Source organism: Columba livia, chromosome 1, assembly GCF_036013475.1.
Source record: "Columba livia isolate bColLiv1 breed racing homer chromosome 1, bColLiv1.pat.W.v2, whole genome shotgun sequence".
Taxonomy (NCBI): domain Eukaryota; kingdom Metazoa; phylum Chordata; class Aves; order Columbiformes; family Columbidae; genus Columba; species Columba livia.
This window is the reverse complement of record NC_088602.1, coordinates 32,508,808-32,629,581: the sequence shown is the minus strand read 5'-3', so window position 1 is coordinate 32,629,581 and position 120,774 is coordinate 32,508,808. Positions and strand designations below refer to the sequence as shown.

Here is a 120,774-nt window from a genome sequence, read left to right as displayed (position 1 = left end):
TGAGCTTGGCAAGGGCCACTGGATCCACTCCACCTGGCACAGGCTCATCTGACCATGCCAAATGCAGGAGGCCTGGAGGGCGTTTACACTGAGGCTGTGGAAGACTAACAACCCTCTCCACTGCTTGGGGGTTTGCTTTTTTCTGTTCAGTGGCTTTGTACCTCTCCTGTAAAGGGCAATGAAGGTTTTGCCTTATCTAAAAGGATGTGTGTGCTGTGTGAAAGCAGGCAAGCCCACCTCCCACCACAGCTTCCCAGTACAGCCACCCCTCGGTGTCCAGTGCCCCCAGACCACCAGGAGATGGTAAGTCAAAGTGGTCAGTTCCCATCTGCAGAGAAAAGGCATGATGGAAAAACAGCAACTTTAGAAAAAGGAGACAGGCCAGCTTCTGACATGCACAAAGCCCACAGCCTGGGGGGAGCTGTCTAAACCATCAAGGGCTTGCTGCAGTTTCCAAGGTAACTTCCATCTTCTGAGACCCAGGTGGGGCTCAGCCTTTATGAGCACATGGGCAGAATACAGATAGTGGGTCTGAGCTGGAAAACGAAATGCACACGAGATGCCATGTGTTACCCCAGCTGCCCTGCTACCGGCTGCTCGCCTTCCACATCTGCCCACCAAGGCAAAATGCCAGGAATGAGGAATTCGGCCACCACAGCTGAACCTTCATGACTCACTGCCAGAAGGAAGTCAGGTAATTCAAAATTACTGCAGGTGGCTTTCCAGCTGGGGTCATGAGGTGAGAGCCCAGAGATCCTGCTAATGCACAGCTCCTTGGTGCCCACACCACACAGTGCAGCACAGTTTGGCTCTGGCCTTCCCTGCATGCTCACCTGAGAGCATCTATGAGTCCATGAGCCTGGCATTGGCACCATCTGGGCTCAGCTGCTGCCTCAAGGCTTTCCTCAGGTCTTCTGAAGAAGTAAAGGAGTCCAGGCTTCCCAAACTTCATCTCCATGGCAACCATGGGGGAGGTGGGCTGCTGTCACAAGAGAACTGGGCAGCTATTCATGCACCGGGTCACACAAGTCAGGTGCTGTTCATCTCTGCAAAAGCCACTGGGTTTTAATTGCCTCATCAAAATCAGCACAAGAGAGGAAAACGAGCAGTGAGAGGATGCACTCATAGTCACAAACTGAACGAATACTTCAGTTCTTTGATGTACACGTTATTGCCCACAAAAGGAAAGGGTTTCCAAGAGCAAAGAAACCAAGGCCATTGCCAAGGACTTCATAGGGTTCTTCCCCTCACTATTGTGCTGTGCACAGGCAGGGAGAACACCACAAAACCACCAGCTTCCCACAGAGCTCAAAGATGCCCAGCCAAGTCACAGCACTTCAGCTGCCCCTTGTCCAGTGTCTTCTCTCCATTACCTTCACACAACAACAGCTGCCCAGGCAGGGAGAGAGACTCAAGCGCCAGGCTGAGCCTGTTCAGGCACAAGCCAGTGCAAGACCACCACTGCAGTGCTCAGGGTTACGGGTGATGTTCTTGAGGAGGCTTCTGCACAGTACTGATGCTCTGGCAGGAACCAGTGCATGGCCAGGAACCATAAGGGGACCTCGCAATGACACCTCCTGGAAAAGTCTGAAAAACTTGCCATTAAGAGGCCCACCTTTTCAGGTATTAGCAGCTTTTCTGAAATATTAGAATCACAGAATCATAGAATGTCCTGAGTTGGAAGGGACCCACAAGCATCATTGACTCCAACCCCTGTCCCTGCATAGGACAGCCCCAAAATTCACACCATGTGTCTGAGGGCATTGTCCACTTGCTTCCAATTCTACCAGCTGGCATTACCTACCTGAGGTGTGTGCTCTGATCCACTCACAAGACTTCATATCACTTTTCTTTTTCAAGTATTTCAAAGCATAAACTCTGGTAGCACTGTCAATATTGAAGAGTTTCTAGCTCTGTTGCTGAGAAGCTCTGGAGAAGCACATTTGGGAGTCCCGTTAGTGCCAGGAAGATTTTATTTTTTAACAAATCTACTCTGTTCTGTAAGCCTTGGACCCTCTCAGGTCCCACATGCTGAGGAGAGACTAGCTGGAACTTGAAGAGCAGCTCCCTACTCTGGCAATGCTGTACCCCCCCCAGGCAAGGGGGCTGGCTGAGATCTACCCCCTAGGCAGGCAGGAGCTGCAGTAATGCCAGGCTGAGCATACTGGTGAACCTGGAGCCTGTCCACCCCATGGGACTAGTCTTTGCCCTGTCTGTGGCTGGGCTGGCCCGCAGGAGCCTCATGGCCTGTTCTCTGCAAGGACGTGGAGAGATGTGCTTCGCCTTGCCCATTTCTGGGATGAAATAATGTCTTATCATCAGCTGAGGCAAACAGTGTTGAACCTTGCTCATCAAGGGTGGAAGGAGATGTCTGGCCACCAGTTGGTGGTGATTCTTCACTAGCACTGGGAGATTGGCATAGCCCAACAGACTGATGCCTCCTAAGACCTGGACCTCAGGCTTCCTCCTTTGACTCCTCCTGTATCCCTGCTGTCCTAAGGAGGAAACACTGCTCAACAGTGGACTTGGAACCCCTTGATGGGATTTAGGCACACAGAAAAGACAGGGATCCCCACCAGCATCCAAATATCAACAGTGAGTGAGACGAGTCACGATGCAGGCAGCTGAGGCATCATCCTATTTTGACTGCTGCACACCCCTAAATTAGCAGCAGATCATTTTTTCATTGCAAAGTAACATTAAAAACTCTTCACAGGGAAGAATTCTTGGTTTAGCAGCTAAGCTGAGACAGTGAAGATCTGCCAAATGCTTGGGAGTTTGAAATGCAATAGGCACAACTTTGCAAAGGCAAAAGAAAGCTTTTTTCTCAGCCTGTCAAAAGATACAATCTTCAGCTCTTCATAAAAGTCAGCTGGAGTGCTCCCAACAGGCAGCATGTCTTACAGGGCAGTCATTCCACCTCAGATCTCCCAGTCTTGATTCTCAAAGAAAATCTACAAAACCTTCCCTAGGTAAATCTGGAAAAGGTATCTCATCACTTTTCTGAATATTAACGTTTTAGAGCATGTTATCATCCTCCTCTTTTCACCATTCCCACTAATCTCTCAGTGCTCTACATTGTGCTTCTATTATTCCACAAATTACTTGCCTCTCTCTTCCTCTTAGGAGATAACTAGCAATACCCTCTTTATATTCCACAGGTGCTGTCAGATGTCTAGCTCAGGCACAGGTCTAATTAAACCCAGAACCATTGTTCCCCATGTGCAGTTAGGTTTGACATTCACTGTGTCTTTCCTGAGGAGCGTGTGTGCCCCAAAGCTTATCAGCTTTCTCCAGCTATATTACCTGCCTTCATAAAAGCTATTACACATACCTAAAAATCTTTATCTTTAAACCTTTGGCTCTAACAATACTGCCACGCCAAAAGGCTGCATACACTGGAAAGAGGAGCAGCAGCATGCAATTGGGTCTGGTTTATAAACAAATGAGGTATTAGCACTATGACATGACTCACAGTAGATCTTAAAACCTGTTTCGTATGACACAGTGGGGTTTGAGCACTAGTTTAAATTCAGTGTTCATCTTTGACTAGACATGCTGATCCATGGCTAGAAGCCCCAGTGCAGCTCATCCTCTGCCTCCCTCCTTCAGACCCTGTCTGGATTCACCTCTTTCTTTTGGAGACTCCTCTCTGGACGTGAAGCAGCCCCTTCACTGAGTCTCAGTTTCCCATCTGTATAATAAGGGGGTAATTGTCTCCTTCAGCCCTAGGAGGACAGGTTAAGGTTTAGCCACTTCAGCCTGCTGTCACCCCCACTGCTACTGCTTATCCATCGCTGTAGGTGTTTGCTCCTGACCGTGGCCAGTCTCTCTCCAGGGAGCCACCAGCACTGCTCTCCTCCAGGGCTTTGTACAGCTTCTGACTGTCAAATTACTGCATGAGCAGACAGTATGTCCTACTAATGCCTCCTGGGGCACCTGCATAATATCTCTATTGTGTGTCTCAATAGTAGGAGCTGAACCTCTTTTCCTTCTCCTTGAAGCCAGGTGTCCTCACTGGGAGCTTCTGAAAGTCACTTACCCAGTGTCTGGAAGCCTTCACATGCTATGGCAGCAGCTATCAGAGAAGATCCCATAGAGAAGAGGCATTGCTGGTGGAAGGCAGCGTGTGGGGCAGAGGGTCTGGGACTCCCCACAGTGTGGGCTAAGCTAACACTGCAGCAATGCCCCCACAGGAAGCACTGACCACAGTCTGGGCTGGACAGAAGAGCAAGGAGCTCTGTGACCGGTGGGTACCCAGCCTGCAGGGTGAACTACAGAAGGACCATCACCACAGTATGTATTTAGCCCATTCAGAGGACCAACAGAGGAGGCGAACCTTGATTGTGACCAAATGTTTAATAAAACATGGACACGAGCTGAGGCTTTTCTCAAGCCTAGAGTATTTTTAGCATCTCCTTCCTCAGGTTGCTTCTCCAAGTGTCTAGTAACACTTGGGTTACACTGCTTTCTCTCATGGAGTCTCTAGCAGGATCTCTTTCCTCAACTGGACCTCCAATTTCCATTGAGGTGTGAGATTTGGTTGAAACTAGTGGATGGTTTCCAATGCTGGAAGGGGACAACTGTCAAGCAGCCATACACCTACTCAGACAGCATGACCACACGGGCCTCCTTCCCATAGGAAAACAAGCTGTGCAATCATGATGTTCAAGGCTCTGTTATAACACAGAAACATACATGTACAGAAGTCATGCTGTGTAGGCAGCCTGAATTTTGGCCTCTCTTAACCTTTGGCCACTTGTCTTTGCAATTTTCATTACTTTTTCAAGACAGCATTTTTATACGCAATAGAGTACTTTGTGCACTGGTACAATGTTAACTTCCACGGAGTGTGTTTAGGTGGAGGAAGATGCCTTTTCATTTTGTGTTGCTTTTCACTTCTTTTTTTTTACATTCTTCCCACACACACCCTCCCCCACTAAGGGCAGATACACAAACACTTGCAGAAGTACGCAGAGGATCAGCAATGCAAAAGCCATCCATGTCTTTGTCCCCATGCCACAGATGACGGGAGGCCGATGAGTCTGGTCCTCAAGCCTTGTGCAGACCAGCTTGTTGAACTTGACAGCACCACTTGTGTGCAGAGAGATGAGTCACGGAGAGCGGAGGTTGTGGGATCTGCCCCTAGTTGTGGAGCTGCTTTCTTTGTAGCAAATATTAGCCATTCAAACAACACTCATATTTCTATTTTGGGTCACTGTTTACAAGTGCAGACTAACAACAGTGAAAGAACGGGAATCTGCTACCAGTCAGAGCTCTCCTGGCACTCTCCAAAGCATATTACAGGAGCTACATTTCTGGTGAGGGTCAGAATGGACAGTTGCTATAAATATATTAAAAATATGTTGTTAGCTGACAGAGATTTCACATTTCCTAAGAGGAAGGTGAATATCTGGCACTTTCCTTAGCAGATTAGAGGAGTAATTATTAGTGCGGATACTTAGACACTGACTCTTGACAGATTGCCAATGATATTTTCGACTGGTGAAGTATGACAATGTTTTCAAAATACCAGCAAATTTTCTAGTGAAGAGCTGCACAATTTTGAGTGCTTAACTGAAGCACCTCTGAATGGCAGTCAGGAATAATTTGCACCATCACTCAGCAGATGGAATGGATAGTTTAATATCCGTGCCTTTTGTTATGCACAGACATGTCAGATAAGTATATATCTGGCCCAAAGGAAATTGCTACCTATTCTTCTTACACGTGCTTCTCTCTGTGTGAATTCACCTGCTACTACATCAGCCACTTCAAAGTCCCTCATCAAAACTGTAATTGCAGTTCAATCAATAACGTTTTACAAGAGGGAAAGTGCCTTGATCCAAGTGAGCTCAAAATTAGGGTCATGCCAAACCTACAACTCATTGAGGTGTGAGGACACTTAGCATGACCTGCCTTGATTTTCAAAGGCTGAGGTTTATTGAGCAGCCATCTGGATGGTTTCATGTTGCCCACATTTCCAGTACAGCAGTGGGCTCCCCTCCGTAACACACTCCATATACCTAGAAAGCCCATGATGGGCTGGCAGGCACAATGGGCTCCCTTTGTCTGGGTTTTCTTCAGCAGAAGCACAGTTGTATGTCACTGAGATCTGAACAAAAGGGCAAGGAAGGCAAGTCCCAGAAATTTAATCTCAGCTCTGCCACTCACCTCTCCACATGGTGAGAAAGTCCTTAAATCTGTCCATTTTTCAGTTTTAACCCTTTACATGTTACAAAGCAACATATAGCTGTTAACGTAGTGTTAATATTTAAGATTTAATGATGGGGAAAAGCCTGCCTGAGCCAAAGGAAGGACTCAAATTCAGTCAAGCAAGAAACACAGGTGGATGAGAAATCAGGCCTCATTATTCATAGCACTGCACTGCACTTCTCAGTCCAGAAGATCTCCTCACAAACAAAGTAAGTTCAGGTAATTTAACTGTTGTCATGTTAGGAAGATGTTATTGCTGAGCGTAACATGCCAGCAAATGAGGATAAAGCCTATGCTTGGCTTCAAGTCATTGCTGCTTCAACCCCTGATCAAAAGTGTCAGGATCTTCAGCAGTAGCCAGGGGCCGTTGGAGGTGCTGATGGTGCACAGCAGGGATGGCGAGATGGGTGAGAAGCTCAGCTGGGGTCAGCGTCGTTCTTTGGTGTTTATTTGTGAGACGACTGAGTCAGAGTCAGCAACAATACCAAATCTTTAACGGCAAATCAGTAAATTAGGGGCAGAGATGGTGAAGGCAGGAGACATGTTGTGGCTCATATCAGGGTGTTCGTAAAAGGATTATGTTCCATTTGTTCACTAAGAAATAACTAGCTAATGTGCCGTGCAAGCATGAACCAGATCTGCAGGGCAAGGCAAGGCAGCAGAGGGGGAATACTCTTTCTGGAAGAACAGTGTAGAAAAGCAAAATGCTGATAATTTGCTGAGAGGCTCTGAGTCCCAGACTGAGGAAGGACAGATTAGACAAATGCTCTGCTAAGAAGAAAACTGAAAGGATAATGTTTTATGTGATAGATGTAGCACTGGTGCTGCACGAGAGACGGGGGTTTTAAGATGTATGCAGGAGAATTAGAATAGAATCATAGAATCATAGAATCATAGAATCATAGAATCATAGAATCATAGTATGGTTTGGGTTGAAAGGGACCTTAAAGACCTCCTAGTTCCAATTCCCCTGCCATGGGCAGGGACACCTTCCACTAGATCAGGTGGTTCAAAACTCCATTCAACCTGGCCTTGATCACTACTGTGGATGAGGCATCCACAACTTCTCTGGGCAGCCTGTTCCAGCGTCTCACCACCCTCATGGTGAAAAATTTTTCCTTCTATCTAATGTAAATCTACCCTCTTTCAGTGTAAAGCCATTACCCATTGTCCTATCACCACATGCCCTTGTAGAAAGTCCATCTCCAGCTTCTTGTGGGTCCCCTTTTAAGTACTGAAAGGCTACAATAAGGTCTGCCTGGAACCTTCTCTTCTCCAGGCTGAACAACCCCAACTCTCTCAGCCTGTATTCATATGGAGGTGCTCCAGCCCCCTGATCATCTTTGTGGCCTCCTCTGGACCCTCTTCAACAGGTCCATATCCTTCTTATGTTGCATAATGGTAATGCCTAGAAAAAGCTGCAAGAACCAGGAAGGTTACTTCAGTGAGGACAACTATGCATGTTAAAAAGGAGTGTAATTAAATAATGTGATTAAATGAGGGCCAGGAGCTGGAATTCACAGAACAGCAATAAGAGCCACCATAAGCCAGACGGTGAAAGGAGGAAAGGTTCTCTGACCCTTGAGGCAGGGAGAAGTGATGAGATGACGTTTGCAAAGCTAGTGAAAATATTGCAGACTCTGAAGGGAAATCTCATTGCAGACAGAAATGGCCTTTTGTTATATACGTTTGGGTTTTGGGTTTTTTGGTGTTTGTTTTGGTTTTTTGTTTGTTTGTTTGTTTTTCTTCTGGTAACTTTAGGAAAGAAATTAACATTCAGCTATTTCAGAAAGAAGTTAACATAAAGCTTCAGTGATTCAACCTTAAGAGTGCAAGTAATGAAGAGTTAAACTCCTGGTCACACTGGGTCTCCAGAAATTACAAGCCTATGTGAAACAGGGTGTGAGCTTCTGGAGGGAGGTGGACATATCCTGCAAGCTGCAAGGGCCAGTTGGGGGCTACTCCTGCCAAGTGCTTGGTCTCCAGGAGAAATCATTCTCATTGACGAGCCTGCAGCTCTCAGCAAGAAGCACACTATGAGGAAATAGCCTCTGATGATAAATAATCCCAGAATAATCACATTTCTTTCTGCCAGCCCCATGTACCATTTGCCAGAAGATAAAATGAAGCAACATGAGGCCATCAGGGTTAGCTGTTGTCTCTGGACCTCTCACCACCCTTCGGTACCCAGGCTCTCATCAGGTCTTCTTGTCCTCACTGGTTTTATTTGCTGTTTCCCTCTGTTCCTCTTCTGCTTATTTTCCTCCCACTGACTGAAATGTCATTTCTGTTCTTTCATTTTTAACTCATAGTAATTAACTAGAAGACAAAATTTCAGACCTTATTTAACCTCATCCATCAACAGAAATCCAGTAAAATGTGATCCAATTGTAGGTCTGTAACAGTATCTACTCATTCCAGTTTATTCATTTCAGTTTAGCAGGAAAGCCCTTCTTTGTGGCAAAGAGAAGGTATTTTGCTCTGGTCCATAGAAGCACTGTTAGCTTATGCAGTGAGGAGACAAACCACTTTCGTATAATCATATTTATTAGCTTATTAGTGCTGCTTTAGAGAAGAGTCAACAATCAGCACTTAGGGAGAAAAGCAAGCTGGCAGCAAAGGCCACTAGGTGGAAAGGCTTTGGAGGGAACCTGCAGGCAGTTCCAGCAGTAATGAAGCACAAGCATCTGACGTCTCCAGTTAATTATCTCATTGAGAGCTTGTTGAGAGGCGCTGCTGCAGCTGAGCTACAACCAGGTGCAAAGGTGGCATATGAGGCTGGATGCAAATATATGTGGATCATTTCCTTTAGCAATAGTACTTAAATATGTGCTATTGCAGGATACTATAGTGATGACTTCCAAAGCACTGGCACCCACAAACTAGATGCCTTTATTACATTTATATATATATACACAAAACCTTAAACTTTTATATACCTGCCTATGCTGTCAATCATGGGCAGCAGTGGGATGTCATCAGCCAGTCCTGTTCATATACATGTTCAAAGAGCACGACTCCTACACAATAAGCTGGCTGGCTTCCTAACACAGTCTTCTCCCAGGGTCATTGGAAAGCTCCCTCTGCAAAATAATAGTCCATTAGGAGATAATTTATGTATCAATAACATACCTTGGCAACTGTGCATTGTCTATACCTACATAATTATGGCAATATCACTGGCATGTAATCACATTTGTTTAATTATAACACAAGGGAAATAAATCCATTGAAAGGGGTTTTTTTTGGTAGCTGAAGAGAAAATGCCTTGGTCTTTACCACATCATTGATGGAAAATCCAGGAGATGAGTGACTGCAGGTACCACTGACTTTTTGTGCTGAGGTAGTACATTGCTAGAAAAAACTCAAGGATCAGACAAAAGGTAAAGGAGTGGAGGACTGGAGAACAGGTAGCACTCAGTTCCCTGTAACATCATTTACTTACCTGCAATGAAAAGACACTTTAGAAAGAAACAAGCTGCTCAGAGCTCACATTACCTTTGTACCATTACTGGCTTAAAAATATTGCATGCTTAAACACCCTTCTTGAGAGATGCTGGTGAAAAATGTTACCTAATACTTATGTACCAGAGAGAGGCAAAAGGAACCCTGAGTTAAAGAGATACTGTCAATTTTACGGTCACTTTTAAAGAAATGATTTTAAATAAGGTTCAGATCAAGTATCTCTGAAATTCTCTGACAAGTGTCTTCCTTTTCTAAAAAAAATTGCAGCTGCATCTTTCAATTCTCTCTTTTTTTTTCCTTCCTTGATATGGTGAAAATCCAAACAAATGAGAGGCCAAGCTGCCTCCAGTCAAACTCACTGCACATTTTTAATGTGATGAAACACACAGTGTGGGTGAAACTGTAAGCAGAGCTGCAATTTCACTAACCTGAAAACTAGGTGTTTTCAATGCATAGCATACATAAAAATGTGTGGTTCTAAACATATAGAAAGAATTAACTGGGATTAATCAATTAATGCAGATTGTCTTCTGATCAGAACTGGGGGTTTGAGTTGTATTTTTAGACAGAAGTGTGATGTTTTATGGTTTTTACTGCCTAGCATTGTACTTAAATGGGAGCTCAGCCACAAGCTTGATGCTTTTGCACTCTCTGACACTGAACAGCTTGGGGTGAGCAAGTCTCTCATTAATATATTGCTCAAAAGCAGTCTGAAAACACAATGGCTGCAACACATATTTTGGCCTTAAAGAGACACACTGAGAATCCTTTGCTGCCAGAGGAAACAGATCTACAGCTTGATGGCCTATGGTCTGTTTTGGGAATAAGATATATAGACTTTCACTTCTCTTATTCCAAAATAAATGATCAGGCTCTGCTCAGACATTTTTTGCCAATTTGCAAATTATTTCCTCTCTTTTTTTCCCAGGTTACATAGACCAACTGCAGTTCTGGAAAATTAATGGTGCATCACCGTTGAAGATAGCAAAGGGCAGTTTGCCGTCTGCTTGCCTTGGCAGTTCAAGCATTAATGGTAGTTTTGAGGTTTAATGATTGCACCCTTGTGAAGCTGTGGGTTCTCTGCTAGCTGCAAAAGCAGATACTCAGGCTATAGGAGAGACCCGCACCAGCTAGCAGGGTCTTACTGATGCTGTGTGGTACCTGTAAGGGAGTAGGACAAGCAGCTCTGCAATGATCTCACTCCATCAGTTTTCCTCCTCCAAAATGAGTTGCCCTGCTCACCTTAATTTGTTAATGAGGCGGTTGGCTGACATGAATGAAAATGAATGAATGAATGAATGAATGAATGAATGAATGAATGAATGAGTGAAGTCAGAGCATTAGCTGTTGGTGGAAAAGTCTCCTTCATGGCTCAATGCTCCCAAGTGAAAGTCAGCTTCTGCAGGAGCTTCCCTTCCTGCCTGGCAGCAGATCAACCATCCAGATGTGGGCAGCACTCAGCTCCTTCAGTACATGGCAATGCTAGAAAAGAGACTGGAGATGTCACCCCATCCACAGAGAAGTGAAAGAAGGTTCTGGGGCATCACCGTTTATTGATAAAATGCCTTCTGGAAACCTGGGAACCAAGAGATGAGGAAACATCCCAAACCTACCAGGAATCACTTGCAGATGCCAAGGGTGCCCATCGAATGTGAAGTGTGACTCGAGGAGGCAGTGGTCCTGCAACATGCTGAGTACCAGAAGCCAGAAAAGGAGACCCACCATGAGAAAGAGTGTGAAATCACCAAAACGAGGTCTGCTAGCTGCATGAATCTAAGTGACCATTTTGGTCTGATACACCCAAGCCTCTGGGCTGTGAGGTGACCACAGGAAGGAGGTCATGGCCTCTGGCTTTTAGGGCTGCCCCACTCTCAGGCCAGCCAGGTGGCCAGCACAACCTGGGAAGCCTTGTGGCCTCTGCCAGACACTTCCCAGCTCTACATGTCCCCAGCCACAGGAAAATTGTGATGGGATGAGTGTCCCAGTGCCTTTCTCAGGAAGGGGAGCCTGTGGCCCAGTGGCATGGTTTATCTTGCAGGGAGAGCCCATGGCTGGACCACTGTGGCCTATCTGAAGAGTCAGTCCCAGAGAAGCAAAGTCTCTACAGCAGTTCAGGTAGGAAAGGGCTTTCCTGTGCTTAATGTGATTTCACCGGAGCACAGCTGGGAGCTGCAGTCCCTCTCCACCTTGCCTTGTGCCAGATACACACTCCTGCTCCCCATTCACCAGTAATAAAAGACAGAGGTCTGCACACCATCAAAAGGAGACAGAGACGGTTGTGACTCCCTTTTCTGTCACTCAAAACAATGATCTTCTTTGTTATCATGCATCTGGAGTAGGGAAATTTTGTTTCTCTTGTTACAATTCCATGCACATGCTCTGCATTGCTTACAAACTGAAACACAAGTAGGGATCCACCTGCTTAACATAATCCAGTGTTTGCAGTTTAGTGTGATTATTGCTGATTTCTTTGATCCAGTGTATTAAAATTATCATCTGCTACTTTACCTGATATGGTAGGTTTGGGGACATCTGCGCAGAGAGCAATATAGATCTCTGTGTTGTATTAGCTCATAATACACCAATTATCATGTGCTCTATTTTATTTCCTTTCTACACAGCTTGTTTCACTTCCCCAGGGGTTTCACTGCTCCAGGAAAAATACGGAAAAAATGTAGTTTTCATCAAGACCTTTGATGTTTCTAAAACAATGTCATCCCATGATTTCTTGCTGCCAGGTAGGGAATAAGAACTATGTTGAATCATCTTGCAACTAAAAGCTGTGAGGCTGGGAATCCTAACATCTTCAAGAGCTGTCTTGTGGGTTTTCCTCCATTTGCTGCGGTTAGTGGGGCTCAGGAAAGCAACACATGGCCCTCAGGCTCACCGGTCAGCTCTCTGACTGCGTGTCCAGGTCTCCTTCCCTCCAGTGGGAACCAGTGAGTCACAAAGCAGTGACCAGCACACATGTGAGTGCTGTCCCCAGGGGCACCCTCAGCGAGATGTGCACACCATGTCAGGAGCTGAAGAGCCTTCCCAGGTGTCACACTTTAATGCTACAAAACAATAAAGCAGATTTTCCCCACAGAGGATACAGCTGAGTGGCTCATGAACTCTCACGTGCAATTCTCACCAGTAGGTCTTTTCCCTTTAAAAACTCCATTTGATTCTTGAGAAGTGTTTTCAGCGAAACTTGTCTGATGGTGTCTATCACTGACATCTTGGTTGGGACCATCACCAGCTCCCAGGAGTACCTTTCCCCTCATCCTGACTGGGCATTGAGGGTAGCACATGAGTTCCTGAACAGCAAAACTCCCATCAGCTTCAACAGGACAGCATCAGGCCTTTTGCATCTTCTGCTGTGCAGAAGAACCAGCAGAATCAGGCTGCAGTGATTAGCCCATTCCTAAAACTGATGAAGTGAAGCCATGTGCAGCTGCTGACAGCACTGCAGCCTCCTCATCTCACCTGGTTGGATGGAGGGAAAAAAGAAGAGAGAAAGGTAGTGCAAGTTTTAATTTAGCCACCTATATCCTCAGACACAACACGGGTTTCTGTGCAAGCTGTGTGACTAACACACAGCTCCACTGCTCGGCAGCTGGCCCTCGGATCCTCCTCTGTGGCACTAAATGTGTCCCTGGCAAATAGAAGGTTGAGATTTTAAATGAAGAATTAATGACAATGTGCTCTTTTCCTGCTTGTTGCCCCTTTAAATTCAGTTTCCATGGGAACAGGTCTGGAGAGGCTGCCTGGAGGGAGCCAGGAGAGATCTCTGCCTGGCCGCCCTCCCCTCCGGGTTGGCAGCTGAGCCACCCCAACTGCCAGGATTTTGCAGAGGTTTTTGCTATTGTTATTTATGCCTGGAATAGGAGCAATGGCTCCTCATGTGTTCCTTCTCTGAGGAGTCCCAAGGTGGTTAGCCATGCTGCTGGTGCCTGCAAGCTGAGCTCCTCTCCTTCCATCTCCCATCCGGCAGAGTGCAGACTTGTCTGAACGCACCATGAGGCCACCTCACTGAAAATGTAACTCCTGTTAGAAATATCTTTTCCATCTCTTCCTTCCTTCCTTCCTTCCTCCCTTCCTTCCTTCCTTCCTTCTGGTGGCAGATTTGATCAGAGTACACAGACAGAGGTGGAAGCTGTGGCAGGGGGACAACTTTGTTGTTAATTCACGGTTTATCCTAGGGGACAATCTGAGACCCCACCTGGAGTCCTGCCTGCAGCTCTGGGGCTCCCAGCACAGGAAAAACATGGATGTGTTGGAGAAGGTCCAGAGGAGGCCACAAAAATTATCAGAGAGATGGAGCATCTCTGCTGTGCAGACAGGCTGAGAGAGCTGGGGTTGTTCAGCCTGGAGAACAGAAGGCGCTGGGGAGACCTTACTGCGGCCTTTCAATATATAAATGTGGCTTATAAGAAGGACCGAGGGACATTTTCCCAGGGCCAGTAGTGAAAGGACAAGGGGCAACGGTCTTAAACTGTAAACAAGTAGGTTTAGACTGGACATAAGGAATAAATGTTTTACAATGATGGTGGTGAGGCACTGGTGCAGGCTGCTCAGAGACGCTGTGGATACCCCATCACTGGAAGTGTTCAAGGCCAAGCTGGACAGGGCTTTGAGCAACCTGGTCTAGTGAATTGCTCATGGCAAGTGGGGTTGGAACTAGGTGATCTTTAAAGGTCAACCCAACCATTCTGTGATTCTAGAAAAATCATTTCATTGAGCCCCTCATTTCTGCCAGATCCATCACCAAGTTGTTTTGTAGCAGGGTGAGGATCCTTAAAAATGGTCTGAGAGCTTTTGGTTGCAGTTGAGGGTGAAGGGTTTCTTGGAGTTATGCTGGAATACTGTGCTGGGTAACAAAGAGTGAGGTAGGGTATGGCTGCATCCATACGTTCTTGGATACCCAGATGTGCCTCTGGGTTTCTCTTAGAGGCACTCACTGTTTTTTTTCTCAAAGAGACCACAGGAACAAACTGTCCTGTGTACAGCACAGAGAATCAGTGGAGTAGAACCCAAACACAAACTGTAAAGTGATGGTGTTTGTGCAGATCCACTCTTTTTAGTGATGGTGTTTGTGCAGATCCACTCTTTTTCCAGGTAAACAGAACCTAAGACCTATGATATTTGTAGGTTGCACCATCCCACAAATAGTGGCTGTTTTTACTGCTGTTGAGATGCATCTCCTTCCATTTTTGTTAGCATTCGAGGAGATGCTCTGTCATGTCTGTGAAAGGTTGTATTAATGACATCTGAATTTTGAGCGGAAGCTGACTAACAGCACAAGTTTCATCCACCCAGCTGAGTTCTGCAGACATGTACAGTTTCAAAGTAAAAACAAAAGTAATTTTTAAATTTAATTAATCCTAATCAGAATAGTTCAATGTTGGCTGTTGTTGCTTCAGATGTACAAAAGAGTATTGAGCTCCTTGGTTACCTAGATGCTTGCCTATAATTAGAAAGACAGGCTATCATGTCTGAGATGTAATACTGAGATAGCCTTCTGCAAGCCAGATGAGCAATGTCTTGCATATTGTACCAGAAATATTCCTTGCTTGCTGCTGGTGCAGTCTCAGATGGAGTATGACCTTCACTGTGTGCAACCAGACTTCAAGGAGGATGTAAACCTGTACCCAGGAGGATTCAGAGAGCAACAGGCGTGACCAGAGGTCTAGAAAATATGACCTATGAGACAAAATTGAAATAGCTGAGGTTGTTTAATATAAGTGGAGACAAACCAAAGGGATACATCTCAGTGAAGGGATAAAGTAAAACTGCAGAGAGGAAGGTAATAAAATGCTTTCTGTGTGCACAATCACAGTATCACTGTATCACAGTATGTTTGGGATTGGAAGGGACCTCAGAAGATCATCTAGTCCAATCCCCCTGCTGGAGCAGGAACGCCTAGGTGAGGTCGCACAGGAACATGTCCAGGTGGGTTTTGAATGTCTCCAGATAAGGAGACTCCACAACCTCCTTGGGCAGCCTGGATAGAAGAGAAATAATGAGCTTAAACTGCCACAAGGGAAACAGTCTAGACATTAGGAAACCTCCCCCAATGATAGGGAAAAAGCCATAAAACATGGACATAGAGAGGTCACCTAAGCCAAATACCCCCACCTCAACACTGAACTGTCAGACACTTGCTCTCTCCTGACTTAAGATATTTTCAGTGCCTGAGAGGCTCTCCCATCTTTAGACAGTCTGTTCCAATGCTTCACATGAGTGCTCTTTGCAGAAAGTTAAGCCTAATAAGTCACTTTTTATCCACGGTAAACGATTCGCTTGCTCTTTTTTCCTCACCTGAGTGAATTTGGGCACACGGTGATGCTTTGACTCATTTCCATGGAGCTGCTCCCCAGCCTGCCATTTCCCGCCCACACCAGAGAGCACTGTCATGGCAGGGTCTACTCTGTGCACACTGCTTTTCCAGTTTCTCTATATAATTTTGCATGCTCCTGCCGTTTTCCAGCATGCCAGGACAACCTTTCCCGTGCAGGGAGAAACTAACTTTCTGTGGCCGCCATGCCGACGCCCCGCCCTGCCCGCAGCCGCACCGGGGCGGGGACTCGAACCCGTAGGCCCGTCGCAGCAAGGGCTCGTCGTCCCGCTCTTGCCCAGCCGTGCTCCGCGAACGGAGAAGGTTTGGCCACCGCGGGCCACCGTCCTCCGGGAGTGCGCTGCTCTGCGGGTCCGGACTGGTACAGTGGCCGCGGCAGCAAGAGGCATCGTCCGCCCGCTTCGTCCTCCGCCTCAGCCGGGCCACCTGCCCCACCATGAGCGAGAAGGGCGAGCTGGACCTCACCGGGGCCAAGCAGAACACGGGCATGTGGCTGGTGAAGGTGAGAGGCTGCCGGCGCTCCCCTAGGCCCGGCGCGGCCTGTGGCGGCTGGGCCTCCCCTCCCGTGCCCGGGGTGGTGGCGGCGGCCGCGGGGTGCGGGGCCGTGCCTGGGGCGCGGGGGGGAGCCGGCCTGCGGCGTGGGGCCGGGGTTGGCCGCTGGCCCCGGGCAGCCGGTGGCCCCGTTTCCCTTTCCGTGGGGGCGGGGGTGGGCGAGCAGCGACGCGCGGCGTCTGCCCGGGGAGCTGCTGGGGCGGATTGCACAAATGCAGGTAAAATTGAGTTGTCTCAAGAGTTCTCCTCGGCTTGTGCTTTATTGGGGGTAACAAACGTGTTAGCGTAACTTCCGTTTTCCCAAAACTCTGAGAGTCGCAGAAAGTTTGCTCCCAAATTCACATCCTGATCAAAATCCAAACCAACCAACCAAAAAAAAAAAACCAAACACACAAAGAAAAAAAAAAAAACCACCACAAAACACAGCAAAACAACAACAAAACCAAATCAAACAAAAAAAAATGCAAACCAAATAACAACAAAACCAAACAAAAAAACCCCAACCACCATAAAAACAACAAAACCAACCAAACAAAAAAACCCAAACCAAAACAAAAAAAAAGAAGCAAAAATAAACAAACAAACAAAATAACCCAAACCCACAGGGAAAATAAGTGGCCTGTGTCTTGTCACTACAGCTTACATTGGTGCTAGAGAAGTATTGCTGTAGCAAAGGTGCTATGAAAGGATAAACAGCTCAGCATGTTAAACCCAAGCACCTGTCTGGTGCGGGGCTGTGCTCACATCTGCTGTTGCTGACTCGGCCACCGCTGTCTCTTCCTGAGCTCTGTGCTGTGGAACATCTTTCAGTCAAGGTGGTTTGGCTGCGTCTGCTGGCAACAGGAAACGTTGGCTCAGGGAAGAGGAGACTCAACAGCAGTTTTGGGGAGTATGTGCCTTGGCCCCCTTCTAGTCCCCTGTGGATGTGCCCCCATTTTTCATGACATGTATTTGGTCTATCTGGGGAGAAACTAGCTTACTCCTCTTTTTCCTTTGGGGAGGGAGGGAAAAGGCTCAGACCTTACACTTGAAAGAACCCATGGGGACAGGGCAGTACCCAAATACCAGTCCTAGGGGGCGAGGGGGTGTGACACCATCATATGTCAACTACCCAAACACCTTATTGTGGTCGTTGAAAATGGTGGGGAATTTCAGACTTGCTTTGCTCTGCAGAATAGAAATTCTGGTGGTGAGTAGGTCGCTCCATCTGGCTTCCTCTTTTGTATTGGCACTTCAACATCTGGTTTTGTGAAACCGCAGTGAACACTGCGTAGTGCTCTGAGTGTAATAACTTATCCAGGTCAGTAAAAATGAAAACTGGCAATAAAAAGCTCCAGAAGTATGTAATGATACTGAGTGACAGGATGATAAAATGGCAGATAAAATACAGAGCTTAAAAATCTAATCTGATATGGGTAGGAAAAAACTGTCCTAATAGTTACACAGTGATTTGGTCTCTGCTGGTTGTTGTCATTAGAAAGGAGGTTTATTTTCACAGTAGATATGGGTAACTGAGAATATTGTGTCAAAAGAGTAGATTAAACCTTGGGCATGATTACAAAAGATACAGAAAACAAAAGAGAAAATACTATGCGCCTTACTATTCATTGTTATTTTATACATACTGCCTGTAGTGTGAATAACTGTGTGTAGTTCTGGTCTCATCCTCTGTTGTGGAAAGTACACGGTAGACCTAAAAACACCATAGAAAAGAGCAGCAGGGATGATTTAGGGAGCAAGGAATGGTGGCTGTGAACGAAACTCATAAATATGTTGTTACCTTTCAGGCTGGCAGAAAGATTGATTTGGAAATCTTACAGAGGTCTGCAGAGTAATGTCACAGGTGGATAAGGAAGAAATAAGTAGGGAAGAGTCAGTTCTAACACAAGAATTAAGGGTGTATCAGATTAATTCATCTGGTGGGGCTCAGAGCAAACAAAGGAGATACTATTATTTTGCACAATATGTAGTTGAATTTTGGAATTTGTTGCGATAGGAGGTTGTGGATATCAAAACTTTACAGAAGTGCAAAAAGGCATTAGATAAATTTAGGCAAGAAAATCGAATTGAGATATTAAAAATGAATATTATCGCATACCTCGAGGCTTCTGAGTCAAAGATCACTGTAATTAGAAGAGCATGCTGGGGAAATATCTTTTTGTCTTAGGTTCTCCTGTTCTGCTATAATCACTGCTGTTGCTGGCATTTGGAGGCAGGACACTGAACTTACTTGTCCTTTAGTCTGATATGGTTTGGTGGTTCTTGAAGCAAGCCAGGGATTTCCAGCACATCTGTGCTTCTAGTTGATGCCACTCTGATCACAGGGTGCTGCCTGGCTTAATGAGAAAACTAAACTGAAAGGAACATGGAAATATTGCTCTTCTGGGTAAGTGTTAATGTAATCCTTCATGCACATGGTCTGATTTTATTATTTGGCCATCTTCTAGTATAATAGAAATAAAAGGAATTACAAAGTTGCTCAAGTTGGTATACCACAGCAAAGGATGTACAGGATTTTATCCTTTGAATATCTTCAGATGTGATCTTGGAAACAACCATCCTTCTTACTAAGACCTTCAACACACTCAGAGGCATGACAATATGTAGCACCTGTACTTCTTATCTTCACTAGCTAGGATAATGGGGCCGAATGTATCCTTCCTTTGAGGGAAAGAGCAATCAGTTCTGCTGGAATAAAAAACTTGTCTTATTTAATTTCCTTTTAGCATGTATTATGATAGCACAGGAAGGATTCCAGAGAGACTACTTAACAGGCAATTTAAAAATGTAGTAATGAGTACTTTAGAAGCATAAGCAGTAAGAGGAGGTATGAGGAATTGAGTGAATACCTTTATTACAAACCCAGAAGGCAACTTGAATGTTTTTTCTCTGTTTTCAGTGAAAGCTAAGATAGGGAAATACTATAAAAACTGTTGGTTATGTACTTACGGTAAAGGGAAGCCCATTTAGCATTAGCTGTTAGAATTGTTAATTTCTTGTTCCTTGTGTGATTTTTTAAAATTTAATCTGCTGCATTGATCTATGTTTAGGAAAATAGTATCTTTATATAATTTATTTTTTGTATGTTAAAAGGAAAACAAAAGCATAGAACCTGACATCAGCCTTACTCAGTTTCTGATGTACTTACTGCATATGGATTGCTATATAGAGAAAGAGCTGATTTTATTTCATACAGAAAATTGGAAGTAGTTTATTACAGGTGGGCTGCTTTTGTTCTAAAGGCAGGTAGGAAGCTGTGAATAAGTTGAAAGATGCATGGAGCAGGGCCCCTTGTGTCACACGCTACCTGCAGTGTCCCTTGTGTGCTGGAGCCTGGGTGGACATGTGATGTGAGGAGTAGGAAGGAAACAGAAGCCTGAAGGGGCCTTGACACAATGCTCCTTAATGCCTAAGGTTTCTTCTCGTAATTAAATGGTATGGTTTTTGAAGAGAAGGGTTTTCTTACGAATCACAGGATGAAGGCCACTTGTCTTGGAAACATGCAGTAGCCTTTCAGTATGGCAGGTACTCTGTCCACAAGTCAGGCTTTCTGTGGGTGTGTATTTTTCAAAATCCTGCTGTGGGATGGTTGAAATTTTTTTCTGCTCTGTAAAAGTAGGTCATTCTTCTTTCCCGGACTTTATTTCAAGGAGTGTTAAGAGTTTGAAAACTAACTGTTCCCTGTAAGTTGAATTTTTATTATGCTAAAATTAAAAGAAAATGGCAAATGAAGATGTCTGCAGAATGTAAAGCTTTATTTAATCTTTCCTGTGACTGTTTATGCTGTTAGCGTGGAGCTACAGAGTTCATTCAGCATGTGGTTTTGAGAGTACCATCTGGTTTTAACTGAAGTAACTCCATACAGCTAAAAGTAATCCTTTGATCACAGTCCTTCATAACCTTTTTTCTCTCTCTGCATAGCTCTTGATTGCAGACAGGCCAGCAGAAAGATGATTAATTGCACTCTTTGAGACTGTTTCCCCATGCAGCTGAAAGAAGTGTGATTGATCTGCAACCTCTTAATCTGAATAAATTCCCTGTCTGATTATGTTAAATAGCAAGTCAGTGATTTTAACAGCGTGAGAATCCTTCACTTCTTGTCCACTCATACTGGATGTGTGTCTACCTTATTACCTGGCAATATAAATTCGATACAGATTAGGTGAGAGCACATAGTAATATTTCTATTGAGTCAGCTGGGGCACATCATAGCATTTATCTCAGCCTTAGAAAGAAAATTATATCTGATCTGACATGAAATCTGCTGTAGAAAATTACCACTTTGGAAGCTGTGGGGAAAAAAAATCAATAGATTGTGCCAGTTCGTGGCTTTCTGTTGTGCATTTGTGGCATTTTGGACTCAGCGATCCAGGACTTTCTGGAAACCTGGACTGCCATTTAGTTTGGCTGAGCATTTGTAGGACATCTGGATTTTCTAGCTATTCCACAGTACTTCATGGGGTGCTGTGAGAATAAATGGAAGTGCTAAGCACCAGTAGCAAGGTGTTTTCTGGGTTTTTTTGAAGAACAGGTAAATGCAAGGTTATTGTTAAATTCATTTGAGCTTTAGGAAGTTAGCAGGTTATTGTTTGTCAGCAAGTTCCTGGAACAGGCTCTTTGCCTTCTCAGCTGTGCAGTGAAACTTGGCTTAGTTTTATTCTATGCAAGACAAAAGTGAGACTACGGAGTAGTCTTCACTGCTTGGAACAGCAGAGCTTACTATGTTTCTCTTTCTCACTGGCTGTGTCTCACACTGTTTTTCTACATGGGCACAGATGTTTTCAGTAGCTGTGGACTGTGTGAGCCAGAATAAACTTTGCTGTACCACTAAAGAACATTGCTGCGAAGTAAAAGAATGTAGATTTGTCGTGATGTGTCGTGAGCACATGAAGGAAAAAAGATAGAAAATTCCTCTATCAAAGTACTTCTTTAGTACATGGCATTGGAACAGTAATGATTTTTCGTTTAACAAGTCACTGTTTTGATAGACACTGAGACTACTCTAAGTCTTTAAAATGATGTTCTCCCAGAAAGTGCTGCATCCTTACTAGAAAGAAAAGGGTTTATAGGAAGTAGTAGCTTCTAATAGACTGCTTTCAGCTATTTCCTCTTGAAAAAAGTCTGTAATTTCCCTATCACTTGAAGATCTTACAATTAGTTTTAAATAGTCAGATGTGAGATTGCCCTTATTGCCTCAGGTCTGTATTCCATCTCTTTATGTGCCAAAGTACTTTAACGTCTAATAGCTTGTGTGTAGGGGGGAAATTGTTCCAGTCTCCCATTTGTTGTACTAATGTGTCGTGTTCGGTTTTTACAAAAAGCCATCATAGAAAAGACAGCTGTAATTGCTGAATGGTGGGGGGAAAACCTGTGATCTGCAAAACATTGCACTCTGTACTTGTAACTGGTGGAGCTGGCTTCTTGCAAGGAAAGGCAGACATGACTGGAATTGATGCCACGTGGTAGAGCAGAGAAGGTAGAGAAGTTCCTTGTTCCTCTAGGCTTAAACTGAGAAGCCTGAAGCACCTCAGCAGGCCTGGACACACTGACACATGGGGTGACCTGGCACCTCCTGTCTGGGGCAGGGCAGTGGCAGCCACCAGCACAGGACACTTTTTGAAGTCCTGGCGAACTGTGCAGATTTGTAGGTGTTCATCAGCGATAGCACCAGGTATGAAAACTAACTTTTGATTTCATGGAGTAAATGTTGTTTGTCATCTTTAAGCTTGCCTGGTCTTTAAGGAGAACTATGGTAACTTTGAGCAATGGACACATTTGCCTGGCACTACAGTCTCCGGAAAAAAGAAGTGCTGTTGCTGCTGCTCACAGGTGTGCATGTGTTGTCACATCTGGGAGTCCGAGGAGCATGGGTGTATGGCACAGCGGCAGCAGCAAGGCATTGAGGCTGGCCATGGAAGCGCCAGCTGTTGGGGTCTAGTTCTCCTGGCAGTAGTTAGCTGGTAGCTTTTTGGCCAGAGAGTGGAGAGGCAGGCTGTGATTTTGGCTAATGCTGCATTGATGGGAAAAGAGAAAAAAGTGTCTGCTTAGAAAGCCAGCTCCCAGCTTGTTGGTTGCTTATGTAGGTGCCTGTCGAGGTTTGATTGCGGGGTGACAATAAAACCCTGGCAAATGTATTGTTAGCCCCCTCTACCCCCCCCTTTCCCCTTTGAGGTCCTCCCTCTCCTGCTTCCCACTAAGGACAGGCGATTGGGAGGGAAAGAAGGACAGAGAGAAGAAAGTTGGAAAAAATTAAAAATGTTTTACTAATGCTACTGATAAAAATAGAGAAAATAATACAAAATATGCAAAACCAATCTTGAAAGTCCTGGCAACTGCTCTGGCAGATGAAGGACTGGCACCTGAAGTCCTGGACTGGACTCTGGACTGGATTCAGTCTGTCATTAGGCCTGAGTTCACAGGGACGGCTAGCAAGGGCCCCATACTAATGTCGGCCATAAGGAAAAGGGATGAGATCCTCATGGTCTCCCAATTTATGTGAAGTATTCACATGAATGGGATGTTATACTCAGTTGGTCAGTTTTTGGTCACCTGTTTCTCGTTGCCCCTCTTGTGAGATATACATCCATTCTTACCAGTCAGCTCGCATTCCATTGCTTTGTCTACCAAAACATGTACCTGGCTTTTCAGGAAAATGTGGTTAATAAGAAGGCTTTAGCTGACAGGCAAATTCACTAAAAGAGAAACTTGTTTTTAACAAAACCAGGACAGTGCCGTTACTGTCCCTCATAAGCCCAGGTCACCTGAGGCTCAGATACCCAAACCTGTAGGAATTTGTGTGTAGGTCAGTCAGCATCACTGGAGCAGCTTTTATTCCTTGGGTGTATCAGGTTAAGCTTGTTCATGTCCCTGCACTGACCTCTGCTTTGTGCAGCCGTTTGGGGAAATGGGTTGGGGCACTGGTTTGGTTGTTCCACCTGCTAAATACAAAATCAGCACAGCTAAAACACAGAAGTCCCCGACACCTCCCAGCCAGCTCAGTCTGCTCTTTCTATGTACTGACCAGCTGCACAAAGGGTTTTACCAATCCGATGAGGGGTGAGAATGAGTGATGGGAGGCAGATCTGCCGGAGGTGGTTCTGCTGTTGGAGAAGTGCACATCAGGTAGGAGTAGGGCTGTGGTTTGCTGCTCAATTTGGCTGAGATTCCTCAACTGTAAACTTTCACTTTACAGGACCTTTTGGTCTCAAAGTTGTAATTGCCTATCTTCTCATCATTGTGCGGTTTTTTGTTGCCTTTTTCTTTCCCCAGAGAGATGATAATTTCTAATGAATATTTAAAAATATAGTTTTACCTGATGAAATTATTGGGACTTCTTAGTTTAAGAATATGATGCTGACTGTTTTTTTTTTTTGCCTTTCGTGATTGGATAGTAGTATTTGAGATTCAAGATTTTTCCTTCATTTGGGAAATCTGGAACTCTACAACAGCCTTATTTTTGTGCTACATTATTCTCTTTGTTTTCCCTAACAAAAAATAAATAAATAAATAAAAATATATATATATATATATGATACAACAGCTTGAGAAGTGGGCCCATGTGAACCTCATGAGGTTCAAGAAGGCCACGTGCGGGGTCCTGCACTGGGGTTGGGGCAACCCCCAGTATAAGTACAGGCTGGGGGATGAAGGGACTGAGAGCAGCCCTGTGAGAAGGACTTGGGGGTACTGGTGTGTAAAAAGCTGGACATGACCCAACTGTGTGCTTGCCATGCAGAAGGCCAGTCATACCCTGGGCTGCATCAAAAGGAGTGTGGGCAGCAGGTCAAGAGAGGTGATTCTGCCCCTCTCCTCTGCTCAGGTGAATCCCCACTTGGAGTCCTGTGTCGAGCTTTGGAGCCTCAGTACAGGAAAAACATGGACCTGTTGGAGAGGGGCCAGAGGAGGCCACCAAGATGATCAGAGGGCTGGAACAGCTCTGCTGTGAGGACAGGCTGAGAGAGTTGGGGTTGTTCAGCCTGGAGAAGAGAAGGCTCCAGGGAGACCTTATTGCAGCCTTTCAGTACTTAAAAAGGGCCTGTAAGAAAGATGGGGACAGACTTTTTAGCAGGGCCTGTTGTGACAGGACAAGGAGTAAGAGTTTTAAACTAAAAGGGGAGATTCAGGCTGGATACAAGGAGGAAATTTGTTACACTGAGGGTAGTTAAACACTGGCCCAGGGTTCCCAGAGAGGTGGTAGCTGCCCCATCCCTGGAAACATTCAAGGCCAGGTTGAATGGGGCTCTGAGCAATGTGACTGGGTTGAAGATGTCCCTGCCCATTGCAGGGGGTGAAAACATTTGAAGTATTTACACATACATGATTTATACAGAATTTTAAAATCTGCTTTTCTTGAAACCTGTCTTCTTAGGTCCCCAAATACTTGTCACAGCAGTGGAATAAAGCTTCAGGAAGAGGTGAAGTGGGAAAGCTAAGGATTACCAAGTAAGCCTTTACTATACCTTTATTGGTTGCAATTCTTGGAAGAAATTACCTGCAGTAAAGTTGATTATATCACACCTCTTATAATACATAATCCTGTTTCTTGCAAATGCTGTGCATATTTCTTCGGTACCTGAATGGTACTTGTTTGTGTAGTGATTATGAATAGACATACTGAGGAGTGGCTGTATCCCATTACATTAAGTTTGTTTTCTTAAATCCATGAAATATGCACATCTAATTGGCGTATGTTCTTTAACTTATGCGTGCTATTTTGCTACTTCTGTTCTCACCTGCTGACTTTTTCCATTTTTTCTTGGGCATCAGTCTAACAAAAAAATTTGAGAATCTTGGGAGTAAAGATGAGTAACAAACCTAGAATTTGAATTTGCTTTTTTTCAGGGAAGCTAAACTTGTGGAATTAGATTATGGAAACTAAAATATTAAATATTTTCTTTTGCAGAAATCAAGGAAGAACAGAAGTAAGTAATTACTAAATACGGAAGCTGTGAATGTGTTATATTTTGAATTCTGAATATTGTTTAGAATGTGCTGGTTTCTAATGTCACCTGTTTTTTTTACACCTGTAATGAAGCATTGTACCACAGAATCAGGAAGAGAGAATTCTGTCTGTAGCTCTGCCCATCAATTTACTGTAAGACTTCTGTCAAGTCTCTTTGTTCCCTAAGTTTATTTACCCATCTGTAAGCAGCGTAGTAGGGACCTTCTCTCTAAACATTTTCAGATGAGTTAGTGCAAAAGGCTGTTTGAGAACTAAGGAGGATGATAAGCAAATGAAGTTGGAAGGTTACAATTTAAGAAGTATTCAGTTTTGTAGCTAGAATTTGGTCCTACTAAATATAGAACAGTTTGAAGGTTTTCGTGCAAAGGTAACTGCTTTTATTAGCAGCCTCAGTGAATGACACTAACTTCCTCTATCTTTTATAGGAGATAAGGCAAGTTGGATTAGTTAAAATTACTTCATGTACCATGTAGGTATCTGTCACTGAATTGGAAGAAACTGTGGACAGAAAAATGCCAGGGAAGCATGTTGTATTTGCCATTTGATAACCTGGCTAAACTCCTTTTAGGATAAGTGGAGAAAGTTATACTGGAGGTTTGAATGTTTGATTGAACTCTTCTAGGCTGGAATATGAATGAACCTCCCTAATTTTGTAGGCCCCACACCAAAATCTTGATACTGACTAGAAGCACAAAACTTATTTTGCAGTCTGTGTGGAGCCAAGTGGTGAGGAACCCCATGAGAAAGGGTGGCTTCCCAGGGACCCTGCATGGCAGGATGTACAGGTAGAGCACACAGTGCTGGTTTGAAATGTCCCTCTTCACGTTTCTTGCTGTGTCTTGATTGTAGGGATTCTGGTTACCCAGTCCCTCCAGTACCTCCTCAGCTTCTGTATTTGGCATACAATGCAAACATAGCAAAGGAGCCGTATTTTAACCTCTCCTGGGCTGCATACAATTCAGGAGTCCCTGGGCTAATAACACTTGCGATGGTACGTTAGCACTTCTTTCTGGAACTCCAGCAGCTGTGTGAAGCATTTTAAAAGCACTCATACTGAACAACGTCTGAAAATCTGTCATGCATTACATTTTAGTAAAATCAAATTGTTCTCTGACTTCAGGAGGAAGTGATTTACATTTTTTTTAAAGATAAGTATATTTTACTAAGTACATAAAAGCTTTGAATTCTGTATTTCAACAAGAGATCAATACAGTAAGGCTCTTATCCCACTCTTTATGTCTTTGAAATGGAAATGTGTTATACTACTTGTGTTTTCTCTTTTTTGTTTCCCCATAACTCGTAAAACTGTGTAATTGAGTCTGTTTAGTAACACTGTGGTAACTGTGACTGCTAGGTGTCATTTACTTTGAATGAAGAGCTTGCAAACATCAGCGATATTGGAGGAAAACCCACTTCAGTCAGTGCACCAAGGGAACACCCATTTATTTTGCAAAGTGTGGGAGGACAGACCTTAACAGTGTTCACAGAAAGTTCAGTAGGTAAGTCAGAATTAAAGTTATTTGTTATAATTCCAGTATATGTGTTTTCAATAAACTGAATGCTGTAAAGGCCAGAAGATTCAGATGTCGGATTTTTGCTCTGTTTTGTTGTTATTTGCATACATAACCCTGTTGTACTTTTTTTTGTGTCTGTCTCTTTTTTTCACGTGATTCAACAGCTAGTTTAAGTTCTCCACATGGGGTTATCCTGTACGTTTCAGCTGTGGGTCTGCTGAAGAGAACAGAGCACATGGAGTGCAGTACATGGTGAAACCTGTAGGGTTTTTACTAGAAAAATGGTTTTGTGTTCCCATGTAGTTTTTGGATCAATTAATTTTTTTTTCTCCTTGAATTGGTCTCTGCTGTGAATGTGGTTTTATAAGAATGATGATTCTTCTTCTGTCCAGTTGAACAGACCCATTTTAGCAAGAAACACAACTAATCACCACGTTTTCTTGAAGCGTGTATATGGTTTAAGTGCATTAAAGCTTAGTAAAGTCATAATACCAAAGCGTGCAGCACTAAGATTATAGTTTTTCTCACTGAATTTTAGCAGTTTGGCCTGTCTTAATTTCAGCTCAGTAGCTGTATGGTTGATTAGGATATTCAAGATCATATGTCTGAAATTGCATGTTAGACAATAAGTTCAGCAGACTACCCTGCATGTAACTCCTGTGTCCTGTAAGATTTTCTGCTGTAATGATATCCTCATGTCCTGGGTGTTAGAGAGAGAAGGAAAGTGTCTTCAGAGCATGTCTTATTGTCTGCAGAAGGTATCTTAGTTTCAGGCACTTAGGTTTTGGTGTCCCCAGAAGACAAATCATAGTAATATTTTTTGATATCTCTGCCTCTTGTGGGGCAAGAAAACTACAGCATGCTTTATCAAATAAATGAGGGAGGGAGAATTGTAGCTCACAGGACAGAGTTAGAATATCTAAGAGTTAGAATACTTAGTAAGTTGACCATCTCTTTTAAAGATGTAATGGCTGAGCACTGAGGTATTAAGGTACAAGTAGCTGGACTGTGTCAGTTGTGTTTAGAAATACACTCTTATAGTACAACTTGGGCACTTTTCTAATCCCTCTCTTTGAAACTAATGTGTTACTGGTTTTTCACGTTAAAAAAAAAAAAAAAAAGGTATTTTCATGTGTGTGAATTGCAACACTTTAAAAATAATGGGTTTTATAATTCGCAGACTACAAATGTGGAAAGAGATAGGAAGTTTTCAAGAATGTTGCAAGCATTCTAGTAGTTCCTCATCCTTTTTCATTCCTCTGTGCCCCAACCTCAGAATACTTGATGAAAGAGAGTGTTCAGGTGTGAAGATGTGGTAGAGTATACATTTAATGACTTTTGCATGATTGCTACAAATCTCATGGGATTTTTCTTCCCAAAATGACTTTTGGTAGAGAATATTGCTTTGAAAACCTTGTAACGTAAGCTGCAGTGAGTGCAGATGCTTAGCTTGAATGTGGAATATTTGTCATCAGTTAGAGTGAAAGTCATTAGAGTGTGGTAGCTAAAAGATGCCCATTTATTTCTGTTTTACCATCTGTAATACCAGTGTCTTGAAACCTTTAGGTACTTAGAAGCCATCCAATTTTTATTTAATCAATTAAAATTTTTACATTTCTTAGCAATTAGAAAATGTTATTCAAGGACCATGGATCTCTTGAGTAGAAGTTATTATATTCATCGGGAGCAAAGGGTGGTTACCAAAATGAGAAATGTTTGGAATGAAGCACTGAGTAAGCATAGACCCTGTCAAAATTGTTTTTGCTTGAGATAAGCAAGCATAACATGCAATCAGTGAGTTTCCGTGAAACTTGCTTAAACGCAAAATGGCTAAAATGTGTTGCTGTTGTGTTAAAGCTGGTGTTGGCAATACAATCAAAAATAAACTTTAATGTGCTTTTCTTGCATGACTTTCTTTGGTTGTAAAGATGAATTTTACACAAATACTCCAAATTCTAGTCAGATCTCTTACAGACACCATGTTCCTGCAGCCGCACTCTTGTGTTCAAATGTGCATTGCCAATATGTTTTGAGCTCCATAGCCAATTTCAGTAAATTTCGTAGTGAATTATGGCTACTGTGAAAACAGGTGTCTGAAGAGCGTAACGAAACTCTATGGATATCCCAACTGAAAGAACGGCTGCTACCCTATACAATGCCAGAACGTCCACATGGAAAAAAACACTGTATCAACCATGGAAAAAGACTCCATAAAAACTTAACACATCTTTCCATATCAGTCAGTCTGCAGTAAGACACAGTCATAGGAAAATGAAATTCATTCATTCTCACGTTGATTGACCAGTATTTGTCTTAAAATTATGATTAGCTTATTTTTGTGAAAAGCACTGGTAATCTTGTTCCTTTTTCTTTTGTGAAGTTCACCATGCAACAGAATCAGTAGGCCAGTTTGAACCGTGGGCCAAAGATTAAGCTGGTGTGGAACTGCAGATGGCATTGCTAATGTTGCTTCTGGAGGAATTATGCAAATGAAATATGGATATAATGTGCTTCATGCACTGTTGCTCTCAGTCAATACCCTTCTTGAGGGCTGAACTTACCTAAAATGGAGCAAATGGCATAAACTAGTTCTGTTTCTTTTGTAAAGGGTGGAGTTTTTGGTTGGTTGGTTGGTTTTGTTTTTGTTGTTGTTGTTGTTTCCACTCTTTTGGAGCACACGGAAAGCCCTGAGATCTATTCTGTGTGCTGTCCTCTAAACCTGGGATCCTTATGTTGTAGTGACCATCTTTTTGATGGTCTTTCAGAAAATGAATGAGAGATGACAAAGCTTCCTCTGAAATATTCTGTAATCTTGGAAGATGCTGCAGGGAGTTTACATATTCCTGATAATTCAGCACTTCACGTTGACTCATCAGGTCACTTAGAGCAAGCAAAAGATTTGATGAGTTAATTAAATATTTTCTGCATGATGTAATTTCTAGACTTCTGAATCGATTTTCCATGTGTTTTAACTGAACTTCTAATTCATGGTGCAGTTGGAAGAAATCTTTTACTTTCTTACATTGTAGACCTTTGCGTCTCTGGGGTTCCATGTTGGTTAATGGGCAGTAGTAGGTTCTTCTAAGGTACCGTGGTGATGTCCACAGTCTAATAACTTGCAGTTTCTTGGTCTTCTGAGGTGCCATTTGTTATGTCTAAATCCTAATGAACTGCAAATTGCTAATCTTCTGCAGTGTCTGGATTAGATCTGAGCTAATATAAAGCTGGATAAAGTGGATCCTATTGAAAATGTAGTCTGTGCTGGCTTTTACACATGGTGCAGTTTCTTTGTAGACTAACTCTGGGGTTCCTCCTGTTTCTTCAAAAGGCTGAGGGAGCTGGGGCTCTTTATTTTGGAGGAGACTGAGGGGTGACCTCATTAATGTTTATAAATATGTAAAGGGTGAGTGTCATGAGGATGGAGCCAGGCTCTTCTTGGTGACAACCAATGATAAGACAAGGGGTAATGGGTTCAAACTGGAGCACAAGAGGTTCCACTTAAATTTGAGAAGAAACTTCTTCACAGTGAGGGTGCCAGAGCACTGAAACAGGCTGCCCAAGGGGGTTGTGGAGTCTCTTTCTCTGGAGACATTCAAATCCCACCTGGACACATTCCTGTGTAACCTCATCTGGGTGTTCCTGCTCCAGCAGGGGGATTGGACTGGATGATCTTTTGAGGTCCCTTCCAATCCCTAACGTTCTGTGATTCTGTGTTTTGAAATAGCTCTAATGAATAACAGAGTACTACAGCGCACTTCGAAAGTAGTAGTTGCAAGGTATCTCCTTCCTTCCTTTGCAAGGCTGTTTGCACATGTGCGACATTGTGTCATCTTCATTGCTGGGCAGATCACTGAGACCTGCGCTGGTGTTCCTGAACATTGGTTTAGCAAAGCTGGCGGGAATCATGGCTTCTGTGATGACTGCAGGGGGATCCAAAGCACACTTGTCCCTTGCTGTCTAGGTCTTGCTGTCTAAGCTGGTTTCAGTATTATTTCTGCGTTAAATGTGAACTACATTCTGTTCCATAAACATCACCATATGTACATCAACAGTTGCTATGCAACAATGCTATTTGTGCTTCCAGTCACTTTATTTTATCTTTGTCATCAGCTATCATAGCTGTAATTTTTTGGGCAGGAGGAAATGAAAGCATTTTGCATATATTTCAATGTGTTGTATTGAACAAAGTGAATTTTTCTTACATGTGTGTAGCTAAGAACTGTCTAGGGGCAAGGCATGGGTTTGATATAAGGTGTGTTTCATTAAAATTGTTTTTTCTGAGCTTCCTACTGGTAGACACCCTGGCATAAGGAAGTGTTATTATTTGACAGTTTGCTTCTTTGTTAAAGTAATAGGAACATGCTTTTGTTAAACATATAACAGCAAACTTTTCTGATTGTTATTATAAATTAATTTCCTTACTGATTTGATTGCCTGTTGCTTAATTTTTCTGCCAGCAGGTAGTTTAGGATTGCTGGCTCTAAATAGAAATGAAAAAAGCACCTATGTTATAGATAATATTAAAAGTTTATTACCGAGCTAGTTCTTACTGAAAGGTTTTACTAATGTTACTTGGGAAACACAGAATTTGGCAGGCAATTGCATCCCTAAGTGTGAAGGACTGATGGATGGAGAGGAAGATTGTACACTGTAGGCACAAATAAAGTGTAAGATATTTCTGTAAAGTTGGGTGAGATGACTAATTTTATTGAAATTTGGAATATCTCTTCACAACTCCCCCTTTATAAGTGGGATTGCCCTCATGCTTATTTTAGTGACTTTAAATTCCGTCATGCTTGCTCCATCTTACTGACAGTAAAAAGTGTTTAGAGAATTCCATTGACAGAATGACTACCAGACCTTTGTTTCTGAGCAGCATTCATGCATGGATTGTTTCACCATTTCATGCTTCACAGAAGATTGCTGGCTCTTGACATCGCATTCATCTCCAGTTTTAAGTCTTCTTTCAGATCTGTTTGTGGTTTTTTTTTTTGTATTCTTTTTCAATAACACAGCCTATATACCTTAAAACAGCTTCTTTACTCCCACACCCCTTGAATATTCTCCCCTTGTTTTGGGTTAGTGTTTTTCCCGCTTTATACAGCTTTTCATGTGTGAAAGAACCTTTTCTGAGTTTGTACATGAATCACGCCTACTATATAACTTACAATGCATGATTGTATTCTGGTGAAAATGGAGATTCAGAGGTTTGTACTCTGTATATTTGTATTTTGAAACATCAGATATATCCAGCCATTTAAAGAAATGTGAAGGGAGGAAACACTACTAAAAATCCTGGAAAGATGTTTCTTTCTTCCATTAAAGCAGTTGCTCCTATCGTTATATTTAATTATTTCCAGTAAAATACACAGTGCTCAGAATCTTGGTGCCTTGTGGTACTCCTTCTAATCTTACTAGATGGATGTTTGACTTCTCAAATTTTTCATCAAGCTCTTATTTAGGAAATAATCGCCTTCCCTCATCATTCTGCCATCTCAGCTCAGCCTGCTGAGGAGTTTTGACGCACACCTGTCTGCTTCAACAGTATTTTCCAATTGTCTTTGTTCAGACTGTCATTTAATCACACATTCCAGTCTCCAAAATGCTTTGGAGTCTTACTTAATGCTTTGTCGTTCCTTTATGTTCTTCAGTCTTTTAAGGACTGCTGCTGGCGCGAGAGGAAAACCTATCAGCAGCCTCATGATCAAAAGAAACAGAAGCAGCAACAGCCTCTCAGATCTCTGCATTTATGCAAATTTCCAAATATTTGTGAGAATCATAAAGAAGATGCAACCCATGATCATAAAAGCAGAATGTGTGACTCAAGCTAGTCTAATTACAGGCAGCGTCTTGATGGGTTAAGATCTCATATGTATTGTTGTGACATACGGTTCCTTTAGACAACAACTGTGACTCTTTACATCATATCTCTTCTCCATCTCTAAAAAATGGAAATTATATTTATTTACTTCATATGAGTGTTGTGAGGATTAACAAATTCCTGTAAAGTGGGTTCAGCTGGCTGGCAGGGGTAAGCTCCTAATTTTCTTTTTGTTTTTGTTGTTAAAACTATAGACTGTTAATTCCTGTACAAATTTAAATAATTGAGGATAAAATGCACAAAATACATAGAATGGGCTCCACATATTTGGAGTAGAATTGGCTTCCTGCCCACTTCCGTGACTTGACTTTTCTTTGTTTTATCGGTCTCACTGATGTATGTGTAATGCCCCCCCCCAAAAAAACCCAAAACAACAACAATAAAACAATAACCAACCAAACAGCCCCAACCTGTTGACATTTATTCGTGAATCTTGCGTGTTGTGGAGGAGGCTGAGCAGCTGTAATCTGCATTGATAAAATATATTGAGTAGATATATTATGATTTCCTTTACCTTCTTCATGAGAAGATTTTTTCAAGCAGAGAAGATTTTTTCAAGCAGAGACTTGTGACCTGTTTGGAAGGAAATGTCTAATGATGAGGAAAAACAAAACGAAACAACAAAACACACACTCTTTAGCGAGGCTTGAATTTTGTCTCGTTTTTTGTCTCTGCTGTTGAGGGCAGATCCTGTTGCTACACACAAGCAAAAACACTCCTGTAGACATGATAACAATCCATGATAGACATGTATTGTTATTTGAATCAGAGGAGCAATTTTTTTTTAATCAGAGATGCAAGAATTTTGAAGTGTGGTGTCTTACACAGTCATTTTGGCTGGGTAGCTAGTCTTCATTGAAACAGAGTTAAGAAGTAATAGTTTAAATCCAGCTGCTCAACTGTCACAGGGGTTGATATCTTAGTATGTTTGCACGTTCTTTGTTACGTCCTCTTTGCTTCTTGTCTGTGTACTCAATATTTCCTTAATAAAGTTACGACTGAGTTGGGCTATTGGTTGGGTAATAACATGATGTTGTAAATGTGTTAGATATACACATTAAAAAGTCAATGAGAAAATACGTATTTTTCTGCAAACAGGCTATCCTGCCTGTGTATTTGAAAGTTAGCAGGGATTTTAACTTGCTTTGTGAATGCTTATGGGTAAGAAGAGGCCGTATAATGATTTCTCAGTGAGAAAGCACAGGCCTTCAGCTGCTAAGACTAACGATGGCACCTGTAAGGAAAGAAGGATCTGTGAGATACCTGTTTTCCATTTGCATTAGTCCTCAGGCTGTCAGGCATCTCAGTGAATAAACAGGGCCATCAGCCATGAAAGCCAGCAAGAATCAGTGGCAAGGAAAAGGTTTTGTAAAATATTTCATGTTTTCAGTTCTGTTAATAGCCAGCCTGTAAATGGCAGAAATGATCAAACTAACTGAACTAAAAAATTACTCTCTGAGTTAAATCAGTAATTCACTGTGGCCTGTAAATAAGTAGTCAGTAATGATAGCTGTGACATTGCTGAGGTGAAAGCTAAGGGCAAGTATATTTTACCATAGTGAAAATGTTCTTTTTATTCTCTACCTTATAAGATGTATAATAAGGAGAAGTATAGGAGGAGCAGTGAAATTTCAGGTTGACAAATGTATGTAGGGGTTTAATTTCGTAGGACTTGGTAAGTGTTAGAACTCAATTTACCAAAATACATGCACCGGCTGCCGTCTCTTGAAATGCTGGGTTGGAATTTAATGCAGAAAGCTGTTTCTGAGTCTGACTCTACCAATCACTGAAGTGATGATTTTTTTGACAAGTCACTTTGCAACATTTGTATCTACTCTTTTCCTTCATACTTACTTTGATTCTCTGGAGCAGGAGATGTTTCTGATTACACCTGGTTTTTGTACCTAGCAAGGTGGGCTACACTACCCTTTGAAGGCTAATGACCAGAAAGAGAGAAGACTGAAGAAATGAATCCTTGTGTGATCTGCAGAAGGGGTGGAGGAGAGGTTGATCATGTCCAAAAATTTAACTAATGCAAATTAAAAGCACTCTTCTGCAGAACCTTCTGTTTTTTTTAAATATACAAAACCAATATTCATTTGTCTAGAGTGACCACTGAGATACCATGGATGCTATTCAAGTTTAGTCCTACTATTGATTTTGTCTAAATGTATAAACTATTGTGTAAACTTCATTCCAGCAGAGCTCAGTCAGAGGACTAATGGAGTTCTCTCATGTAAATTGGGACTTTGCACACTAAGGGAGATTTTTTTGTTGTTGTTGCTCCCTCTGGCAAATTATTCTCCAGAAAGTGAATTTATAAATGTTAGTAAAACGCAGTGTTTGTGATTTTTATAATTACTTATAATTCTTTATTTTGCAGCCCGCTTTTTAGATGTAATTTCAAATACTCAACACAGAAACATTACGTTTCCTTTTTTGTTCATTTTATTTTTCCAGAAAGCCAACCAGACGAAAAATCCGAAAGCAGCAGCAGTGGTGAGTGTGGACGCTTTCTTTGAAACACTTGGTACTTATGACTGTACCTTTTCAGTTTTATTTTTCGATAAATCAGTACATTTTTTTTAAAAAAGTATTCTTTTTATATCTCTAGGGTAGAATTTCATAAAATTGAAAAATGACTTAATAAACCGATTGCTGTAACCAGAAGCTTAAATTATTGCTATTTTTTACTTAAATGAAAGGGGGAAATGATGAGGGAGAGGTTTGGAAATGAAGTGTTCATTTAAATGTTCCTTTGGATTTTTAAAAAAATTCATTTCTCAACTCTTTTTTAGGTTCATTGTCAATTTCTTTTAGTTTGAATTCTTTCCTCTTGACTGGAAAGTTTGTAGCAAATTTCCCAGTCCTGCCTTATTTGATTTTAATTGCATAGGCTAACCAGTCAGAAAAATAGTGCTCTAGTATTGTACTTTATTCTGGTTTTCTGGTGAAAAAAATCTTTCTTGTGGAAGATTTATAAATTCTTTGGAAAGAGTAAAAAATTGTTAGTGCACTGATATTACCTCCCAGTTACATACTAGTCAGTCCAATGATGTCGTAAGTACAGTTAAAAATTCTAAGGGAGCTTCTCAAACTGCAATTGCTATAGTAAATATTGGGATTTTACCTGGTTCAGAGTAGTAAATAAAAGTATTTCCCTTCAATTAGTTGTTGTTGGTTTTGTGTTTGTTTGTTATTGTTTTTGTGAAATGGGCAGCATGCTTCTATCAGATAGGATATCAGGTAGCCTTAGGAATCTATAGATTTTATTTCAGGTCTGAGCTGGTCTGTGTAGACTTCCCTTTACAGCCGCTGAAGGAAACAGTTCCAGAAAGTCTTGTTCTAACATAGGGGTTTGCAAGTGCAGGTAGCGTTTAATAAAGATCCCATTTCTGCTTTTATTAAAGAGATTTTTCAAAAATATAATTAACATACTAGTGCAAATAAGTGCCGATGTTAGCAAGAGCCTGTGAAACTAGGCACAGCTAATACAAAATATATAGACAAATCTCAGGCCTGTTAGTAGAAGGATTACCTGTGATGCACGCGGATTAAATAGAGCTGGGACTGGGCTGGAGCTCACAAGTGGTAATAGCAGAGATGGACTACAAAGAGTCTCACGCTTGTCTTAAACTCAGTTCCTAAATGTAAGCCTAATGCTAACAGGTTTTTAAAATGTCTTATTGAATGCAGTTTTTCAGACACTTTAACATGCAGATGTCTTTTTTTTTTTTTCTAATATTTGACTTTTGATACTGAAACACAATTCAAATAAATGTTGTCAAAAGTATGTACTTTGTGTCTGGCTAGGCGCAGGGTTTGGGTTTTGTTTTGTTGTAGGAGGAAGCTCTTTAATATTAAGATGCTTTTTATTATAGTGGCTTAAGCATGTCTAAAGATTTATGGCTTGTGTTAGAAATGTCTGTAGACTTGTACTGAATCCAAGGTGTCTTATAACTTGCAGTTTTTCTCAATTACTTGTTAAAACCTGTTCACTTTGATTATATGTTAATTGTGGTGTGGCTTTAAGGTTATGAAGGGCTACTTTTTAGAGACTGGTATTTTATACCACTTGAAAACTGAGACTCACTGCTCTGGGATGTTGCATGTAAAGCAGATATTGACAGATATTGACAGTTTAACTGCTGAAATGAATCAGAATTTTGGTATTACATTAGATTTCTCTGATGCTCCTTGGTTGTACAGGTGCACACTTGGTTTTGCTTGGCTTTTAGGTTTTTAATTCAGTTTTAGTTTGCATTTGAATGATTGGATTGCCTGTTGTTCACTCCTGGTGTCTCCTCCTTATTCTGTGAATATTGTGTAAGATGGTCATGTTCAGTTGTTTGTATTTTTGCTTAGGTCAGAAGAATGAGTTACTGGATGCTGGGGGCTGTTTAAATACGCTGACAAGATGAAGTGCTAAACCCATTAATGGAAACAAGCTGGTTGTGGATTCAGTTTCTGAGTGATGGTAGTTGGTTATACTGGGGCATTTAAAGGAGAACTCTCAGTCATCAGTTGTGCTTATTTGCTTATTCACTTGTTCACTTTTTCTCTCAAAATAATCATTGAACATGGATAACCTTTTCCAAAGTACCTTTCAAGTAATTCAGGTTGTTGAGTGCTCCATTTTGCTGTTAATCTACTTTATCTTGGCCTACAACAAGTACTTTTGAGGCAAAGATGGTATCTTTCATGTCTGGTGTTCTGTCCTCCATGATGGCCAATTGCAGACGCCTTGAGAAGAGTGTAAGAACAACACAGAAGCGTAGTGATACCTCCCCAAAATATTTCTTCCAGCCTTTAATGACTCACAGCTCAGAGAGATCCAAAGCCAGGGGTGATGGTGTTTTATTTAACAGGCCCTTGGGGATTTTCCTTTTATGAAGTATCCCTGTTGGTTTTTGAGCCTATGTAAACTTTTAGCGTTCATAATATCTTGAATGATGCTTTGGTTACAGTCAAAATATTCAGGAATTAAGGCACACCTGAAACAAGTTTACCTTAACTAAATTTGAGCTCCTTTTGCATACACAGCTTGATAATTTTAGATCCCTTGTTCCATGCAAAAATCCTGTTTGATTAGTGTGTGTGATAAACAGTGCTCAGGGATCCAACCAATGTTGTTTAGTGCCTGAAGGCTGGTTTCTGTTAAATGTGAAAGGGGTGTAGCAAATTACACACTCAGCTAAAGGAAAAGAGAAATTAGAATTGTCTCTTCTTGTTCCCATATGATGCTGAGCAAGTGATTTAAACCCAGGTATGTGTGTGTTGCTCCTGTTTGCCTATGGCTTTGCTTGCACCTACTTGGAAGTGCTGTTGTGGTTACAGAAGCTGTGAGAAATGAACATTTCTGCCAATTAAAATGTGACTTCACCCCCCGCCCCCCCCCCCGCCGCCCAGTGAAAATGCCCAGAAACTTCTGCCCTGAGCCTGAGTAGTCTGTTGAGAATGATACGGTAAAGCAATGTATTCTCATGTAAGAACAAATGTAATTAGGTACTGTCCTTGTGGAATTGCATTAAATGGAAGTTGCATGGGCAGCAATTTATTATAATGTTGCCTAAGCTTTGACAAGGTAGTTTTCAAAGCACAGTGTTGCTTTTGGGAAGGGTAGAGGTGCGTATCAGCTCTGTACACAGATGACATATGCATCTTTTCCTTGAAGAATGTTTATATCCAGGAGTGTTCATGTGCAACCTACTTATTGAAATTCTTGGACGTACTTCAAGCCAGTTGAACTCCCGTTGTATCCAAATTTCATGTCTTAAAGTCTTTGACGTAAGTTTATAGCAAATAGCAGCCTTCAGTACTTAACATGCTTTAGGACAAGGTGTTAGTCATCTCTTTTCCCTAAACCTGCCAGTGAGTAATACAAATACATCCTAGTGGAGGGAGAGACACCATTGGGACCATTTCTGATTTGACTTTTGCTAAAAAGAATAAATTGTCTGAGCTGCTGCAGACAGTATAGTGTGAACCTAGGATTAAATTTTTGCCAATTGTGAACGTACATGTTTGACTGCAGACATAAACACACAACATTTGAATTGTCGATAGTTCTCATTTGCTTCATTTTTTGATGTTGCAAAAAAGAAATCAGATGTTGATTATATATGTGTTGGAATATTGGAAATTCAGTGTAAGCACTTTGATAAACACTGAACTCCATGTGTTAAAATCAGCAACTTTTTGTTAAAGGCACAGAGTTCTTGCGTTATGAGACAGAACTGCATGAAGCTGCTAAGTGCACATTTGATTTCAGCCACTTTAGAGCAGTTAACATATATTAATTCTACTTCAAAACTGGAATTTGAGCTGAAAAATTATCATCAGGAGGAATAAAACAGTAATTCTTAATCTAAATACTAGCTCAAAACTTGGTGCTGAAGATAATTTAGCTATGTAATCTGTCATTTGCAAGCCACATAAACTGTTTTTGTCTGGAAAATATAACTCTTTTTCTTGGCAGATAAATGCAACAAAACTTAAAATATGAACTTCCCAGTAGTATTCCAGGAGCCATAATCAGTATCGAGACTCCATTTGTAGCTGTTAAAAAGCACAAAGAAGCAGCAATTCCTGCCTTAAGGCATATGTAGTATATAATCAAAGTCTGTCATCCTGGTTATAATAAATACTGTGGAGAATTAGGGAAGGTGCACTGGTAGATCAGCAAAAAGGACATGGATTTAATGTAGGTCAATGCTAACTAGAGTTAAATTTTTTAAGAACTTGCATAGCTGGCCTTTGTGTCTTTAGGGTCTGGCTGTTTATTTTAGTATACTGTATGAATATTCTAATATTTATGTTTGTCTGGGCAACACTGATGTGTTTATTGTCATGCAGTCTCCATCCTGAGAACAGAACCTGATATAAAACAGCGGGAGTTAATCCCACGAGCCTATTCTGTCTATCAGTGATGTCCGCATCCAGCTCGTCGAAGCATTGCACTGAGCAGAAGGATGATTTTGGCTCATATCTGAGTTCTTAGTCTTCCCTTCTGACTCTTGAGACATTCCAGGAATTTCAGCCGTGCCTGGCATCACAAATTGTGACCCCACAAATCGTGTTTGTCTTATGTGAGGGATTTTGCTGATTATTGCAGTTCACCCACCTACCAGCACGATTGCATTTGATGGGTTCAGACCTTTGCAGTATCACAAATTAGAGCCTTGAATGATGGATCAAAGGGCAGAGGGAGATCAAATGCTTGCTGCCTTGGCTGGTACAAGACTGGTGTGTGGCAGATGTAAAGCGAGCAGGAGGCAGTTTCAAAGTAAATAAAAAGAGGTGATTCTGTACTCAGAGCTGTTGAATTCCTTGCCAGAAGATGTAGATGTGAAGGTGCTATTTGCTGAAGACTTACATGACCTTAGAGGAGACCAAAGAGGTATGTGAAAGAAAATCCACCAAGAGTACTGAGACTGGGAGGACATCTGATTTAAGAGACCTCAAGCCACAAAAGTCTGGTGGACACTGGGATGCACACCTGCAAGAATTATATGTCTGCTCTGCCCTTAGGCTTCTTCCTGGATATCTATCTGCTTTTGGCCACTTTGCTGAAGTCACAATGCTGAGCTTCATCCAGTACTGTTACTCTCAGGCTCTGCTTTTTATTTTTTCCCCTATCTTTTTTCCCCCAGTTCTGTGCTGTTGCTACACAGCTTGCATTGGGAATAGTTGAAGTTTCTTCCCTTTAACCGCAGAAGGAACTTTTGAGGGGGAAGGCAGTGAAGGCAAAAGCAAGAGTGGCTCTTCTAAGGTTGTGTGTTGCCTTTGCTAACTGCAGCTGCGAGAGCACTGGAGGCTGCAGCACAGTATGACCTGGGCTTTCTGGATGCTTGAGGCTGGAAACAGTCTCGCAGGGCTTATTTCATGCTCTTCCTGAGCTCTAAGGCTTTTCCAGCCCCAGCATCTTGTGGCAATAGAGGAGCTGTGCTTCAGCAAATTGTCTTACTCATGCAGGTTATCTTGGGGATTTCTGCACAGTACTCTGTGGGCAAACCCTAAAACTATCATCTGCACCTGGCAAAAAAAGCCTTACAGAGGTGGACTTTTATTATCATATGAGAAGGCATAAGATAGCCTACATGTTAGATTTCTGCCCTGTCGGGAAAGAACATTATTTGCTGTTCATTTTAGAAAACGTGTTGGAAACATCACAAGCCCTGGCAATGCTGCACGCCTTAGATAAAGTATTGATAAGACTCTTAACCTGAGAATAGCTTTTTCTCTGTTTAGCTGATTCTTATCAGCCTGGCTTGCAGGACCTTTAATTTGTCTCCTTTGAGACTACCAGTTTCAGCATTGAGAAAATGTACTGCTTTATCCCTAATACTTGCCAAAGGCTTTATTTAACTAGTAGCGAGGCAATAAATGACTGAGTTTGGTGTTACAGCTGCTTGTTCTGTTTACGGTTTTTTGATGCCTAGCCTGTTCATTGCTAGTTTGTTTGCTTAATTTTTTCTTCCTAATTGAAAGAGTCTGTGTCCACCTCTGACTTGTTCTTTTTTTTTTCCTTCATCTGTTTGCTATGGTACAAAATCAAGAACCTCCTTTGAGATAACAAGCAGCTTTCTGTGGGGCTGCAGCAGGAGATTTGTAGCTTGAGGCTTTCTATTAACAATTTTTTTTTAAAGTGAATTTCTCTGACTTGCGCTGCAAAAAAGAAAATTGCCTTTCTGAAATGACACATATGAAAAGCCAAAGGGATTTTTTTTTTTTTTCTAATTAAAAAAAAATATATAGTGGTTTCAGGATAATTAGGCATTACTTGTGTTATATGACCTCTGTGTTGGCATCTGTGCCTTCTCCATAAACCCAAGGCCCCCAGGTGATGATCACTGACACAGAGTCCCTTGTCCCTCCTCTTCATCTCCCACTGCCCAGGTGTTGTGGTCTCTCTCACCACCCTGTTCCCTCAGAGATACCAGCACTTCCAGTTTCCCTGAGCATCAGACCCATGGCTCTAACAAGCTCTTTGGATCCTCATCTTCCTGGGGCATTTCCCTAGCAAGCAACCTTGGGCTTTAAAATCTGAATTCTCATCTTCTTGGTGCACTCCTGCAGCTGGTGAAGTGCCAGCCCCGTGCATGGTACACCGAATCTCCCTTCGGGATATGTGAGCAAGAAAAGCTGCTACCTCCTCTTGGACAGGCTTTCCATACCTGGGAAACAGCTGCTGTTGAAAGCTTGGAGTGGGGTTCTGTCAAAGGCAAAAAAGAAAAGTTGTATCCTGGAAAAGCATATAGATTTAGTTTTTCAGGTAACTGAAATAATACTTGAAGTGGAACTAGTGGAATCCACCTTTAATGTCCAGAAGGATGATGGGTTTTATGAACTCTGTAAATCAAGGTTATCTCCCCCAAAGTCACACCACCAGTAAACAAGGCAATACTCTAGTCATTTTTGTGTTATCAGGGGAAGTTTACAAACCTTCAGAATAGCTCAATTTATAAGTCATCTTCTAGCTACTTAGTTTTGAAATGTTAATATGTTGAACTTGCATGTCAATCATGTTCTAACAGTGTTTTAAATGAGTAGCTGCTGTTTACAGCTATAATTATTGTACCAGCTTTGTGAACGTTTTTTTTTCTGAAGTGGCAGAGTAGTATTATTTTCTGAAGCTTAAAATGAACAAATGTAGTGTTAAACGATAATGGCAATGATGTTATACCAGCGCAAATAGAAACAGCTTTTTGGGAGATGGTTGCTTTAGCTGTGTATGGTACTCCTACTACACACTCTTTTAGGAAAAGAAATCGGTTTTCTAATTCTACAGGATATTATGCAATTTGTTTCAGAAAGAAAGGCAACTGTATTTTCTTTTTCCTAGTGCTTGCTCATCCGTGTTCTTCAGGTGTCATCGTACATCTCCCTCCTGCCTTCCCCAGCCCTTGCCTCACTTCTTGTTTTCTGGCATTTTATTGTAAATGATGATGATTTATAGAGGCAGTGTTTTGAGACAGTGTTTTCTGTGATAGACATTCTGTAAGTCCTATGTATATCAAAACTAATTAAAAAGCATAGTGTTAATTTTCTGATCTTAAATTTCTCATGCCTTATCAATTGTTTTTCTTTCAACCTAGTAAATTATGGAAGCCTATCTCTTCATATGAAAATACCTTCAGCTTTGTAACTAGGAGTCACTTTCACACACAGAATCACAGAATCGACTGGGTTGGAAAAGACCTCAGAGATCATCGAGTCCAACCCTTTCCTGTCAATCTAAAAATTTCTGCTATTTGTTGCAGGACAGGAGACAAAATTAGGGTTAGCCAGTAGTTATTTAGCAAAGATGAAATAATGGTAGCCTAAGAAAATAATATTTATTTTTGTCATAGACCCAGGTTAACTCATCCTCTTCATCCCCAATCCTGATTCATTAGTTAACAGAATTAGGGCAACATGACCCTTCTACTCAAATAAATTCATGGACAAGGCACTGCCGTTATGAAATTATAGTATTTGTTGCTTGCCCTTATTCTGCTTGTGTACTAATACGGAGAAAAGGAGGAAGATAATTTTCTTAAGCAGTTCACATTTTATTGAACGGGAACCTTGTAATGCTTTTAAATAAGAGATGAAAATAGCGGTACCACTGATTGTTGCAAATGATGGTGTAATTTTTTTTCCCCTTTAAGATCTAGACAAATATTACCTGCTGCAGAAGTGACCAGTTGTCACTTACACAATTGTAACAGGTACAAATGCAAAAAGGCAATTAAAAATAAGACGTGGGTATTTAAAAATGTCAACAGTGCTATTGTGGTGCTGTGAAACGCTGTTCAGTGGGTGTGCAGGTACTGGAGATGTGGAGTTGGAGCTGTAATGTGACCTTGTTGTGCAAGCTGTGTGTGTCACAGCATCAAGGCTACCTCCAGAAACCACATCTGGCTCTGGAAATCATTAAGCAGTAAGTGGCTGGAGATGGAGGAAATAACTTGAAGGGAGCATCAAATATGTTTTTTCTGGTTTTATATTCTTTCTAAGGCATCCCTAACAAAGCCCCACAGCACACCTGGTGAAAAAAGAAGAGTACAGGGAGAGAAAAATGAAAAGTAGCAGTATGATGAGGGGGAGGAACAAGAGAAGGGAATGGATGTGAGGGTCAAAGCATCAAAAATGGGGATTTTGCCCAGAGATGTGAAGGATCAGGGAATGGAAACAGTTCACAGTCACCAGGGCCACTGGGCTAAACAGACCTTAGTCTGACGTAGTGCAACCACTTTTAGGTTTTGTCCTTATATAGAAATAAACCAAATTCTTGGTACCTATGCTAGTGTACTGCCAAGTGGGATAAAAGAGCCCTTGGCTCTTCCTCCATCGATAGAAAAGATGGGCGTCAAAGTGTGGGTATTTGGGACAATTTGGCAGCTATATAGTTTCATGAGCAGTCATTCAAGGAATTCATAAGGACAAGGATATTCTTCTTGTAGTGTATGGGGGTCATTCCTGCCTTCAACTCCCTCTGTCCTTTCTGCTCAGTGGCCCCTTTCTCCACCCAAAAAACACAGGCAGGGAGGCAGGTGGAGCTGCCCAAGCCTGGGAACAGGCTTAGTGCCTCCTTGGGGAAGGGGGGGAAGTTCCTTTTTACTCCTACCTGAGCAATTGGAGATCATCAGAGAAATTATGGAAGCTGTTGTTCTTTCCTGATACTTTTAGGACTGTTCTTATAAGTTCATGGTGGCCCAAGTCTTAGAGAAAGAGGAATAAAAATACCTTGCATGCACATCATATTCTAAGTAATGTTGTTAGAACAACTGTATTTCTGACTTAAACACTTGGTTTTGCAGTTTTCTTGTTGTTGTAGTAGTATTAAATATTACATTTCCAACCTTATAGAAAGACAGAAAAGGTAACTTATGTATAACTGGGTACCTTTTCTGGCATACCCTACAGTGGTGGAACACAAGTATCCACCTGAGGGGCTGAACATATGCAAAATATATTTCTGTTATATTTAGTATATTTATGGAGTAAAAAAAAGGAAACATTAGTCACAGTATGGAGTTTTTATGTGGTCATTTTGTTCATATACCAAAGCAAGACACCCGCCCCACACCCTGGTTTGAAAAATTATTTAACTTTATAACCAGTTTGAAGTGCTCGATTGTGGCTGATAACGGTGTGATTCAATGTGAACAGGGAAGAGAATGAATTTTTTACCCTCATCTTCCTTCTGTTTCCTCTGTGTGAGTCAAACAGCTGAGTGAGGTGTCTTCAATCAGAGATGGCATGTAAAAATGTAAAACCCTGCCACTTGTAGAAATGCATGAGCGCTCATGAAAATGGGAAAAGAAGACAAGATTGAAGTTAGTATTATAGCAGATGGCTTAACATATATGCCGTAGATGTCATGTTACTTACATAGAAATATGTTTTAAAAATGCAGTGAATAGCATTTAAGGTAATGAATCATTGAATTCTAAATAACAAAAATAAAACAACACAGGGATTTATTTTTACTAATGATTAGGGATGTACATTTTCACTTAAAAAAAAAATAGGGGGTTCAAGTTCTCTTTCATAGGTTATTAGTGAAGGTAAGTACTTAGAACCAAAAGCCTGGCAAATAAAAGCATTGCAGTAAATCTTTTAAGAAGAGCTATAGAATATTATTAGGAGATTTTTCAGATGGCTTAAATTTTACCTGTGATTACCAGCTTGTGAGCAGCTTATGTTACAAAAGTATTTTCTACAACAAATGCAGACCGGTCATATTCCCTACTGCATTTTCATGAGTGAAGTCATGCTATGATGAAAAACTGCTACTGCTTTCTGATAGTGAAGTGCTAATGATTCCTTGATGTTTGGCACCATAAGAGCCCAACTGAAAGGCAAACAACCACAAAATACTTTAGTTAATGTGTAGGTATATTAATTGTTTGAAATAAAAAATTACATTTGTTATTTTTCTTTTTCCTTTTCAATTGCAATGACACTTCAAATCTCAATCAAAGATCCATTACGAGTGAAGGATAAAACCAAAAGCATTTAAGTGAAAATGGATGATTTGACATCCTAGGAGCAACAACCTCCTCCAGATTCTGTGCTTATGCTGGCTGTGTATCTGACAGCACAGAGAGCAAGGTTCTTTAAAAGTTGTAAACTAGTTATGGAGCTTTTTTTAGATTGTCTTGTCCCTTGTTCACGTAAAGAATTGTGTCCATAAGGGGCTTTTCATGTCATTGTTCTGTGTGATGGTGGTTTTAGCTCTTGTCCTAGATCAGTGGGGTTTTGGATTTCTTTTAGGGCAACTTTCACAGAAGTCCTATAGATTTGCGTATGTACAGGGTTAGTAGTTAATGAGGATTTTTTTGAAGATATCAATTTGAAAATGACTCGGGGAGGGAAAGGGAGGATGAGACAGTGATGGTGTACATAAAGAATTGTCTTTTACTATATATCCTTTTTTTGTAGATAGTTAATGAATTTGGACGAGCTCAGAGAAGTTTTGGGATACATTAACAGTTCTGAAGTATGTATGCCAGAAATGTAGAGTGATCTGATTTTTAAAGAGTTCAGTTTGGAAAAGTTCCACTTAGAGCCGCATCTTTTATGGTCTGTAAGTCCATAACATAGGGACTGGATAGAAAAGTTCATTGTTTCTAGACAGTGGGTTCATTCTGTTGGAGTATTCTGGAGGGGCCAGATTTACCCATTTGATTAAATCTTGTTGGAATATCTTTCAGTCACTACTGCCTGGTCTGGAGATGTAGAGTCCCTCTCTTCATTCAACTCTGGCAAGGGACCAAGTTAACAACACCTATTGTATGTATCGAATGAAATAGAGTTTCTTGTCGAGGGATAAGTGGAACTTGCATTCGTATTCCCAGTCACTACACCTAAGGATGGATTTGTTCCCTCTAAAATCCAGAAGAAAACTGTTCACAGCCCGTCTTGTGTTAGCTCTTTTCCTCGGTTGTCACTTCTAGTATGGGTTGTACTGAATATTGTTGATGTCCTTAGTATTTTTTTTCTGTACAAAATTGTCGTTTTGGGAAAGTTAAGAAACTACTTAGTTGTTTTTTCTTTCTTTAATAGTATTTTTTCTTGAATTTTGGGTTCGTATGAGCTGTGAATGATGGTTTGGTTCACTGATGGACAAATCTTGAACATAGTGCAGCTTCCTCTTGCCTTTTGTGATGATGTTCCAGTCTGCTTTTGCGGAGTGCCTGGCTTGTAATGCTTGTGGTTAAATTAGTTACAGTTGTTCCACAGAAGCTATTAGAACTTTGTTTAAAGTATAAATGAGAAGATTTGCTAAACAGTGGAGATAAGACAAAAGAAGCTATGTATTCTGTTTCTTAGAGTGATGCAACTTAAATGCCAGCAGGTGGTCTGCTCAAAACTAATAGTACTAGTTGCTTTTAGTAAGCCATTGTGCAAAGCAAGGGCTCTGTTAATTCCCCGTCCTTATGAGCACAAATGATTAGTAGGAGATAGTGACTTAGGCATTGTAGGATGTCATTACTGGAAACCTGTTACATGAAACTTTATGTCAAGTATTTTTAGTTAGCATTTGATAGGCATATATGTTTGGAAAATTTAACATTCTGTGCAGATTCATTTCCCATAATAGAACTAATCCCCATAACATTGGTTGGCTTACATGTTTTTGGTGATTGTTATTAATGTAGTAACACAGCTATAAATACGGTTTTAAGTGGGTTGACAGATCATTTAACTTTAAAATCAAGTTGATTAATTTTAAATCCTCTTGCAATCTCGTTTTTGTAAACTCAGTACAATAGACTAGCGTAAACACTAATGAACATTCAAAAATCATTTATTCCAGTTAAAAGCCATTCGGAATTCATTATAAGCAAAACATGTTTTAAGCCTGCTTATTATATGAAAATATTCTCCCTGCTGTTCAGCAGAGCAGTTAGGTGTGTGCACGTTAGTCATACAAGTACACAAAAATTCAGCTAGACTTGCTGGTTGAAAGACAGAATTGAGAAAACATTTTACAAATAGCATAAAGCATTCAATCTGTGTTTACAACGTTTAGCAGAGAATTTTTATTAAATTCAGGCATCAAATTTTCATTCAGCTTAAGTAAGCCAGAGATGGATGTCATTATGAGATTTACATACCATTAGCTCACATCAATTGATTAGCAGCCGAGCTCAGTGGTACAAGGCTAGTTAGATACATTATTTGTGATGCCGGGAGGCTGCAGGTCGAGGAGGTTTACTGGCTGCATGCTCCTTTCCTTTGCCTTTGTGATTACTTGATAAAATGAAGTGCATCACTGTGAACAATCGACCCTTTTGAACAATCCAGACTGGTCAGCAGTCTAAATCCACATTTTAAAGCCATCATTATAGCCTCAAACTTAAGAGTTTCCAGGGTGCAGACAAAGGTGTTGTCCTCCTTCAGTACCAGTCGTGTACCATTTTCAGACTTTATGAAGTACTTGAATTGGATAATATTTGAAGAAACTGAAAACTCCTCTGGAAATCCATCCAGCCGGCTTTTGGACACCAGTACAATTCTGGATTTTATTTTTGCAATGAAATCAGGAGCATTACAAAAGATTCTAAGTCCTTGTGAACGGTCGTGGCTGTCAGTTATTTCCAGGAAGGTGGTCTCTCGAGATGCTAGCTGTTCCTTCTCCCACCTTGATTTCACTGCATCCGAGAGTACTTTAAGCTGGAAAAATTCTGCTTCTTGTGCCAAAAGTTGATTTTCTCGAAATCCTTCTGGTAGCAGAAGTTCTCCATTTCGTAGGAAGTTGAGAATGTGTCTGAAAAGGAGTCCATCTCTGTCTATGAAGTAGTGACCGTCTGCATCGAACGGGCACATTATTTTTCCGTTTATGATCCCTTCCAGAAAAGAATCTGGGTACTTGGTTAATGTCTGTTTTTGTGTGATATATAGATAGCCACCAACATTCAGAGTAATCAGAGACGTTTTATAGTCCTTGTCTTGCTCAGAGCCCTCGGAGTTGCTGTGTTTTTCTTCACATTCCTTTTCTCTTCTGCTTATTTTTCTCTCCATTATCGAAGCGAGGACAAAAAGCCAGCTCTCTTGCTTGGTTCTTGTCAGCTGGCAAAGAGGTTTCTCTTTTCTCCTGTTTTAAAGCACCTTTATTCAGCTCCGGCACGATGTTGGAATGGAAATGCTGCTAGCATTGCTCCGACTGTCAGCCCGGGTTTGCAGTAGGTGGCGTATCAGCTGTGTATGCAGGGAGATATCAGGAATATGACTGTAAAGGAGAATTTGCATTTAACTGTATAAGGGAAGAAGGGTATAACAGCTGTGTGTCTCTTTCCTTTAAGTCTGAGAAGTTTACATAGTTTTGGGGGTTGTTCACAGAAATGCATACTACTGTTCTAAAGGACACCTTATTTGTAATACTTTAAGATGTATTTGTAGTATTGGCTGGCCAAATTGTGCTTAGCACTTATGGTGTTAAACAGATAGCTTTGTTTGTGTTTCAAGGATTTTAATTTTCACAAAGCATTTTTCCCCTGGTTTTTTTTGTACTGATTACAATACGTGGTACGTTCAGCAGGACGACACTGAAAGGAAACGTGTCCCCCCGTCTGTACAAGGAGGGGGTCGTCTGTGGAGTGTGTGCACATACATATTCCTCGTTTATCGGACAGCTGAGCAGTGGTGAGATGTTTTCACAGAAGATACTCTGGAAGCGATGCTGAGGACTTGCTAGTCTGACTGTTTGGAGTTTGTGGTGACAGGTTCCATTAGGAGTCGGTGGGAGTATCCACACCAATACAAGTGCAGCCTGATTAGGCTTTGCTTTTTGCCTTTCTCTATGCCATAGGTAAAAACTATTTGAGAAAGGAGATTTACTATTTTATATCAGTGGTGTTTTTTAAGTCACCGAGGCTATCTAGCATCAGTTTCTTCTCTCTCGACAGAAACAACTCATCTGCCCTGTGGAACAAAGGGTTAGTGTGCCTACAGATAGCTGTGAACGCCACATAACATTATAGCTTAGCAACATTGGGTGCGGGGAGAGGGGAAACATCGGCAGAGCGCACATGAATCAAACGGCTGTCTTGTCCCCTTGAATCTGTGCTTTGAGGCTCTCTCTTAGTCGCTTCTTAGAGAAAGGTTTCCCCTTTAAACATTTGCAGCCCGGAGCAGGAAAGGGGAAGCTCTCGGCACAGCGGAGAGGAGCTGCAGCATCGCCTTCCCCGGCACGGGTGGGAGCCAGCGCTTACCTTGGGCTGGACCCAGAGAACACGTCCCATCTTTTTCAAGATGTATTTTTCACTTCACAGGTCGATCTCTCCTGCTTTGCCCGATTAACAATGAAAAGTCAGATTATTCCTCTGTAAATTCTTCTGCTTTGTTTCTAATTATTTCATTCCTACTGCTCCCGCTGTCTCTAAGGCTGCTTTTCGATACTGTAGAGTCATCACTATAATATTTTGTTAGTTGATAACTGAATCTAGTAGAAATAAATGCACTTTTTTTACCTACTCTACTCCTTGCCAGGGTATCCCTAGCACTGATATGCTAAATTTTTCTGCTGCTGTGTGATACATTAAGCAGACATTATTCATTAGATTTAATTTATCAGGAATTAGTCATGGTTTTAACTTTAACTCTTTGATGCCATTGATACATTCAGCATAACTTCAGTTGAAGAGGTTTCCACCTGTTTCTATTTTTTAAAGATTTGGACTTTTTTTTTCAAAATTAACTCCTTTCACAATTACTGAGTGAAGAATTGAGAAAATAAAAGATCCAGTTAGTTTCAAGTATGTAGTGTTTTTGTGTGGGTTTTTTTTTTTCCATTACAAGAGACGTCCATTCAAATTTAATTTGTTGTCAAGTGATGGCAAATTCAGTTAATGTGCTTAGGTTGCACATAGCTACAGTGTTGAACCATGTCAGTGGCTGTTAAACCCTAAGAGAACTATTCCTGTGGTGCTTTGACCTTACACAGTGATCTCGAAATGCTTTGAAGCTGAACTAGGGATGTCCTGGCACAAGTAAGTGAGGATTTCCAAGGAGAGCTGGGATTTGTAGAAGATATGAAATCTTTCACAAGCAGCTAAGCTGTCTGTATTTTAAGAGGCAGCAGTTACAGAACAGTATCTGCTCACTTATTTTTTCATGCTCATCCTCCTCTCCATGTTCTAACACTTGCAGTTGAAATTTTCCACTTTTGTGAACCAGTAACTATTCTTTGAAAGATCATGCAAAATCATTTTAGCGTTTTGTAGGATAAAATATTCAAAATCGATTTGATGTGGAAAATATACTCTGTGGAGATCATGAATATTTACATTTAAACCTTTGAGACTTGAAAAATGTAGAGCTGCTGTAAAATTTTCACCACCACAAACCCATGTAACTTTACTTCTCTACAGCTGACAGTCGTCTGCAAGACAAAATGAAAGCCTGGCATATCTTTATGAAAATTTTCCACTTTCTGTGCCATACTACAACTTTTCTGAAGAGCCCTCGTTCTTCCTGTGCACTTGGTGATACATATGGTATTGCAGCAAATGTAATTTTAGTGGGGTGGTTTCATATCGTTCACTGTTTTCTGACAGTGTAGCTATGCCTAGAGGAACCATATTTCCTTTTTTTGCCCCTTTGTCCACGCAAAAGTTCATTTTGGTAAAGGTATGCAAGTATTTCTCACAATCAAGTTAGGGCTTTGACCATTCTTATGCTCTTATTGTCTTTGTGTTGTGCACCCGGCGTGTGGTAGCTGAGATGTGCCCAGTGCATCCCAGATCTTCTTGCTTCCCACTGGAACCGAGATGGAGCATCTTGCTTCTGTGTGCTCTCCTGCGCCCTGAGTGAACTGTTTTGTTTCTGCACTGTCCTGCTTGCCGATGTTGGTAGCTCTCAATCCTGAAGTCACATCTGCTTGACAAATCATTAGCGGGATTTGCCGTTCGGGTAAGAGGAATAGCATGGGAATCCAGCAATTGAATGGATATTGTTTTGGTTCCCAGTTAAGTCAGAAAAGATGCTAAGCGTTCTTGCACGCACTTCAGAGAGTGGCTGTAGCAGTAGTAGTAGTACTCCATTTCCAACTTACCCTTTGGGCTGCACCAGGAGGACAATCCACAGAGCTTTTCAGTTTCTTCATTGTCAGACAAGCCATCCCGGACAGAGTGAAAATGCAGCACTGATGTTTGTCAGCTACACAGGAAAACAAATCCAAAAAGGAGGGGACTGGGCACCTGCCCTCATTCTGTCCTGCATGTTTCCTTTTGGAAAATAACCTCACTCCTCCTCAACTTCCATCCTCCTCCTGAACCTCCTGGTCTGGAAACTTGAGCATGTCATGGAGCTGAGGATTCAGGACTGGAGCACACCTCAGGGAACTTGGTACTTTACCTGTGCTTCAGTTTACTTACGTGTCTGAACAGCAGCAGCAGTTTCACTGAGAGTCTGTTGTCAGTAGAAATGACCTGGGTTACCAAAACCAGCTACTTTTATATTTTACAGTACAAAAGGATAGGAGGACATATCTCAGCTATAAGAGGCAGAGAATTCTTGAAGTGTATTAGGAAGCTGTGCTAATGAAATCTGTTTGGGTTATTGAGGCAATTTACTATTTGCTCAATGTTATAACACAGAAAACTGGCTAGGTTGTTGGACAATTAAACCATTCAGTAGCTACTGTCTCGCAGTGTTGGTGGCATAGACATTCTCATTCCAATAACTCCAGGATGTTGATTAACAGCTATTGAAGACAAGCTCTACACACTCATTAAAACTGAAGATTTTCAAATCAGCAAGTCTGAACAATTTGCATTCAGAACTTTTTAAAGAGCTGTCTAAGAAACTCTATCAACGATTGCTGTTGATATTTTAAATAATTTTTGAGCACTGCAGTTCTACAATACTGAAAAAGCGAATGCTATGCCAGTATTTAAAGGGTGAATTGGATGGCCCAAGTATTTAAAAACAAAAAGGGACTGTATGAAAAATAGTAAAACATCTGATTCGGAAGTCAATCAGTCAAAAAATTAATGAAGATTAATATCATATCAATCAGTGTGGGTAGAAGGAAAATTGATTGTGTCAAATTTTTTTCCCCTTTTTATTACAATTTATTCAGCAAAGCAGGTGATGCTTCTTCTGTTAAATTTTTAAGTATGTCTTGTTTGTCATTTTGAATTAGAATATATACTGTATTAGTTTTCCATTTAACTATACAAAAATTATCTGCAGGCTTCTAACTGGCAAATGTTAAGCAGAAAAATATCGCTAAAATGTTGCTGTGGTTTGGTTCTTGATCCTATTTATTTATAGTCGGTGATCAAGGAGGCAGTTACTGATGAAGTTTGGAGATGATACAGACTGAGAATGTAATCAATAAGGAGATACACTGCTGTTACAGAACCATTTGGATAGTTTGTTAGGATAATATTTTGATACAACCAAATATTAAGTTTTTATTTGCAGGAATACACTGTAGATGGGGGTTGTGTACATATGTTTGCAGGAGAGTTGAGACAGAGGCTCTGCCTGCATATTGAGAACTGAATGTGAGGTCATTGTTCCGTGCCGTGGTCAGTAAAACAAGTGTGCTATATGTTTTTGGATTCCTAAACTAGGGAGTGCCAAGAGAAGACTGGGTGAACCTGTCCTCTAGCTGCGTAGCTTCCAGGGAAGGCTGATCTGAGAAGGGCACCAGCTTTGAGATTGCCCTTCGAATGGGCAAGAGGTGCCACAAGCTGCCTCTGGTCTGGAAGAGCAGAGCTGAGGTCAAGCGTAGGACAGGGCTGCTCCTTGTCCAGCCATCATGTACAACAGCCTGGGAAGCTGCATAGAGGTGTAAGTTGGCAGGGGGAGCTGGGGCTTCTGACTTGGACGCTGGGAAGCAGCAGCTCAACTTCTACCTGCTGAGGAGCGGGCGCAGACGTGCCCGTAGCCTGTCCTTACTGTGCTTCCTTCCGCTTTTTCCTGCCATCTGGGAATCGTGCGTCCTGTGGCAGGTCTTCATCTCCTCCATCACCAGCACCTCTGGTAAAGAGCAGGAGCTGGTAAACCCCAGATCCTGTCCCACACCCTGCCAAGCCTGGCCATGAGACCCACAGCTTGGAGAGAAATTCATGGACTAAACTTTCTCAGACCAATAAGAATGATTAAAAAGCTGAACAACAGGTCTAATGGGAGATTTGAGAAACCATTATTTATTTTTATTAGGTTTTATAAAGGTGGAGACTACATAAATGCTTGGACAGGCAGAAATCATTTCATAACAGGATGTTCAACTTAGCAGTCAATGGGCTAACAAGACCTAGCAGCTAGAAGTTGGAAGTGGGTGCTGTCAGAGTAGAAGACTAACATGTTACAATCTCCAAGCCAGTTCATCTCTCTCTCAAAAACAAACAATAAACCCCCACACCAAACAACTAACTAACCAAAAAAAACAACCACTGTCAGACCATCTTCTGCACAATTCCAGTAAATTTCCCCAGTGCCTGTTTATTAAGATTGCCTTAAGCATTCTAACCACATTCTTTTTGTTTGATGGTGATCGTTAGCAGAATTTGAAGCTGGAATCAGCATCTCCCCGGCATATCTCCCTATTATCTCACTGAAACAGTCAAAGATTGAAATTCCTTTATGAATTGGTACTGGGGCATTCAGGCAGGGAGGTCAGGGGGAGCATGTGTTTGGCAGCTGACGTGAAGCTATGGGTTATGTAGACCAGCCTGTGTGGAGCTGCACCTGCAGCGTACTTGTACCTGTCACCCCACATGGGGCAACCGAGAGTGCAAGGTGCTTGGGAAAATGTCTTATTTTCCCTTCTAATCACTGTTCTTAACTAGTCTTCCAGACCTATTTGTTTCTCTTGAATTATCTGCTTTATTTTGAATAGGTATTTTTGTCAGGGGATTGCAGCTTTCATGCCTTGTTCATCCTTTGGCTTCTTGGCTGATTGGACTATGGAAATATCAAGGCAGACATACTAATTTGAGTGTCTTTTCCTTGAAGCTCTGGTGTAAGTCTCTGAACTTGAGTTTGGTGAACGAGGGCTAGTTAGGCTTCAAAGGAGGTAAAAACTGTCCCCCCACTAGAGGCATCTGGAGGTTTGCATCCATCTTTGCACGTTTATTCTGCAAGACTCCCTGGATGTGTTAAAATCTCCAAGAGGGTCCAAAGAAAGTGGGACATAAACCTTGGCTTTTGGACAGTGGATGAGCTTTGACAGCAAACACTCTTAGCTGCAAGGTGGGGATCTTGGAGACTGCAAACAGCCTTGTACTGTGAAGTGACCGGAACATTAAAAGCCAAATCTGGATCAGTGGTAATTAAAAGAGGGTATTGAGACATCAAAAATGAGATGTTACTAAGGGTAAGCTTGTTTTAATTGGCAGGTTCATTTCCTAAATAGTTAGCGTGGGGAAGCTACCAGGTTGACTGAGCCTGATTCTTAAAACTTAATAATGATTTGGAAATTGTGCAAGGCACAGAGAGATTTATAGCGACATATCAATGTTCAGACAGCTGGGCTGGATGGCTCTGATGAGGAGAGACTAGTTAGCCTTGAACCTGCACCATAGAAACAAGTGGAAAAATTATCATGGAGTTCAAGAGGTAGAAAAGATCAGAAATGTAATGAATGCTGGCAAAACATGGCTTTGTGTAAAGGTTTTATGGTCAAACCAACCTAATTTTGTTTATTTAGGAGATTGTGAGTTTGATAAAGTAGCAGCATGTTTGCAGCACGCTTAGCATTTTGTATTGCACATAATTTAGAATCTTGTGACATACTGATTTATATCAAAAAAACCCAACCCAAACCAAACAAAAACAACACCAGCAAGCACAGAGCAAGATTAAAAACTGGCTGACAGCTATCAGAAAGTAATTATCAGAAGGAAACCACTCGAGTTGTAGCTTGAAGGGCTTCCTCCAGGATTAGCAAGAGGGACAGTAGCGAGTGAGAATCAGTACTTAAAAATGTGTCATGATTGACACAAATGCTGGTCAGACAGTGAATAACTATGACAGGACTGTCACGGTGTGACTGGGATCACTTAATTCACAGAATCTGTTTAAAGAATTCATTTTAACCAAGCTGGAGGCAATTATATACCTGGGAACAGGGACTGTGGAGGACATAGGTAGAATGTGAGGCTTAGAAAAGACTCAAAATAGATATATTAGTGACAAAATAGCCAGTCAGTTCCGTCAACCCCCAGAGCTTGGTTTTTAGAGACAAAATGATCTAGTTTTAGCCATCTAAATATGAAGCACAGTCATGGGCATAGACACAGACACCTCTCCTCTCTGCACAAAACCAACCAACCAACCAAAAAAAACCCAAACCAAAACAAATAAACAAACAAACCACCACACACAAAACCCACCAGCACAGGGCAGATAATTGAATCCTAAAAGAGATGGGACCGATTTTCTTAAAGTCTTTCTTCTTTCCTCTCAGCTCAATTCAGAGATTCTGCTGAATAATCCTGAGATAGTTAAAGTGAGGTGAGGGATTCCAGCTCCTGTATCGGTTATTTTCCCTCTGTATATGGTTTTGGTAAGAGCAGTACAACAGTAGTATGTCGGTTTTCTGATCTCCCTGTTCTTAAACCATCACTGCAAGGCTGAACAAGGTGCAGATAAGGGACCCAAACCTATTTAAGTGTGGCGTAAAATCTGCATTGTGATGAGATAATGCACGAGTTTGAATTACTTCATTTATTGAAAAGATGATTGTGAAGTGACTCAATTACAGTGTGTAAGTACTTTCCCAGGGATAAACCACCAGGTACTAAAAGGCTCTTAACATAGTATAGAAAGACATAAGAACCACCACTTGTTTCAAGGATGGAGATTTTCTGTAGCCCTCCCTTTGTTGTTTATGTATCTATAGAGGCATTTTTTTATTACCTTTTACAGCAGTAGTCAGAAATTAGAAATTAAGCAGCAATATTAGTACCACTTTAGCCACACATGAGTTGCTAGGTTCTGTACTGAAGAAAGAGCGTAAAATCTATCCGTCTGTGTTACACAAAAGGTCAGGCAAATTGGCCAGGTTGTCTCTCCTGACTGTAAACCTTAGGAATCTATAAAACCAGAAGTGTTTTCTTAGAAATTTGCTTTGTTTCATTCAAAACTACCTGGAATAGTATGGCATTCTTACTCTTTTCAAGGATTTAGATTAAATCAAACCAAGGAATTTGAAATTAAATCATTTTAAAATACTTGGTGTCAAAGTAATAATTGCTCTCTGCATTATTCAGGGAGAGCAGACTTAGATTTCTTGATGCAATGATATTTCAGTCTATAAAGCAATAGAGAAGTTACAGGCATCTCAGTGCCTGGTGTTACTTGGCATCAATACTTCTAAGCGTTCCTGTTATCTTCGGTGGCATTGCCAGCTGAAGGTGATGGTGACAGTGTAGTACCCTACATCAATAGGAAGATGAGACTCTCTGTTGGAAGGACATTTTAAATAGCAAGAGCCATTAAAGCTAAGAAACTCGTTCTTTCCTCTTACACAAAGCTGTTTGCAGAAGTGTATGTTTTATAGATTCTGTGATTCTGTGATATTGCACTGGCTGTGCCCAAAAGAGATGGTTAAGTTGCAACACAGCTCCACGCACCCACCATGCACTAGAGCATCATAGTAGGAAAGCAGGTGTTTGGCCACCATCCCTTCTCCCTTCTGCTTCAAGGTGCTTTTAATTTTTAGGCTTTTCCACTTTGACAGAGTAGGCTGATACTTTTGGGTTGCTCTGTTAGTCGTCATTGTTTTAGGCAAAAAGGTGTTCCCCTCGGGTTACAAAGGATTGTGTTACAGAGGTGAATGTAGTATTAACCAAAACTTTGTATGTGATGTCCTAGATTAGTAACTGCAAGCTTTTGTTTTCCCTGACTGTTAGCATATGTAGGATTATTACTTTATTACATTATGTTCCTTTACAGAACTTTTTTTTTTAATTATAATAAGATGAAAATAGGTTACTCTTTTTTTTTCTGAGGATAGGAATAAAATCAGCTCTCATTTTAACGTCCACTAATTTTGGATACTTTAATGATCAGATTCTCTTTGTAGATTAATTTATTTTCATGGTCACTGAGTGTATTCAATGCGCGTTTCCAGGAGAGCATTTCCTAGATAATCTGAGTGCAAAAACGTAGAGAAAAGTGGACTACATGGTTACTATGTCTTATTTAAAATTTGGTCTTTGTGATTCATTCTTGATATGTAAAAGATCTGATGGCAAAATAAGGTAGTCTAGGGGATACCAGCTGTGTAAGCATGTTTTTCCTGCTTATTTGTCTGGTGTCTAGATAACAGTGATTTTAGAACTTAATTTGAGATTTGAGAATTTATAATTACATTGTATTTACTAAGTGCTCTTTAGTGAAAAATAATTGAAATGTTGACCTTGTTGGTGAATTTTATGTTAATGTCCAGTGTTGCCCTTTTTTTTTTCATTCTAGATAAACTCGCCTTGGAAGGGATAGTGGTGCAACGTGCTGAATGCAGACCTGCAGCTAGTGAAAATTATATGAAACTGAAAAGGTAGGAATGCTCTATTACAAATGGATATGTGATATCTGACTTTGATGCTTTTATTATTGCCTTACTAGGGATGGATGACTTCAGTATCATGGTCTTAAGTAGGATTTATACAGGATCAGAACTGTTCTTGCTGTTCGGGTGGATTTACTGTAGGGAGGGAATGAAACCTGGTGTGGGGCTTGTGCCTCCCTCTGGTGTCGTCTGGTGGGATGATGCAGACTTCTGCATTCCGTCATGTGCAAAGCTCTTACAAGAGCACACGTTGTGCCTCTTCACACCCGAACATATGAATGTATGGCTATATTCAATGTATTGCTATATTCAAATATGATTAAAGCTGAGTTTCCTGAGTACTTAAAGGTTTACATTGGTCTGCTTGGGACACGCTTCTTGAGTACAAGTTTCTGTGTTGATCGTCCAAATTCAGTTCCAATCAATACTGTGCCATGCTAGATGAAGATCACCTCTGAAAAGATATTTAAAATGCCCAAAATAGGAAAGAGTTCAGGGAGAAGTACTAGACTGTAACTGGCATGCTTGATAGAGAAGATAATGGCTGAAAATTTCAGAAGTGGCATGGAAACCACAGGCATACATTTAACAGAATCACTTAGTGACTTCTGAAAATTTAATCCAACACATCTAGAATTTGCCATGTGATTCATATATCATATGGATAATTAACTTGATGATGTTCTTTAGTAATAAATCCAAGTTGGAATTGAATTGTGCATTATATTAAATACGTATTTATATATTTTAAGCATGTGAATTTTAAGTAAATTACCCTTTTATATTGTGAGTTTCTAAATAGAGAAATGCAAAGCAGGAAATTGCAGGAAGAGGATCATCCATGCCTAGTTATAGAATTGTCAGAAGAAATGCAGAAAAGACGAAGTTATGTTTTTGCCCAATTCCTGTTCTGTGTGTCATGTATGACTTTTACAGTATCTTATGTTTTATTAACCTTCTGTCATCTAAACTGCTCTACTATGTCCTTATTGTGTCCATTCAATTCTGAGACTTAGGTTCTAGCTGTTGGCAAATCAGTGCCATAAGTTTGCTCATGTACAGCAAGCTACTTCATTTCAGAGTGTATTCTATGATTGCTATAATGATTTTCGTCATCAGTGTAAAATGGAGTATGAAGCAAATGTGATGTTCCTAGAAAAGGACTCATTTCAATCTGGCAATTTTAAATATATACGGATATAGTCTGTGGGATGTATTTGCTTCATAATTGGTTTAATCACAGGTTGCCTGATCCAAGTGCTTTTTTACATTTTGTTCAGAGTTTTCTATTAGTCGATCAGATAAACTTCTTCTGGTAAAGGCCACAGCAGGAGACCAAAACAAGACATAGTTTTAATGACATGCTACCCAAACTTGAAATTTTTCAGCATTCTGCTTTCTGTCATGCACACATGCATCCAGCCCCTTCTGGTCTGTGATTTTGTTGTATCCAACTCCTATGGGAACAACAAAGATACAAACATGAAGGCAGGTTGTGTGTTTGGAAGCACTGACAGCTGAAAACCAATATTACCGTTGTTTTTTCTTTTTTGTGGAAAAATTGTCAGGCTGCGTATGCCTAGTTTCTTAACTTTCCATCTTGTTAAAGATTTCTCGCTTTCTACCACAAAGGTTTTTTTTAAATCCTTTTCTGGTGGGAATCAGCATGAGATTTAGCAGATCTAGCAGTCACAGCTTCAGAATGAATTGGTTTATTTCCAAATACCGTCTCTGGTATTTGAGAAGTAGGATCTAACTTTTCACTCCTTTTACTCTCTCCCACCCTCAACATGCTGCAGGCTGTGTTTGTGGTTAGGAGAACTGACAGAATTAAAGATAAACCATGTAAGTTATACAACTGTGTTATATTAAACCCATTTTTATTCACTTTTCTATTTACTATTGTGCTTTACATGAGAGACACTCTCCAAAGGTGGAATTGATAATATTGATAAAACAGCAAGTCTGGTGTGTAGGCTTTAAGTGCTACAATAGTAAGTTGAGTTGGGAAGGAAATACAATTAAAAGATAAACGCAGTTCCTTCAAACTTTGAAGGCACAGAAAATGAAATTAAGCTGCACCTCCAATAACTATAATCATTTGTTTTGTGACAGCTGACAGTGATCAAGGATAATATACCTCCCTGGTATTAAATGCAGATATGGATCCTGTCTATTTTACCTTCTGTTTCTGGGTCAGGGAAATTGGCTGCTGGGTACGTGGCCTGGCATTTGATTTCCATGTTGCTCTGAAGAGTTTCAGTGAGAGGACAAGAAGATGGCTTTGTGGTAGGGCTGCCAGCAGTTTGATGGGAGATATGTGTGACCCATGGGTTTAAGGATGGGTAATGAAAGGACAGAATTTGGTGAAAGCATTATCAAGTGTAGCAGAAAGGAGGGTTTTTTCCGAAGGAGCAGCTTTTGATTTGATTACAGGAAGGCTGTAGATGTTTGGAACACTTTGAATACAAGGTACAAATGTGTGTCTAGGGATAACTAGTCAGAAAGGTGAAACAAAGGTGGTGTGACCTTCAACTGGTATTTTCCATTTTGGAAGTTAGGCTGTTGGCAGCTTTATTTTTTTTTTTTTCCATTTTCCAGAACTTCAAGTTCTAGAAGGGGAACAAATACCATGTAACACCTCCTGTCCTGCACTAGTAAAGCTTCATGCTATTGAATTTCCTAGAATTTTTTTATTAACAGTGCATTTGTTCTTTGTAACACCTTAATGATTAGTTATACATTTGCAGTTGCTGCTGGTGATGCTATTGCAGCTAGCTGGAAAATAATATGTGGTTTTGAAGCACCTGTCCTAGTTTCTGTCTTGTGGGAGTGGATCTCATGATCCCACTTTAAAAATATTTGGACTGTGTGGTGAAAAATACAGGCAGTCTGTTTCCAACTGCAGATGGTTTTACTGTGTGGTGGTCACAGATAATACTACCCCTGTGCCACCCTTTCTGGTTGATACTTCCCCTCTTGCCCCATCAAGCCTTTTGAATGAAGGAAGATTGTGACGTGTAAGCTGTTGTAGCAGAGGGTATGTACCACAGATGGCATTACACACGTCTCGTTCTTCATTGTACTGCATTCAGCTCTGTGACCCCCAACATAAGAAGGACATGGACCTGTTAGAGTGAGTCCAGAGGAGGCCATGAAGATAATCAGAGGGCTTGAGCACCTCTCCTGTGAAGACAGGCTGAAAGAGTTGGGGTTGTTCAGCCTTGGGAAGAGAAGATGCCAGTGAGACCTTATAGCAGCCTTCTAGGACCTAGAGGGGACCTGAAGGAAACCTGGAGAGGGACCTTTTCCCAGGGCCTGTAGTGATAGGACAAGCGGTAATGGCTTTAAACTGAAAGAGGAAAGGTTTAGATTAAAGGAAGAAATTAATTTAGATTAAGGAAGAAATTATTCACTATGAGGGTGGTGAGGCACTGGGACATGTTGCCCAGAGAAGTTGTGGATGCCCCATCTCTACAAGTGTTCAAGGTCAGGTTGGATGGGTCTCTGAGCAACCTGCTCTAGTGGAAGGCGTCCCTGCCTATGGCTCTAAGGTCCCTTCCAACGCAAACCATTCTATGATTGTACATCACACACTGCAGTTGCACCAGCTTTGTGCCCCCACCATCCATGTCACCTTAGGCAGGCTGCCTTTCCCCTCTGCCAGGCTGCCCTGGGCAGGCTTTACATCCCACCCAAACTAGACTGTTTTCTTCATGTCACTGTAGTCAGCTTTCCACCATGAGGAGGCATTATCTGTCTCTTAATTTTGTTTTTCTGAGGCTTCAGAGATTTTTGTTTCCGTTACCCTTATTCCATTATCCTAGTGTTTAACTGCCTTGGGGTAAATGACTCCCCAAAAAGAGTCCTCCGAGAGGCTTGTCTGGGGAAGGCCCCAGGTGACTTGAGAGGAGATGAGAATAAGATTTTGATACTCCCAAGGGGCTTTTGCTGTGCACAAAAGAGAGAAAATGGGGGACTGGCATGCACCGCATCTCAGATTCTCTCTGCCAAATTACCTGTTTCCATCCTTGCACTGGTCCTCATGTCCATTTTGTTTGTCCCTCTGACCATAGCAAGCCCTCTTCTTCTCCAATTCTTTCTCAGCCCCTCTTTCCCATTTCTGTTTACTTCTGTTTCTCCATTTCCTCACAGAAGTAATTTTATTTTCAAAAATAATTTGAACACATAGGTATCATATACACTCAAACTATGTTTTGGTTTGAGGAAAAGTTAGGAAGAAGAAGAAAAAAATAATCTCTGGGGGCGACTTCTGCGAAGCTCTGATTCAGAATGACTGTCGAGTTGAGTAGCTACAACAAGGTCTCCAGGACTGCTCAGGTCCTTTGCAGTGGGTGACCGGGCACCAGGTTCGCAGATTTTGGAGGAGGTTTTGAAGGCACATGCAAAGTACAGCTCAAGCAGGGGTTGAATGTAGTGTTTGATAGCGCTTCCCCAATAGTAGTAGATAGCAGGCAAAAACTGGGGTTTCTTTCTCAAATGTAAAATGCTGGTCACCTTTCAGAATGGATTTGGGAGACTGATTCAACTATACATAATCTGAACTCTCTCTCTCAACTATACATAATCAGAACTATACATTACTGAACTCTCCCAAACTGTACACTGAAAAAAAAAAGTCCTAGGATTACAGAAAGCCTAGAAGAGCTGACATTTAACACTGCAGTGAGGCTGGTAATCCCTATAATTTTCTTAAGTAACTTAGAAATACATTCTGAAATATTGTTAGTGAAAATGGTAGTTGCCAGCATGGCAGCTTCTAACAAGGCTGCAAGAATTTTGTGTATCTTCTTGCTTTTTCTTTTAAGAGCTCTCTACAGAGAGTGTGATGAAAGTCCTTAGAAAAAGCTACTGGAAGAAACATGCACGATAAACTTTTATGAGAAATGGGTTGCAAAACATTCTGGAATAATTAATGAACTTCTATGATTGAAAACTCACATTTCTTTACAACCATATTCCAGGGGCCACTACAAGTCCTGACACTTGGTGGTCTAGGCCAAGCCAGTGACATTTAGTTAGAGCACACAAGTTGCTCATCTTCTCTAAAATACTGTGTGAGTGTTGACTGACTGACAGTTCAGAATATTGCTGAAAATGAGCATTATGCGAGTTTTTTTTTTCCCAAGCACCCCAGACTAGCAAGAGAAAATGAATAATTTGACTGGCATGCCACTTCATGTGTGTTCTTGTAGTTACGCTTAGTTGGCTATGAGTTCCTGTAACAGGGGCATCCTGAGGTTAGTTTAAGGGACAACAGGGTCCAAAACAAGTTTTAGTAAACCGGTAAGAAACAGGGTTTTAGCACTCCAAAAGTGACTTAAATACAGGTTCGGATATCAGTTGAGGTAAATTATTAAGGGGCAGCAACTAATACAACAGGCGGTCCACAGTGTGCATGCATGTGGCTTCACCAAAACAATGCCCGAGCCGTCCCGGAGTCAGGGAAGAGTACACACTTGCCTGAACACGGTGTGGAATTATTTTTAAAGGGATACACGTACTCGTATTGAGTACGGAAAGTGTGCACTCGCAATCCTGCTGGGGTATATTTATAATACACTCGCAATCCTGCGAGGAGAAATAGACGTGCAAATGTGCACGGAATATTACACGTGCTTATGTGGAAGCACGGGAGGAAAATACACCCGCAATTATGCGAGGATTAATTTTACACATGCTCGTATTGAGTATGGAAAGTACGTGTGCAAATGTGCACGGAAAGTTACATGTGCTTATGTGGAAGCACAGCAGGAAAATACACCCACCATTATGTGAGGAAATAATTTAGACACTTGCTCCTGTTGAGCACGGAAAGTACACGTGCAAATGTGCATGGAAAGTATAAATACACGTGCAAATGTGCATGAGAAGTAGAAACACTCGCAATCCTGCGAGGAGAAATTTACTCACAGCCGTGGCAGCAAGGCAAGCGGAGTCTCCGTCCCTGGGGGGCTCTCGGTGGCAGCATCTTGCTTGTGCTCCAAGAGACCCGCGACAATGGGCGGAGTCTTGACGAGAATCCCATTTTTTTATAGCCTGATCAGATCTGACTGTAGGCATTCTAGAAGCTTCTCTGCACCCCCACCCTGGCTGTGGGGTGCCCCAGAAGCTTCCAAACATCCCCCACACTGGCCGTGGGCGCCCAGCGGCTCCTTGGCGCCTCAGCACTCCCTTCTCCTCTCTATAAACGACCCTGGCCAGTGGCCTCTTGGGGTCAAACAAAAGAAGCTGTTAGCCTCAAGCAGCAGAGAGACAGGGAGATGTGTCTACTCCTTCCATATCAAAGGAGGGAGAGGGAGAGAGGGAGGCTTGCATTCTGCCACAGTTCCCTTTCAAAATAAAAATGTATGAATACATTCATGTGTTTTCCACAAAAATTTACCACACTACACAGATGCTGTTCTGTTTGTTTGAAGTGGGAGGCCATTTTTACCCAAAGCTGAGATTGCATCTGCCTGTCAGTCAATGCAACTTTGATTTTTCAGGTATCGAAGATCAATTTGTTTGTCTTGGAGTAAGATTCAATATCATACAAAAAGTCATTCCCCAGGATGTTTTGAGTAACTCATTATTAAGTACAAAAATATTGTTTTCCCTGTGTTAAAATATTTCCAATCCCAATTTTTCCTGGAGAATAATGTCCATTTTTTAGAAAATGATCTAGTAATCTTGTTCATAAGGGTTAAGCTGTACTGTTCAGAGATGGATTTTGTATTTCGCTTGTGTTCTTGGGTACCCACCGATTTTTACAAATCAAGCGAGTACCATTCTCCTTGCGAACAATTGTACTGCAAAGTAGCAGGCACACTAGTACTCAAGTTTCTTTGTCCATTTTTGGTCCATTTTTCACATTTTTTGAATAGAGTAATAGAGAAGAGGAAGTAAGAAAAATAAAGTTAAAGCGAGGTGAGTTGAACAGCACAGAGAAGTGGTTATTCTCCATTTCAGAGGTTGGGAGAGTTGCTTTTGTTGGTTTGTTATGTATTTCTGTGTGATCTTAGGCTCTATTCTCTGTCTCTTGTCCTTTCCATTTTATCTATTCTCTTTTACTGTTCTTACAAGTGCAGTTCTGAGACTGGATTTTAATGGGTCTTTTATATTATCGTGCTTTTTTGTTCAACGATATGAAAAGGCCCTGATTTTGGTCGCTGCTTCCAGCCATTATAATAATGCTAACAAATAAGGAATAACCTGCTGTTCATAATGCAGCAGATACTTTATCATGTTTCTCTCAAACCTGCAGCTGGATGCAGAAGGTTACCATGTCCTTTTTACCCTATTATTATGTTCGGTTTCTAGTAGCCAGGTGTATATGGGCTAATTTGGGGTTGGGGGGAGGCAAGGTAGGGAAAAAAGAAAAAAAAGGGGGGAAGGGAAGGGGAAAGGGGAAGGGGAGGGGAAGGGGAAGAGGAAGGGAAGGGAAGGGAAGGGAAGGGAAGGGAAGGGAAGGGAAGGGAAGGGAAGGGAAGGGAAGGGAAGGGAAGGGAAGGGAAGGGAAGGGAAGGGAAGGGAAGCATGAGACCATTGATCTGATCATTGGATCTCACTTCCCTTCTGTTTACAAAAAAGCCTGGAGACAAAGGATTAGAAAGGTGCAGGCATCCTGGCTGGTTGACTCCTTTTGTTTTACTTCTCCTTTTGTTTTATCTTAAAATGGCTTTGTTACAGTGTGGAATGAAATTTACCTTCTTTCCTTCATTTAAATACGATCATTTGCAGATGACAGAATTGCAGAATGGTTGAGGTGGGAAGGGACCTCTGGAGGTCACCTGGTCCACCCCGCTTGAGCAGGGCCACCTGGAGCTCTGTCCAGACACCCCTGCATCTCTTTGGAATTGAAATTGTGTGATAAGATAGTGCTGGGATGCTCTCATGTTTCTTAATAGTGGCATACTGAATGTGTTCTGTGCCTTTTAGAAAGGCACGGTGTTGAGAGGAGCCCAGCACGAATGTAGTTTTCAGAAAGAAGAGAGATGCTTAGGGATGAATATTTAAGAAGAGTTTATGGCAAATATTGTATGCATTTTTCCTTATATCCTGGGGAAGGAAATCAGTAGTAGTGATTGGAGAGTTCTCATTGTCCTGTTTCTTTAACACAGTGTTCATGAAACAGTATTCGTCTTCTGCTGCACACTCCTCCTTTTCCTCTGCTATCAGAGGCATTGCATTTCAAAACATATCTGATTTGCCTTTGTGGTAATTAGCCAAAAAGCATTCAGTTCCTTTTTATCTGCTCTGAAAGGGGTGAGGCTAAAAATAATCCCCCTGGAATATGTTCAGGCTTCAGTTGTAGCCAGCTTCTTCAGGCTGAAAAAAAGCCTCATTCAGTACCAGTGCTCAGCACCACAAGTTCTGGGTACACGTATTTCCAGTAAACCTAAATGTCAAGTGGCAGAGATTCCTTCTCTCGAAACTGAAGTCTTTGGTGTCATACAGTGCTGGAGGTCTTTTTACCTTACTGTTGCCGGGGCTACAATAATTAAAAAGATACTCTGCTGCCAAGGTACTTTCCAGATTTCAGAGGGACTTGTTTAGTACTATTCCCAGGGCAGCATCAGTTCCTTCTTTTCATCTTCTTTTCCATCTGTAGTATAGAAGTCACATTCTAAGGGGTGAAAATCTCTGAAAGAGAGTACAGTTTTAACTCTCATGATTTATCCTGTGTTACTAGACATAACAACCTTCTGTTCTTTTTGTTTACGATCATGCTTGACCCTGTCAGGGAAAGGTGGGATAGCTGGGTGATACGAAAAAAGGCCATTTCTACACTGGTGTCAGAGTTCAGATGTAAATCTTCATTTTCTCTGTTGCAGAGCAGAGCTCAGTGAGCTCATGAATCCCTTCTGAGCCACCACACCAGATGCTGTAGTCATGCCGAGTGCTACCAGTGTTCTGGGTTCTGCAAAACTGCTTTGGCAACTACCAGGCTGATGAGCTCAAATTTACACAATATGTAGAATGTCAGCACCACAGCACATCTTCTATTTTTAAGCAACTTTGTTCACATACTACTGATTGTATTTGCAGTTTGTGAGAGATCAGTAGATTACTATTGTCCAACAGTCACCCTGCTGCCAAGGAGCTTCAAAAATTCTATGATATCTTAGTACTAAAAGTTATCCATGTGCAAAATAAAACATTAGAAATGCCAGGTGGCAAGCTCTGTTGGTGATGTATTGATTTCCTGGCTTATTAAAATATTTCTGAAATTCATGGAACTGTAGGAAGGCACTAAAACAATGACCTGGAGGGCTACAGGGTAGGTAATGTGTCCATCAGAATATCATTTGTTACTTGGGACGTCACCAAGTTCAAACAAGTTCATCGGTGACACAGCCTCCATCCTCTATTTCTGGCTCTTTTTTGAGGGAGCGTCTGTTTTTTGGGCTCTGATGCTTTTCAGACTGGGGTTCCCTGTGGTCAGCAGGTGATTTAATTCCTGAAGACACAGCAAAATTCCAGTGGGAGCTTAAGTCCTAGAGTGCCACAGGACCCGTTATACCACGGAGGAAGCAAACAGAGGTATCTCCTGTGCTCCTCAAAGGCTCTGTGGGTGGAAAAGGTCCTAGCTTTAGAAATTAATCACAGCATTACATTTTATGGGAGAAGCTTTCCCTCTCTAAATACCTCAGATATTCATACAAGATACTGAAGCACTGCAACCATCAGTTATTACTTGCGCACAGTCCTGAAATGTTTTCCAAAAGAGAGAATATTGTGCAGCCACCTGCCAATGCTTGAGTCTGGGACATTCTCGAAATGGCTTGGGAGTTGAATTCAAATGAACACCATAAAATGAAAAAGAACAGTAAGTTTCTTTCTCTTTCTTTTTTTTTTAAATCAAAAGAGATAATGTAAAATCATTTGAATTTCAGTCATGTAGAATACTTAAACTTTTTTCCCCTTGAATCATCTGGGTAGAGAAAATGAGACTGCCAGTATCAGAGGCCAACAAATTATGTTTAAGTTGCAAATATAGGGAAGAGACTTTAAAATCACAGGGGTTTTATTTACATTTCAAATCAAGTACAGATAATTTTCAGTAGTATTTTTCACACAGAAGCTCTTCTGCAGAATGTTACTTTCCACAGCTTGAAAGAAGCAGAAATGAAAACAAAGTACCACTGCCTAGAATATTTCTTAAGTACATTCATGTACATGCACAAATTCAACAATACTATAAAAATAATAGTTTTCAAATTCTTTGTATTTTCCATGCCTGCATTTAAATATAGGCACATCTGCTTATGGCCTTAAAAGAAATATATTCTACTATTTTAATTCTGTTACCATCACAAGACCTACACGGCTGTGGGAAAATGAGATAGTTTCTGTTAAATGGTATTTTATCAACAGAATGTGACTTAAATGTCACTGCTAGTGATGTGCGACTCATGAAATTATTCCTTCCTTTGGAGTCTACATCGAGTTTAAATTTACAAGCTGCTTTGCGCTTTTTAATGAAATACATTTCTTAGGTGAACTTCATAGACAACAATCATACAATTCCTAGGGTTTCTGGTTATGATCTATTATGATGTTTCTGCTAAGGTGTTAACCTCCTTTGTTTGAAGACAGTGGTTTTGGCTGAGATTTAATCATTGTTATTTCAGTATCCGTGGTGCTTTGCTGAGAATTTGCACTGTACACTAAGCCAGTGCCGTCAGTGGGACACAACACGAATGCATCTGCACTGGCAGGAAGAGCATTACAAGGCTGACCATAATCGTGTTTGTTGAATAGTACAGTGTCCATGTGAATCCATTGCAGGGCTGATGTGCTTTATCTGTACCTGAATGCAAAGGTTTTTCTGAGCTAACCTTGTACCTTGAAAGCTGTGATGTACCCCGACAGGGAGATGTGAGGGTGCTGCGGACACACTGCCCCTCAGTTCCATCCCTCCCTGCTGCCCACAGCAGAAGGCTGGAACTGAGGAGTTTTCTGACAAGTACCCGCAGTCATTAAGGTTTAGGATCAGTGTTACTTTAGTTTACAATCTTTTTTGAGTTTGTTCTTGTATAATACGGTTGTGTTCTGTAGCATGTGCCTATATGTGATAATATGTAAGGTCCTGCACCTGGTTCAGGGCAATGCCCAATGTCAGTACAGACTGAGTGATGAATCGGTTGAGACAAGCCCTGTAGAGAAGGACTTGAGGATATTGGTGGATGAAAAGCTGGACGTGACCCAACAGTGTGCACTTGCAGCCCAGAAAGGCCATTTGTATCCTGGGCTGCATCAAAAGCAGCGTGGCCAGCAGGTCAAGGGAGGTGATTTTGCCCCTCTGCTCTGCTGTGGTGAGACCCCACCTGGAGTCCTGTGTCCAGCTCTGGAGTCCCCAGCATAAGAAAGACATGGACCTGTTAGAGCAGGTCCAGAGCAGAGCCATGAAAATGGTAAGGGGGCTGGAACAGCTCTGCCGTGCGGACAGGCTGAGAGAGTTGGGGTTGTTGAGCCTGGAGAAGAGAAGGCTCTGGGGACACCTTATTGCAGCCTTTCACTATATGAATATAAAGGGGGCTTATAAGAAAGACAGAGAAAGAGTTTTCACCAGGTCCTGTAGTGACAGGACAAAGAGCAACGATTTTAAACTGAAATAGGATGGGTTTAGATTGGGCATAAGGAAGAAATGTTTTACGATGAGGGTGGTGAGACACGGGAATGAGTTGCCCAGAAAAGAAGTTGTGAGTAGCCTGTCGTTGGAAGTGTTCAAGGCCAGGTTGGATGGGGCCTTGAGCAACCTGATCTGGTGACAGATATCCCTGCCAGTGACAGAGGGGTTGGACTAGATGGTCTTTAAAGGGCCCTTCTGACTCAAACTATTCCATGATACTATGAAAGTAACACATGGATGTAAGACTGAACAGTCAGTTTGATGCCTAAGGCAAGGAACTGACTCCTGCCCATGCAGTGAAGGCAGAAATGCTGTGTTGTACAGGAGTTGTGAAGATCTGTTTTGCCTTAGAGGTGACAGTTCCTGGTGACTGCTATGTGCCTTCCCAGCGCTTCACAAAAAGCCTGAAGTGTCCAAATACAAAGTTAAAATGTGCACAGTGGCACCTGAGAGTTGTCAGCTCCTCCTGTTTCAGGTGCTTTCAAGCCATGAGTTTGGAAGCAAGGTGCATCATACAGTGAACCCAAGAGAGATTAAATGCTGGTATTCAAAATTAAAGTTTCAAATAGAGTGTGATTAATATAGCAAACCACTTAATGGAAGTAATAATTAAAAAAAAGAGAAGTGTGCTTACCTTCACCGAAGTTTCTGACACACCTAAATGTTGATAATGTTCTGCACTAAAAGCAATTCTGCATAACTGAATTAATATCCTATTGATATCCATGTATATCATATCAGTCACCCACCCTACCAGAATTCTTTCATGTTTTTCTCTTTAGGATCCATTGTCTTTACTAAGTTGTTGTAACACAGCTATCTAAAACTATTTCTGGTTGGGCCATTTCAGAACAATTTAGAAACCACTGTGTGCACAGACCAGAACTAACAGTTGGAAGGTGCCAGAGGGCAATAGTGAAACCTGCCGGCAGCAGACTGACTGGAGTTGGGATGTTTTGGAGGACAGACTGATTTTTTTCAATTGCTCACCCTCTGTGTGTGTCATTTCCATCCCCACTGCTCCTTCCCTCCTTTCATCCAGCGTACTTATCTCACTTAAACTTCAAGTGTGCCAGATGCTCCTAGCATTGCCAAGCACCATCAAAGATTTGCTGACAGGAGCTCAGGGTGGCCCTTTCTAACTTGGATGAAATTGCAAGTGAATTTATCCAGGGGTCGTCTTCATCAGCAGTTTAAAAATATAAAGCAATTTATTATAATCCTGTGCTCAACTCATACAATGTATTCTACTGACAATTTACATTTTATTTTACAACTAACTAATGCCAGAGACAGCCAACTTCCAACTTTATTAACGTATTAATCCATCCCGGCAGATGTGTCATAGAATTCATTCTGCTGCAAGTCCAAAAAGAACTGCCAGAAATTAACAGGTACAGGTCTTATAGGTCCTGGACACACTGAAAGAGTAACTGAGAGAAGTGTGAACACACTGGGTCCTAACCAGAGTTAGTGCCAATGAAGTGTCTATGTTAGGTCTTTGAATTTTTGCAGGATTATCTGGCTATCCCCTTTTGTAATGCTAGTGGCAGAATCAGGAGGAACTGTACCCTGCGACTTGTAATACAGATTTGAATTACTGTCCTGCTGTTCCCTCAGATTGTGTGTATGTGCTTAAGTGCTGACTGAGACCTTGCCAAGGAGGAAGATAAAGAAGAAATAGTAATGAATTAGGAAAAGAAACAGCTCACCAAAGAGCTTTCCTCTGCTCCTTCTGCTCTTGGACTGTATTCAATTCTGAGGCTTTGTGCAGCACTCCCATTAACAGGCATAGGGAATCTGGGATTTTACAGGGTTCATTTCAGTGAATAACATAGGGCTTTGGCTTTGTGATTCCAGTCTGCAGACGGTAGAGACACATGGGCTTCTTTCTGTCCATCTGCAGAATTGGTTGAACCATGTTAACTCAGGTTAGAATAAGTTAGGAATGTGACAACAGCTTTAAGATGAAGAATTTAAATGTAAAAAAACCAGGCTGACACATGTGCTTAACTTCTCACAAACCCAGGCTCCTGTTAATCCTCAGACCATCATGACCATGACAATGCAACCACTTCAGATTTAAAAGCAGAGGGAGGTGAAAAAAATCACTTGCAAAATCAAAAAAAACCTTTAGTTGGGGCTATAAGCAACGAGACACATTCTGGCTCCTAAGCTCATTTTTTAAAGTTCCTGTGTTGCATCTGAAAGAAGGAAAAGAAAGGATCCTAGCTCTCCAACAGTGTTAACTATAGCTGTTTCTGAGGTTAACGCAAGCCCTGTGTTCAAAACCTGTTACAAGGCTGAACATTATCTGTATTGTAGTTCACTCCTTTTTTTTTTTTAATAACTGGAAAACAGATAGGAGAAGCAGGAGCACAAAAATATCCATGGCCAGATTTCTTTATGTAAAAAAAAAAAGGGGGAAGAAAATCCCAGCTTTCTGGAATATATTTTGAATTAAGAAGTCATCTTGAAAGAGAAATTTTAGTGTATCTGAGTGTAGGCGGGAGTATAAAAACGTGTGATAAAAATAGCAGACTACATGGAAATCAACACTGATATGTGGATGCGTACTTGGAGATATTACATGATAATATCTGAGAGAAATATGCGTTAGGTCTGTATTTATATAATACTTTTCAAAATGAAAAAAAAAACATTTTCAAATTATATTTCAAATAATTGCTTTATTTTGAATTTTAATTTTGACTCAGACATTGGTTCCTAACTTTGGGAACTGCTTAAATAATTCAAGATCACTTAACTACTTTGCAATTGTTGGCACATGTTAAAAAGACCTTTCAGCGTTGTCCTTGAAACCTAGATATTCTTTCTCTGAAGTAAAATGCAGGAAATAAGCGATACATCCTAGAAGTCTGAAACTATGTTCAAAATGCTTAGAGCACTAAGAAATAGCTATCGTGCAGAAATGACCTTTCAGCTGGCAAGAGGTTAATTGATCAAAATCATCATTTTCAAAACAAGTGACTGTTTTTGTAGCCTATTGTACAGCAAACTGAGAATTTTCATACACAGTCTTTTTGATATCAGAAGGAAAAGACACATTTTGTAGGCTGACAAAATGTGTAACTTAATGAGGTTAATTTGTTTATATCGTATAAGCCAAAGTGGCCTTTAAGTCAGTATGGTAAGCCAACTGGAAAACCATTGATACTTTTATTCAGTACTAGCTAGTAATTCTCTTACTGCACCTAATGTCGTCAGAAAAACATATTTCAGATGCGCTCTTAAGTGTCAGTTGGTCTTTGTTATTATCAGCATGATGCAGGAGCAGCATCTGTCTATGGGAATGCAATTTATGATAAAATACAGCTAATTAAATCCCTGGAGGATCTATATTCATGCATGCTGTGAAACTGAATCATACAGATATTTCCCATTAAACTGTAGCAGAATTAAAATGTCTGTTTTAATTTCTAACTGCGTGCACCTAAACCCTTTTTCTACCACAACTGTACAGTAGAATGAAATACACTTTATTACTGCAATATTGACCAGGACTCATGGGGTAACTTGGAGAGAAACACCTACATCATAGTTACACTGCCGCATAATGGAGTAGGAGTAATCATGTAGGTTTTATAAATTGACACGTAAATCACCTGATCTGAGTAGATTATTAAAACTGGGTTTGTTGCTATTTTTTTTAACTCTTTAGCTCTCTTCTGTATTTGTAGACAAATATTGAATGTAATAGCCACTCTAGGGGGGGAAATGCTTCCCACAAACTGTACCACTTTGTGGTACCCCAACAAGGAGAAAGCTAGCAAATAGTTCTTCCATATTTGAACCATTTTGTTAGAATCATGCACAGATATTTTTCCCCTTTCTCTATTCTGAACTCTTAGACTTGCTTGGTGTGGCACAGGAAGAATTATCAAGTAGTGTAGCCTTTTGTTGTTTTTTTAAAAAAGTAACTTTGAAAGCCACTTGGATATTAGATTGTACTTTGCTGGAGGATGTTTATTATATAGCATTTAGATTTTATTTTTTATTATTATTTCATTAAGCTGTATGTAAGTGAAATGCTAGGCTAGTAAATAATAAATTAGCTGTAGCATGCATGTGCTGATTTTGGTCTCGGGCACACTGAAGAACCAGTGCTTGTGGAAAACGAGCTGCAGTTTTATATACTCAATGAAGTATATCAGTTGCTACATAGCCTGTGCTTATGTAATCAAATTTGTCACAACTTAGACTGGAATATGGGCATTATTTGGTTTAATTACTTCATAGGCTTTCATAACTGAATAAATTATTTTCTATTGCACTCTAATTCACGTTTGTAAATGTGCATAGTACAACTGAAAGTGAAGTTTCACTTAATTACCTACGTACATCATTTGTGTAAGTGTAGACACTGGCAAAATGAAGGATAGTATAAAGTTTGGGGAAATAAATAGGATTGTATTTTTATCTTCTGTGTATATACTGGGCCTTCAGCTGTATGAAGGAAAGTAAGATTTGTGAAGGCCGCTTGAAAAGCAGCTGCTTGGCCTAAACAGGGTGCAGTCATTCCTCTAAATTCATGAGAGAAAAACAAGTCATAAACTGATCTGATACTATTTTTCAACAAAGATTTCAAACTTCAAACAGATAAAATATGCGTTTCTTTTAATATAATTTAAAAATTATTGTAAAACAGTATGTAGGGAGTCACAGCTAAAGTGTTACAAACTTTAGTGAATCCAAGCTGTTATTTTTTAGCTATAGATATACAAGTTAGGAAATAAAATGGCGTACGTATTTTACTTGTGGTTTTATTTCTCTGAAAGGGTCAGTAAATTCAAATGAGTTTATACACCTCAGGGACTTCTTGGTCCCTGAACATCTGGATGATGAGGCTGGAACAAGGCCCTTGAAAACAATATCCTGTCTTGTAGAGGAATACAACCAAATTAAACGTATGTAATTAGTGATGTGTTCCAACCAGTACATGGGCAGCTGTATGATTGGTGCTGCGTAAATATTACAGAGATAAACATGAGTAATGAAAATGGGGAAGTGCCTAATTATGCATGAAGTAATTTGGAGTTACATAGATTATGGGCAGATCAATTTCAGAAACTAATGAGTGAAGCACAAGTGTCCTTCCTATGTATCATCCAGAGAAGATGAGGAGGATTTATAAGCATATTTGCCAAATTTTGCATATACCATTATTTTAATAAAAGAATAAGTCTGGGATTTAGGAAACCTGGTGAGTGGATGTCCAAAACTTGCTAGAAAGCAAGTGCTCTTGCTAAGTTCAGAAAGACCTATGTCTTTTTTGGAAGCAAGGGAATCAACTCGTGACGTTTGTATGGGCTTTTGATGTATTTGTGTGTGTCTATACAAAAAGTAAGTGATGTACAAGAGATTTCTTTGGCAAAATTCAAATAATGTCTTGAATGCATTACACGCTACACCAAACAAGTGGTTATTAAGAGCTCTTAGGGCCTGATTCCTAAATCCTATCAATTCAAGGAGGAAGACTTCCATCGGGTGCAGCGGGTATTAAATCCAGCCCTTTAATGGTGGTGCAGAATCTTAGCTATATTTTGTGGTCATATAATACTTGGTTCTGTAGTGGTTTTTTGTTGTGTTTTTTTTTGTTGTTTTGTTTTGGTTTTGTTTGGGTTGGGTTGGGGTTTTGTTGTTGTTTTTGTTTGGTTTTGTTTGGTTGGTTTTGTTTTTGTTTTGTGGTTTTTTTTGCTTTTCTCACTGTTCTGCCTCCACTGTGTAAGCAAAGAAGATACTGCTGTAATGTGTAATGGTGGGGTTTGTTTCCTGGATCAAAAAGCAAAGTGAAGGCCAACCATTCTGTAACACTGTCTTTCAGAATGATTAAGCGTTGCTTTGTCACCCCAAGTGCTCTTCGGATAACTTGGCTTCTCACATTGGCTTGACAGTTGCATCTCTTTTCTTCATTAATCACCATGTACACAAGGAAATGCCCTGGACTCAGTTACTGTGTGAATAAAATAAATTAAACCTGGCTTTGTGTTTGGTTTTGAGTGTGAATTGTAAGTCCCTTGTGAAAGGAATTGAGACTGAAACAGGTTGTCAGCTCTGAGCTCTCAGGGACCAGGCAATTCACACACACCTCTTTTTTGGCTTCTCCTAAGATATATCAGTAGTTTTCATTCAAGGTACAAGCATCTTCCTTATGTTAACAAAAATAATGTTTTGCTTTGGTTTTGATCAGACTGTTTCTTAAGTTAAAGAAAAAGAAATGTTGAAGGTTTGGCAAGATGCAGAAGTACTTCCAGTTCATTCCAGTATTAATAAAGAAGGGAAAGAAAGGTAGGTTTAGAGGATTTAGCTATATAAAAGCCAACTAACAAGAGAACCATCTTGTTCAGATATAGCCTCTGGCTGCAGTAGATAGGAGGTTTTTTGAAACAATTCTGTCAAAGTAAATGACTCAAAACAAGCAGCTTCATCTGAAAATGATTGTAGACTTTTTTTTTTTTTAAATAAACAAGATTACAAGAAAGAAATACTTAACTCCATCAAGAGTTTCTGTTATTCATTGAAGTAGCATCGAGGATGCCCTATATTGACTTCTGCATGGAGATTAAAGTGCAATCACACCTTCACTATCTCCACCTACAAATTGATGTGTTTTTCCTAAGAACCCCTAGTATATGAATAAAATCTCTGTCTGATGTCCCTAATCTTTGATGTGAAGTACTCTTTTCTGTTTGTTGGTGAGCTTTTTGCCAGTATATTGTGCCTTTGCTCCTTTTTGAAGAAAAAATCCTCTTTTATTTGTGTAGTTGTGGCTTCTTGGTTATTTAAACAACTCTTGCAAAGAAACCTCCCTATTTTCTGTAAGGTGTTTTTGTCTACATTTTCATTCTTCATTTTCTCTAGCTTTAAGAGATGGGCCTATCCGAATGTCTGTATGGATGCATAGGATTCCCTGCTTGGGACTGTCCTCATCAGGTCTATGTTACACGTCAGCGACTATGTGACTTTATCCTACCTAAATGTAGTAACTCCCAATTATTTTATTTTTTTTTTACTTCATCTTCAGTTCTTTTGGTTCTTTTCTATCATGGGTGTAAACACCAAGATTTGTCATGGATGTCCATCTGGAACAAGTAATTCAATTTCTCTGCAGTTTCATTGGCCAGAAGGAATAAATGTTTCACTGTTTTCCTCTTCTGCCGATTTTTGGGTTAACTATTTGGCTTGCAGGGTATTCCAAAGTGGAGCCTTTGTGTTTATTCGCGTGTTCAGGGCATGGCGCAGTGGGGTTTGTTAATACTCCGTGTAATGTACTGTATCCAAGGGTCATGAAAGGAATTGCATTTTAGATGGTCGAATTTATGCCATGTTTTCAAGCAGGGAAGTAGATGAATGAAGAAGCTGACCAGTCTGGATTTGCTGGGTGAACTGATGGTGTTCTTCTGCATGTCCTGCCAGAAATTCTGTGCCATGGACACTTCCCAGCTTCAGGCAAAAACCAGGTTCATCTTATTTTCCTTTGCCTGTATGGGTCATAGGAGATGCTTTTCCGCTCCAAGACTCTGAAGTCAAAAGCCTTTCTTTTGAAATAATACTTACTTGACCCAGAAAGCCTTCCTTTCAATTTTTCTTCTCTTAGGCTTATTTTCAACAATAGGATTGCAACAATACATGCCTCTCTGTCCTTGTATTGGATCCCATCCTTCTGTGAAGAGGTACCTTTGAGCAGAAGCTAATTAAATCTACCACACATTTGGAATGACATTTAAATTATTTTTTTTTCCTCGTCTACTGTAACTATTTATGACATTTGATTGTTGGCCTAGTAATTAACATTTCTCAGGACTGTCATTTCAAGTGAGTGAGGAGAAATCACAACAACGTCTGATATGTTTTCTCTTTCTGGATTGTCAGTTTCATTGTGCTGGAGCAAGTTTTTAGCACATCCAAATCTTCATATATTTCTTACAGACCAACATGCAGCTATGCGGTAGTTACAAAAGAAACTGTGGCTGCTCGTTTTTGAATGCCTTGGAGCCCCTCATGCCTTGCACTGCTCAAGGGAAGGGAGGAGAACAGGGACTCTTCAGTTTTCCTGCTAAATCCAGCACATTGTTCTTGACCTGTGATACATATAATGTTATATTTGATGCATATGACGTGTTTTATGCCTGAATTTAAAACTGTCTCTGCTGGGTCTCACCAAATGTCACAAAGAGTTACCAGTAATGGGTGGCTTAGAGAAGACTGCTGGAACAGGGCAAGCACCTGCTGATACTTCCTCAGCACAATCCCTGAGTCTCCAGCAGCTCATACCTCAAGGACTATTGGGTTGTCCTGGTGTTTAACAGCCATCAATACAGTTATCTTTTGCAAATTTATCCTTTTGAACCCATATGCACTCTTAGCATCCATAATATCCTGCAGAATGAAGTTCCATCATTTATTTACAAGTTGTATGAAGAGCTGCTTTCCTATGTTTGCTTTGAATTTTCCTGTCCTATAGATTTAATGCCTGCTACTTCTGGTATTCAGACAACACAATTGTTCTCAGTTGTCTTAGTGGACCAGATGATTTTGTTGTACTCAGTCATGTCTTCGTCTCTCATTTTTCTCTTTTCCAGCCCTAAGGAGTTCTACTCTTTGTTTTCTCATACAACGTAACTTCTCCAACACCTCTGTGATTTTATGTTGAGGTGTAATAGTGCACCAACAGTTCTTCTTTCTTCTACTCGCCTTTCAGAATAGACTGCCATTTTTAATAAAATAATATTTCATTAATTGCAATATCTTGCTGGCCTGGAAATAATAATCCTTACTACTGCAGAATAATAATCATAGAATCATGGAATCATTGACCTTTAAGATCATCAAATCCAACCATTAACCTAACACTACCAAGTCCACCACTAAACCATGTCCTTAAGAACAACATCTGCGTGTCTTCTAGGCACCTCCAGGGATGGTGACTCAACCGCTTCCCTGGGCAGCCTGTTCCAGTGCTTTATGACCGTTTCAGTGAAGAAATTTTTCCTAATATCCAATCTAAACCTCCCCTGGTGCAACCTGAGGCCATTTCCCCTTGTCCTGTTGCTTGTTACTTGGGAGAAGAGACCAGCACCCTCCCCTGGCATCACAGCATTTAGCTCAGGTTCATTTTTCAATGCCAGCACCTCAGATGAGCATCAAACCAGTGTGCCAGCCTGATTTTCAGGTGCATATAAGAAAGGATCTTGTGTGTGAGATGTCAGGATTTCTGAAGTCGTCGGGCCATGTGCTGTGACGGTGGGTGGCACCAGGAGCCGGCTGACCAGGGAGTGCCGGGCTCTGGCATTCCCAGGCAGCTCACAGGGCTGGGCTGGCAGGGATGAGGCACCGCGGGTGCTCCGGCAGCCCCTGCACTGGAGCCTAAGGTAGTTTGTGGCAGTTTTATCCTCGCAGCAAGCCATGGAAATGGCAGTTGTGGAATGACAAGAATTGCATTAATTTCAGTCAGCGGCTGCTGAGGATACTGGGAAAGCATATTTTGTTTTGGGAACATCATGTTTGGGTTTCCAAAACAAAATTTTGAAGGATTTCTGTTCCATGAAAACCTTAAGTTTTGGCTTACCCCCCGAATCCAAGTTTTTTTCTTTTTTTCTTGAAAACACAATGTAATAAAAATTCAGATTTTCAGCCAGCTCCACTAATGCCTTGATTGGAAGACTATTTCTCTTTTTTTTTTCTACATGTAAGAAACGTTATTACATCTGTGCTTTTTGCATTTGTGTTTCTCTCATTGCTGCAATGACTGCTAGTGTCCCAGTGTGCTGCTTACATTTTCTTTTGCCTCATTTCATTTCATTGCTTCATTGCACAGCCTTCAAATAACATAACTGCTTTTCTGTTTACACCCTTGACATCCACAAATGATGATGCTTTTCAGTCATTCTGTAGCTAAGATATTCCTATTTGTCTTGTAGTCTTCTGATTACAAGGTAAATATTCAGCTATGGAAAATACACATTCGCTAATGTATATTAGTGGAAGCAGATGGTGCAATCTGTTCATCGATGGAATTCAGTTTCTAAAACTGATTTAATCTGGTTTGCAGCAAACACCACTCCAGTACCGTCTGTCATGGAACATTTGCAATGGGAGAAGTCTCATTTCAGGTTGTTTGCATTTTATTGCGCTAAGGCGTTTATTTCATGTGTTAGCCTGGGTGTCACATACCAGAACACCTATTGTAAAGGCATGTTGTTTAAATCTACAAGACTATATTCTTTGTAATCTGCTGTTCTTATATATTATTATTTTTCATTATTCTTTTTTTATGTAAATCTGTGTACTGCTGGTCCCATTTGCAAACCTGATTTTCACGCAACCATTAATAGAATTTGCACTCAAGAAGAAATGATGGCAAACTATTTTCTTAATTTGTGGAGTGGAGAGGAATTTCAAATTAATTATAACAGTGTTTTGTGTTAATTGGCATTTTTTCCCATTGTGAAAAGAAGTTTCCTCATTTCTTCAGAATGGAGGATTTTCCAAAATTATCAAGGCCAGAAAAGCTGTGTTCTGTTTCTACGAAGCCAAATGCAGAAAAAAACACAGTGCATAGTATCTGTCTTCTTCAGCTCAGACAGATCCTGTAACCACTAAAGCAGGAACTACTTAGGCTGAGATGATGAATTGCTGTAGAATTCTTAGGTTCTATGCAGCTGAAGAAACATGCTAGAAGACACAGCTTCTTCTCCCTACCTAGCAGAAACACAAAATGTTTGCATCTCTTGATACAGATGTTGAAAGCAGTAAAGATGGGAAAGTGATAAGTGATTTATATTCCATTTCCTTCTGCCCTGAAGGATGTGGGAATCCTCCAACATCCTGTGGAGTTAATAAAATGAAAGGGTGTGGTAGAGCAAGTAGTCTGAAAAATACTGCAGAAATAACATGATACAAAAGCGTCTATTTGGAAGAAACCTGTAGGCTTCTCACATTTCTGAGTAATTGCTTGACTGTTCTCTGCATTTTGAGAATTAAATATTTGCTACAGCTGTTTCATTCTTTTAAGGGATTCTGTTTCCCACTTCTTCTCTCTAGAGTGTCCTCAGCTCCTCTGAAGTTAGGGCTAGAATTTAAAAATCAATCTCCTACACAATTGAAACATTATCTACGAGCTCCGAAGCTGTTGAATGTCATGACTTTCACAAAAGATGGTTTGTTTTCCGTTTTACCCAGAGAGGCATGTATCTTTACTTTTGTACAAAGCCAGTAATTAATATACAAGAAGAATTAATACATGTACTTCAAGGTGATAATATTGTATAAAAAGGAAGGAATTTAATAGGAGACATATGAGTGGGGAAAATAAAATCTGTCTTTTTGTAAAGTAGTAAGTATATGTGATATACCATGATTGTTCCTAAAAATATACCAAGTATGCCACTGAAGAAAGGTCCAGCCTTTCACATCGTTCTGAGATGACCTATATTTACTGCTGTTTATCCTCTGCAGACAGCAGTATGCATATTTTTTAGTACAGAATTCTTCCCACATCGATGTTAAACTTTTTTTGAAAAAATTACAGCTTTCAAAATCTCTAATACCAAGGTGACTTTTTATAAAATTACAAATGCATGAGCTGATGTTGGTGGGCTGATGTTGGCTGGCCACCAGGCTCCCGTCCAGCTGCTCTCTCACTCCCCCTCCTCAGCATCACAGAGGAGAAAACAAAATTTAAAGCTCATGGGTCAAGATAAAGGCAGTTAAATGAAAAGGGGCAAAGGCTGCGTGTGGAAGCAAAGCAGAACCAAAGGAGATGGGTGCTCGACTTCCCATCAGCAAGTGATGTCTATCCACTTTGTGGGAAGCAGGACCCCAGTACGTGCAACAGCTGCTTTGGAAGACAAGTGCCTTAATAACAAATGCCCCTCGCTCATTTCTCTAAGCTTTTATTGCTGATCTTGATGCCTTTTGGTATGGAATATCCCCTTGGTCGTTTGGGGTCAGCTGTCCCCGGGTTGTCCCCTCCCAACCTCTTGCCCCTTGGGTAGGGTGTTGGAGAGACAGCCTTGGTGCTGTGCTGGTGCTGCTCAGCAATGGCCAGTGCATGGGTAGGTCCACACCACCCTAACCCCTATATGGGCTGCTATAGGGGAAGTTAACCCTATCCCAGAGAGACCCAGTACACTAAGATATGCTGTTTGACACCGCCATTTGATACATATATGCACACTGAATTAAAACATGTAGAAGTTTTTGGAAAACAATACTCTTTTCTCGATAGAATAACTGACTACCCAGTTTGGTTCTGTATGACAAACCAGTGAAACTAGTGTGAAGCATTTCTTCTTTTATATATATTATTTTTTTAAATTGCAGACATAGGTATAATTAAGAAAAACTATGCAGAGCAGGCTTTAAAATACAATGGTCCTGAAGCTTCTTTCAATATTTTTTTTTCCGTGGAGGACATACTAAGCCAAATTACACATGCATGGAGTCTGCTTTCACACAGATCTTACAGACAAACCCAATTATCCAGCTTTCTATTAGAGAAGCTAGACAATGTTTGTTCTTCAGCCATTAACTGGTTTTGGAATTTGTCATGCCAGATGAATCTATAATCAAATCTTGGAGGGTTTTTTTATTTAATAACAGAATAGGTACGGCTTCACAAAGTCTGAGTGAGTTTCTTTGTGTTCACAAATAACAGGCACTCCTCTGAAAATCTCTCATTAAGAGGAGAATGCTAATGTAGCAGAGCTCAGAAGTGCATGGAGCTAAGTTTATTTCTTAATAAATAATCTCCCTAGGGAGGGTTCAAAAAATAACTTTCTGAGCTACCAAGCTTATGTTGTTGGTTTTTTCTCCAAAACAAAGGCAAAGTTAGTTTTTAAATCATATTTTTAAAATGCAAAATTAAAGCTTATGCTTTCTGGGCTCACTTGCCACAAAACCTAGTCATGTCCCTTGTTGTGCCTTGTGGTCATTAGTGTGTTTTTAAAAGAAAGTATTGGAAAGATTTTTTTTTTTAATAAATTTGACAATTGTTGGTTTAAAATTGTAGCAGTGCTTGAAGCCAAGTCACCGCCTCCAGATCCTGAGGGTATTTTCAGAATAGTGAGGGATATTACCAGTACCTAATGGTGATGCACCTGTGGCTGTGAGTGGCACCTTAAGCCCTGGAGACAATGCACAGAACCAAAGTCAGGCTTTATCAGAAAGCGACACTCACGCTTAACCTCTGGAGCAGGATTTTGAAGACCAGACCCAGGGGAAGGCGACTTGAGCCAGGCTGAACGATGCCAGGCTGGGAGCAGAGGTCTGTGGTGGGTGGCCTCAGGGTGGCTCTTCTCTCCCTGTGTCCATCACCTCCCCGCCACAGAGCAGCCTGGCAGCTCCCACCCCTATTCCCACTCGCCAGGCTCCCTCCTTGGCTGGTTTCTGCTTCTGGGTTTGCCACAGCCGTGTGTCCCCTTGCTCTGCTGTGGGAGCACAGTCCCCGCTTTAACAACAGCCGAGGGATGTCGTAGCAGGGATTTTCAAGCAGAGGCAGGCAGGTATGTAATATATCAGGAGAGGGAGCTGGGGAAGCTCTTGTTTTCCAAAATAGGAGGAGGTAAAATGTAGTTAAACTATTTGAATGAATACAGCAGAACAGCAGTGTTGTACAGTTGGCAAAGGAAATACAGTTGGATGACAGAATGACAGTCGAACTTCCAAAAAAAAAAAATCTGTTTTCTGCTTTAACGGATACATCTTTCAGTCTGCTCTTCAGTTTGGTGTATTACATTTTTCTTTCTGCAGCTTGCAGGAAGAACTGGTGAGTTTTCCAATTGGAGGATAAACAAGACTACCTTTTTGCATGGACCAAGGAGAAAGATAGGTTACTTTCCTTTCCTGTGTTTTCTCTGTTGTTCATTGCTTAGGTTTCCTACGGTTGCCTAGCCTACAAAGCTTTCCTTTTTAACTTAATGCTGAATTTGTTTCGATTAAACTTAAACACAAAAAGGAGGTCTACAGAGGGTGGAAGCAAGGACAGGTATCCTGGGAGGAATACAGAGAAATTGTCTGAGTAGCCAGGGGTCAGGTTAGGAAAGCTAAAGTCCTGATAGAATTAAATCTGGCCAGGGATGTCAGGGACAACAAGGAAAGTTTCTATAGCTATGTCAGTGATAAAAGGAAGACTAGGGAAAACGTGGACCCTCTGCAGAAGGAAATAGGAGACCTGGTTACACAGGATATAGAGAAGGCTGAGGTACTCAATGACTTTTTTGCCTCAGTCTTCACCAGCAAGTGCTTTAGCCACACTGCCCAAGTTGGAAAAGTAGAAGGCAGGGACTAGGAGAATGAGGAACTGCCCTCTGTAGCAGAAGATCAGCTTTGAGGCCATCTAAGGAACCTAAAGGTATGGAAGTCCATGGGACCTGATGAGATGCATCCGTGGGTCCTGAGGGAACCAGCAGATGAAGTTGCTAACCCACATTCCATCATATTTAAGAAGTCGTGGCAGTCTTGTGAAGTTGCCAATGACTGAAAAAGGGGAAACATAACCCACCTTTTTGTAAAGGGACAAAAAAGACCTTGTAAACTACAGGCCAGTCAGTCTCACCTCTGCGCCCAGCAAGATCATGGAGCAGATCCTCCCGTAAACTACGCTAAGGCATATGGAATATAAGGAGGTGATTGGTGACAGTCACCATGGCTACACTAAGAGTAAATCCTGCCTGAGCAAATTTGGAGGCCTTCTGTGATGGGGTGCAGCGTTGGTGGATAAGGGAAGAACAACTGTTGTCATCAACCTGGACTTGGGCATTAGATTTGACACTGTTCCACATAACATCCTTGTCTCTAAATTGGATGGACACAGATTTGATGGATGGACCACTTGGTGGATAAGGAATTGGCTGGATGGTCTCATTCAGAATTGTGGTCAACGGCTCAATGTCCAAGTGGAGACCAGTGATGGGTAGCATTCCTCAGGAGTCAGTATCAGGACTGGTGCTGGTTAACATCTTTGTCAGTGACATGGACAGTGGGATTGAGGGCATCCTCAACAACTTTGTGGACAACACCAAGCTGTGTGGTGCAATCAACATACCAGAGGGAAGGGATGCCATCAAGAGAGACATTGACGGGCTTGAGACATGGGCCCACATGAACTCATGAAGTTCAGTAAGGCCAAGTGCAAGGTCCTGCACATGAGTTGGGGCAGTCCCAAGCACAAATACAGGCTGGGCATAGAATGGATTGAGATTGGCCTGGTAGAGAAGGACTTGGGGGTGCTGGTTGATGAGAGGCTTAACATGACTTGGTGATGTGCGCTTGCAGCCCAGAAAGCCAGTCATATCATGGGCTGCATCAAAAGGAGCGTGGGCAGCAGGTTGAGGGAGGTGATTCTGCCCCTCTGCTCTGCTCTGGTGAGACCCCACCTGGAGTCCTGTGTCCAGCTCTGGAGCCTCAGTACAGGAAAGACATGGACCTGTTGGAGAGGGGCCAGAGGAAGGACACAAAAGTGAACAGAGAGCAGGAACACCTCTCCTGTGGGGACAGGCTGAGAAACTCCAGAGTGGTTCAGTTTGGGGAAGAGAAGGCTCCGGGGAGACCTTATTGCGGGCTCTCAGTACTTAAAGTGGGCTTATTAAAAAGCTTAAGACAGACTTTTTCCCAGGATCTGTAGTAACAATGTTTTTAAACTGAAAGATGGTAGATTTAGATTAGATGTAAGGAAGAAATTCTTCACTATGAGCGTGGTGAGTCACTGGCACAGGCTGCCCAGAGAAGCTGTGGATGCCCCATCCCTGGCAGTGTCGAAGGCTGGGTTGGACAAAGCTTCGAGCAACCTGGTCTAGTGGATGGTGTCCCTGCCCGTGGCAGGGGGGCTGCAGCTATTAATAGATCATCTTTAAGGTCCTTTCCAATGCAAACCATTCAGTGATTCTAGAGAAGAACTATTTTCAGTGTTCAGTTAACAACAATTTGTTTCTCTTTGCTTGTAGGAAAGAGTGCTGGATGGATTAATTCAGCATTTAGTGTGAGCTAATTCAGCAGTTCAGTGCAAGCATACAGTTAAGGTATTTAAGGGTAGCTGAACTGTGCAGGATTACCTTTTAAGCTATCGACCGCAGTACGTAGTCATCGACACATTAAGACATAGGCATGCACAGTGCTTTTTCCCAGCAATTTCATTTTGGTGCCCTTTGCAGCAGTCCCTCACTAATTATGTCCAAGTTTATTTTAATAGAAGGGAGGTGAATGTCCTCAAAAAAGCATTCCACTATCTGGCATTTTAGTTCTGCATGCTGGGGAAGGAAGAGGCAGAGAAAAACCTTGAGAATTTGAGCCAGCTAGGTTTCCTAGGGAAGCAATCCAAATGTTTCCCAGATTGCCACAAACTGTTAAGTTGTTTACAGTAAATTTTAACTGGAAGATCCCCAATGGAGCCAGATGCCGTGGCTGTTTGCAGAGCTGTGGGGGGAGAGGTAGAGGTAGCTGGGAAGCAGAGTTGTAGGGGTGGGAGAGCATCATTGGAGGCAGAGTGCTGGCAGCTGTAACTCCCTGAAGTCGTTTTGCAGGAGAAGGGGAGGAGAGGTTCAGATGGAGGAGAGTTAGCTGAGATGCTATGGGGACTTTTGTTTCATTTGAAGACTTGTAGCCAACAGTCTGCCTCTTTCTTTCCAGCTTCTCTTTAGCTGCAAGCAGTTTCACTGCAGAGTGAACTGACCTTGTAAATCATCCACCTTTTTACCAGTAATTCAAGACCTAGGCCTTCCAGGGTACAGTGAAGTTGTAGATTCTCTGTGTAACAGACTTCTTGCTAAAATTCTTGTTTCTTGTTCCATTAGCAAAATGTTACGCCATTTCTGGATCTGCAAACACCAGCAAGAAGTGCTTGGCTTTGTGTTGTCTCGACTTACAAGTCCCCTTTGTTTATACCGTTGTTTTAAAAGCAGCAACAAACACTGCAGATTAGTTGTGGCAGGAAAATTAAGATTATGTGACTTTGAGAGAAGTCTATTTATTTTACTTTTAGAAATAATTACTAGTTGAGAATTAAAAATTCCTCCTCTAAAATCTAAATTGAAATAACATCTATCAAATAAGTCCATTTGTTATGGAGAAATTTGGGGACTGAGGAAAATGGGAGCAGGAAAGGAAACTGCATCTTTGAAAATGGAAGTGGGAAAGGAGACTTTATCTTTAAAAGCATGATAAAAGGGCATGGACATGGTGATTCTTTTCTTTTTTTAATCACGACAAGATGTGTTACTGTAAATGATGTAGCGTAGTGACATTGAAATTATGAGCCTGAGGTATCACTGAATACTCTTCAGTCAGTAGTACACAGGAAAAAATTTAGATTATCGTTTCATGTTGATAATGATCATTTCAGTCTTTAAAATATATAGGTAACTGAAAGTAACTTCATTTTTAAAGATCTGTTTTGTCTTGGTTTTACATTAGGATGTCAGATCTTTTCTTTCCTCTTATCTCCTCAGGCATCCAAGTAGACTATTTGCACTAATTGGTTTATGATATCAAAGCAAATATTCATGTTGCAGCTCTTCTTAAACAGGAATCAGTTTGTAGCTGCAAGCTCCCAAGTACAGGTGCACATACAGGCATGTTGCTTAATGGTATTGGCGGGAGAGTGGGCAACCCAGGATAGGCATGGCAGACCTAAGATAGAACTTGATGGTCTCCAGAGTCAGGCTAAGAATAGGACGCCAAACTGCATAATTCTTTAGAAAGGTGTACTTGGTGTAACAGGGTGCAGAGCTGGGAATAGTGCTTGACTTTAAACGTGTCTTCTCCCAGGTTCCTGTTCAAAAATCACAGGGACATGAGTATCATTTGTCACCTAGATCAGAACTCAAAGTCCTCGGCACTTTCAGGGTTTAACCCTTTCACTCATGCTGCCGTTTTTGCCAGTCTGCATTTTGTCAACAGTGTTTCAAATCCTTTCTTTCTCAGTTGGTTGGTTGTTTTCGTTTGTTGACAATTTAGAATAAACTTGTGTTTTATTAAGAGAAGATAATTTCCAAACAACTGTCTGTGAAGTAATAAAAAGTCTTGAGCCAGCAACAAGGTAGACAAAACTATTTCTTACACTTTTGCTTTAAAGACAATAAGTGCAGTTATGAGTATGTTTTTGCATGTATTTTAGCTCACACTTTTTCAGGAAGTCTGACTGCTCTCCAAAACCATGCCGTCTTTATTTTCTTTTCTAGCTTTTACCTTCTAAGCCGTCTAGTAGCATAAAAGAGGAAGAAGTGATATTGTACAGTCATTTCCTAAAGGATTATTTTTCACTGGAATGACTGAAATATATGTGCATGCATAGGTAAAATTGTGTGTGATCCATTTGAAAAGAATACTTTCATTTGAGAGGATAATCATCATGTTAAAATTAAAGGGCTGGGCATTTTCTATTCTGCTTATGTTAACTAATGAATCACTTTTCCTAGATCTCTGTCTTTGCCTTCTGTAGCTTTAGTAATGGGCTTGTCAAATTCCTGGTGCTTCCCCCAAGCAAGAGTAACAGAGCAGTGGAACAGGCTGCCCAGGGAGGTTGTGGAGTCTCCTACTCTGGAGACATTCAAAACCCGCCTGGACACCTTCCTGTGTAACCTCATCTGGGTGTTCCTGCTCCAGCAGGGGGATTGGACTAGATGAGCTTTCAAGGTCACTTCCAATCTCTGACATTCTGTGATTCTGCGATTAGGGCATCGCTTAAAATGTTTAAAGTTGGGCATCAAATAATAAAGTTATTCAGTTACATCACTCCTAGAACGCTAAAGTCTTTTTTTATCTTTACATTATTTATTCTCACAGCCTTGGTCCAGAAGGTTCTTAATCATTTGCAATACTAAACGCAGAGAAGAAAAATGGCACTTTAGTAGTTTTAATCAAGTATTCCCATTTTATCAAACCAGAAAATAAAATGCATAAGAAATTGTTACTTATTGTTGAATTGCTATCCATATCATCTCGTTTTCTGTACTGGGGAAAGATCTGTAGAATTTGAGACTTCAGTTATGACTGTGGTGCCTGTCTCAATATTAGACATGAAATTATCTTATATTCATATGATTCATTGCTCAGCCTTCAACATATATATTTGAAGATGTCAGCTTCAGAAGAACCTAATAGGTTTCCTGAACATGTAATAATTGCAGCACCTTTCTTGAAATGCCAGGATTTCAGGACTTAAAATCAGTTATAAATCATATTCTATATTAATAATCTAAAACATTTTGTTATTTAGCGCTGGCAAATGCACTTCTTAATGCTATTTCTATTCAGCTAATCTTCTTCTCTGTCTGCCTGTCTTTATAAATGAGAACAGGCTCACTTTGCTTTGGCTGGGTGTGTGTGCTGGAGTAACACTCGACGTCTGAAGGAGAATAGTAGATTCATCCATGCGATGGGCTGCAGTCATCCGCCTCCGCTTTATGTGAAACAGTAGGACTTTGTACAACAAAATCTAAACAACATGTTGAATTTGCATGTTGCTAGTTCTTATCTTTCAGAATATATGACAGGTTGTTTTGCGTAGCTACAAATCGTCGTCATTATTATTATTAGATAATGGTTATTTTTACCAATGTGGTCATTCTGATAATTTCCTACGATGTTTGTGGTTGAGCACTGACATGGGGTTGTTTTAGCAGGATGTGCCCCACAGGGTGCTGAGTTCCCTTAGTTCTCACAGAATTACAAAAACTTTAAGTTTCAGCATCTTGTAGGAGTTTTCACCTCTTGCCGCCCATCATCTGCTCACTTCTTATATTACTAACATTCTTGCTGGGAAGAAAATCAGAAAAGGTGCTACCTGAACCTCAGCAAGGTGCAGTAGTCCAAATGAACATGAGAAGTAATTGTGAAGCTATATTGTTGCATTTGTTTTATTAACTTGTTTTGGATGAGATTTTTCAGGACCTAGCTCCGTCATGTTTGGGATGCTTTGCAAAAGAGGGAAGCAAAGAAAAAATTTGTTGCCCATATGAGATATCGTGAAACTTCATGGAAGTGTCTGGTTCAAGTAGAGAATTGCTGGATAAAGGACTAAGAGAGTTAGTCCTTGGCTTTTACTCCCCTGGTACCAGGCTGAGAACTTCTGCAAGTACTATTCTATATATTCATCATTGACTTGGATGAGGGAATAGAGTGCACTGTCAGCAAGTTTGCTGATGACACCAAGCTGGGAGGAGTGGCTGACACGCCAGAAGGCTGTGCTGCCATCCAGAGACCTGGACAGGCCGGAGAGTTGAGTGGGGAAAAATTTAATGAAATATAACAAGGGAAAGCATAGAGTCTTGCATCTGGGCAGGAACAACCCCAGGTTTGAGTGTAAGTTGGGGAATGATCCATTAGAGAGCAGTGTAGGGGAGAGGAACCTGGGGGTCCTGGTGGACAGCAGGATGACCATGAGCCAGCACTGTGCCCTTGTGGCCAGGAAGGCCAATGGCATCCTGGGGTGTATTAGAAGGGGAGTGGTTAGTAGATCGAGTTAGTAGTTAGTGGTTAGTAGATCGAGTAGATCTCCTCCCCCTCTACTCTGCCCTGGTGAGACCACATCTGGAATATTGTGTCCAGTTCTGGGCCCCTCAGTTCAAGAAGGACAGGAAACTGCTGGAGAGGGTCCAGCGTAGGGCAACGAAGATGATTAAGGGAGTGGAGCACCTCCCTTATGAAGAAAGGCTGAGGGAGCTGGGTCTCTTTAGCTTGGAGAAGAGGAGCCTGAGGGGTGACCTTATTAGTGTTTACAAATATATAAAGGTTGAGTGCCACGAGGATGGAGCCAGGCTCTTCTCCGTGACAACCAATGACAGGACAAGGGGCAATGGGTACAAACTGGAATGCAGTAGGTTCCACTTAAATATGAGAAGAAACTTCTTCTCAGTGAGGGTGCCGGAGCACTGGAACAGGCTGCCCAGGGGGCTTGTGGAGTCTCCTTCTCTGGACACATTCAGCTCCCGCCTGGACACCTTCCTGTGTAACCTCATCTGGGTGTTCCTGCTCCGGCAGGGGGATTGGACTAGAGGATCTTTTGAGGTCCCTTCCAATCCCTGACATTCTGTGATTCTGTGAGTTCAAAAAAGATAAAGCTGCAAAACTGTGCAGAAGTGGAGAGTTTGTGTTTCTTCCCTTCCCAGGCTTTGGGCAGTGGGCTTGCTCTTTTCCCTTGCATCTCTGTTGAATGATACTGCAGAGAGAGTAGCAAACCAACTTTTCTGTTTTTGCAACAGTAAGGTTGGCACCTTACTTACTAGTGCCCTGTGTAAATACAGCCAAGCACAAAAGGTATTAAAACTTTTCAGTCCTGTCTGTACAATAATTTCTTTAGAAATGTCAGGAATTCAAGCCCTAGCAGCATTTCTGATTAATACCTGCTTCTAATCTTTGAAACATTTGTTTTGTGGCAGAAGATTAATCACAGGAAATTATCTATTCCAAAGGTCTTTGGTTTATTTTTTATTGCTGGAAGATACATATATTTAAAAGCCAATGAGCATCTCCTCCTAGGAGGGTACATATTGCCTTCATCTGTCTCCCTTTATGAGCCTGCTGCATGTTGACAAGTCCTATAGAATTATTTCCAGCCTGCTTGAATGTTTTTTCCCTTTTTCAACTGTAGGCACAATGGCAAATCAGACTTGCAGTATAAAATGTATTTTGCTGGGAAATGACCGTGGTGAATTTGATGCCGTGCTGGTTAGTTGTTGTATTTCAAGGCAGAAGAGCTATATTTGATCTTGGGGGTGGAAGAGAAAACCACAGTGTGCCGGCTGGTGGCTGCTCTGTCGCTAATTTATTGGCAGTTTGGGGGAAAAAAAAAAATCTGCATTCTCTTTTTCTTTTTTAGCCCAGATTTTAGCATGAATTATGGCACGAGCTATTTCAAAAAGAGTCAAGTGGAAAATTTAACTCCTTGGAGAGTTGTGTGTAGGTCTGAGCCATAACTGAGGCTTTGAACTGTCATACTCCTGCAAATCATAATAAAGAGTAATAGGTAAAAAGCCACTGCTCCTTTAAATCAGTGTCACCAGTGACTCAGAATATCTATTGATTTTTTTTTCTTTATTCCTGCCAACAGTTTCAATTAACATTCAGCAGATCCACTCTGAGAAAAACCTGTATAAAACGCTTCATAATATTTTGGTTTAATGCTGCTTTTAAAATTCTGTTTAAGCAATAAGCATTTTAAAGTAATTATACCTGTAACACATTAAAACATTAATCTAAAAGGCTAGTATAATGCCCAATTCATAGCTTTTGTTATAAATTTTTGAGTGTATAATTATGAGAATGTATATTTCATCAACTTTTTTTCAGCAATGCTGTACAAATTTTAAAAGTCAATTATATTCACCCAGACGTATTGCTTTCTGAATACTGGAGAATTAATGGCATGGTTTTGAAAAAAAAAAAACAACCCAAAACATGCACCATATTTTCCCTGCAAATAGTGCGTGTACCAACAAATCATCTGGACAAAATGATTACAGGCTATTTGTCTTACCCTTCGTAATGCACTAAGCAAATTTCACTGCTTCATCCACACAGCAAGCATTTGCTAATTTGGGGTTTATAGCACATTTGTCAGACCTTTTACCTGTATTTGTGCATTCTGGAGGGGCTAACTGCAGATGTGCAGCAGCTGTTGTTCCAGATAGGGTTGTGTGACCATATTCCACAGGGAAGCTGAGTGGAAGGAAGACAACCTGAGGCTCTGTCGTTCTCCAGGAGATCTTGAAAGCCGCAGAAAAAGAAATGAGAAGGGCAGCCATTAGGGAGAAGAGCAAGATGCATGTGTAGAATAAATGCATATTAATAAAAAGGTTTGCCTCCTGAGTCACTGTGCTTCCCATTTAGATTTCCACATTGACATGTGGCACTTGCTGTAATTGCTTGCATTAAAAAGTAATACCGGGAATGTATATGCTTTTAGTTTTCACTACAGCAATTTATCAACTGGAAGAAGAAAAAGAAGTTAACATCGTACTATTAGCCATCTGTGATCTGTGGGTCACAATTCGGCAACCATTGGCAAGAAATCTTTAAGTCCAACATGATTATCTCTGAAATTTCTTTCAGAGCCACATACATTTGTAGCTGATCTATTTCTTAGTTGGTACACGTGGATCTTTCTGAGATCTTTTGCCATTTCACAAACAAACTTAGTGTGTCCGTTTCCATTCCATCCCAAGCAAGCAAGAAGTTTTCGTTTGCTTTCAAGACTGCGTGTTGGGGAACTTCACATGTTAAATGTAACTTCACTGCCATCAACATTTGGAGGCCCCTGAGCTCTCTTACACATTTGTTTTTCTACTGGTTTGGAAATTAGCAGGTTAAAATAAAAAAGCTGATATGTATATCCTGCATGGCAAGTGAAAAATGTTAAGAAATAAATCACTGGTGTTCTTTTGTGCAAAGAAGAATTGATTTGTGGAAGATGTGGTGAAATGGGGATTGAAATTTCCTGTATTGTAAATTTAAAATGCCAGAACAAGTGAAGACCTTCAACGCTAAGTGGTGTCCAAGGGTCATGACAGGCTCTAGGCTGAAGAGCTATCAATTGTTTGCATGCTTCGGTATCTAACTGATTCAGGAGCTGAAGGGCGTTTGACATCACCATTCTAAAGCTTTTCCTTCTGAGGGCAGTCTGAGGTGTTCAATCTGTATTTTCCATGTTCTGGCATTTCATCATTGTTCTTTAGCCGTTTTCCTAAAGAAATGGAGGATATTATAAATTTACGTTGTAAAGAATAATGAATATGAAGCTTGATGCAAGGAGGATTTAATCACAGAGAAATGCCACCATTGAAAGCCTAGTGCTCCCAGAAAACATGAGACCATCTGATGTATTTCAGTATTGTTAGAACCTTGTCTGTTGCTTGCCTGTGCTGCAGCTGTGATGAGAAGGACTCTGGAACATCATCACAAATCAAATAACTAAATCTGGTCCACATGAAGGTGGTGCAGTGTCCTTGGAGTGGAAAAGAGAGATATAAATTCCTAGTCCATCTCCAGGAACCCCTGTCTCATGAACTGGAGCAATATCAGTAAAAAGGTTGAGCAGGAAACCTCCTTTACGGAAAGGAAAAATGTGAGAAGGGAGAAATGAGGTGAAAAATAGCTACAGTGGGGACTGGAAAACTCCCCAGGTCAAAACAATAGGAAAAATGGCTAAGAAAAAAAAAAAAAATTAAAGCCAAACTATTAAAATAAAAGAGTCACTGAGACCAAAAAGAAAAAAAAATAATAAGCAATGAGGAAGTGGAAAAAAAAGGCAGATTTGGAACAAATACATTGTTTTATCTTTAGCCTGTGCCTTTTTATGAAATGTGAACTTAGAAGACCTTTGGTAGCCAGATCAATAAAATCTTTAAAATCATTTACTTAGATTGAAGGCCAAAAGAGAAACTCTTGTGATAAAAACTTCTGCCTGTATTTGCCAGAACGGGGTAAAAAGTGTTCACCGCTCATCTGCCTTCCCATTGATTTTCTTTCAAGCTAAGAAAAAATGTGCTCCATTTGGACAGAAGAAGACATTGACGTACCTTTTCCTGATTTAGCAATGTAGAATACAAGGCAATGGTCCCTTAAGGGTAGTTAAAACCATAGAACAAATGACAAGTCTACAAAGATGCAAGAGGAAGCAAGTTTCTGTCTACATATGAGACCAAACTGCCTGCAACTACTGTCCGGCAATATGAAGGATGATTTGCTTCATTTCCAGTTGCTACAACTAGAGAATTTATTTCTTAATTTAATGCTTACTTCAAATGTAATTTGTTTAGGTTTTTCAGGTGTTAAATCAGATGCATGCTGAATTTAAATTTAGCTTTTTGGATATATGTTACATTTTTATGAAAAGTAATCAGTGATCTGAAACACAGTGTTTTTTAAAGTACAGTTTCTTTTGTCACTGTTGTATTTTACTTTAGTAAACTTGTAGTTATTATTTGCATTAATGACACCATATTCATTTTTCTTTGGAAAGAAGCAAGCATCGTTGTACATTTATTGGGCTATAAGTCTTATATTGTGTTTAGTGAAAACTGACTCTTCTGCCTATAAGATAAACCTTTGGAAACAAAATAATGTCACTGGTGATAACCTAGTTTTATCTCAATATTAATTAATTAATTGTATGTGCCATTGGGCTATTTTCTCTGAAGGGATGTTGTCCTGCATTTTTCTGAAGCTTGGGTTTGTGCGTTCTCGTTTCAAGGAGTGTTAAACCTGAAGTTAACGGAGCACTTCTACACCATCATGCATAAGCTTTAAATTATATAGAGATGTGCTTGACAAAATGTGTTCAACCTCTGACCTTCTGAGAGCCTTTCCCAAGGAGAACTGAAGGTCACCTGTTGTTAGCTGTATGACTGAGACTTGGTTGTATGATGGTTTGAACCTGGCTGGATTTCTTCATCTTCATGTTTTTAAAAACAGTTATTTGTGCTCTATTACTGTACTGTAACGCTGAAAAAAAGGTCACGGAAATTTATATTTTTACATTAAAGTATCTCAGAGAAGGTCGTAGAGTGTGATCATTGCTGTGCTCTGGGCAGGGCTGGATCAAATGCTTTTTCAGCCCTCAGCTGAGTGAGCTGGGAGATTCTGGGTTCATTTGTGTTGGGTTTCATCTGAAAGCGCACAGGCTTTTCTTCCACCTGTGTGTCAAGCTTTTAGAATAAAATTTGTCTTTAGACATGATTTTTAGCATCTTCCTGTCACAGTTGCTTGGTTTTTTGTATTTCAGTATCTCCTGTAGCATATAATGTCATAATAATCCATGATGTCCTCAAGCAAAAATAGAGTAGGAAGAACTTAATTCAGAAGAGTGCAGCTGTTTTGCCTCATGATTTGTTTTCAGCTGACCTTTGATAAGAGCTGGTTCATACTTGCAGATTTTTAGAATTCATTTTGAGTGTGTGCTTGTCTGAACTTTTTATTAATTCTCTTATTTTGCAGATTGCAGATAGAAGAATCTTCTAAACCTGTAAGGCTATCACAGCAGCTGGACAAAGCCGTAACCACAAACTACAAACCAGTGGCTAATCATCAATATAATGTAAGTACCTTTCAGTATTTTCCCTTATTCTCCTAGCCAGAATCTGACTCAGGACACCAAAATCATTCTGCTGCTGTCCTGCAGCCCTTTGGGTCACAGTTAGCCACTGTCTTTGGAAATGTTCCATGTTATCTCATTTCTCCCTGATTTTGTCTTTTGGGGATGTCCTTTCTGTCTCAAGACCAATGTCACCCTTGGGGCTGAGGTCTGCCAATTTGAACTCTCCTGTGTTACCTGATGAGGGCAGACCACCTTTACCCAAGCCTTTTCTGGTCTCTTTATTACATTCTTCCTTTGGACTCTTTTTGAAATGTAATTTTGAAATTTGGGGATAAAAGGCACTTCTGGCTTTGTGCTATGGGGTGTGGAAGCACTCCTTTGAGCCAAATAAAATACCGTATGGAGGTGGGTAAAAGACTTGAAAAGAATCATTGGTTTCCAGTTCTTTGCAGGAGATGACAAGTAGAAAAGAATAACAGGTGACAATTTTTCCCAGTTTCATACCTTCCTAGTACATGTTATTTGCATCATTATCTTTGTCAATATTACACCCACACTGCTGTTTCAAATCAGTTGATGTACATACAAACTATAATGTACTTTTTCTTAAAGATCCTCTTTGAGTAATTTGTATGTATGCATATATAATCAGTGTTACTGTTGAATGTGAGAAATGGTAAGTCATACTGAAAATGAATCACTGTGTTAGTCATTTAAACTTCTACACTTTTTATTAACATTTTATTTACATAAAACAAATGACAATATACTGGGTGATATTTAAGCATTATTCTGAAAGGCAGTCTCTCCACAGAACCAAAAATAATAGTTTATCTCTCATGGGACTGTTGTGTAGTAGTTACTATTCAAAGTCTGATCTATACATAGATAATCATACCAATATAACTATTTCAGCTAAGGGAATGACATTTAACCAAAATAGTCACACTGGTGTATCCTGCTATGCAAATGCAATTTTATATGAGCATATTGTTTTATGATGATACTGTTATTCTTCTTCTTTAATTCTGGAATAAGGTACAGTGATGTGCAGCTTCAATTTTTACATGGATTCTGTGCAATTTCGTTTACACTAGCATCATTACAACAATAGGACTTCAACCTGGAGACAACCTTTGAATCTTTATTCCAGTTGCCAATTGTCGTATCATTATAGAAATTTAAATCTTAGATGAGATTCAGGGGGTATAACCAAGATGTAATCAGCCTTCTTACAAGTTATGACGTTCTTGTGTCCTAATTGTAATGATTTTAGAGGTTACATAGCAGTCCATGCTTATGGAAATCCATTGGCAGTGTGTTTACTTTTCCTGTCTGTCTTGAAGTTGTTCTGATGGAAAAAATCTAGTAGGACATACCTATTTATACTTGAGTCATTCTTGGCATTGCCTCTAAAGGCCCAGGCATGGCTACTTTCTACAATACCTTTCTTTTCGTTAAGTCTTCTATTAAGGTTCAGGTTAGATGGCTGAAAGGATGTACGTCTGGGAGAATAAGTCTACGATCTTTTAAAACCTCTTGGTTGAAGTTTTCTGATGTTTTCAAGCAGTAGTTGCTTTCTTAAAACTTGCTGTATTGCTTATAGTCATGTAGAATCATAGAATTATAGAATCATAGAACATGACAGACCTGTTGGGGACAAGACTTTTCACAAGAAGGAACAAAAAATGTACAATCTACCATAAATGCTGATACATTCAGTCATCTACTAAGGAGTTTCTGAAGAAAGAAGGAATATCTACTAAATAAGAAAGTAAGGAGTAACATTTCCTGAATTAAGAGGTGGTAGAATATAAAATGGGGCTTAAGTGTGTACCCATAAATGAACATACAGCAGGAAGGAGTAAGAAATTACATGTAGAAGGGAAATAGTAATAGCTTGTTTGAATACAAGGATGGGGAAAGTTATTTTTTTTTCCCAAGAAATTACATTAAGCCTGCCTTTTTTTTAGAAGAAATTGCATTTCCATTACGATATATGCCAGGATTATAATTCGGCTTTTTGTCTCTGGGAAAGGGACCTTCGTTTTCCGTATATCTGTATGTGATACGCATCTTTAAAAAGTTGCAGTAAATGTTCTTGCAGTTGGGATCTTTCTGTGACTTAATTATTTTTTGTAATACAGCAGGAGAGTTCTCTAGTGGTCCTGGTTACCCCTTCAGAGGCTTCTTTGTGGTCTCCCCTCTTCCCACTCTCCCGTACTAAAGAAATGGGTACCCGTGCCTCAGGGGATGCATAAACCTTTAAGACTTTTTTCGAACATCTTTAAATGAAACTTTAGATTTAGTCTCACTTCTTTATCACCTTCATATTAGCTGTCTACCGAAGCAGTGTAATACATCAGTTTCAGTACTAATGATTCCTTCCAAGAGGGAAATTCTGGCAGCTTTTCAGCAAACTTAGCAACATCCTGAGAAGGTAAACAAAGAGAAATTGATTTCTGTATGAAGTCTTGCAGGGAAAAACACCTTCCACTCCAGACAGCTTGTTCTAAAGTGGTCCTTCCATTAAATCAAATAATGTTTTAATGCTTTTTAAATTTAAAAACCACGCAGTTTTAAAGAAATCCAATTAGTTTACCGTGTACATGCATTCTGTAATATGGCTCTCAACAAGTGCTTTACGCTTACTGCATAAAAAATCCTGTTTGCAAAGAAAACAGGAAGGAAAAAAATGAAAGGCTGCATTGTAGCTTGCTGTGAGCAGTGTACTCACAAGACAAAAAGAAGAAAACAGCGACAGATACCACGCTTTTTTTTTAATATCACTTGACAATGCGCTCCGTGTTTTCAGACAACAGCGGGAGCTGTTGCTGAAGTTGGAGGGAGATGCCGGAATGTTGCTAATTAAAACGTGGGCAACTGGGGCGCCAGCTGCAAATAACTTTTCAACAAAGGGAGGGTTTGATGTTCAGTTTTCTGTGCAAGTTGTTTTTATACATTAATGAATTAAGAATTTTAGCATATTCACGTTGCATTTGTAAATGGAATACAAATACTCATCCTTGATTTACTTCAGATCATCCAAAGAATTTAAAATAGATGTTCCTGTTGGGGAGAGTGTGCACTAAAACAATAGAAGAAGAAGAATGCTGAGCATTACAATTTACTATTATAGCAAAAAAAAAGATTGTGCTTTGGTTAAAAAGTCTAGTTCATGTTATTTCCAGGAGACTGTTTTATACCCATTCGTGAAATAGTCCTGTCAGAGACCTAAGATCAGTGAAGATAATGTTGAATTTCCTTATTGTTACTTTGTTCCTTTGTGTAGGAAGCATCAATTTTAAAGCGAGTCATTTTTTTTCTTCACATGGAGAGAGTTGTAGCTCGTAGCTAGTTGCTAGCTAAGCACATTTTCGCTATATGTCATTTGAAGAGGCACAAACAGTACCATGGATTTTTCATTGTTGTTCTCAGAGATTGGCTTGAGAGTCCCAGTAGCTTTTCCCGTTATGCCGTGTTACTTACCCGTTGTTCCCACAGCTTTGCCACGCACAGAAGGAATAATAACTTCAGTGCTTCGCTCTTGTTCTTGCTCCTTAAAAACAAAAAAAGAAAAAAAACAACAACAACAAAACCAAACAAAACCCACAGAATCACAGAATGGTTGGGGTTAGAAGGAAGGGACCTCTAAAGATCACCTAGTCCAACCCACCAGCTAAAGCAGGTTCACCAGAGCAGATCACACAGGAATGTGTCCAGGTGGGTTTTGAATGTCTCCAGAGAAGGAGACTCCACAGCCTCTCTGGGCAGCCTGTTCCAGTGCTCTGGCACCCTCAAAGTAAAGAAGTTCCTGCTCACATTCAGATGGAACCTCCTGTGCTTCAGTCTGTGCCTGTTGACCCTCATCCTATTGTTGGGCACCACTGAGAAAAGCCTGGTCCCATCTTCTTGACACCCACCTTTGAGATATTTATAAACACTGATAAGATCCCATCTCAGTTTCTCTTCTCCAGGCTGAACAGACCCAGCTCTCGCAGTCTTTCCTCATAAGAAAGATGGTCCAGGCCCCTGATCACCTTCGTAGCCTGCTGATGGACTCCCTCCAGTAATTTCTGGACCATCTTAAACTGGGGAGCCCAGAACTGGAGGCAGTACTCCAGATGCGGCCTCATCATGGCAGAGTAAAGGAGGAGGAGAACCTACCTCCTCCTGCTGGTCACAGTTTTCCCAGTGCACCCCAGGTGAAAGGAGAAGATTGGTTTCTTCCATCACTTCAGTTTGACCTTCCGCCTGAGTTTGTTTCTGGTTTTCTTCTTGTTCATTTTGTTTGTGTTGTTTGAGGGGTAGACAATTGCAGAAGGGTTGGTAAGAGCGGGCATAACAGCTGCTGTTAGGGCAGTGATGCAGCCTGTAACTGGCTGTCTTTATCTTTCACACTGCATCCTTCAACTTGAATTGTTTTGAGTCAGGGAAAAATTGCTAACCTTAAAAACAAATACATGTTCTTTACTGAAGTGACCTCAAATGTACACAGGAACCCAGAACTCAGTCAGTCTTTGTAAAGAGATATGCCTTTGTCTCACCTACTGTCTTCTGGACTTGACCTCTAAAGTACCGGAAGCTTTTCTGGCAGCAAATTAAGTCACATTAATCCATCTCCTCCTCTTGTGAAATGTTAACATGTGCATATATTCAAAACATTAAGTCGCTGGTCCTAGTCTCCCATAAGGCAGTGCCTCAAATGCAGTAGGGCTCTATTGAAATCCAGTAAGGTGGTGTTAACCAGTATCAGCCATGACCTGATCAGCAGCTGCACAGAGAAGTGGGAAAACTCTTTGAATCCCTGAGCCAAAAAAGGCTGAAAACTCAGGCTCAAGAAAGACCCACTACCGTTAATTGCAGTGGCTAACTAGAAAATTCTGCTTCCAGAAGAACATACTGTCAGTGTCTTGGTTTTTGAAGAGGATCCCGTAAAGTTGTAGTTCCTGCTTTCCTTCTTATGTGGAAAGGATGTACAGTATATCCTATGGGACGGTAATTCCTGTGTTTGACTATGGAATACCAAAAGAGAAAAAATCTGGAGCAGTATTCAGACCGGACAAAAAAAAATTGTTTTACTCAACTAGATTAGATTTTTTTTTAATGTTTGGGTTGCTTCTGATGACTAATTTTCTTCTGAAAACATAATGTAACATGGTGCTGTCTGCAACTTTGTGCATGCCATGTATTCTCTCTACCTTGGTCATATTCCATGTAAAACAATGATACTGCCATACTTTGTGATGATCTTACTCATCTGTTTATTTGAAGCACTTTCAGTCTCACTGCTTATGGGCTGGTGGATTTGCTCTTTGACTCTCTTAAGCTTAAAAGGCAAATAAGCCATTTTCAAATAATACTAGAAAATAGAAACCAAATTTGTTATTGTAAGTGGAAATGCAACTTCCAAAATACACAGTGTAATGGGGTTCTGATCATAACAAGTGCTTTTCAGTGCTAGCATGAAGTATCAGCTTTACACTGTAGCCTGAGATGTGACAGATCCATGTATTTTTTAATACCAAAGGGACAGCTATCATGCTAAAATAAATTTAAAATGCATGTCTAAAACCCTGCGTACTTCATTGTCCCCAGAATGCACCCCTGTCCTTGCAGCAAGTCCCCACAGCTTTGCACTGAGTTAGAACATGACAGTGGTAGTAAATCATTGCTCTGGAGAGATGGTTTCTCTGGCAGGAAAAATGTAAATGTTCATCATGTATCTTAGTAAATTCTGACTTAAGCGAGGTGTAAATTAAAAGCATTTTTAATGCCTCAAACTGCCTATTGTCAGATCAGATGAAAATACAGCATGGAGAACTTTTTTGGCAATCGGGTAGTTGATTTAGCGTGTTGCTTACTTGCAGGCAGCAGAAGAGACAAGCACTTTCACACATCCCCAGTTTCATCCTATATTTTATGCAGCAAAGGGCCATCCCACTTCCCACTCTTTGTATCATTTATTTTGATGCCTCATACAGAAACCCATGCTCACCTATCAGGCCATGGGTAGTGCTGTAGGTCCCAATAGACTTTTGGGTGAATGAGAATTTCCCTGCTTCTTCAATACCTATATGACTACATGAATATACCCAGTAGAGAACTGGCCGACTGCTTTGTTGGTGGAGTTGCAGTGAACCCTGAGAGCACCCTGGCCGTGCCGCTTGGTAAAGAGTTCAGCTTGCAGCCACAGGAATGGTGTCATATTATGCTCTTTAGCTGTTTACTAATATTCTGTTATGTTTCCTGACTGTATTTTGGTTTTGTAGTTTTAAAGAGTGTCACCTGAGTAGACGTGTTCATAAATATTTCAATGCCATTGCAGATCTAGTTCATGTATTTACAACTAGATGCAGTCTACTGGCATTATCCTGTGTAGTGAAACTATCCCGGCAGACAAACAGAGATTGAATCCACAGTCGGGCTTCCAAAACTTACAAGTAAAACCTTCTCAAGGTCAGCAGAGGTTCCTAATGAATTGTCTGTTGGACTTTCAGAATAAATGTTTTTATTACTATTGTTTATAGCAAGGCCAGTGTCCTAGATTTTTGTTGCTACTGTAGTTTTCCTGGCGTAGCAGTTCTGCTGTAGATCATGGCAGCCAACATGATGTTCCGTGAGGCCGTTTTACTTAGTGCTACAGTTTGCTATTGTTGCAAAGCTATTACTGTTTTGAAGATTGTTTTTTTTAAATGCAGAGGCTAAAGAGTTAAATAACTACACTAACGTGTATTACTTTGTGTGGAGAGGTTGTATCTTCCCTAACACTAACATGCAATTGGAAAAGCAGACAAGTATTTGGTTGCCCAAGCCCATCTTAGGTTTTAAGCAGAAGCAACAGATTTCAAGGTACAGGTTGGGAAAAATTGCTCTGCATTCAGTTTAACAACACCCATCTGTTTCGGGATTTGAAAGAGAGAGTTGGCTGGCCAGAGACCTGTGAGCAACGGCAAAGGTGGTAATAGTCTTTAGCCACGTTGGGACTGAGACCAAGAGACAGGCTGTTTTCTCTCAGAGAGCAGGAGGGGGTTAGCTGGCAAGGAAACGTAGGAAAAAAATGAATTGTGCCATAAAACCAATCTCTCCTAAAAAATAAGATTTTTGGTATCCAGTAGAACTGTGAATTTTCATTTCTAAGCTTCTTCTCTGAAGGTCTTTATTTTGAGGATCAGGCTTGAGACATCAGAGGTGGAATGACTCCCATACAGAATTATCCCACTGGGAGCCAGTTGTGTGTCCCATATTGCTCATGGGTTTCTCTTCTGCTGGGTGTTGTGCTTCTTGGGACCTACCTGTGCAGTTGGCCTGAAAGCACGTGATGATTGCAGGAAATCTGTTACTTTCTGGGTCACTTTTATTGGTTCCTAGGAGCTTGGTGGTTCTTCGCTATCGAGGGTGGGTGGTATTGGGGGTGGGTGACGTGCTGGCAGGTGTTGCGGTTGGTGCTCCGCAGTGACTGGGGCTTGTTTGGGATGTGCCGGTCTGTGTAAGTCTTGCTTCCGAGGATGAATGTGAGGAAACACAGGAAGTAGTTTTGGAGGTTGGCAGAGATAAAAGTTTCTGCAAAAATGTATTGTGATATTGTGCAGATTATAGTAGCTAAATACTTTCTAATATGCATTCTGAAATAGGATGGTGTGTGGCAGCAAGGGGCCTCTACTTGCTTGAGTGGGGTTTTTTAGACTAGTGTAACTTTGTGTGTGCCACTCAGGTTTCTCCTGAAGAGATACCACCCAACACGTCCTTGAAGTGTGTCTTCACTCAGTGAAGATTGGTTTTGTGTTGGTGGAGTGGTTGCCTTGAGTGCTGCTTCTGGAACAGATGAGGCAGCACCCAAGGGCCCTTTGAGCATCCTTTAGGCAGGTGGTTGTTATGATAGGGGATGTAGACGTGTTGGTCTGTGGATTTTCCCAAATATAGTAATCTGTAGGTTGTTTGATATTTGTCATTATACTTCAGAAGCTGATATCAACAGAAGTGGAGTGAAAATATCTTCTCAGTTTGGAATCCTGTACTAAAGTTAATTCTCTCTCCATGTTTGGGCACATCATGAAGTCTCTGTTTCTGGGGTTTTTTACTGGATAAAGTAGAGATATATATCTGAAAAGCTTATTGTGCTGAGGACAAAATGCTTAGTTTATGTTCATAAAAGAACATTTGAGTGCTCAAAAGAAAAATTTCCAGATGAAAAGAACTGAGTCATTGAACAGTGTTTTATTAAATACAAGAGGTTTTTTTATGTCTTAATGTTCAGCACTGAGAATTATACAGCATTACAGATGAATGTCTTTAAAATGTGTTTTGTATCTGATAGATTGAATATGAGAAGAAGAAGAAAGAAGATGGAAAACGGGCTCGAGCTGATAAACAACAAGTGTTGGACATGCTTTTTTCAGCCTTTGAGAAACATCAGTATTACAACATTAAAGACCTGGTGGACATAACAAAACAGCCGGTGGTACGTACTAGTAGTCTTGCAATATAACCACGTTCAGTAGTTACTATTGTGTATGTTTTCCATAACCAGAAAACAGTTTAATATATACCATATACCTTTGAAAGAGCTCTCTAAATGTCTTTTACAACAAACGGAAATCATCAAGTTTTAAACTTGCTATCATAGCACTGTGTAGGATACTAAGCATTGCAGAGCGTATGCTTTCTCTTGACAGAGGTGGTTTAAGTAACCTAAACAGTCTCTTTCTTATTTAGGTTCTCTTTAATACTAGAAACCAAGTTCTATAATGCTCTGGTGTCTCTCGTGTTACACTCCTGTCCTCACTGAAGCGATGGCCTAGTTCTGTTGTTGTTGGCATTATAGAGCTGGTGTGAGTGGTCAGCCCTTCCTTCAGCTTCTGAACTTTATCTTGGAACAGCAGTGAGGGTTACTCTTTTTCCGTGGGTCTAGAAAATTGCGTTTCATTATATTAGTATTAAATGTATGCATTATCCATGTTAGGAGCTCAGGCATCATGTCAACACCCCTAAAATCACTTAATTTCCTTTACAATTATAATAATTTTTAGACTATAGTTTATGGGTTTGATATGTGGTTTGTTGTTTTTATTTTTTAAACACTGTTTTGATATACAAGCAAGAAAAACATGAAGATGTGTGCTCAAATGATGATCGTGTTATCCTGCAGTGTCTGCCAAGCCCCTTCATCTATGAACCCGAACTTTCCAGTTCTTTCCCTTCTTCCCTTGTTCAAGCTTTCCTTGAGCAGACCAGGCAGGGGCAGGCGAAGACAATGATACATTAAGTATCTTTGATGATTTGATGCTTGTCACTGCTGACTTTGATATATATCCTCAACCTAGCTGCAGTTTTCAGAAGACTTAAAAGGGACTTAATTATGTTTGAATCTAAACGTAACAACGATTTCAAAAGTTGTTTGAGCTGAGACAGAAGAAGGAATAGTGACATCTGGATTAAAAAAATTGAAAAATTAAACTATTATTCCTCTGTAAAAGAGAGGGAAAAATGGAGATGCTTACTAGTTTTACTCACTTTGTATGTTTAGAATTAAGTGGATCTGTATCAGAATTTGTATAAATGAGGTGCACAATCTGTTCGGTTAAGAAGCTGCACAAAGGTACTACTCAATTCAAATACATGTAGGTTCACGGTATTCTAGTACCTCAGAAGAAACCAGTTGGATAATGTATTCATGTCTTCTATTCCATTCATTTATGTAATGAGTCAACTCCTTATCTGTGTGGCAGAGATGTGTGGATCGTGAGAGCTAAGGAGGAAGGAATAGGAGGAAGATATGGAGGGACCGGCAAGAAAATCTGAAGGATTTTTTTCATTTTTGTAAGAGATAGGTGTGACAGCCACTATCTTGATCACTTTGAATGTAAGTAGATGCAGATTTAGCCCATCTAACACGACTTCAGCTAGAAATAGTCACCCGCAACTCCCACTTAAGCCATGGGAGAACAAAAGTGTTCTTCCTTCTCTGATGTGATTTGCCTCTTGAATGTACCGGCTTCTCTGCGTCAGCTCAAAGGAGCCTGGAAAACTGCGCTTCTGACATGAATTTCTTCATTGAGCACCAAAAGCTGTGCGAGGTTACTCCAGTTTTTGTCTTTGGATTGGATTTCGTAGCCCATCGCTGTACTCCCTCCAGTAATTCCTTGTCCTTCTTAAACTATGCTCCTGAATATATTCTGCTCATGGCACAGTGGATCTGTGCTGTGTACTTTCATCTCAGCAAATCTAGCCCTTTTGTTTAACTACTGTAGTAATGCAGATACATTAAAAGGAAGTTGTAAATTAATTTTACCCAACATCATCTGTTATTTGGGCTGTATCATTGCACCTGTGTTTCTTATTTGAGTCTTTATTGACAGTTAAAAGTCCCACAGGGCTCCTGAGATCAGTCAAACTGTTAAACCCTCTTCTCTCGAGTGGGCTGTTTGGTCTCAGTTCTGAGCTGCGTGCGAAAGCGAGAGGTTTCGTGTTCATTCCCACCTGGGGTTTTGCCATCAGTGTCAGTTCCCATTCAGCTTCCTTGCACCCAAATATCCTGAGAAAATAACTGACCAAAATCCTCTGCCTGCCTTTGTTCACCGGGTAGCCAGTATGGTGATAAATTCAAAACTATTTTTCAGTACGTCATCTACCCGTCATCCAAAGCTATCGTCATTTCCCATCTGGGTTCCTGTCGAAAACTTCTGTAGGGAGTTGCTAACAGCATCCATTGCCATTTTAAAATACCATCTCTTGGTTCCTTCCTGCGCAAGCATCCCTGTTGCTGTGGACTTCAACCTCTGGTATGCAACTTAGGGTTTTTTTCCTGCAAATAAAGTATCTATTCCTAATGCCCACTGTGACTTTATTGTTCACAGAGCAGCTATACCTGACAAAAAAATGTAAAATGCCAACAGGTGAATAGGCCTGCTTTCCCTGTGCTGTACAGTGGTTGGCTGCTAATTAATCTCTGCTGAGTGTTCTACTGCTTTATTTTCTGTCATAGTGTCTAAGATTGTCTGGGTATGTAATTTCTCCTCTGAGTTTCTAAATGTTGAGGTTATTTTCAGTCATGAGGGAAAAAATGCTGCTGCTGTCTCCTCAGCTTCTGTTAAAATGAAGTTCTACGTGCTTACATCACTGGCTGATAATATTTAAAATACATTTGTCTAAGGGAATCACCATCTTTGGTAGTGAAGCAACAAATAAATTAGGGCATTTTTCTTACACAGTGTTAAATGTAAATAGTAAATTAAATCCTTGTAGCAGAATATGTTGCATGTTACACAAGAGGTTGCTGCCATCTTTATTTTGCAGTCATGAAATCACAAAGCAAGTCTTTTCTGAATGCAAAATACCGTTGTATTAGGGAAACTTTGTTTTATTTGTTTTCCTTTTTAATGAAAAATAACAATTTGCCATAGTAGGCAGACCTGCTACCACCTACCCAAGTATAAATACCAAGTGCTCCCTGGAAATATTGCAGTAATTCTAGATTTGGACTTAATGGCTGAGAATATAATATGCTTTCTATGTGAGTGACCAATGAAGAATGGAGCCAGTATGGAACCAGTGGTCTGATATGAACTGTATTTTTTTCAAATTAAAGTAGATTATTTGCAGTTTATTCTTTTATTTCAGCTTTAAGTAATGGTGATCCTAAATATGGTGGGGTTTTTTCCCCTCAAAGTTTCAGAAGGGTTGTCAGAGCTTGGAAGTTAAGTTTTTAATCCTGTAATTCTATAATAACATATCACTTTTTATGCAAAAAAAACCATGAGGGAAGGTGTAACAGAGCAGAGATTGCCATAAATGAACAGAATCACAGAATGTCAGGGATTGGAAGGGACCTCAAAAGATCATCTAGTTCAATCCCCCTGCCGGAGCAGGAACAATGCACAGATTACTTACAGATGAGCTTCTGTGTTAGAATTACATGTATCTAAAGGTATTCAATCCCTTTCTGAGAAGAAATTGTGGGCTCCTGATGAGCACTCACCAGGCTCTAAAATTCAGTATTTGGCATCACTGGAGAGAAATGGTGTGAGAGTTTTCTTTTGATGACAAGGGAAGAAATTGTGGGCTCCTGATTAGCACTCACCAGGCTCTAAAATTCAGTATTTGGCATCACTGGAGAGAAATGGTGTGAGAGTTTTCTTTTGATGACTCAGGTGGAGGGTCCTGTTTTCTGGAAGGAAAAGCCATCCTGCAGGAAAATTCGTAACATCCCCTGCACTCATCAAGGCACTTGTTCTCAAGTATGGTACAGTACAGCAGGATTATCCCTGATCTGTAATTATCTAAAAGCCCCTATATTTCAGCGTTATCTGTCCATGCAGAGTGATTTTTTGGGTTGATGCTCTCAGCTACCCTCCCCAAAACCACTTGCGTCTCCACAGTGGAGATGGCACATGGGATATGTTGGAAGTCCTCACTTGCTGCAGTTCACGGTCCCAGCTTGAAGTGCCCATACTTGTGGCAGAGACGTTAAGTCACTGTTCAGTATGGGTTGGTTTTGTTCAATTTTGTTATGCTGTTGTATCAAAACTCATGGAAGTTTTGCCCAGAGAAAAGCAGAACAGCCTGGGGAACCGGGCCTGAAAATGAGTTGAAATTAAAAGTAGCCTTCATTTAACTGGGTGGGTGGTTTGGAGGCGTAAGCATGTATTGAGAGATGAGAATTGCATCATGCAAAATGTCACCCAAAGACGCTGCCACCAAACCACAGCGAGCTGCTGGGAGCCACGGACCACACGGCCATAGCGGTTTCGTTCTGCCTGAGCCCTTGGGCATCGTCACCCTCGTGACCCGGCTTCCCAGGTGCAGACTTGGTCTCTCAGCCCAGGAGCTGCATATAGATGCGCTTCACAGGACGAGGTGCAATTATGATTTTTCTTCGAGTTTTCATTAATCTGTCTGTGTGGTCTAGAGTGGAATTTAACCTTGACTGAGTGTGTTTCTTCCACCCACTTTGCCACCTTTTGAAGTGCCTCTTAGTGACGCTCCTGAAAGCTGCTTTGTGTGCGTGCACAGGGACTGCAGACAAAGCAGTGGATACGCAGGTGTACACATCCATACATACTCATATAGAAACCGCTTTTACACCTGCTTTCATCAGCTTTTAAAAAATGCATTGTGCAACAACAGCGTCACCGTCCAAACCGTTTGCGCACTAATTGCTGTAGTAGCAAGTGCCTTTTCTCTTGGACGCCTGACTCTCAAATAATGACAGCATTCCTGCAATAGAGATGTGGAAAGGTGTGTTAGGAGATGTGTATTGATCTCCTGCTGCCACCTGCTGGGGTTTGTGCTGGGAACCTGGGACACAGGAGCCGTCCCCACAGTGCAGAATGAACCCCTTGTGCCCCGCGCGCGGCTCCTGCTCAAAGGCAAGACCCTAAGAAACTGGCTTGTATACACAGTCTGTGTACTTGTTGCACACAGTCATCTTTTAAATACCCCTTGTTGCTTCGAGATAGGTTTTTAAGAATTACTTTGCTACAATAGTCCAAACAAAGTATCGTTGTTAGTGTAGGATCTGAATTTTTTTTGCTTTGTACGTTTTTGAGGTGTACCTGGAGAGAAACCATCCGTTTCTCTGAAAGAGACTTCATTTACTGACTTGAGAACGTACTTTTTACTTATTTCCTGACTTCTGGCAAAAATGGGAAGAGACCAGGCAATTGGCTTTTCTTTTTTCCTATGTCATCAACAAATATTTGCTTTTTTTAATGATTTGGATTATATTGATATTTTCACTTAGTGGTACCGTAGATACAGAAAATACAAGGGTTCCAGTAACTCCAGTTCAATATACACACTCAAAGAGGATTAAATTGCTCAAACTAAAGCCATTATGAATTTAATGTGGGGATTCTTAAGCTGTGGTCTGTGGTTGCCATGGCAATCTATTCGAGTCAGTCCCGATTAATATTTAAACAAACAAGCAGGGAAACGGCTCTTTAAAAAATGAAACAAATTACTGGTGTTTATTATAAAGAGTAAAGGAGGATGGTATTAGTGAGCTATCTTGTGTCAAAGGTTATACTACTGATTATCATAACTTGACTTGTTGTTTTTTAAAATTTATCTTCCTAGCCTTAATATTGCAATATATTAGAAAATTCTCTGGCACCTACTCAGCTCTCCTCTAAAAACGAGGCCATAATAAAATGCTTAAAGCTCTGTGGAACAGCATGAAAACCAAAAGCTTGGGGCTTCGGTGCACTCTGAATAGGGCAGAGAGTTTTGAAATAATCCCAGCCCAAGGAAGCTGAAAAGCCAAGAGCTTTTAGCTCAGGCAGAGAAAGTCCAGCAGGACGAAGATGTTTGAGATGGCAACAATGTCCAGACCTGCAGAGCAGCTGTGTCCTACCACCCTGGGGAACTGCCAGGGCAGAAAGAAATGTGCAAGCAATGAGGAACACAAGGAAGAAATTTTTTACACTCAGGGTGGTGAAACGCTGGCCCAGGTTGCCCAGAGAGGTGTAGATGGCCCATCCCTGGAGACATCCCAGGCCAGGCTGGACGGGGCTCTGAGCAACATGATCTAGTTGAAGATGTCCCTGCTCATTGCGGGGGGGTTGGACTAGATGACCTTTGAAGGTCCCTTCCAACCCAAACTATTCTATGGTAAGCCTGCCTTGTACCCCCACGCCTCCACGGTTGTGTGAGAAATGTAGGAATGTACCAACTTTCAGACCAGCTGCATGTCTGACACTTGAAGTACCTCAGCCATGTCTCTGCCTTTGGATTTTGCAAGCACCTCCTCTTGAAACCGAAGCTGGGGAGCATCTCTGTGAGCTCATGTGTTTGTGGGTGCTGCTGCTGCAGGTCTGCTGTAACCTCAGCATCTCTTCTCGGAGGCATTGGGAGCTTCATTTCAGTATGGAGCACCCATCTAGCTGGAACCTGCCTCTCTGCACCCCAGCAGGGCTGCACAGGGACTGCCCAGGAGGGAATGGCAGGAAGATGTGCCAGGGGAGGTTCAGGTTGGACATGAGGAAAAGGTTCTTCCCCCAGAGGGTGGTGGAGGCTCCCCAGGGAGGTGTCACAGCCCCAAGCCTGACAATGTTCAAGAAGAGACTGGACAACACCCTCAGACACATGGTGTGAACTGTGGGGTTGTCCTGTGCAGGGACAGGAGTTGGACTCGATGATCCTTGTGGGTCCCTTCCAACTCAGGACATTCTATGGTTCTGTAATCCCTGGGGCTTGCACTGGGCATCATACCCAGGCTGCTCTAATCCCTCTTGGTGCCTGGGGTGGGAGTCTGTCAGAGAGTTGTTATCACACAAATGAGTGCCGATCAGCCAACGCTGCTGTCCAGAGAGTTGTTTTTATGAACCAAGTGGATGTGATTGAGCAGATCGTGTGACATTGTGTGGAAATCACCTGCCTATATAATTTTAATTTTTATTTCCTTTCAGATATACTTGAAAGAAATTTTAAGAGAAATAGGCATCTACAACGTGAAGGGGACTCACAAAAACACATGGGAGCTGAAGCCAGAATACAGACACTACCAAGGAGAAGAAAAGAGTGATTAACAAAAGTCTTTACGACGAGCGAATTAGTGACTGCACTGAGGGGACCGTGGTGGGTTTACAGACAGGACCGAGCGTAGCGCAAATTAAAGGAGTTGATACTTCGTAACTTTCTGTGGCTTCATTTTTTTTTCCAATTAATATTTCTTGTACATTTCTGTAAGTGTTTTGTCTTTTGACAGGAAAAATATTTATAGAATAAACTTTTATTAGATTTATCTTTATTAGAATTCTGTTGAGTTCTGATCTTGCTTTTTCTCGATGACTTTGAAGGAAAACTTGTCCTAGAGAAACCCGTAACTTTGTGGTTTCACATTCCAGTAGAACCGGGTCAATTCCCCAACTCCTGCTGGGATCTGCCAGGGCTTCACCTGGAGGGCTGAAAAGATGCACAACCCTTTGTACAGCGGTTGGGTGGAACAGACATGATGCTCCCTTTAGGATCAGGTTTTAGGAGAAGCAGCCACAACCGCGCTGCTCATCACAGTCCTTAGGCTCCATGGGAACAAATCATCACAGTTAAAAAGCCCTAAATCGAAGGCAGTTTGATACACAGGTCAGTGGAAAGATGACAATCCCCTCCAGGTGGTTACTGAGAAAAAAAAATGAAATGTCTGTCTATTAGGTACATCAAGGAATAGATTTATCTTTTGCTTGTTCTGTTTTGGGGTTTTTTAAAATGATGTTACCTATGTTTTCTGTTTAAGCGTACCAATAAAAACATTATTTTAATTTTTACCATGCAACATTATACATTATTGACTGAACACGTGTTGTCATTAAGATAGCATAGGTATCGAGGTTTTTTTCAAACTGTGTTTTTATTGCCGTCTTTGCTTTGTGTTTGGAGATGATTGCTTAATATATCTGTGTCTCTGTTCCCCTGTTTTTTAAATGCATATTGCAATGGTCGTCTATTCAGCATCCTTTTTGTGGGGAGCATGAAGGGAGATGGAACAGGACTATTTAAATATATTCTCAAAGTTTTTATGTTAAAAAACAGCAAAGAAAACAGAGTGGGAAAAAAATCATTATACCTGTAAATGAGCCAGAAGGTGAGATTTTATAGCACAACTTTCACATTCCCTCAGGCCATTCAGATGTGTGCATCACTTTTCCACATAGTAATAAAATAATGGATCTGTGTGAAAAGCAAACATTCCATTATTGGTCCATTTGGAAGCAATGAAAGGTTCGGATGGGGGTCAGATGCCTTCGGAAGTTTGTAAAACAACTCTGACCCCCTGTGTGTAAGTCACACATTTAAATTTTGCTCAATTAATTTTTTTCTGTAATTGTTTGTGAAAGTATCTCTCTACAGATGCGCCTCCTGCTGGTGCTCAGCTTTCCGTGGCATAAAGCATCCAGTTCCTAGATGGACTGCTGAGACGTTTTTAAAAACAGATCACATTCCAGGGATGTGTGTGTGTGCTTTCATAAATATCGCCATTTACTCCCGTTTTCTCAGGCTCTGCGAGCAACACGCAGCTTGCTGATGGCCACCGGAGATATCTGAGGATGCTGAGAGGAACCCAGGATGTCAGCCTTCGTGTTTTGCCATGGAACATGATGTGCTCCCCAGCAATAGCCAGAGCCTGCACACCCTGTCGTCCTCTTCCTGTATGAGTCCTCCAGAGACTTCCATTTGCAAGCGTGTAGGACGAGAACTCCAGTTTTTGCATGAGCTGGGCTCCTTTTCTACATTCGCATCCTGTTTGAGCAGCTAAGGCACCTGGACAGTCTGGGTCAGCTTCTCCCTTGTGTTGCACCTCACGTGGTCGTCTAAAACCATGCAGGAGAATGCCGTGCATTTAGGAGTGTTGTATTCAGTGTCACGAGTTAAAATGACTGTGCCATTTCAGAGGGGTAATGTTACCTTCAGTGGGAGCCCCAGCAGGATTAGCTTGGCAGGAAGGTATTTTGGATCTGCCTGTATTTTCGGTTTTGTGTCAGTATACTGCTTCACAATTTGTCTTCAGTTGAGAGGGACCTAATCAACCAGCATGAATGCCAGAAGATCTAAATAAAGTGGGTATTTTATTGATCTGCAGAGTGTCTTTGGACAGGGTAAATAGGTTCTACTTAGGAGTGAAGGAAAGCATACCAAGCACACCATTTTTTAATGGGTTTTGTTTCTTACAAAAAAACTGATCTTTATGGGGATCATTAAAAACATGGAGAATGCCATAAATAAACAAGCAGTGGAGTTTTCAATCAACAAGCAACAAAAAGGTTGAGGAAAGCCAAGGTGCCCTGGTTCACTTGCAGCCTTTGAAGCAGCGCCAGTTTTCAAGGTACAACAGGGAACGGGACAGTGAGGAAACTCCATTTCAAAAAAAGAACTAGGAAACATTACACCAGGATCAAATAAGAAAATATACCCAGTGGACAGTCCAGAACCCAGGCAGCTTGTTAATCATTTTACCTGCTTCCTGCATGATTTCGAAGGCTTTCTGGCTTGTTAGGGTGCAACTCAAATTTTAACCCCAAGATCGGCCACAAAATGCATGCAGCCTGAGAGACAAAAACAATGAGCCCACAGAGGTGATGACCAAGAGGATGAGAGATGCTCACCTGTGCCAGCACCAGGACCTGTGCTGGGTATTCAGGGGCTCTGCTGGCTCCTGCCTGCTGGCAGCAAATGGGAAAGATGAAGGTGGAGTTGTTAGGTGCCGCTGGCAGGTCATCATCCAGCCTGCAGCCAAGCCACGGGGTCATGCAGCACACCCCACCCCAGAGGCAGAAACATCTGGGGTAGACATGCTGCTACAGGCCCCACGTTCTCCCTTCTGCAGTAGCTCAAGGTACCGTGGGACCAGTCTAACTTCATGTGAGGCTGTGATAATGATTCAGTATTTGAGGCGTTGTCATTTGGACCCAGCACATAACGACCAGCAAAAAATCTCCAGCTCTGCTTCACTTGTTCATAGAACATAGAGTGTCCCAAGTTGGAAGGGACCCACAAGGATCATCGAGTCCAACCCCTGTCCCTGCACAGGACAACCCCACAGTTCACACCATGTGTCTGAGGGTGTTGTCCAGTCTCTTCTTGAACACTGTCAGACTTGGGGCTGTGACACCTCCCTGGGGAGCCTGTTCCAGTGTCCACCACCCTCTGGGGGAAGAACCTTTTCCTCATGTCCAACCTGAACATCCCCTGGCACAACTTCCTGCCATTCCCTCAGCATATGCTGTAGAGGGACCTTACAGAAGTGCTGTTAGCAGGATTGCCATCTGTCGAAGGAGAGGAGGAGGCTTGTAGGTGTTCAAGTCTGATTCCCCAGCTCCCACATTTGGATTAATTTAAACTCTGAACTCACAGCAGCGCTGAACACCAACTCCCTGCTGGTCTTCCCATGTGCTGCTGCCTCTGCTCACTGCGGAACTCTGCTCATGCAGATGCTTTTGCATATTAGTGGCTGAAACATTGGTCCACGAGCGGGTCTCACAGGCACAAGCAGAAATATCAATGTGCTAAATGCCATTAAATGAGATTAAAAGCCTGTCTAGCATTACTCCTTCTGAATGACCAGCTGAGACATGAGAATTGTCATAGTAAGCCCATGTGGTACCAGCATGGATCTGAGCTGATGTAGCTGCCCCAGTAGAGAAATCTCCATTCAGTGGGCTGGAAAGTTTTGTTTGGAAGAGACCCTCAGGATCGAGTCCAAACATAACCTAGCCTAACTCTAGCACTAAACCACATCCCTAAGAACCTCTTCTAAACACCTCCAGGGATGGTGACTCAACCACTTCCCTGGGCAGCCTGTTCTAATGCCTGACAACCGTGAAGAACTTTTTCCTAATATCCAATCTAAACCTCCCCTGGTGCAATTTTGAGGATGTTTCCTCTCGTCCTATCACTTGCTACTTTGGAGAAGAGACCAACACCCTCTGTGCTACAGCCTCCTTTCAGGTAGTTGTAGACAGCGATCAGGTCTCCCCTCAGCCTCCCTTTCTCCAGGCTGAACAGCCCCTGTTCCCTCAGATAAGCAGCAGGTGAGAAGGAACATGCCCAGCACCTGCCACTGCTGCCTGGGGAAGGGCCGTGGATTTGAACCAGGCATGGGACAGGCTGGTCCCAGTGCTGCCCTGCTCCCCTCTGCACCAGCTCACAGCTCCACCCATCCTCCACCACCCTGGCTGCAGCCAGTCCAGAGGCTGCTTGCTGGTGGAACAGACAGGGCAGCATGAGGAACAGGAGCAGGAAGCACAAAGTGCGAACATGAGCTGCTGGCTGGCAGAACATGATGTGGCTATGAGACCTCTGCTGCTGACACCATGTCTTCAACACAGAGCTTGGGGTGGGATGGGAGCTCACGAGCTGCTGCAGTCCCAGTAGATGCTCCCCAAGTCATCCATGCTTTCAGTCAGCTACGCATTGTCTACACCAGCTGCTTGGAGTTGGCTCTAGCTGTATGTACTTCCTGCATGTCTCAGCTGTGCCCACCCACGTTCACATATCCCCATAGCGAGGACAGCATTTTCGTTAGTCACTGCATTTATTGACTCCTAACGAATCATTTTTCTCACTAACGCAGTATCAGGGCTGAACCATTACTCCAGGTTCACCCAGAAGACAGCTCTGCTGCTTCAGCTTTTCGAAGAGCTGCGGCTGGGTACAACCTGGCCTGTTTCTCATACTGGTAGCAGGATTGGAAGGCTCCTTCTTGGCTCTCCTAAGTGAGACCATGTGTAGCTACCAGGCTGCAGGGTCAGCCTTCCTCATGGAGTGCTTAATTATTTGCACAAGGATGACAAACAGGAAAGATCAAAAACAGGCCCTTTCCACTAGAGCTCAGCAGCCTGTGCTGCAGCAGGTGTCTTAAAGTTCACACCTCTCTTCTGGCTTAAGAGGGTCAAACTCTTCCACCTTCAGTTCTCATAAAACACACACACAAAAAAAATTTGAGTTAATTTTGGAATAAGGAATTGATAAATACCTTCGGCTGGGAAACATGGGGCACCTGTAAGCCAAAGGGATCAGCAAGCACAGGTGCCATTGAGCATGGCTTTTGCAAACCACACTAAGGGCTTGTGTAATGAGTGAGATTCAAGCACCAGCAGCTGAACTGAGAGTGACCCAGTCCTCTTGCCCGCTCAGCAAGCCTCAGTGCAAGGAGCTGCATGGGCTGGTCTCAGCAGCACCTCAGCCAAAAGGCGTTCCTTGGAGAAGGACAGCCATCCAAGAGGGGATTTCTGTTCCTGATGGCCTTGTAAAGGGGTTTGGGCTTTTGTAGCCAGCATGTCTGCAACTACAGGCAAATAAATAAGGGAGAAGCTGCAGTAGTTGGATTTCAGTCTTGAAAGGAAGAGAAAGACTGCTTTTTCTGCTCTGTTCCATCAACTAGCTTTACCTCTGGAGCTCACTCTTGAGAGTTGGATTTCCACAGAGACCTGAGCATCTCCAGGAGGCAGGAAAGGCTTTTGGCAGCTGTAAGATGAGTAAGTATTGAGCATGAGAGGAACAGGCCAGGTCAAAGGCCTGATAAAAAGCAGTGAAGGAGATTATGGAAAATCCTTCCTCAGCAAACTGGATCCATGCCTGCACTCATCCAGCTGCCCCACTGGTCTGTATTGGGAGGGCTGATAGCACTCAGGGAGCAAAATGAGACCCACCTGCTCTGGGCTTCACACATCTAATTTAAGTTAGGATGGTGTTTGTTTTTTTTGGTGTGTTGGTTTGGTTTTTGTTTGTTTGGGATTTGGTTTTTGTTTGTTTGTTTTCTAATTTCCAAAGCCTCACATAAAAGCCAGTGAGGATTCCTGAAGAGCCTCACTCCACCACCCAGGCAAGCCCAGCCTTGGGAAGAGGCTGTTGATACTCCAGTGACTGGAGAGGCTGCAAGCACTAAGTGCTGCATCTCTCTCACCCCCAGACATGAGATCTTCCTCCTGCATGTCCTTCCCAAAGCTGCCTGACCTGCAGTAAGCGTGGCAGTGATGAACACAAACCCCTTCTACTTGTGGGCAGTTGCCATCTTGCCCATTCGGATTAAAAATCAGGTGAGTTTATGGGGGTCAAAGCACTCTTAGCCCCACCAACCCCCTTAAACATATTTTTGTGGGCACCATGCCCAAGCATCATCAGCTGCAGGCACTTCCACGGCTGCAGCCACCACACACCTGCAGAGAACTCATCCCTCCCTACCTCAACCAGAGGGTCCAAGGGTGCTGGCACAGAAACAGCTGTAGGTAGAGGAGATGGAGCTCAGCTCTTAAACCAGACTATTCCAGTAGCAGCAGTGGGGCTTCGCTGGCCGAGCATCCACAGTGAGCAGGGAGGGAGCAACCAGCTTTACATGGCCTTTCCTCAACTACTCTATCACAAAGAATTTAGGAAGCTAATCCTTAAAGCCCTTCTGGGCATTTAATTTTTTGGACATGCCCTATAAAAATCAAACAGCTGCAATGCTTTGGCAGGGCTGCCAGCATGCCCATACCTTGCATACAATGGGAGGAAAGGGGGCTGCTCTCTGAAATGCCCTGAGTGCTCCCACCTGCTGCTGCTGGTCACAGATGGAGAGGTGAAGCCCAGTTGTCAGCCCCCAGGGCAACAGGACTACAGAAAAATGATTGCTTTGCATTTTTCTCACCATGCTCAGCCACTGCCTCACTGGCAAGGTTAGCATCACACACCAAAGTAGTCTAAATAAGCATAGAAGGGTGTTCTTTTTGCCAGAAGTAGGAGATGAATGCAACTCTAATGGCTCAAAACACCCAGCAGCTACACACATCAACATCCTACCACACTCCTGAAGAATGCACTTCCAAGATCACCAGCATTTGCTGGCACCCAAAAAAAGCTCCCCCAGCCCTGGCCAGAGCTACTTTACTGTGATGTTCACACAAGAGCTTCCAGCTGCAGCTTCAACCAAAAGGGAGCCAAGGTGCAGGGACCACAAACCAGCACAGCTGTGCTCCAGGCAATGCATTTGGGGCTGTTCATGGTAAATACCTCCAGGCTGGGTGAGGTCTTTTTTCCTCCTGAGACATTCATCTCCAAGCTAAATGAACACAGTGTTAATGGCTGCTCTTCTGCTCCGGTGATGACACAGATTTCTTTGCTGGCTGATGCAGAGTGAAATGTCCCAGTTTACAACAGCAGCTGCATTCCAGGGAAGTGTCTGCAGAGCTGAAGTGCAGCTGTGGGTCTACAGGAGCAGAGGGAGGCACCTCGCCTGCTCCAAGGCAGCAGCATGTGAAAAAGTAGAGGTATCTTGATGCAGATAGTACTGTTGTTTAATAAAAACATCCTCCCTAGATGGCTGTGGCTGAAAACACCACCAGGACTGCAGCTGGCTGGCCTGAGGCAGCTCAAGAGTCAGAGACTTGCTAAGGGAAAGAAGCAAGTTGCAGCTTTTAAGTTTTCTATAGATTTTATTTTTTAAAAAAGAAATTTTATTCCTCTGACAACAAGCATGTCATAAGCTTACAAAAAGTCCCTTCTGGCACTGAGCTAAACCACATTAAAAAACCCCCAAACAAACAAAACGCCACAACCAACCATAAACAAAACAAACCTAACTCTCTTCCCTACATCCATTTTAAGTTTTCCCTTCACAGCTTCTCCCTCCTTGTGCTGAAGTTGAGGGCTGCACAATGTTCCAGGACCATCACCCACCCAGGCTCCAGCACCCACCCTCTGCCCACACTGAAGACAAAGCCAAGGGATTGCTCTCCTGGGTACCTAAGAGGGGTCAGAAGAGGTTTCCAGCTTCCATGGCCCCACCAGCACATCTCCCAGCACACCAGATGTTCCCTCTGCTGTGTGAACATCCCTGAGCCTGCAGCCCTTCTCAAAGCAGGCAGCAAGGAGCAACAAGCTGCTGCAGCAGTGGTTCCATGTTAACAACATGGTCACCACCCCGTGGGAGGTGGGATTTTTTGCCAGCGCTGGAGATGCTGTGTGTGGGTGCTTTGAGACAGGGGGAAAAAAAAAGAGGGGATTTGTAGATGGGCCAAGACCCAGCTGGGGCAGCAAAACTGTCAGACAAAGAGGGGGCATTGAGGGGGAGTGGGGCAGGACACTGAAAGGCCAAGGGGACCATGGGACACAGCACAGTAGCTGCTTCCTCCAGCCCCAAGCCATCCCTCCCTTAACCACAGAAGTAGGAAACTAGGAAGGGAGGGGTTTTTTCCTCCTCTTTGTGAGCAATCAGCCATCCTTCTGCCAGCAGCCGGCTGGGCTCATGGAGGGTGCAGTAGCAGCCTCCTGAGGCCGGGACAGAGAAAAGGTTCCTACCCAGCTGCTTAACCCACTCTGGGAGGCTCCACAAAAAAAGCTATTTGGATCCTTCCCAGCTCCACAGCCCCTCCAGCCACAGATAATTTCTTCCCAGAAACATGAGATACAAGCCTGATAAGCACACGTTTTAAAACAAGGGGTGTAGGTTTTAAAGCTGTCCTTCAGTTAGGGCTGTGATTACACAGCACCAGGGTAACTTATAATGATGGGGACTTTATCAATTTATTAACTGCAGAGCTGTAGCATTACAGCAGCATGAAGCTTTGCCTTCTCAAATCACTTCAGCTTCTCAGTCCCAGAAAACAGCTGCTTGAAATGTAGAGGGGGCAGAAGAGGAATCGGGTTACACGGAAATATGCTGACTTCATTTCCAGCTCAGAGTTGCATCACAAACTGTTGGCAAGCCCATTTACCAGCCACGGGCCTCCCACTTCACAACACGTAGCAACTCCCAGCGCAAGGAGGTGGATCCCGGCTTCCCCTTGCCCTGCCTCCTCTGCAGGCAGCTACGCCAGCAGCATGGCTGTGACTGCTCCCTGTCACCACCACGGTCCTTCCCTGCCACCAAGTGTGGTTTAACCTCTCCACCCTAGTGCCTGGCAGGGTGGACACTGCAGAGCGACAAGACTTGCCCTTTTCCCTGAGAAGCTGCAGGCAGCAATGCCTTTCTGGGAAGCACAGTGCAGCCAGCAGCAAAACCACTTCTCCTGCAGCTCGCTGGATAGACAAAGAGAACAAAATCCTGCATCTCAGGAGCTGTTGAACTGACACTTTCCTACAACGGGCTGAAGGGAGATTTCCCATCAGAGACTTTGCCACACAGAAAACTATATAAGATTCATAGGAGCATGTAAACCCACTG

At 41.5% G+C, this 120,774-nt stretch overlaps 2 protein-coding genes and 1 long non-coding RNA gene across 8 annotated transcripts; 1 reads left to right on the top strand and 2 right to left on the bottom strand.

Moving 5' to 3' along the window:
* Positions 1-8,745: 8,745 nt before the first annotated feature.
* On the bottom strand, positions 8,746-16,253 carry LOC110358368 (uncharacterized). 4 transcript variants are annotated; one of them, XR_010470728.1, is made up of 4 exons: positions 15,985-16,253; positions 10,843-13,149; positions 9,156-9,299; positions 8,746-8,963 (listed from the first exon to the last, which is right to left on the bottom strand). It is a non-coding gene; the product is annotated as an uncharacterized LOC110358368 (long non-coding RNA). The 4 variants fall into 4 exon arrangements; XR_010470726.1 differs by having other exon boundaries at positions 8,746-9,299; positions 10,924-11,163; positions 11,295-13,149; XR_010470722.1 differs by having other exon boundaries at positions 8,746-9,299.
* On the top strand, positions 16,235-112,402 carry GTF2F2 (general transcription factor IIF subunit 2). Of its 2 annotated transcripts, XM_005501806.3 has the most exons (9): positions 16,235-16,523; positions 24,942-25,015; positions 25,476-25,494; positions 26,890-27,034; positions 35,391-35,429; positions 58,359-58,440; positions 96,041-96,140; positions 104,458-104,601; positions 111,548-112,402. In XM_005501806.3, the coding sequence occupies exons 1-9, from the start codon at positions 16,458-16,460 to the stop codon at positions 111,665-111,667; spliced, it is 789 nt and encodes a 262-aa protein (XP_005501863.1). In that variant the 5' UTR covers positions 16,235-16,457; the 3' UTR covers positions 111,668-112,402. The 2 variants fall into 2 exon arrangements, with proteins under 2 accessions (XP_005501863.1, XP_005501864.1); XM_005501807.4 differs by lacking the exon at positions 35,391-35,429 and having other exon boundaries at positions 16,274-16,523.
* KCTD4 (potassium channel tetramerization domain containing 4) lies at positions 47,713-50,551 on the bottom strand. 2 transcript variants are annotated; one of them, XM_065054250.1, is made up of 2 exons: positions 50,138-50,551; positions 47,713-49,155 (listed from the first exon to the last, which is right to left on the bottom strand). In XM_065054250.1, exon 2 carries the CDS (start codon positions 48,945-48,947, stop codon positions 48,174-48,176), a length of 774 nt encoding a protein of 257 aa, XP_064910322.1. In that variant the 5' UTR covers positions 48,948-49,155; positions 50,138-50,551; the 3' UTR covers positions 47,713-48,173. The 2 variants fall into 2 exon arrangements, with proteins under 2 accessions (XP_064910322.1, XP_021142466.1); XM_021286791.2 differs by having other exon boundaries at positions 47,713-49,124.
* Positions 112,403-120,774: the final 8,372 nt, after the last annotated feature.

What these genes read in the sequence shown, in the direction of transcription:
- GTF2F2 (XM_005501806.3), top strand. Translation starts at nt 16,458, where the DNA reads ATGAGCGAGAAGGGCGAGCTGGACCTCACCGGGGCCAAGCAGAACACG. An exon ending in AATTATATGAAACTGAAAAG is followed by an intron (nt 58,441 to 96,040) that starts GTAGGAATGCTC and finishes CTTATTTTGCAG; the next exon opens with ATTGCAGATAGAAGAATCTT. An exon ending in TGGCTAATCATCAATATAAT is followed by an intron (nt 96,141 to 104,457) that starts GTAAGTACCTTT and finishes TGTATCTGATAG; the next exon opens with ATTGAATATGAGAAGAAGAA.
- KCTD4 (XM_065054250.1), bottom strand. Translation starts at nt 48,947, where the DNA reads ATGGAGAGAAAAATAAGCAGAAGAGAAAAGGAATGTGAAGAAAAACAC.